The 110,029-nt window shown below is 42.4% G+C and overlaps 3 protein-coding genes across 14 annotated transcripts; 2 read left to right on the plus strand and 1 right to left on the minus strand.

The window, feature by feature from the left end:
- The first annotated feature begins 2,619 nt into the window (after window positions 1-2,619).
- Window positions 2,620-28,907, plus strand: SUV39H2 (SUV39H2 histone lysine methyltransferase). Of its 7 annotated transcripts, XM_054503182.2 has the most exons (7): window positions 4,657-5,274; window positions 5,368-5,626; window positions 6,387-6,532; window positions 21,132-21,803; window positions 23,825-23,971; window positions 25,418-25,547; window positions 26,703-28,907. In XM_054503182.2, the coding sequence occupies exons 2-7, from the start codon at window positions 5,620-5,622 to the stop codon at window positions 26,807-26,809; spliced, it is 1,209 nt and encodes a 402-aa protein (XP_054359157.1). In that variant the 5' UTR covers window positions 4,657-5,274; window positions 5,368-5,619; the 3' UTR covers window positions 26,810-28,907. The 7 variants fall into 7 exon arrangements, with proteins under 7 accessions (XP_054359159.1, XP_054359160.1, XP_054359156.1 ...); XM_054503185.2 differs by lacking the exons at window positions 4,657-5,274; window positions 5,368-5,626 and adding an exon at window positions 3,400-3,420; XM_054503181.2 differs by lacking the exons at window positions 4,657-5,274; window positions 5,368-5,626 and adding an exon at window positions 3,635-3,805.
- Window positions 21,800-78,970, minus strand: DCLRE1C (DNA cross-link repair 1C). Of its 6 annotated transcripts, none has more exons than XM_063669593.1 (15): window positions 78,017-78,970; window positions 73,103-73,154; window positions 69,517-69,601; window positions 64,239-64,298; window positions 60,911-60,966; window positions 59,819-59,920; window positions 59,001-59,073; window positions 58,678-58,818; window positions 57,165-57,266; window positions 52,322-52,458; window positions 51,140-51,194; window positions 47,304-47,392; window positions 46,177-46,385; window positions 32,744-33,616; window positions 21,800-23,598 (listed from the first exon to the last, which is right to left on the minus strand). In XM_063669593.1, the coding sequence occupies exons 1-15, from the start codon at window positions 78,123-78,125 to the stop codon at window positions 23,459-23,461; spliced, it is 2,283 nt and encodes a 760-aa protein (XP_063525663.1). In that variant the 5' UTR covers window positions 78,126-78,970; the 3' UTR covers window positions 21,800-23,458. The 6 variants fall into 6 exon arrangements, with proteins under 6 accessions (XP_063525663.1, XP_054359154.1, XP_063525665.1 ...); XM_054503179.2 differs by lacking the exon at window positions 46,177-46,385 and adding an exon at window positions 44,039-44,133 and having other exon boundaries at window positions 78,017-78,226; XM_063669595.1 differs by lacking the exons at window positions 46,177-46,385; window positions 60,911-60,966 and adding exons at window positions 44,039-44,133; window positions 71,583-71,667 and having other exon boundaries at window positions 78,017-78,099.
- A 4,483-nt stretch (window positions 78,971-83,453) lies between these two features.
- On the plus strand, window positions 83,454-98,148 carry MEIG1 (meiosis/spermiogenesis associated 1). The gene is made up of 3 exons (XM_054435688.2): window positions 83,454-83,666; window positions 91,408-91,574; window positions 97,800-98,148. The coding sequence occupies exons 2-3, from the start codon at window positions 91,437-91,439 to the stop codon at window positions 97,926-97,928; spliced, it is 267 nt and encodes an 88-aa protein (XP_054291663.1). The 5' UTR covers window positions 83,454-83,666; window positions 91,408-91,436; the 3' UTR covers window positions 97,929-98,148.
- Window positions 98,149-110,029: the final 11,881 nt, after the last annotated feature.

A 110,029-nucleotide genomic window follows, 5' to 3' on the forward strand; every position in this document is an offset into this window, starting at 1 on the left:
AAGGTCTCACAGTGAATAAATGGTGGATTTTGAACTAACATTCAGATGCTTATTTTGTAAACTTAATTTTTCTTGACTGCTTACTATTCTAAGCACATTACACGGATTTTTTCATTTAAATTCACATTCTTAATCTAGTGTTCATTCTACGATTCTTTGCCTCTCAGAAGAGAACGTTTATTTCAGTAGAAGAGGAGACACTCCAGAAATCATGTGGTCTTTGTGAAAAAAATACTGGGAAAGAGTCATGATTCTCTACTTTTCCCTTGAGGACCCTGGTGTGTGTCTCTCAGTGGCTTCTTATTTCTCTCTCCATTTATAGCCAGGATTTACCAACACCCTCAAACATTTTAGTCCCAGGACCCCTTTATAGTCTTAAAAATAACATGTTGAGAACCCATAGAGCTTTTGTTTGTTATATATACATAAAATGTAGTTATATATATACATAGTTACCATATGGAAATTAAAACCAATTTTAAAAATTATTTCTAAGTAATAAAAAGTTAATATGAATAACTTTTTATAAGAAATAATTTTTCTAAGACAAAAATTTAGTGGCAAGGGTGGTATTTGGGGTTTTATTTTTTGTTTTTTGTCTTGAGACAGGGTCTTGCTCTGTTGCCCAGGCTGGAATGTTGTGGTTTGATCACAGCTCACTACACCCTCAAACTCCTGGGCTCAAGCGATCCTCCCACCTCAACTTCCTGTGTAGCTGGGACCACAGGCATGTGCCACCATGCCCAGCTAATTTTTTATTAGGGTTGCCCTGGCTGGTCTCAAGCAATTCTCCTGCCTCAGCCTCCCAAAGTGCCAAGATTATACGTGCGAGCCACTTTGCCTAGCCAAAAGCAGTATTTTGTATTTTTTCAAATCTCTTTAATGTCTGGCTTAATAGGAGATAGCTATGTTCTGGTACCTGCGTCTTCGTTCAATGTGTTGCAATATTCAAATTGTGTAACCTCTAGAAAATTCCACTGTGTACTCATGAGTGAAGGAAGGCAGAGAACATGTTGGTCTGAAAATAGTTTTGTGCTCATGAACCCTGTGAAGAGTCTTGGGGTCCCAATTACCATACTTTGAGAATTGCTGCTCTAGATAGTAAACACGGTGATGAATATTGAACAGACAGGGCCTCATCTATGCGCTGGAATGGATGGGATTCATGACACGAAACAAAGGAAACACTGGATTTACAAAATAGTGCGATGCATTCATTATGTAAAGTTTTTACTGAAACTAATCAAGACCAAAGAACAAAAACCCGACAAGATAATTGCAAATTTTGATGAGTGCTTTTTAAGGATGCAAAGTAGGGCTAAAGAATGAGGTAACATGCGAGGCCTCTGTCAATAGGTGGCGTTTAAGCTGAGACCCAAGTGGTCTGAAGGTAGCCATGTGAGGAGGGAAGGAGCCTGTTCTCTGAACCGGAAAGTCATTTACAGCTGCCTTCAGTGATTTGCTTTATCCGCTGCTCCTGTCACTAGGAAGTCAGCTCCATGAGGACTGGGTCTTTTTTTCTTTCTCATCCACTGCTATATTCCCAGCACGTATCAGGTGCCTGGCACATAGGAGATGTACAGTGAAAGATTTCTGGGTGAGCGGGGCCGGGGAAAGGCCTGGAAAATAATGAGTAAAGGGGAGAGTGGCACAAAGTGAGGTTAGAGACAGGATTCGCATCACTGGAGGCCCTGCAGGCCATCTGGAGGTTTGAGTTTTATTCTGAATGCTGGCAAGTTCAGAAGTGTATTTTTCTGGATATGTTCAATTTGAGATGTTTGTGCAACACCTAAGGGCATATGTCCATTAGGCACTGTGGATATTCTAGCCTGGAATTCAGGCAGAGGCCAGGGCCGGAGACAAAAAGTGAGGCATCTTGTGTGTCAAAATGCTATTTAAATCCATGGGAATTGGGGCAGTCACATAGGGAGAGGGCGGAAAAGAAATGCAGTCCCAGGGCTACAGTCCCTTCCCTGAGGAACCCAGGTCGGACTGAGGAAAAGGAGCCAAAAAGGATTCAAGAGTGGCCAGTGAGTAGCGATGGCCGCTCCTTGGTGGGCTCTGAAAACATACAGGAGAGGCAATGAATACAGGGGCCGGTTAGGACAGGAGGCTGTATCCAAGTCTGAAGGCATAATCCTAGATAGACTAAGCCTTAAAGGGCCTGGATGCTCTTCCAGGTGATAGGGTTGGACAGGGCCTTTTATTCCTTATCTCAAGGTAATGAGATATGGAATAAAAAATTTACTAAGGACTCAAATCTTAGAAACATGTCTGAGAAATGCAGTTGCATTAAAACACACACGGACTGCAGAACAGTATTTGTATTATGACGCCACTTGTATCTAAATAAAGTCTGGGAGCATGAGTGTGTGTGAGGAAGTGGTGTTTCCCATCGTAGAAAATGATTAAATATTTAAAAACGAGAAGTTAAAAAGAAAATCACTCCGAAAAGGCTGTTATTTCGCTATTTTCCTATACATTTTTTTTTCCATAGTTAAAACTGTATTTCAGGGGGATTTGTTTTGGTTTTGCTGAATACTAAAAGGTTCATGAACACCTTTTTAAGACGGCTAGACAGTATTTCATAATGGAATCAAACAATTAACTATTCCTTTAATGGTATGCGTTTATTTTCAGTATTTCAAATTTATACATACTGCTTTGAAACGTTTATGTAATTTTTTACATGAATTTTTTTAAGTCCTTAGGAGATATCAATGGCTTTCTGCCAGTTTTCGTTATTTGCTCTAAGATTTCTGCTTTAAGTTGTTTAAAACAATCATGGATGCAGCGTCAAGAATGAGTGGGGGAGGGGGGTGGAGACCAGGTGGGAAGCCCCTGGAGTCCTCCTCCTCCCGGCCCCCACCCGCCAGCAGGCCGAGCTCAGGAGCTTGGCAACAACATGGGAGGGGAGCTCGGGTCCCCTTACAGACCTACCCAATCCCAATTTACATTAAAGTTGAGCCCAAGGAGATCGAGTCTGCAGTGAGCCGTAATCGCGCCACTGCACTCCAGCCTGGGTGACAGAGTGAGACCTCATCTCTTAAAAAATTCCAAGTCCAGCTCCCCCACCCCCGACGATTCGTAAGCCCCTTTAAGTGAGAAGCACTGATGTGGACCGGCGGTTTCCGCTGTGCCGCACATTAGGATCAGCTGGGAGCTGGACCGCACAGGCCACACCCCACACCAACCAGTCGGAATCCCGGCGACTGCCCCAAACCAGCGGAACCTCTCCAGCCATGCCCACGTACAGCCGCTTCCGAGGCCCGGAGCTCTAGAGGGAGCGGTGTTGGGGGGAGCCTAACGATGGCCCTTGGTGCTGCGGTGGCTGCGGAACCGGACCGGACAGGCAGCGTCCCCGGCTCCCTAGGTCCCCGCTGCCCGTGTCGGATCGCGCAGTGTGCGCGTGCTGCCGAAGTAAGACGTCTCCAAAGCGCCGTGCGGGAAGGCCTGGCCGACGTCTTCCCGAGTGAAGGCGCCAAACGGGCCTGGCGAAGGGAAGGGGTGCCGGACACTGCTAAGGATCCGGGAGCACGCGCGCTCGCCCCGCTCCTCGCGCTTGGGGCCGGGCCTAGCCTTGGGGCGCAGGCGCGCGGGCCGCCGCGAGGTTGGGGGGGGGGGGTCGGCCGCCAGTGACGTCAGGACGCCGTGCGGGTTCCATCCCCCTCAAGCCCCGGCCCCCAAGTCCCGCGCGGGCCGGCTAGGGGCGGGGCGTCGGGCCAGCTGAGCTATCCCGTCAGACCGCGCCAGTTTGAATGAAAGCTCCACAAGATGGCGGCGGTTGGGGCCGAGGCGCGAGGAGGTGAGGCTGGAGCGCGGCCCCCTCGCCTTCCCTGTTCCCAGGCAAGCTCCCAAGGCTCGGGCGGCGGGGCCGTCCCGCAGGCCAGCCAGACGGCGACGTGGCGGTTCCCCGCCCGACGCGACCCCAACTCCGGGACGCACGCTGCGGACGCCTACCCTCCCCCAGGCCGCTGACCCGCCTCCCTGCCCGGCCGGCTCCCGCCGCGGAGGTGGGCACTGTCCGAGCCTGGGGCGCTTCGGCTGCGGAGCGTGGCGTCTCCGCCCGCTCGGCCCGGCCCCCTCCGCGTCTCCCGTGGCGGCCTCGGGCGTCGAGGCCGCTCCCCTGCGGTCCCCGGTTGGAGGTCCCCGGGGCCCGGCTGCGACTGGCTCCTTTGTGGTGGTTGGAGCGCGGCGTGCGGCGTGCGCCCGGGCCTTTGAAGTGGGAGGCGGGAAGCGACGCCCGCCGGCGTGAACATGACCTTAATATCAGAGGGGGAGAGGAAATCGGGGCGCTTGTGTGCTAAGAAAGGGGATAAGCGAGGAATCCCCCCCAAGGCGGACACGCTAGGAGGTTGAGTGCCTCGTTGGAGAATCGCCCAGAAAGTGGGTATTTGAGGTTGCAGCCTCTGGCTTACGGTAACTCTTTCACCCACCGGGAGTTTGGTGTTATATCTGTGGACGCTGGGGAATTGGGCACCGGGGAACTGGGCACCGAGCGCGCGTGGGTGTGGGCGTCGGGGGGTGTTGGTGTCGCGCACGCTTTGAGAGCCTGGAACTTTTCCGTGCGTTCCGGAATGTAAAGGTGTTTTCAAGCTCGTCTCCTCTCCGCTGGGATTATGACCTCATTATCCCTGAATTTTTCTTCTTGGAGAATGTCAGGGGTTACTGTGAACTAGCGGAAGGTGTTTATGGTGGTCATGAACTATTTAATTTTGTCAGTGAAATCTTTTTCTGCATTACTGGAGACTGTCGAGAGATTGTCTTTTTTTTTTAACCACGTGTTTGCAGTTTTTCATATTCACTTTTTTTTTTTTTTAATTCTCAAAGAGCATTTCCTTTGCGGGTTGTGTTTTGAATCCTCAACTAGATAAAAATGTTTAGGAAAAGCACACAAACACACCTTGGGTAGATAAGAGGAACCTCCTTTATACGTGATCCCCTTAATGAAGTCAACTTAACACAAAACGTCCTCTAGTTCTTGTAGATGGAAGGGACTTATGGGGTCATTTCTCTCCCATAACTGTCCTACACCCAAACGACCACTACAAAGCAATCAGCCTCTTCCTCCACGTTTTCTGGAGGAAAATACCTTTGTCTTTACTGCTTTAGGATGGAATCGTTTGCAGGCAGTGAGATGGTAGAAATTATGCTTAAGGGTTTCTGACAATGAAGTCTCTGTGTGAGGTGGGGAGGATGAGGAAAGGGTGCCGGAAAAGTTATTGCCGCTAACAAGTGTTCTCCCTTCCCTGAAATTACCTCAAAACACAAAAGGTGATCGCAACTACCTTGGAGAGCTACCAAGTAAAGCTTGAGTTTACTGATAGATTTTGTTTGGTAACACCAGTTTTCTCCATTTTTTTCCAGTGAATCTGACAGCCAAAAAGATTGAGACCTCACTAAAGTCACATAGCTCGGTGACCGAGCGATGGGTAGTGCAGAGGACTTTTTTTGATCCTGTCTAGTGCTTACCATGACACTAGCCCTAACAACAAGTTTATTCCATTTTCCTAAACGTGTTAATTTACACTTTAAATTCAGTGTGGTAACATGCTGCTTACAGAAATTTGAGGGTGAAATCTTCTGGAACACAATTAGTTTCTGGCTTCTGGAGGGTTGATGATGAGTATGTCTAATTTTCTTTGAGTTTAGTACATGGCTTATGTAAATTGAACACCGTTTTAAAAGTTTGGCTTTAAAAACAGTACAGTCCATAAGTATTACAAAATATCGATATACTCTCCATTTTTTTAATAACTGGAGTTTATTCACCTTGGTGATAATACATTGCAGTATGGGTAAAATAATAAGTGGAATTAAAGCTTCATGCAATATTTCAAAGAGAAAACTAACATAATGAGTTTGTAACCGTAGAAATATATTTTAATTAGATTTCAGTTCGTTTTGTCTAGTTAAAAAAAATGGAAGTTACGTGTTAACAAATTATAAGATTGTTTTAAAGTATATTTTAGATATGTTTTTAAGAATAAGTGTCCTAGAGATTTACATTTTATTAAAATAGTGATTATAGTCTATGTAGAATACAATGAAAGTAAAAAACAGTACCTCTGTTGACCTGCATCTGTATATAATCTTAAAAAAGCTTACAGACATGGAACATTTTCAAGTGACTTAATGGAAATTAACTGATGTCAGTTAAACATAGTGGAATAGAAATCCATGAGAAAATCCAAGAACACCAATTTAACAAAATAGTTCCTTAATGTTTAACTTTTTCTTGAAGACATGTAACTGGTTTCTTGTCATAGGAATTTTTAGTCTAAAACTGCCAGTTGAAAGATGGGGAATAGAGGTTTTAAGTTTCTCTTTTTTGTTTTAATTGAATAGCTATTTCATTAGTAAAGAATTCTATTTTCTTATTGTAGCTTGGTGTGTGCCTTGCCTAGTTTCACTTGATACTCTTCAGGAATTATGTAGAAAAGAAAAGCTCACATGTAAATCGATTGGAATCACCAAAAGGAATCTAAACAATTATGAGGTGGAATACTTGTGTGACTACAAGGTAGTAAAGGTAAGGCAAATATCTAGCCCCTTACAAGAGACCTAATCAGACTTCAGTATTTCATATTTCTGTAACATAAAAAGAACCTTAAAAGTAAGATAAGCTCTTCTTAATGTTTAAAATTCTAAGGCATGATAAATTTATATGTCCTATCATCTGTGTTGCCAAATAGCATTGAGAGGATTTTGAAGCATAAAGTATTCTTGCATTAGAATATTTTCAGGTGCTAGTATCACTCTACATCCAACTCTTGATTATCTCCGTGTGGGTTACCAGAGCAAATGTTTGATCTCCAATTGTCTTTCGTTTTGTTCCTGGATCATATTTCCCCACTATCACCTGAAATGAACCTACCGTTTCAAACCAATTTTAGTGTTACTGACTCTCAAGAACATCACCATTTGCATTTCCTGCCATCTTATCACACTCCAGATTTAGTCAGGTTCTAGGTTATAATAGAATGGCCTGGATTGCAAAGTCATTTCCAGCTTTTGTTTAGTACCTTAGGACTTAAGCAAACTCGTTTCACTTCTCTAAGCCTTCCTTTATTGCTCTTAAAAAACGGCAGAGTTGTTCTCAAAATATATTTTTATCTAAACTTTATATTTTTGAGTAATTCATCTGTCTATAGCCTGCCTCACTTTCTAAGAACTGTTTTGGTCATTAATCTACCAAATCTATCAGATAAGTGAATCGGGAATCCTGTTTAAGTCTTTATTTTCCTCCTTCATCTTCTATATTGAATCAGTCACTAAATCCCATTCTTTCAAGCTCTATTAGTATCACAGCCTTCCCTGCTCAGTGGGATCTTATGCCCATGCATTTCACCTGCACTCTCAGCATCCTTCAGCCCCTGAAACAGCCCCAATCATCTGCCATCTCAGTTTACAAGCTATGGACTGACCAATCCAGCTGAGAATATTATACAGTCATGCATATCAGCCCCATTATAACTTATTTCTGTTCTCACACTGCTCAGTTCTACCTGACAAGCTTTTTATCTTGCTTGCTTTTCCCATTCTTGTCAGCAGGTTTTCCAACTTGTATTACTTTTCTGGGTTTCTTACTTTACTCATTTCTCATTTTCTGCTGAAGACCTCCTACCTCAATGAAAAATAGGATCTTTCATGTGTAAACTCTCAACTTACCTTCACCACCAGCTGTTCACACTTATTCTTACTTCCAGAGGTGTCACCATTTTTCTTTTTTCTTCCTATCTACCCCCTCCAGGAGTTTTTTTTTTTTTTTTTTTTAAAGGCCCAGAGTCTCGCTCTTGTCACCCAGGCTGGAGTGCAGTGGTGTGATCTCGGCTCACTGCAACCTCCACCTCCTGGGTTCCAGCGATTCTTTTGTCTCAGCCTCCTGAGTAGCTGGGACCACAGGTGCCCGCCACCGTGCCCAGCTAATTTTTGTATTTTTTAGTAGAGATGGGGTTTCACCGTGTTGGCCAGGCTGGTCTCAAATTCGTGACCTCATGATCTGCCTGCCTTGGTCTCCCAAAGTGCTGGGATTACAGGCATGAGCCACTGCACCCGGCCAGACTTATTTTCTTCTCTGATGTCTTGTTTATATCAAGCTCTCTTTTTTTACTGATATATCTCAGTCAGTAAACACATTCAGATCTTCCCTAACCTTCAAAGATTTTCTTTGGCCTTGCCTCTCCACTCATGCAAGTGTTTTCTGTCTTTTTCTACTACTGCATGTCCCATTAATTTTTTTAACAGCTTTGTTGAGATATAATTCACATGCTATCATACAACTCACCTATTTAAAGTGTACAATTCAGATTTTGTAAACCGGGCACGGTGGCTCACGCCTGTAATCCTAGTGCTTTGGAGGGCCAAGGCGGGCAGATCACTCGAGGTCAGGAGTTTGAGACCAGCCTGGCCAACATAGTGAAACCCCGTCTCTACTAAAAATAGAAAAATTAGCCAGGCATGGTGGTGGGCTCCTGTAATCCCAGCTACTCGGGAGGCTGAGGCAGGAGAATTGTTTGAACTCCAGGGGTGGATGTTGCAGTGAGTTGAGATCACCCCTCTGCACTCCAGCCTGGGCGACAGAGCGAGAGTCAGTCTCAAAAAAAAAAAAAAAAAAAAAAGAAAAACCCACAGATTTTCTAGTATACTTTAGGAGTCAGTTTTAGAACACTTTTCATTATCCCAAAAGGAAACACTAAACCCCTTAGCTACCACCCGTTACCCCCAGACTTCCTCAGTTACCCTTCTACCTCCAGCCCTAGGACAGCCACTACATCTGTCTGTCCGTTTGCCTGTTTGGACATTTCATAGAAAAGGAATCATACCATATGTGGTCCTTTGTGATTGGCCCCTTTCACTCAGCATGTTTTCAAGGTTCATTCATGTTGTAAAATATATCAATATTTCATTCCTTCTTATTGCCAAAAAATATTTCATCGTATGGATATATCACATTTAACTTATTCATCACTTCGTGGAGATTTGAGTTGTTTCCATTTTGGGACTATTATAAATAATGCTGTTATGAACATTCACCTACAGGGTTCTGTGTGGACATAAGTTTTCGTGGTTCTTGGGTATATACCAAGGAGTGGAATTGCTGGGTCATATGGTGACTCTGTGTTTAACTGTTTGAGGAACTGCCAGACTCTTTTCCAAAGCACTGCATTTTACATTTCCGCCAGCAGTGTATGAGTTTCAGTTCTTCACATCCTGGCCAAAACATGATGTTACCTGACTTTTTGATGATAGTTATCCTAGTGGGTTTGAAGTGGTATCTCATTGTGGTTTTGATTTGTATTTTTCTGACTAATGATACTGAGCATCTCCTGTGCCTACTGGTCATTTGTATATCTTTGGAGAAATGTCTGTTCAGATCCTTTGCGCATTTTAAAAATTGGATTGTCTGTTTATTCTTGTAATCATTCTTCATATAGTCTGGATACAAATCCCTTATTAGTATGTGATTTGCAAAAATTTTCTCCCATACTGTGAGTTGTCTTTCCACTTCCCATTAGCTTTTTAACCCACCTTATTCTGACTTGTGCCCCTCAGTGACCTTTTAGTTGTCAGATTTGAAGACCTTGAATCTTATTCAACTTTTCCCCATTTAACACTGTTGGCTACCTTTTCCTCTTTGAAACTCTCGTCTATGGAGAGATTGCCTAGGTTTAACATTTGCCTCTTATTTATAAGTTGTGTGATCTTCAGCAAGTTACTTAGACTTTCTGTCTTTCAGTTTCTTCATCTTTGAAGCAAAGATCATTATTGTACTATTCTCACAGGGTGTTACTAGCATTAAATGAGTTAATATAGATAGAATGCGTGGAACAAAGGCCAGCGTGGTAATTATACTGTATGAGTGCTTACTGTGATTATTGTTACCTCTATTCCTACTTCTTTTCCACCTGTTTTTCTTACTGTTCTTTATGAACCTCCTTTACTATCTCTTATTCCTCCTCTGAAATGTTGATAGTCTTCAAGGCCCTGTTCTTGGCCCTCTTCTCACCTTGTAGTTGCTCTGTAGGCAGCCTCTTTCCCAGTGGTTTCTACTTGTATGTGTTTGGCTCATCATTCAGTCTTTCTGAGGCCTTGAGCCCTTTCTGGGCTTCATTGCGAACTGGATACCCTACAGGTATCCAAGTTCACATTCAAAACTGCACCTATTTTCCTCCTTCATACCTGGATTTTGCACTAGTGTTCCCTGTCTTGGTTAACAGAAACATAATTCTCCCACTTACCTAACCTCATGATTGCATATATCTTTAATTCTTCGTTTCTTTTTACTCTCTAAATCTAATGGGTTATCATATTATGTTATCTCTGTCTCTCTGTCCTTTCCTGTTCATTCCTGCTGTGCTTTCACAGAGAGAATTAGTAATAGTTACTTACGGGTCTGTGCTTACATTAAGGGAGCTACCAAGATTCTTGTATGGAATCCTGAGTGTTGTAGTTCAGTTTCAGATCATTTTTGCTGTTTAGTTTCTTCTTAGTCTTTCTCATCAGTTCATCCCTTTTCTTGCTTCGGAATAAGTGACCTTCCTTTGCTCGCTTATGTCCTCAATACCCCACATACATCCCCCATTTCTTCTGCCTGGCACAGATACTGAATCTCTAAGCCAGCATTACTTCAGCATACCTCTGCCTTTTTTCTTCTCTTTCTCTTTCTTTTACAAATTCAGAGTAGGTGAAGGATCTTGTGACCTTGTCCTTTTCTTGTGTGACCACCTTCACTTAGCTCATGAAAGATATGTCTCAGTACCATAGTCCACCATGCCATTATAGTTGTTTCTTAAACCTAGCTCTGATTGCATTCAAGCCTTGCTTTAGACCTTTTCATGGTTCCCTATTTGCCAGTCTCATCTGAGACACGTTAGCATAGGACCAAGGTTCTTTATCATCTGGCCAACCACCACCTTTCCAGCCTCATCTCTTGTCATATATCCTATTTTCTGAAATTGAAATATTTGTAGATCATTTCATTTAGCTAAGATGTACTGAGCACCTGTTATGAGCTAGGCACTGTTCTAAGCATTGGAAACATAGCTGAAGAACAGACACAGCTTATATTCTAATGCCTTGAACATATCATGCACTTTTGTGTCCCCTTTCCTCATCCGTTTCCCTCTTCAGAATACTACCATTTCTCTTCCCTGGATCGCAAAATCCTACACAGCACAGTTCAGTGCAAAGGTCACCACCTATTGTAGAACAACCTGCCCTTCCTCACCTCCAGCAAAATTAGTTGATTTATGTTCAGGATTTACAAAGCACCATTCTTGCCATTACTCTAGAATTTGTCGCACTTTATGGTCTTGTTTGTATCAGATCTTCCCTGCTAAATCATCCACCATTTGAGGGCCAGGACTATGTCTCATTGTAGTCCCGGTACAGAATGGGTGTTTGGTCCGTGGTCATTGATTGTCTTTTGCTTCGGTCATGTTTCTAGGGCCTACATTCACGATTAGACTAGGCCTTCCTGGCTTCATGTTTAGATGATAGCAGCATTCTGTTGACTCGTATCTCCTGTTTCTTTTTCTCGTATACTTACTCGACAAATATTTGAGTTTCTTCTGTGTGCCAGGCACTGTGTTAGGCACTGGGAATAGAAAGATTAATAAGAAACTCCCTCACTATAAAGAACTCACAGCCTAGTGAGAAAGTTTGACAAATAAATAGCCCGTTGCAGTGTAGATGTATAAAAAGTGCTGTGGCAAACATCGTTAGAAGATCTGTGGGAGGTGCACCTTGGATAGGTCACAGAAAGCTTCCCAGAAGTGATGTCCAAGTGGAGCCTGAAAAGGCGAGCATTGTAATTGACTGGGGCTTCTGTCTGGAGAATGAGGTGGTAGGAGATGGATGTGGGAAAGAAAGAGGTGAGTGAAGGATTTTTCAGCCATCCTAAGGCAATGGGGAGTTAGTTGGCAGATTCTAAAGAGAGTGACACATCAGGTTTGTAATTGAGAGAATTTTCTCTCTGCAAAAAAGAAAGGGGATTGATAGGGAAAGGAATAACACGTGCATGGCTGCATGTTCTGAATGGCTGTCATAGTAACCAGACCAGAAACAATGGTGCTTGGACTAAAGTATTAACGATGGCAAGGAAAAGTAGGTGTGTGGTTCTTCTGTGTTTTTAAAAAAAAATAAGGATGTAAAATGTATGTCTGTGGCTTGTGGTCACAGGGTTGGGTGGGGGTCTGGTAGTGAGGGTGCCAGGTCTAGCAAAATACAGGTTTCTGACTTGGGCAGTGGTGTAGACAATATTACTGTTCACCAGGAATACAGGAGTAGGAACTAGATTGGGTTTGGGGACCCATTTCCAGTGGGTTTAAGTTCTACTTAAAACGTACTCAACTTTCTTGAGTACTGTCAAAATGTACTTTCTTGAAGACATTTTAAGTGTAACTTAAACCAACTGGAAGTGGGGCTCAAATCAATAGTGAGATCTAACTGGAAACATAGATCTTAAAGTAATTGGCAAAAAGATAGAGAGGGAAGCCTTGGGAGTGGATGCAGTTTCCTGTTCATGAACTCAGCCAATATTTACTGGCCATCTACCATGTCCTGCACTAGGAATTGGGAATCTGAGCAATGAGTGATGTGAGGGTACGGTCCTGATACTATGGAGTTTATTGTTCAGTGAGGGTAGAAATACCTTAAATACAGTTGGACAAAGTACTTATTGTAGTTGACGTAGTGTTGATGTGACAGAAAGATCTCACTTATCCTGGAGAGACTGGGCAGGTATCCCTGAGGAACTGATGTTTCAACTTAGTACTAAAGGAAGAAAGGGATACGTGGGAGCGATTTCGAGGCAGAAGACAGCCTGACTTCAAGGAGTAGAAAGAGGGCCTTCAAGGAATAGAGGGTGTGAGTGGAACAGAAAAGTAGGAGGGAGCACGTGAGGTTGGCGGGGTGGGCAGGCCCCAAGAGTATGCGGCTCCTCATGGGCCGAGGAAAGGATTTTGGACTTCCTCTTAAGGGCGTAGAGAACCATTTAGTAGTTTTAAGCAGGGGAGCAGCGTGCTGAGATGTATGTGTTGAAAACATGACTCTGGCTGTTGTGCCCTGAATGGGTTGAGGGTGGCAAGAGGCGATTGCAGTAGCCTAAGCAAAGCAAATGTGAGCAGAAAACAAGGACTGAGGATGAGCCCTGAGGAGTAGGTGGGGACACTCATAGGAAAGACTGTCAGAGTCTGAGACACACTGGCAAGAGAGGTAGTCAGAAAATGGGAAGAGTTGGCTGGGCGCAGTGGCTCATGCCTGTAATCCCAGCACCTTGGGAGGCCGAGGCGGGCAGATCATTAGGTCAGGAGATTGAGACCAGCCTGGCCAACATGGTGAAACCCCGTCTCTACTAAAAATATAAAAATTAGCTTGGTGTGGTGGTGCGCTTGCCTGTAATCCCAGCTGCTCGGGAAGCTGAGGCACGAGAATCACTTGAACCCAGGAGGTGGAGGTTGCAGTGAGCCGAGTTCGCACTACTGCACTCCAGCCTGGTGACAGAGCGAGACTCGGTCTCAAAAAAAAAAAAAAGAAAGAAAGAAAGAAAATGGGAAGAGTAAATCATGGGAACCAGAGGAAAAGATGATGTCAGCAGGAGAGAAACAGTAGGTCAGAGAACTGGAAAGAATCCACTGTATTTAGTAATGGAGGGTCACTGATGCCCTTAGAGCACCTCTGAGAAGAGCCAAAGGAATGAATTAAAGAATGAACCAGGCCGGCTGCAGTGGCTCACGCCTGTAATCCCAGCACTTTGGGAGGCTGAGGCGGGTGGATCACCTGAGGTCGGGAGTTCGAATCAGCCTGACCAACATGGAGAAACCCTGTCTCTACTAAAAATAGAAAATTAGCCGGGCGTGGTGGCACATTCCTGTAATCCCAGCTACTTGCGAGGCTGAGGCAGGAGAATAGCTTGAATCCGGGAGGCAGAGGTTGCAGTGAGCTGAGATCGTGTCATTGCACTCCAGCCTGGGCTACAAGAGTGAAACTCCGTCTCAAAAAAAAAAATTAACCAGAGGTAAGAAAGTAGAGTCAAGTAGTATGGACAACTCTTCCATGAATCCTAGCTTTCAAGAAAACGAGAGGGCTACATGGGTATAAGGGTGTTTATAATTTTTTTCAAGTTTTTTTGAAAAGACCATTGTGATAGTAATTTTTTTTTAATTTTGAGGAGGTATTATGCATGTAGTTTTAAAAAGTGAATGTTATAAAAGGTCAGATACTGACATCTACCCCGTGACCTAGTTTCAGTCTCTCAGTCTTAGCAACTTAATATGTCTTTTAGAGATTCCCTACATACACAAGGGTTTATATCTCAGAGGAGGTTTAGTTTTATTTTGCTTTTTGAAAATGGAGCCTGTTTAAATGCTAGTGAGAACCAGCAGAGGAAGATGCTGAAGAGACAAGAAGAATTGACCGAGGAAGTGCGTCTCTCTTTTCATGTCTGCATCCACTTTCTCTCTAGCTCCATGGCCATGGAAGGCTGGCAGTTAAGGCAGTTAATGCCTGGTGGTTTCCATTTTCTCTTTGCACTAGTAACAAAGGTCATACATCACTGAAAATAACACAGGAGGTAGGGGTGGGAACCTTGAGCAAAGTGGAGGAGGTCTGAAATAGCCAACTTGAGAAATGGAAAAAATTCTGTGGGGGGAGGAAAAAGGATTGTTACTATTATGAATTCATGTCAAGGGTCAAGTTGAACTTAAAGGGTGTTAATTGTAGTAGTATTGAGTCTCAATGCAAGGTGATTTTTCTGCAGCATTATTGTTGCTACATCACCGCTTCATACAGAATAATTTCTGACAAAACTATGGGTATTTAAGATAGTTCAGTTAAGAACAAGATCCTCTGTACACATTGATGGACATGCACATAGCTTAGTAAGCTGAGCAATAAATATTGCCTATAGCTTTGGTTTCTTAAAGTATACAGGTACTTTTGTGTTTCGAGAACCACCTCTATACGGCGTGGCACAAGTTAACAATAGTCCACATCTGACAATAGAGTGATATTCCTAAAACACTGATTGAACCTAGAGTGGTTAAGAACTAGAATAACATAGAAATCATTATACTACAACCTGTATTTGAGAGATCAGGAAAACAGAGCACTAAGAAAATACTTTAACAATCAATGTCATGTGGCTCACTTTTTTCAATTCTGGGTCTCTAACCCAGCTGTCACAATTCCTACTCTTACTGGCATGAAAATTCAGTGATTTTCCATTGACTAAAATAGTTCTCAGACTGTGCTCCCATGGAACCACTGGTGTTTTCATAATCAAATTCTAGTTATTTATTTAGAGACAGGGTCTCATTCTGTTGGCCAAGCTGGAGTGCAGAAGCCTGATCTTGGCTCACTGCAGCCTTGACATCCCAGGCTCAAGTGATCCTCGCATCTCGGCCTCTTGGACAGCTAAGACCACAGGCATGTGCCACCACATGCTGCTAATTTGTAGAGACAAGGTCTCACTATATTGTCCAGGCTGGTCTCCAACTCCGGGGCTCAAGCAATCCTCCTGCCTCAGCCTCCCAAAGTGAGCCACTGTGCCCAGCCAGATACAGGTTATTTTAACACTGATATTGAATATGATGATTATTTCAAAATTGGCAGAAAAAAATAGCCAGTGGAAGGACAAATTTTTTTAGTTCTTTGTCTTCTCATATGTTTCTTTTAAAGTTTTGGTGTTTGCTGCCACTTGTTGGCTATAGACAGCAGGTGACAAATACTGAGAAACCATGAATTGCTACCTCCAAGTTTATCAGCTTGTATTTCCTTTAAGAATTCATACAGTTATTGTTGTGAGTTGTATATTACATACCTTTTGGTACTCCTGTTTTTTTGTTATACATTCAGAAACATTTAGTCACAGCCTAAGATATGGTGAGCAGTTGTGCTCATTTGGGGGCTATAAAGAATAAGATTCCATTCCTTCCCGCAAATAACTTAGAGTTTAAATTGGAAATTGGAACAAAAAGGAGTTGATGGTGATCAGTTCTTCTTGGGTATGAGAGACAGGAAAGACTTCATAGAAGAGGTGATATTTACACTGTTTTAAAAGATGAGACAAGCATTCACTGGGCCAGTGGGAAAGGCCCTCCTAATTAGGGAGAACTTTGTGAAGAAAGCAGCAGGGGCATCAAAAGGCCTGGCAAGTTGTTCATTGTGGCTACTGTGTGTTGGGTGAATGGGGCCATGATGGAAGATGGAGCCAGAGAGGCATCAGGGAACAGTTCCAGAGTGGCTTGCTTTCTGAAAAGAGGAACTTTGAACTTTGTTCCCTAGGCAGGGTGGAAACCATTAACAGTTTTTAAGCAAAATAACAACAGGATAACTGGTTCTGTGGATTTTTTGTTTTTACAAAAAAACTCCGTAGTAAAGAAGGATAGAGTGTTTGAAGCTGTAAGTCTGGAGTAGGGAAACCAGTTGGAAGATTAATGTTTAAGAATGCAGGCAAGAATTGTGGGCCTGAAGTGACTAACGCTATAGAAATAGAGATGGACAGGAAGAAGTCCATCTCTAAAGAAACTTGGTGATGATTGGATTGAGGAGAAGAAGGAATTGAGATAACCTGGTTTCTGGCTTGTGTGAGTAGGTGGACAGGTAAGATTCACCATGATAAGGAATAAAGAAATAATCTGATGTGGAAGGACAGTGGTGAGTTACATGTGGATAGGTTGCTTTAAGAACCATCCGGTAGGCTATTGGATATATTGGGCTGCAGATAAAACTTGGAGAGTCATCAGCATATAATTATTAGTTAAAACTATGGGGTGATGAGGTTGTCCAAAGAGATCGTTTATAGTAGGAATTCTCTAAACCTGGAATCTAAATATCCTGAAATTACCCAAAATGTTTTATATGTGGTTTTTTTAGAGAAAGGTCCATTGCTTTCATCAGATTCTCCAAAGGGATAAACAGGTTCCTGTGAAAAGGGATGCCAGACAGGGTCCTGCGTGTCTCCATCGTGTAAGTGGTGGGCAGGGGAAGCAGTCTCAGCAAGGCAAATACAGAGGAGCAAGAAGGAAGTCTTGAGAAATGGTTAGGTGCTGGCTGTTGCCTTAGAGAGGTCAAATAAGAGGAGGGCTGAAGAGTCCGTGGGTTTGGCAATTAATAGATTTGTAAAATTGTTCCTAACAAGATGGAGTTAAATGTACTTCATGAAGCTCCCCTAGAGGCACCATGGTTTCTGAGAACTTTAAGAACCACTGGCCTACAATAAAGTTCAAGTGTCTCAGCCAAGTGAGTGTTATGGTTGTCTAAAATTTGTTCTTGCCTTACCATTACAAATTTTAGCTTGTTTCAACATTCCGAACCTTAAAGCTAGACAGATCCATCTCTTCACTATTTTTTAGATACTTCATGCATATCTTAGCTCCCAGCTTTTGCCCATGTTTTTCATCCTGCCATGTTCCCTACTCAATCACTGCTCTCACTCCTTCAGAGTGTAGTGTGTACTGCTTTCTGTCTTCCCTTTTCTCATTGTCTGAGCTGTATTGATTTCCCTCTATATTCTGGTGATAATGCCTTAGGTTGCTACTTATTTCACATTACTGCTGCCTCTTCCCTATGAGATTTTACTCCTAAAGGCTAGTAATATATTTCCCCATACCCCCTAGTGACCAAACGTTCATATACTTATTATAGATCCTAAAATATTTGAATGACTTTAACTGACACCGAAGATAGTTGGGGGAAATGTCTTTTTTTTTTTTTTTTTTTGGAGACAGAGTCTTGCGCTGTCACTCGGACTGGGCTGGAGTGCAGTGGCTTGATCTCAGCTCACTGCAACCTCTGCTTCCCAGGTTCAAGCAATTCTCCTGCCTCAGCCTCCCAAGTAGCTGGGATTACAGGTGCCTGCCCACCACCATGCCTAGCTAATTTTTTGTATTTTTAGTAGAGATGGGGTTTCACCATGTTGGCCAGGCTGTTCTCGAACTCCTGACCTCGTGATTCACCCGCCTTGGCCGGGAAATGTCTTTAAGAAAAAATTCATATGATGTATTCCAAATTACATAGGAGTAATTTATGGATCATTTTTGCCACTGGGATTCCATTTCTATAGGTAATCAAGAGTTGATTACATATCAGAATAAGATATTGATATAATAAGCTTATGAACTTTTTGGCCTTTAGTTGGCATTTTAGCTTATTGAATTTGTTTCTTAAAGTGGTTTTCTGTGTAAAATTATTTTTCAAAGTGGAAATATCTTTTTTGGATTTTAAAAATAAAATATGCTTATAAAATAAAAGTCAAGTCTACCAAGTTGAAACAAAATCTTACTAATATTTCTATGCTAGTCTGCTATAAGCATTCATGTTTTATAAGCATATTTACTGTTCATAAATTCAAGTAGGTACCAATGTGATTAGCATATAAAACTTGGTCATTTCAAATGCAAGTGATTCATCTAAGATTAAATACAATTAATTATTTGGGAAATAACTTCAGTGGCGGATGTTTTTAGTGTTCCTGGATGATTTAACCATTGACTTAAAGCCACCATTTCTATTTCTTTGATTGTTTGCTGGGAACATTTGGCATAACCCAGGGCTATGGTAGGAAAAACTGTAGCCAAAAAAAAGAAAAAGGACCAGGATTGCATTGCTTTATTCCAGCATCTGAAAAATTTAAAATGTTTAGAATTAAGGGGAGTAGAAAAGTTAGATGCTGCCAATTGGATCTCGTATCTGCTAGAGTGTGAACAGATACCCACTAACAGCAGTCCTGAATTGTAGCGGTCACCTGAAAGGAAGAAATCCTTAGGCTTTAGTGGGGCTCAATTTGACAAATACTAAAATGTACATCTACGCTTTTTTTTTTTTTCCTGGAACCACAATATATATTTCCACAGAATTACAGTTCTTGTGCATATCTGCACACCATGTAATCACATTTTTTAAGAGAAGAAAACTTTTGACCAATTTTCAAAAGAAAGCAAAGTTTTTAATTCACAAGGATTACTGCTTGTTGAATAGAATATAATGAAACAAAACATTAAGATGCAGATAGTGGGGATAAAATAAGCCCACTCCTGGGTGGGCGCCTGGTTCCTGCACAGCTACCTCATGGTGTCCCTCAGCCCAATTTGTGCCTCAGCAACATGGCAGAAATCACATGGCTTAGACCTTTCGTCATTAATGCATTTTGACTGTTAAAACAACTGTCATAGACATCTGTACTTTGTAATAAAAACTTTCTTAAAATTTTCAGGGAAAAGCAGTTATCTCAATTAACAAGATTTTTCAGTATCTATGACTTAAAATGATAATGTTACTGTCCAATGCAGTTTAATCACCTTTTTATTTTAGAAGACATTTTGTGATCTAATGTTACCCCTTGGGCATGTGGCTATATATTATTCCAGAAGAAAAAAAAAATTACTGAGACTTTACTTCAAAATTTGTTAGACACACTTAACTGTGTTTTTTATCTTTTATTTTTTACTTTTTTTTTTTTTTTTTGACATGGAGTCTCGCTCTTTTGCCCAGACTGGAGTGCAGTGGCACAGTCTTGGCTCACTGCAGCCTCCTCCTCCTGGGGTCAGGCAATTCTCCTGCCTCAGCCTCCCAAGTAGCTGGGATTACAGGTGCCTGCCACCACACCCGGCTAATTTTTTGTATTTTTAGTAGACAAGGTTTCTCCATGTTGGCCAGGCTGGTCTTGAACTCCTGGCCCCAAGTGATTCACCCACCTCTGCCTCCCAAAGTGCTGGGATTACAGGCGTGAGCCACTGCGCCCAGCCTGAACTGCCTTTTTAAAAAGAAACTTAAACATGGCATTGCCTTACTTTAAGGGAGGAAAACATAGTCATTGAAGTGAAAAGATACCATGGTGCCTTGTTGCCAAGGCATCGTGGCCAACAACAGTCTGAGGGATAAATTAGAATAGTTGCTCTTAGGTGGCTTGAGTGCCTGCTACCTAATCCAGTCATGGGTGAGTCTAAATAAAATCAGCATTCTCTAGAAGAGAGCTGTCCAATAGAAATGTAATGCAAGCTGCAGATGCCATTCAACATCTACTAACCACATTGAACAAAGTAAAAAGAAACAGCTGAAATTGCTTTCAAGAATATATTTGATCCAGTATATCCAAAATATTATTTCAACCTGTAATCAAGATTTTTTTTAAGTTAGAGATACTTAGTGTTCTTTTTTTTGTATAATACAAAGTCTTCAAAATTCAGTTTTTTTTTTTTTTTTTTTTTGCTTTTTTTGTTTGTTTGTTTGTTTTGTTTGTTTGAGACTGAGTCTCGCACTCTGTCGCCCAGGCTGGAGTGCAGTGGTGCAATCTTGGCTCACTGCAAACTCTGCCTCCCAGGTTCAAGCGATTCTTGTGCCTCACCCTCCCCTAGTACTGGGATTACAGGCGTGCACCACCACACCCAGCTAATTTTTGTGTTTTTAGTAAAGATGGGGTTTTCCCATGTTGCCCAGGCTGGTCTCGAACTCCTGGGCTCAAGTGATCCACCCACCTTGGTCTCCCAAAGTGCTGGGATTACAGGCATGAGCCACCGTGCCCAGCCTCAGTGTGTATTATATTTTAAGCATATCTCAATTCAGATTGGCCACATTTCAAGTTTTCAGTAGCTATATGTGGCTAGTAATAACTGTATTGGACAGTTCATCCCTAGAACATCTAGAGAATGTGTGCCCATGATGTTGAGAAATGAGTTTCCTCGTGTCTAGTGTATGATATTAAGTTACGGACGTTAAGAATGCCTGAATCTGTTGCTGGCCAAGTAAGCCACTAACCTAGGTCATAAAGAGTTAGCTTTGGGACGATCTATTTCCATGATCAAAATAAATACGTCTGGGTTTAACCTGAATCACCATTTAGTAACATAGTCATCAGTTTCAGTACCTTTGTCTTTTTCCAGGTAAAACTCTTTAGCCTCTTCTCAAACATGTTATGCCACATCTAAATTCCATATTTTATGTAATATAAGGAAAAATAGTTTTATTTGTATGATTTATACTTCATGTGTTAGGAACCTGTGACTACATGTTCTGAACCGTTAGTAAGAAAAATGGTAATGGATACCTTACTCTTCAAGATTTTTAATTATTTTTGGTAAAACTGGGAAATAGCCATCTGATTTGCATTTTATTTTCTTTTGTATTTTAAGGATATGGAATATTATCTTGTAAAATGGAAAGGATGGCCAGATTCTACAAATACTTGGGAACCTTTGCAAAATCTGAAGTGCCCGTTACTGCTTCAGCAATTCTCTAATGACAAGCATAATTATTTATCTCAGGTAAAGAAAGGCAAAGCAATAACTCCAAAAGACAATAACAAAACTTTGAAACCTGCCATTGCTGAGTACATTGTGAAGAAGGCTAAACAAAGGATAGCTCTGCAGAGATGGCAAGATGAACTCAACAGAAGAAAGAATCATAAAGGAATGATATTTGTTGAAAATAGTGTTGATTTAGAGGGCCCACCTTCAGACTTCTATTACATTAATGAATACAAACCAGCTCCTGGAATCAGCTTAGTCAATGAAGCTACCTTTGGTTGTTCATGCACAGATTGCTTCTTTCAAAAATGTTGTCCTGCTGAAGCTGGAGTTCTTTTGGCTTATAATAAAAACCAACAAATTAAAATCCCACCTGGTACTCCCATCTATGAATGCAACTCAAGGTGTCAATGTGGACCTGATTGTCCCAATAGGATTGTACAAAAAGGCACACAGTATTCGCTTTGCATCTTTCGAACTAGCAATGGACGTGGCTGGGGTGTAAAGACCCTTGTGAAGATTAAAAGAATGAGTTTTGTTATGGAATATGTTGGAGAGGTATGTTTCGTTTGCCACGTAGTAAATGATGGATATGTAAGGTTTATACTTTTGGAAAATTACCTTTTTATCTCTTTAACAGATACTTGGTACATTTTGATATTTTCGTTTTCAGATATGTAGAAATTTATTCAGATTTAGGAGAAGAGTTCACTGGCATATTTAGAAATAAAAAACTTTTATATGAACAAAAAATATATGTTAAAACAAATTGATATAGTCATCTTTCAACAAATACACATTCCTACTAGTCAAACCTAGGATTTGTAAAATTTAAAATATGACAACTTTTTACCCAAAAGTCCTAAGAAGAAACTCAGATGTAACACATGCTGCTTTGAAACTTGAATGTTTTAATTTACTTCATCTATTTGACCAAATATGATTAAATGTAGTTGGCAGAACTCTATTTTGGATCAACATGAAAGATACTATATTTATGAGTATTGTAAAATATACACAAGCATTTATTGCATCCATAAGAAAATTAGGTTCTGTGCATCTGTAACTTACTTTTGAACTGTGAAGACCATTCTCAAAACTACTATACAAATACTAGCAAATTCATTTGTATACAAATCATATATCTATGTATATATATATAAATGTAAAAAGTATTTGCCGTGTGTCACATACTATTCTAAGCACTTGATGTATTAATTCACTAATCCTCTCCAAAACTCAGTGAGGTAGTACTATTTCTTTTTCTTTTCTTTTTTTTTTTTTTTGAGAAGTAGTACTGTTATGTCCATTATTATAGAGAAATTGAGCACCTTGCCCAAGGTCACACAGGTCATAAGGTAATAAGAACCAAGATTCAAAGCTCTAAAATCAGTAGTCTTCACCATGGCACCACACTGCTTCAAACTGAAGGGTAGGTTGAGCTGTGACTAGAAAGACACAAGCATGGCTACATATCTGGAGTTGTCAACTCTGGATTTTTTAGTTGGAATTGGGTCACCTATAACTATCTGTATTCATCTATAATTCTGAAACTAACTTAGATGTCTGTTTTGATTCTTTTAGACGGTGGTAGATTATTATAAATTATTCAGTATACAAGATCTTGTATGATCAAATTACTCTTTTTGTTAACCAAAATTTTTTTGAGTTGCATTCTTAATGAGTGCAGCAGCCAAATTTGGTTGGTAACATAAAGTACTTTAGACACTTTGGGTTTCTTAAGCTGAGCGTGTCATAAAACTGTGTTCTTAAGAGCAGAACTGTAGATGACGATCTTAGACTTACAGAATTGCATGAAAATAACGTATTCTACAAAAACAAAACCTTCCATTCCAAAGTTAACATAGCTTCTCCCCTGTATTTTTAACAATTTTCCATTTGTAACTGCATATATATAAGTTACAGGAAAAATGTGCCTGGATCATATTTAGAGCATGTACTTGCAGATTTAGTCCTTAACATTCAGTTGTGTCCTGTAGAGAGCTATAGATGTATAGCCTTTTGAACATCCTAATTATAATGAAAGTAATGCAGTGTTTCAACTTACTGCTCAAATCCTGTTTAAAAAGTCATAAATCAACCAAGTACAGTTAATCCCAGCACTTGGGGAGGTCAAGGCTGGAGGCTCACTTGAGCCCAGGAGTTCCAGACCAGTGTGGGCAACATAGTGAGACCCCACATCTCTACAAAAACTAAATCATTAGCTGGGCGTGGCAGTATGCACCTGTGATCCAGCTATTCAGGAGGCTGAGGCAGGAAGATCGCTTGATCCCAGGAGTTAAAGGATGCAGGGAGTCATGATGGCACCACCGCATCATGACAGAGCGAGACCCTGTTTAAAAAAAAAAAGTCATCAATCTTTTGCATTATCATTTTTCTTCCCCTCATTTTCCCACCTCTTTGCATCTGAATCTTAGTTTGTGTGAATGTTTGCTTTGATGACACCTGAATTTCTTACTTTTTAAATATTTGTAGGTATTCGCATATTAGTAGATATGTAGATGAATGCTTCTTTGGTTCAGTAGCTACTTAATATACTTATAGTTTTTTTTGTTTAGGTAATCACAAGTGAAGAAGCTGAAAGACGGGGACAGTTCTATGACAACAAGGGAATCACGTATCTCTTTGATCTGGACTACGAATCTGATGAATTCACAGTGGATGCGGCTCGATACGGCAATGTGTCTCATTTTGTGAATCACAGCGTAAGAAGACATACGTAAATTTTAGACACGGCTAACAATTCAACCTAGTACTAGTTTCCATAGCTAAAGAATAATTCCCTTTAAACTACATATCCTTTTAACATTTCCAAAATATGTATTTTATAAGGAGGGCAGCTTCTGTTAAGTTATGCTATTATTGCTGTATTAGGAAAATTAAACATTGAGGTGCCTACCAAATATTAATAGCATGTATTTTAAAAGAGTCTTTACATATGTTACTTCATTTAAACTTTCTAGTAACTTTGTATGGTAGGTTTTATTTTCATATTACAACGAGCAGAGCAATTAAGAGGTAAAATGTCCAAGAGTTACACAGAACTGTGTCTTAATGGAAGTTAACACGACTAAATTTTAGGATGTACAACTGAAGGTAAATGTATTTTCTTAAAATGTAAACATGTTAACTTTTTATAAAATTTAAAGATTTGTAGAGTATTTGTGTAGGGCTATTTTTCTAAATTATAAATTAGTATTCTTCCTTACCTTTTAATGTCTGAAAGCTCTTAGAATACAGCTGGAACTTAACTGCAGAATTCTGGACTCTATAAATAATTTCCAGAAATTAGGGACGTTAATAATTTTGGGTTACCTACTTAAGTACCAAGTGGATAGTAAAACATTAGGCTTGTTAGGTTGACATTATCTGCATTTTGTGGATAATAAGGACAGTGTGTGTCACAAAGTTATATAGCTGAACATATAAAGGAAGGTAGACTATGTTAAACTTTTGATGGATTTCATAGTAAGAAATTGGTGTATGATTAGCAGAGAGCTTCTGGTCCCTTGTTTGTTGATTAAACATTGAAGAATTTTTTTCTTAATGATAAATTCGAGATACTCTCAAAATAGAGATATTCTATCCAGGACCATTAAACAGTTTTGATTCCTTAGTATGACTCTCTACATTTTTATTCTTGCATATTCCGTAAGTTACTATAGTATTCTCAAAACATTGAAGAGTTTGGACCAAAAATTTAAGCAGTGAAACTCCATGCAGTGTAAAATTTGAGTTCTGTAGTGCAGATTTGATTTTTTAAACACAGTTATTCTAGTTCTTTAAAGTATATGCCTTACTGAAATAGTTACCAGTGAAATAATAATGTTATCTGGGATTTGCATTGAAATTCTCCAGGAAAAAAAGTTGGGACTAGAGGAATAAGATTGGCAAGCGTGTTACTAATTGTTGAAGCTGTATAGTGGATACATAGGGATTTTTTATTTTCTCTATTTTATACTTGTCTGAAGTTTTTATAAGGGAAAACAATCTTTTTAAATGTGCATGCCTCAAAGACCTCTAAGCAATAAGCAACTTAATTTCCAGTGGAACTTAAACTAAATCTCTAGGAAAGTAAACATTTTATATGGCATGTAGAAGGGCTTGTTCACACCGTTTGTACTTAAATGGGTTCTAATGTTCCTTTTTAGTGTGACCCAAATCTTCAGGTGTTCAATGTTTTCATTGATAACCTCGATACTCGTCTTCCCCGAATAGCATTGTTTTCCACAAGAACCATAAATGCTGGAGAAGAGCTGACTTTTGATTATCAAATGAAAGGTATGCTTTTCAAGTACAGTTTCATTGGTGTCAGTTTCAATATGAAGAATCAAATCAGACTAGGAAGAGACCTTAGATATCTGAACCAAAGCTAATACTAAAGATGAAAAAGTTGAGGCAGTAAGTTTGTCATCCTAAGGTACAAAGCTAATCCAACAGCTAATACTAGAACCCAGGTCTGCCTGAGCTTCAGCTGAGGAATGGTTCTACATCGTATATTTTCAGAACTTCCATTTTGGAAACTGATTTATTTATTATAGCATCTTAATACTGTACTACTTGTATTTTTTTTTTTTTTTTTTTTTTAATTGTGGGCTAAGCATGGTGGCTCCTGCCTGTAATCCCAGCACTTTGGGCTTGAGCGCAGGAATTCAAGACCAGCCTGGGCAACATGGTGAAACCCTGTCTCTAGAAAATATGAAAAAACTAGCCGGGCGTGGTGGCATGTGCCTGTAGTCCCAGCTACTCGGGAGGCTGAGGTGGGAGGATGGCTTGAGACAGGGAGGTTGAGGCTACAGTTGAGCTGTGAATAGCACCACTGCACTCCAGCCTGGAAGACAGAGACCCTGTCTGGAAAAAAAAAAAAAACTATAAGCCTACATTTTTGAATTTTTACTGAGAGATGTATATTCAAAAGATTGAAAATATTTAAATCACATACAAATTTATTCTATTCCTACTTGAGCCTGGCTTTTAAAAAGAACATTTAATTCTATTTGCTTTATTGTGACAATATAAATGTTTTCTTTCCTTTAAGAATGATGGCCTTTACATATTGTCATTGCTTAACCTCTTACATACTGTGCTTTTATATACGGTGTGAAATGAATGTGTATTAGATATTCCCAGTAAGTTTCATCATTTCAGAAATCCTTTCTCACAAATATGGGCTAATAACATAAAGTTTACCTATTATTAACCCACATCATCCTTTCAAGACAATTCATTATGATTTGACTCTGAATATTAACATTTATTTGTAAATATTTCAAAGGGAACTAACTACATTTCCTTGGGAGTTAACTTACTCTAAGGGTCTTGACCATGTAAGTACCCTTTAACACTGATAATAAAGCTAATGTAATAGAAAATTTGAAATTTATTCTAAATTGTCTTAACTCTCTTTCACCTGTATTTCTTTTTCTGTGTCTTCAGGTTCTGGAGATATATCTTCAGATTCTATTGACCACAGCCCAGCCAAAAAGAGGGTCAGAACAGTATGTAAATGTGGAGCTGTGACTTGCAGAGGTTACCTCAACTGAACTTTTTCAGGAAATAGAGCTGATGATTATAATATTTTTTTTCCTAATGTTAACATTTTTAAAAATACATATTTGGGACTCTTATTATCAAGGTTTTACCTATGTTAATTTACAATTCATGTTTCAAGACATTTGCCAAATGTATTACCGATGCCTCTGAAGAGGGGATCACTGGGTCTCATAGACTGATTTGAAGTCGACATATTTATAGTGCTTAGAGACCAAACTAATGGAAGGCAGACTATTTACAGCTTAGTATATGTGTACTTAAGTCTATGTGAACAGAGAAATGCCTCCCGTAGTGTTTGAAAGTGTTAAGCTGATAATGTAATTAACAATTGCTGAGAGATCAAACCTTCAACTTGCCATACACCTCAAATTCGGAGAAACAGTTAATTTGGGCAAATCTACAGTTCTGTTTTTGCTACTCTGTTGTCATTCCTGTTTAATACTCACTGTACTTGTATTTGAGACAAATAGGTGATACTGAATTTTATACTGTTTTCTACTTTTTCATTAAAACATTGGCACCTCAATGATAAAGAAATTTAAGGTATAAAATTAAATGTAAAAATTAATTTCAGCTTCATTTCATATTTTGAAGCAATCTAGACTGTTGTGATGAGTGTATGTCTGAACCTGTAATTCTTAAAAGACTTCTTAATCTTCTAGAAGAAAAATCTCCGAAGAGCTCTCTCTAGAAGTCCAAAATGGCTGGCCATTATGCTTCTTTGAAAGGACAGGATAATGGGACCAGGGCGGTGTTTTGGAGTACCAAGCAAGGGGAATGGAGCACTTTAAGGGCACCTCTTAGTAACATGAATTGGAAATCTGTATCGAGTACCTCTGGTCTAAACAGTAAAACAAGCTGCCTGGAGAGCAGCTGTACCTAACGATACTGTAATGTACATTAACATTACAGCCTCTCAATTTCAGGCAGGTGTAACAGTTCTTTCCACCAGATTTAATATTTTTATATTTCCTGCAGGTTCTTCTTAAAAAGTAATCTATATTTTTGAACTGATACTTGTTTTATACATAAATTTTTTTTAGATGTGATAAAGCTAAACTTGGCCAAAGTGTGTGCCTGAATTATTAGACCTTTTTATTAGTCAACCTACGAAGACTAAAATAGAATATATTAGCTTTCAAGGGGGTGGGAGGGTTCCAACATAGTATCGAATCTCAATCAGGAAAAACTATGCTTTCATGTCTGATTCTGAGATTTCTAATTGTGTTGTGAAAATGATAAATGCAGCAAATCTAGCTTTCAGTATTCCTAATTTTTACCTAAGCTCATTGCTCCAGGCTTTGATTACCTAAAATAAGCTTGGATAAAATTGAACCAACTTCAAGAATGCAGCACTTCTTAATCTTTAGCTCTTTCTTGGGAGAAGCTAGACTTTATTCATTATATTGCCATGACAACGTCACTCTTTCATAATATATAGGATAAATTGTTTACATGTTTGGACCCTCAGAGTCTGTTAACCAAAATTGCAGAATGGGGGGCCAGGTGTGTGTGGTGGCTCACACCTGTGATCCCAGCACTTTGGGAGGCTGAGGTAGGAGGATCACGTGAGGTCAGGAGTTCAAGACCAGCCTGGCCATCATGGTGAAACCCTGTCTCTACTGAAAATACAAAAATTAGCCGGGCGTGGTGGCACACGCCTGTAGTCCCAGCTACTCAGGAGGCTGAGGCAGGAGAATCACTTGAACTCAGGAGGTGGAGGTTGCAGTGAGCCAAGATCATACCACTGCACTGCAGACTGGGTGACACAGTAAGACTATCGCCAAAAAAAAAAAAAAAAAATTTTTTTTTTTTTTTTTCCCAGAATGTGTCAAAAAATACTTTCTTAATGGCATTTGTGTTTTAAGGAAAATCAGTCACATAGTGTCAGTGTTAAGAAAAGGTCGTAGGTTTACAGGTTGCCCCCAGTGGCCATACTTTGAATTGTGATTCTCATGGGTTTAAAGATGTGATTTTTAAAAAATCAGTGTTTTACCATCTAGTTATTTGATCTTGTCCACTTTTTTGTGTTTAACAAAAGTGTAAAACTGGAAAGCAAAGAAAAAAAGACTATTTTCAGTAAACATGTAGTTTTGTTTTGTCTTTATTGATAGAATGTAATGGGCTTTTGGGATCTTAAGTACTACTTATGTTACCTTTGTTATGCAGATGCTGAACTTAAGCAGTGAAATAATAGAAACTAAAGGATGTTATTAAGGGATTTAACTATTTTGAGTCAACATTTAGCTTATTCATCATACTGGTTTCCTGAAGATGTGAGAATTTTTCAGTGTAAGACAAATATCAAAGGTAATAGATCCAGTTTAAAAGGTAAATCCACTGTATTATATTGATACCGTCATTTTCAGGATCTACATAAGAGGATTGTGATACTTAATTAGTAATCTCAGGGTTTTTTCCCCCATATCTAAAATGTAGACAATACTTGTTTCTGTTTTAGTTCATCAATTTCTGTTAGCAAAATAAATTAGGTTGGGCATTTAATGTTCTATTTACCATGGCTTAGCTTTGTTTCTGTTTTACAGTCATTTCCGGTAAGACTATAAAAGGGGCAGAAAAATACTGATGTATTCACTACGTGCTAGCAAGATTAACCAAAGGTTTATATTCAATTGCTTGAAATGTTACTTTCCTTTTAAGATAGCTTATCATGGTTCATGCATTTGATACTACACTTGATCTTGGCCAAAAGGCCAAGGAGTGATGGTTCATGTATTTGAATATTAAAGGACGATTTGACACTTCGCTAGCGTAATGTGGATGAATACTTCAGAAATTTTTGAGCATTATCACTCACCAGGTATGTAAATATACTATGGTAAGTACTGCCTAGAAATGCAAAGGAATTTTAGAATTCAGAGCTGATATTCATTGACCAAGTCTTTTATGCCTTTTATATGTATTCATGTGCTTCTAATGAACCTGTCAGGTTGGTGTAAGGTAACAAGCTTAGACTGTTAAGATAATGTCAACATGCCAAGATCACCCAGTGAACTTTTTAAAGTATTTAATCTTAGGCTTCAGGCAGACTTTTTAAAAAACTAGTTTATACTATTTGAACATTTAAGTCCTGGAACTCTTCTCCAAGATAAATGTGGCTGACTGCTGAGTGTCTTCTGTGATATATCTTGGCATTTTGAAACTTCATGTTTTGGCTGGACACGGTAGCTCACGCCTGTAATCCCAGCACTTTGGGAGGCCAAGGCGGGTGGATCACCAGAGGTCAGGAGTTCAAGACCAGTCTGACCAATATGGTGAAACCCTGTCTCTACTAAAAATACAAAAATTAGCCAAGTGTGGCACACACCTGTAATCCCAGCTACTTGGGAGGCTGAGGCAGGAAAATCACTTGAACCCTGGAGGCTGAGGTTGCAGTGAGCTGAGATAGGGCCACTGCACTCCAGCCTGAGTGACAGAGACTCCATCTCGAAAAGTAAAAAATAAAAACTTCATGTTTCCTCTTGTAGCTTATGATTCTTGAAGTAAAAACCAAGTAGCTGCTACAATTAACCCTGCTCATGTTTATACTCTTTTGGAGAGACATCAGAGCATAGCAGTTAAGATAGATCATGGTCTCTGAAGCCAAACTGCCTGTGTTTGAATTCTGCCTGTGCCTCATAGCTATGTGAACTAACCTCTGTGCCTTTGTCTCCCCATTTGTACATGGGGATTAGAAATGTATCTACCTCAAAGGGTGGTTGTGAAAATTAAAGGAGTTTACATAGTCTGTAAAAAACTTAAGAGCATGATCAGAGTAAGCACCAAATATAATTTCTGGTAATCACTATCAGTTTCTTGATCACATCTGTTGTAGTTGTCTTAGCCCAATTCATTCAGCCAGCATTTATAATGCCAGACTCACATATAAAACAAACGTAACAGTATGTAATATTAATGTGATTATCAAATACCAGGAATATGTTCAGAGGAATGTTTACAGGCATTTTTTGAACAACCACTTTGGATCATAAGGTACACTGTTAAAACTAAGTTTTAGTTAACAGTGAATATATACAAATGTGTATAGTTATGTGTATACTAACTCTGAGTCTTGTTACCCTAGTTAGTCTGGTGGATCCAATACTTTTTGGTCTGATTGCCATGCAGCATCATGATAACGCATATCAAGTGTTAGTTTAACTGATCTGCAAATTGTTTTAAGTGGTGTCTCTGCTTTTGCTTCCATAATCTGTGAAATGTCAGAATAACAAAGTGTTCATGAATATCTGTTAAAACTTGTTAAAAATCCTCATACGTAACACAAAAGCCTAACACATTGATGGACTTCAAGAATGTTGAATGACTCACAGAATAACACATATACTTTAGTTTTTTTTTTTTATTTTTCTTGAGACGGGGTCTCGCTTTGTTGCCCAGGCAGGGCACAATCAGCTCACTGCAGTTTCAACCTCCTGGGCTCAATCCATCCTGCCACCTAAGCCTTCCAAATAGCTAGGACTACAGGTGCACACCACCATGCCTGGCTAACATTTTGTAGAGACAGGGTCTCCCTGTGTGTTGCCCAGGCTGGACTCAAAACCCTGAGCTCAAGCGAGCCTCCCAAAGTACTGGGATTGCAGACATGAGTTTACTGTGCCTGGCCACCATTTAATTCTTGAGCATTTTCTTTTATATTCTAATTGTCTGCTTCTAATTTTACCACCATATTCACATCAAGTTTAAGTGATTTAACATATTTGGGGATAAATAAGGTGCTGATTTTGTCTATAGCCATCAGTTTATCATAATAGATCCAAGTTTGTCAATTTAAATCAAGTGTGTTTATGATCAAAGATATGATCTATCATGCTGAATGTTCCATGTGTACTTCAGGAGATACATTCTGCTATTTTGGGGTGGTGTGTTCTATAAATGTCAATTTAATCCAGTCAGCTTATGATTTTCAGTTCTATATTCTTACTGATTAATGTATATATACTAGTTCTGTTTACTAAGTAGGGATGTTAATCCCTAGCTGTAATTGTGCATTAGTTTGTCTCTTTTCAGCTGTTTTAGCTTCATAAATTTTTGGAGCTGTTAGGTGCATATACATTTAGGATTATTTTGTCTTCTTGGTGAACTAGACCTTTTATCATTAGGAAACTGTCCATATAACTACTCCATCTTTAATTGTTTACATGGTCTTTTTTCCATCCTTTTAACCTATCACTTGAATTGACTTTCTTTATAGACAGCAGATCACTGGGTTATGTTGGTTTTTTCCCCCATATCTCTTGTCATTGATGTGCTTAGGCCATTTACATTTTATGTAATCATTGATACGTATGGGTTTAGTTCTACCCTTTTTTTTTTTTTTTTTTTTTTTGAGACAGAGTTTTGCTCTTGTTGCCCAGGCTGGAATGCAATGACACAATCTCAGCTCACTGCAACCACCACCTCCCAGGTTCAAGTGACTCTCCTGCCTTAGCCCCCTGAGTAGCTGGGATTACAGGCATGAGCCCCCGTGCCTGGCCTTTTTCTTTTTTAAACAGGGTCTTGCTCTGTCACCCAGACTGGAGGTGCAGTGGCACAGTCATGGCTCACTGCAGCCTCAATCTCCTGGGCTCAAGTGATCCTCTCACCTCAGCCTCCGAAGTAGCCCACCACTATGCCTGGCTTTTTTTTTTTTTTTTGTAAGTAGAGACACATTTCACTGTGTTGGCCAGGCTGGTGTCGAACTCCTGGGCTCAAGCGATTGCCCACCTCAAAGTGCTGGGATTACAAGTGTGAGCCACCACACCCAACCAGGTTATTTGAACATTTTTAAGTACTATATTTTCTCTATTGTAATATCGACTGTCATCTCTGTGCAGGTTTTTTAGTGGTTGCTCTAGGTTGAAGCGCTTTGAATTCTTAGATATCTGAGAGTGAGCATTTTCTTTTTTTGACTGCGATACTCTCACCGGTTGCCAGCTTCTCATATAAATATTGTAAATGCTCTCGTTTAGGTAACTCAGCTTCTGGAGTTGAGGGAACTTCAAAATCAGAAGAGCTCTGGGAATCTGCATTTGTGCTAAGATTTAGCAAACTTTTTTCCTCGGGTATATGTGTCTCACTGCTTAGAGTAGTTGGTTCTCCAGTACTAGGAACTATTGTCACATCTTGATCTCTGCTTTTCAAATCAGAGTAAGTATGCTTTGGGCAAATCACATTTTGTTCCATGAGAGAGGCAGGAATATTCTCTTTGATTGTTGGTCTGTAGTCAACTTTGTCCAAGGAAGTAATATCCCCACTGTTTCTCTCTTGGGAAGACAACAAAACAGTATCAGATTGGCTGTCCCAGCCTTGACTTCCTTGTTCTGTTATGTGTGTTGACTGGGAAGAATTCTGGGAGGAGATGTGAGTTGATTCTCCATCAGAGTCACTGAAAAGCTTTGGTGACTGAGATCCCCCTGCCTCTATGGAGGAAGGGAAGTTTTCCAAACGCTCATCTGTGATTTCATCATTTCTTTTAAAGAATACTTTCCACTGGGGTACATCCCCATCAGCCTTTTGCAGGTGAAGCACAGAGCCCAGATCTCCTTGCAGTGAAGCTGGGATTCCTACTTCTTCTTCACTTTCACTGTTGGATTCTTCACAATCTACAAAGTTTGTGAAACGAGAGCTCTGCATACTCTCCGCTCTGCAGCATCCTGGGGTTTGTCTCAGTTTTTCAGGCTGCTTTTCTGATACTACAGTCATTGAAAATACCTCAGGGTGAAGAGTTTCCTGGTATGGAACTTTGTGCCTTAAAGGTATTGGCAGAGGATCATCAAAGAGATAGTCATCCTCCTCCTCTGTGGGACAAACAAAACAGGTTTATAGGAAACAAGGCAAAGGGAGCCAATTTGTAGCATTTACCTATACTTTTAATTCTTGGAATTGCAAGGAATAGGGAGGCCACTCTTCTTCAAAGGGAAAAGATATTCTTGGGATATGCTGAACAATTTAACTACCATCCTTCAACTTTTTATAATAAATGCCAGACTGTCAGTGAGAATAGAGAGCAGTCACTCTGCTCTATATATAAGCCTGGCTGATCATTACAATCATATGCAAAACTTAAAAAAAAAAAAAAAAAAAAACAGGTTTCTGTATCTCATTCCAGACCTACTGAATCCCTGAAGAAGATAGGACCAAATAATTTGATTTTTGTTTTAAGTTCTACAGCTGATTTCTGTTCATCAGCCAGGTTTGCAAAGCCTGTGTGCTCTGCAAATAGTAGATGCTCAGTGGGTTGGCTGACTTAGGAAAATTAAATTGCTTTTTATTAAGGTTTTTCTTCTGTGAGCATCTTATTGACATGTTTTATGCAACAGGTTAAATCAACTTTAAAGCAAAATACTGAGTATGTGTCAAGAACTTAAAATTCAAAACGTTAATAAGCATGCTGTGTCAACAAATGTTCTTAAAATGAAAAAAGCCTTACTTGGAAAAACAAATATTTTCCCGTCTTCTAACAGTATCTAACCTAGGAAGGAAGTTAAATGCACCTGAGACTACCGTGTATGGCAACTTCTTGTTCTACTGCTGAATCTGGTGTTACAATAATCCACTTAAATGATGTGGCTAAACACTGCATTTTTAAGACACTAATATAAAGGACCATAGAGACCATTATCCAGCTCCCACGTTCCCAATGTGAAGCTAGGCCCAGAGAAAAGGGGGGTGCCAATACACACGACCCAACCTCATTCTTAAAAGGTTCAGCGTTATGACTTGTAACTGATCTTAGGGCTTAAGGTCACTAAGATATCTAACGGCTATATTTGGAATCATCCTAGACTGCAGAATGTAGATTTTAAGCCAAAGATTATTATGTATGTTTTAGGTCCCTCACTGCTATGCCAAAGTTGTTTTTTGAGTTTTATACAGTCACAGTTCAGCCTCTACCTCTCAGGCTCAGGAGATCCACCCCCATGCCCAGCTAATTTTTTTTAGACAGTGTTTCCCCTTGTTGCCGAGGTTGGTCTTGAACTCCTGCACTCAGGCAATCCACCCCCTCAGCCTCCCAAATTGCTGGAATTAGAGGCATGAGCCACTTTGCCTAGCCCAAAATTACCTTTTTATGAAGTATTTTTGTATGATCTCTAAGTTGAACAGTTTTGCGTTCCAAATCAGTGACTATCCGTGATCCCAAAAGACGTTTATCAAAAAGGAGTGTGGATTGGGTAGATGCATAAAAGGCACAAAAGATTAAAGGAAGAAAGGACTTTTGCTTCCAGGTAAGATGGAGTAACAGGGACTAGATTTAACCTCCCACTTGAAATAACCAAAAATCAGAAACTGCCTCTCAAGAAAATGGACATCAAGCAATTAAGGACAATGACATGTGAGAAATAAGACACAGATGAGTCCTATGATTGCCTGACTCACTGCTTCATAACAGATTCCAGTCAGGGAGGGAACATCTGGATAGAGCCCATGGGCATCCCTGATGTGAGGTGGAAATGGAACGTTGAAGAAATCAACATACCAGGAGTTTACAGAGCAGAAGACCGGAGAGGAGAGTGCTGCACACAAACTCTGAAAAGCTCCAGAGGCATCCCCACCACGTGTTCAGTGCACTAAGCAGCATATGCTTGTAAGGAAACTACCTGAAGCCAGGCAACAAATCACTCAAACAAAAGGAAAGAAAGTGCCCAGAACTCACTGTGCCAGGAGCAGTGCCTTGTCCTGGTCCCAACAGCCAGAGTGAAAAACCTCATGATCGGGCATTTGTAAAAGAACCAAGAAGAGCCTTGCCTCAGTAGTGGGGAAAATTAGCCATACACTAAATGCTACTCTGGTCCTACAATAACAAAGGTAAAAGACACGAAAATATCAAACTATAAACATGCTAACCGCATGCCAGAACAAAGCTCAAGAATGTTTTTACAAATCCAAAATTATGCAGGACCTAAAAAGGTAAAATTCAGAGTGTATGGCATTCAAAAACAAATTATCAGAAATTCAAGAAGCAGGAAAATACAATCAAAACTGACTGTAAAATTATGTAACATGGGAGTCAATTTTCATGATCTTGGATCAAACAAGTTTCTTAGATATGACACCAAAGCATATGCAATAAAAGAAAAAAATAGACAAATTTAACTTAAAATCTTTACAATTCAAGACACCATCAAGAAGGTGAAAAGACAAGTCTGGGAAAATATTTCCTAATCATGTCAGATAAAGGACTGATGCCAGACTTTAACTCTTACAACTCAATACGAAGGTCAATAATCCAGTTGAAATGGGGGCAAAAGATCAGAATAGACATTTCACGGAAGAAGTTACATAAATGGCCAATAAGCACGTGAAAAACAGTTCAACATTAGTCATTAGAGAAATGCAAATCAAAACTGCAGGGTACCACCATACACTAGGATGGCTATACTAAAAAAGACGGAAGTGTTAGCTAATATGTGAAGGAATTGGAATCTTTACATATCGTTGGAGAGAATGTAAAATGTATTCAGTTTGGGAATGTTTGGCAGTTCCTTGAAGTGTTAAAACAGATTGACCATATGTTACAAACTGAACGCTTCCTGTCAAAATTCATATGTGGAAGCCCTAAAGCCAGTGTGGCTGTTATCTGGAGATGGACCTCTAAGGAAATAATTAAGGTTAAACCGTCATAAGGCTGGAGCCTTGATCTGCCTAAGTGCTAGAATTACAGGCGTAAGCCACTGTGCCTGGCCTAATTTTTATTTTACTTTATTTTAAGCAGAGATAAGTTTTCACCATGTTGGCCAGGTTGGTCTTGAACTCCTGATCTCAGGTGATCCATCCGCCTCGGCCTCCCAAAGTGCTGGGATTATAGGCCTGAGCCACCACGCCTGGCCTCCTGTTTAAGCTACCTAGTATGTGTTATTTTCTTAGAGCAGCCCAAGCAAACTGTATGACTCCAAAATTCTACCCCCCACAAGAAATAAAACCCAAGGGAAAGATACGTAAAGACGTGGACACAAATTTTCATAGCATTATTATTTAAAAAGGGGAAGCAACCCAGAGATGTCCATCAGCTGGTGAGTGGATAAACAAAATGTTGTATGCCTGTACAATTGAATATTGGTTGGCAATAAAAAGGTATGAAGTACTGATACATGCCACATTATAGATGTACCTTGAAAACATAATGTGAAGTAAAAGCCAGGCACAAAATAGCACATGGTGTATAATTTTTTTTTCTTTTTGAGATGGAGTCTCGCTCTGTTGCCCACACTGGAGTGCAGTGGTGTGATCTCACTGCAAGCTCCGCCTCCTGGGTTCACGCCATTCTGCCTCAGCTGCCCTAATAGCTGGGACTACAGGCGCCTGCCACCACACCTGGCTAATTTGTGTTTTTAGTAGAGCTGGGGTTTCACCATATTAGCCAGGATGGTCTCGATCTCTCTGACCTCATGATCCACCCACCTTGGCCTCCTAAAGTGCTGGGATTATAGGCGTGAGCCACTGTGCCTGGCCAATAGCTGGGACTACATGCGCCCGTCACCACACCTGGCTAATTTTTTGTGTTTTTAGTAGAGATGGGGTTTCACCGTCTTAGCCAGGATGGTCTCGATCTCTCTGACCTCATGATCCACCCGCCTTGGCTGCCCAAAGTGCTGGGATTACAGGCGTGAGCCACTGTGCCTGGCCGTATGAGTTCTCTTATATGAAGTGTCCAGACAAACCATAGAGTAGTTGTGGCCTAAGGCTGGGAATAGTAATGGGGAGTGACTGGAAATAGACATAAAGTTTCTTTTTTGGGTAACAAAAATGTTCCAAAATTAGTGAGGATGATTGTACAATTCTGTTATACTAACAATCGTGGAATTTTTCACCTATAACGGATGAATTTATGGTATATCAATTATACTTCAATAAAGCTTAAAAAATAATTTTGTATTGTGGAGTTTATAAAGTTTATAACAGATAGAGAATGTATGACAATAACAGCACAGACTGGGAGAAGAGGAATGGAAATATACTGCTGTAACATTCCTATACCATACTTGGAGTAATGTATCATTTATCTTTTCACTCTGATATGTTAAAGATGTATACGGTCAGTCCTCTGTATCCACAGGTTCCACATCTGTGGATGTGACTGACCACAGATCAAACATATTTGGAAAAAAGCAAAAATTAAAATACAAAAAACACAAAAATAGATACAGTATAACTATTTACCAAGCATTTACACTGTATTAGGTATAAGTAATCCACAGATGATTTTAAGTATATGGGAGGATATGTGTAGGTTATATGCCAATCTAACACCGTTTAATATGACTTGAGCATCTGCAGATTTTGGTACTCTTGGGGGGCGGTCCTGGAACCAATCCCCCAAGGATACTAAGGAATGACTGCATTATAAGCCACTAAAATAAGAACTCAGTGAGTTACACAGCCAATAAGCCAACAAGAGATTAAACAGAATCAATCAGTAATTATTTGACCTGAAAGAAGGCCAAAAAAGAATAAACAAATGGAACAAATAGCAAGAGGATAAACTTAAACCTGACCATATCAATGGGTACCATAAAACTAAGTGGACTAACCACTGCAATTAAAGGCCAGAAAATACCAGATTGGCCATAAAAACATCCAACAACATACTGCTTACAAGAAACCCACTTTAAATATAAAGACTAGTTAAAAATACAGAGATGGAAAAAGATACATCAAGCCAACATTAATGAAAAGAAATCAAATGGCTCTAGTAAAGTTGATTGTAGAACTAAGAATGTTACCAGGGGATAGACTCATTTCCTAAAGATAAAGGTATCAATCCCTCAAGAGGATATAAGAATCTTAAACTTGTGTGTACCTATTAATAGTGCCTCAAATAGATGAAGCAAATGCCATTAGAACTAATCAAGGCAAAATAGGCAAGTCCACAATTACAACTGGAGATTTCAACACCCCTCTCTGGCAATAATTGATAGAACAAGAATGTGGAAGACCTGAACAACATTGTCAACTAACTTAACCTAATTGACATTTATAGAACACTTCATCCAACAACAGTAGTACATATATTTCTTTAAAGTACACATTAAACATTTACCAGGTTTAATGTGTAAATTGGTCCACAATTGATGGTCCATAAATATTCTGGACCATAAATCTCAAAAGTACAAGGCCAGGCGTGGTGGCTCACGCCTGTAATCCCATTTGAGGAGGCAGGTGGATCACCTGAGGTCAGGAGTTCGAGACCAGCCTGGCCAACATGGCAAAACCCTGTGGCTACTAAAAATACAAAACTAGCCAGGTATGGTGGCGTGAGCCTGTAATTCCAGCTACTTCGGATGCTGACACAGGAGAATCACTTGAACCTGGGAGGCAGAGGTTGCAATGAGCCAAGATTGTACGACTGCACTCCAGCCTGGGCAACAGAATCCGTCTCATTTAAAAAAAAAAAAAAAAAAAAAGTCATACAAAGTATGTTCTCTAACCACAATAACATTAAATAAGATAACAGAATGATCTCTGGGAAGTCCTCCAAAATTCAGAAACTAGTAACAAATTTCTAAATAACCCATGTGTCAAAGAAAAAAAGTCAAAGGAAAAATTAAAAAATGTTTTGAATGACAATGAAAACAAGACAAATTTGTGGGATGCTGCTAAAGAGGGAAAATTATAGCACTAAATGCCTACATTAGAAAATAAGGTCTCAAATCAATGACCTCAGCTTCCATATTAAGAAACTCAAAAATGAAAAGCAAATAAAATTCCAAGTAAGCAGATAAAATAAAGATCAGAGTGGAATTCAATGAAATAGAAAACTACCCCATGCCAAAAAAAAAGAGAGAAAAGGAAAATAAAACCAAAAACTTCTTATTTGAGAAGATCAGTAAAACTGGTAAACCTCTAGCTAGACTAATCAAGAAAAAAATGAGAGAAGACACAAAATACTAATATCAGGAGCAAGAGGGTTAATATCAGTAGATTCTACAGATAGTAAAATAATAAATATTAAGAACACATTTATGCTAAAAAATTAAGCAACATGGATAAGACAAATTCTTTGACAGATTCAAGTTACCAAAGTTAACTCAATTAAAAAAAGTTACCTGAATAGTCTTATGCCTATTAAAGAAATCACATTTGTAGTTAAAAAAAAAAAAAAACCTTCCCACAAAGAAAACTCCTGTCCCACCCAGATGGCTTCACTGGTAAATTCTACCAGTCATTTAAGAAAGATATAATGCCAATCCTTGAAAAATTTTTCCAGAGACTGAGAATAAACACCTCACAACAATGAGGCCAGCAGTATCCTGATACCAAAACCACACAATTACAAGGAAAAGACAAAACTCCAGACCAATATCCCTTCTGAATGCAAATGAGAAAATTTTTACCATAATACTTAAAAAGGATAATATGCCATGACTAAGTGGGATTAGAGAAATGCAAGTTTGGTTTAACACTCAAAAATCAGTGTATGTCACCATATTAACAGAGTATAAAGAAAAACAATATGATCATCTCAATAAATACAGAAAAAGCGTTAGACAAAACCCATTATCCATTGTTGATATCTCTCCACCTACCAAGAAGAGAAGGGAAGTAATTCTGCCTGACACAAAGCCTTTACTTATCATTATACTTAATGGTGAAAGAATGAACTTAATGGTGAAACAATGCTTTCTCCTTGAGATTGGGAACAAGGCAGTGACACCCGCTCTTGCCACTTGTTTCACACTGTAGTGGTAGTCTAGACAAGAAAGAGAAAAACATCCTGGCTGAAAAGGAAGAAGCAAAACTGCCTATATACACAAACAACAGTGATAATCTTATATAGAAACTGCAATGGAATCTACAAGAAAAGGCACTAGAACTGATACGTGAGATTAGCAAGGTTGCAGGATACAAGATCAAAAATCAATTGCACAGGTTGCGTTGCATATCCCTAATCCAAAAGTCTGACATCTGAACTACAAAGGAAATCCTTATTGCAGCATTTTAGATTTTCTGATTAAAGAGGTTCAACCACTAAATGCAAATGCAAATGTTCCAAAATTCAAAAAAGTCCAAAATCCAAAACACTTCTGGTCCCAAGCATTCTGAATAAGGGACACTCAGCCTATATTTCTATATACTAACAACAATCAATCAGGAATTGAAACTTAAAAAATAATACCATGTGCAACAGTATCCCCCAAAATGAAATACTTAGGGATTGATTTACACAGACTTATACACTGGAAATCATAAAACACTGCTGAGAGAAATTAGAGAAGACTTAAATAAACTGAGAGGTATACCATGTTCATGGATCTGAAAATTCACTATTGTTAAGATGCCAGTTCTTGCCAAATTGATCAACAGATAAAACAATCCTCATCAAAACCTCAGGAGAGGACATTTTTGTACAAATTGGCATATGATTCTAAAATTCATATGGAAATGCAGAGGACCTAGGATAACCAAAACAACTTTGAAAATGAACAAAGCTGGAAAACTTAAAGCACCTGACTTCAAGATTTACGAAGCTACAGTAATCAAGATAGGTGATATTGGTGTCAAGATAGAGATTATGGAATATAAGAGAGAATCCAGAAAATAATCTCCACATATCTTGTAAATTGACTCTCAACAAAAGTGCTAAAGCAATTCAGTGAATAAAGATAGTGTTTCCAACAAATGGTTTAAGAACATTTGGATATCCATACACACACACACACACACACACACACACACACAAAATTACCTGGGGTCTACATTTGAACCATATTTTTAAAAACAAAAATGAATCACAGATCTAAATGTACAACCTAAAATTGTGACAACTTCTAGCAGAAAACAGGAGAAAATATTTATGTCTTTGGGTCAAAGATTTCTTAGATATGATACAAAAAAATAAAAATTGATAAATTCACTTAATCAAAATTTAAAATTTCTGCTCTTCAAAATACTCTGCTAAAAAGATTGAAAAGATTACCTACAGAGTAGAAGAAAATCTTTGTATACACCTGATACATTTAAAAAAACAAAACAAAAAACTTGTATCCAGAAACTTAGGAAAACTTAGTAATATGATGGGTGCAGTGGCTCATGCATGTAATTCCAGCACTTTAGGAGGCCAAGGCAAGCAGATTGCTTGAGCTCAGGAGTCTGAGACCAGCTTGGGCAACATGGTGAAACTCCATGTCTACAAAAAATATAAAAATTAGCCAGGCATGGTGGCATGTGCCTGTACTACTTGGGAGGCTGAAGTGGGAGGATCGCTTGAGCTTGGGAGGTTGAGGTTGCATGGGAGGCTGAAGTGGGAGGATTGCTTGAGCTTGGGAGGTTGAGGTTGCAGTGAGCTGTGATCGTGCCATTGTACTCCAGCCTGGGTGACAGCAAGACTGTCTCAAAACAAAACAAACCCAACAATTTAAAAATGAGTAAAGAATAGACACTTCACCAGTGAAGATACATGGATGGCAAATACGCACATTAAAAGATGCACAACCTTGCTAGTCATTAGAGAAATGCAAATTAAAACCACAAAGAGCTATCACTACACACCTATTAGGATATTTAAAATTAAAAAGTCTAACCATACCAAGTATTGGCAACGATGTGGAGCAACCAAACTCTCATACACTTCTCCTGGGAACACAAAATGGTCAAACCACTTTGGAAAACATTTTGGCAGTTTCTTAAAGATACAGCTACCATATGACCCATTCTTAGGTGTGAAAGCCTACGTCCATACAAAAGTTTGTACATGAATGTTCATAGCAGCTTTCTTTTTAATAAGAAAGACACTGGAAACAACCCAAAAATACATCAACAGGTGAATGGATCAGCAACTTGTGGTATATCCCTGAGGTGGCCTACTCCTTATCAATAAAAGAGGGTGAACTATTGATACATGCAACAACATGAATGAATCTCTGATGCACTGAATAAAATAACCCAGACATACTATATGATTGTATTTATATGAAATTCTAGAACATGCAAACTATAGTGACAGAAGGCAGATCAGTGGCTGCCTTGGCATGGGTGAGAACAGGAGGGAGTTACAAAGGGGCATAAGAAAACTTGAAGGTGATAATTTCAGTATCTTAATTGTAGTCATGGTTTCTCAAGTATATGCATATACAAAAAATTTATCAAATTGTATACCTTAATGTGCAGTTTATATCAATTATACCTCAGGAAAGCTGTTTTGGTTTTTTTTTGTTTTTTTGTTTTTAAAAAAAAACCTTAGTAAATTTGTAAGGATTAGAGGATGCATTACATAATAGAGTTAATATTTGAAATTAATGGAACTGTTTTTCTAAAACCTTTTAATTATTGAAACAAAAACAAATGTGGTTTTTTTTGGGGCACCAGTAATAGGCTTACTATATCAGTCTTAGAATTGTCATCTAAATGTTTTAAAATTAGATTCTCCATGAGCAGAAATGCAGAAGCAGAGATGAGAGAGACAGGCCTAGATTAGAATCCCAGGCCCATCACTTACTTCTTGCTAGTCCTTAGGGACTTAAGTCTCTAAACTTCAGTTTCCTCATCATTATAATTGGGATGGTACCCCTTGTAAGTTTGTTTAGAGGCTTATCTATAACATATGTAAGGGACCTAGCACAATACCTGCCATTAATAGGTGTTCAAAAAATAGTATCATCATTATCTCGTGTGTTTTGGTCAAGTATTTACTGCATGGCAGAGTAACTGACTTTCCACCAAAGGAATGAAAATCAAGAATCCTAACCACCAAATAGGGCTGCTGGAAAGCCCCAGAGCTTTGCTCAGAATCTAACGTTCTGCTGACTACTGCAGAGCTTACCTCTGTCCTTCACTAGAAAAATCAAAGTAGCAATGAAAGAAGGTACAAAGTATAGAGAAAAATCCTTCTGTATAAACACTACTGATCAATTTGATCAGAAATGATGATGAGAAATGTCCATTATCAGCATTTACTAGTATCTTAAGAAAATGTTCAAGGATAACAAACCAGCCTCTCTTTATGGCCTCTACTGATCTTAGGGTGTATTTCCAGAAAGCTGAGAACACCACACACGATGGCACCGTTTTCACCACTTGTTTTAACCCAGAGAAGGAGAGCAGACTCCTGATTTTACAGGCTGAAGACAGGAAGGCAAAGTACTTCCTGAGACCATGTGTCAAGTCTGACCTGTGGTGGGTCCCAGGTCCACTCTGCCCAAGGCCACTTCCCCCAGACCCAAGCTCCCTGGAAAGCAGTGTTTGCAGGGGGCCCACCCCTCTGAACCCAGGACCATTTTTCTAACCTGAGTCTCGGTGGACTGTTCTAGCTCTCTTCAGTTTTCCCAGTGGTTTATACTTTGGCTCCATACTTTGGGAAGACCGGCATAAAGGCTTTAAGCTGAAATGAATCAGAATATTTGATTTTTCCTTTTGGGGAAGTTGTTAGAAGGTAGACATCATTGATAGTGTTACAAATTTTTTTGTTTTTGTTTTTTGATTTCTTGGATCCCTGTGTTTTTAACAAAATCTTGACCATAAGGGAAATCACACAACTACTCTGGAGGATTGAAAAGCAGTTCTAAACTGATTTCATAGTTAAAAATCACTTTGACATAATAAAGTGGCAAATATAAGCAATTAAATGCAACCTGGTTGATGTTTATCTTATTGTTACATCAGTAGACTAAGGCAAAACTTAGATCTTTGCTCTTGCAATGCAAAAAAGCAGGTCCCTATCCTGAAAACCTATTAATACAGTGACATCCTCTGGCATTCGGGATACAATATAACTAGCTGCTTCTCCTTCCCTGTTCAGCAGCGTTTACTTATATCTCACAGGAATCTCCACAAATTTATCTTGTCATTCTAGGTCCTTAGGCTGAAAGCTAAGACAAAGTGGAGATAAAATACAAAAAGGCAGAGAAATAAGATTTGAAGACGTCCTACCCCTTTTGAAGGCCTCACTGCCAACTGCCTCCTCCTGGCAGATTCCGGGAAGCCTTTAGGATGATCTACAACATACCATTTGAACAGGGCCATGAGGTGCCCAACCTGAAACTTTTTTACAGCCACCCCCATTTTACATCCTCGCCCCTGTTCCCACAGCTGTTCTCTGGATCCATCCCCTTCAACCTTTCCAGGAGTTCTGATCCATTACTGTGTCTCTTTACATCATTTCAGCTATTCTCCTGGGATAACTTTGCAAAGTAAGGTCGTCTTCCCCCACCTACCTACAACAGAATTGTCTGCTAGAAATGAAGGATGGGGGCCGGGTGCAGTGGCTCATGCCTGGAATCCCAGCACTTTGGGAGGCCAAGGCAGGTGGATCATTTGAGGTCAGGAATTCAAGACCAGCCTGGCCAACATGGTGAGACCCCGTCTCTACTAAAAATACAAAAATTAGCCAGGTGTGGTGGTGGGCGCCTATAATCCCAACTACTCACAAGGCTTGAGGCAGAAGAATCGCTTGAACCCGAGAGGCGGAGTTTGCAGTGAGCCGAGGTTGCACCACTGCACTCCAGCCTGGGTGACAGAGCCAGACTCTGTCTCAAAAAAACGAACAAAAAAAAGATGGAGGATGAGGAATGAATATGCATTTTAACAAGCACCTCGGCCGGGCGCGGTGGCTCACGTCTGTAATCCCAGCACTTTGGGAGGCCGAGGTGGGCGGATCACGAGGTCAGGAGATTGAGACCATCCTGGCTAACATGGTGAAACCCCGTCTCTACTAAAAATACAAAAAATTAGCCGGGCGTGGTCGTGGGCGCCTGTAGTCCCAGCTACTCGGGAGGCTGAGGCAGGAGAATGGTGTGAACCTGGGATGGGGAGCTTGCAGTGAGCCAAGATCGTGCCACTGCACTCCAACCTGGGTGACAGAACGAGACTCCATCTCAAAAAAAGAAAAAAAAAAAAACAAGCACCTCAAGTGATTCCTAAACACGTCCAAGTTTATGTATATTCAAGTTTAGTTCTACAGGCATATTTAAGTCTCAGCTATTTTAAGATCAAGCCTCCTGATTCTGTTGCCTCCTACTGCCATCTTGTCTCTAACTTTCCCTTCACTGTCAAACTTTTTATATAGTCTGTCCTCAGTATTTTCCATTTCCTCACTTTTTACCCATTTCTCAACTGAAATCTGGCTTGTAACTCACAAGTCTACTGAATTGCTCTCACTGAGCACACACAAATGACCTAATTACCAAGGAAACGGGACACCTGGTAGTCCCCATATTATGTGACTTCTCAAGACACTCCATGGGCACCCTCTGCTTACCCTTCCCTTTGCTCTCATCCCGCTGTCTGGGCCACTCTCTCCTTCTTGGCCCAGCTCCTCCTCCTTCACTTCTCCCTTGAATGTGCTGCCCAGGGTGCTGGCCTCAGCTCTGTGATCCCTCCTCCCACTCCTGGTGACTTCTTCTGTTCTCATGGTTTTAGTTCTCACCTGCACTGCCAACTCCAATTCTGTGTCTCCAACCCAGACCTCTCTCCAGAGATTCTCCATCCTCCTTTCCATCGACATCTGCAAGCCTGGTCCTGTATGTCCTCATCGGGGTCTGCGAAGCAGATTCCCTGACACGGGGCCTCATTCCTTCTGCACCCATCGAGCTTGTGTGCTGCCTTTGCACCTGGCCTCTCCGTGAGACTGGAACTCTGCTAGGACAGGGTGTGTCTTAGGCAACTTGGAACCCAAGCTCCATTCCCACCATATGGCTGGCACTAAAGAAATCATTCATGGGCCGGGTGCAGTGGCTCATGCCTGTAATCCCAACACTTTGGGAGGCTGAGACAGGTGGATCACTTGAGCTCGGGAGTTCGAGGCCATCCTGGTCAACATGGCAAAACCTTGTCTCTACTAAAAATACAAAAATTAGCCGGGCGTGATGGCATGCACCTATAGTCCCAGCTACTCGGGAGGCTGAGGCAGGAGAATCGCTTGAACCCAGGAGGTGGAGGTTGCAATAAGCCGAGATCACGCCACTGCACTCCAGCCTGGGTGACAGAGTGAGACCCTGTCTAAAAAAAAAAAAAAAAAAAAAAAAAAAATCATTCATGAATGCATAAATGAAACCCAAAGAAGAGGTAAGAAAATGGTAATATTGTAGTAAAAGACATCCATGAATACGATTGCACCTCTCCTTTGACTTCATTTATCCATTCAGTAGACACTTGACGACCTACTTGGCATGGTACTAGGTGCTTTTCTTATACTATCTCCCTGTATCATCTCTTTCTTTTTTGAGAAGACCAACAAGTAGCCATCAATATTCCTATTTTGCTGATTCAGAATGACTAGCTCAGAGAAGTGATCTGGCCAAGCTCACACCGCACTGTTAGTGAGTGGTGGAGCTGGGTTGCAACCCAGGAGAAGCTGACAACACTACCTATACCTTCTGCCACACTGTTGAACTAAAGCAAACACTCCAGGAAAAAATGGAAATAAGTATCAGTTCAGAAATGTCCCAACAGAAACAGATTCTAGATTTGTAAACATTCAGGCAAACTCTCCTTTGTGTCCTAGCCAAGAGCCACCAAGGGAGATGCCAAGTCCCACAACCAGTGACTACTCACATTTCGACAACTTTATCCATAGTTGTGCCAACTGGAATGACATTTGGATATGCGTTCACAGGACAGAGGTAGCTCAAGAAATCTTTAATCTAGAAAAAGGAAAATCACATGGATCAACAATCTCTACGATGAAACAGGTTGTTAGGGGAGATAAAGGGAGGCTGGGGAAAGAGAAGCAGAACTCTCTTATGGCTGTGGTTCTCAATGCTGCCTGCACGTGGGGATCACCAGGGACCTCTTGGGAAAAAAATATCCAATGCCTTGGCCTCACTCCCAAAGATCTCCTGAACGCTGAGTACTAGTGGGCCTAGAAATCAGTACATTTAAATATTCCCCAGGTGATTCTGATCCACAGTAAGAGCTGAGAATCACCAGTGGGACTCAAAGTTTCTTTTTTTTTTTTTTCTTTTTTTTTTTAATACATTGCTTTCCTTGTCCAAGAAGGTCAGTTGCTTATATTTAACAAATCCCCTTTCAAATGAGTGAGAATTAGGCTGGGCATTAACTATAATATACACAAAAAACCAAGGTCTTAGAATTGCATTTCTTAGCTGGGCACAGTGGTACGTGTCTGTGATCCCAGCTAATCAAGGCTGAGGCAGGAAGATTGCTTAAGCCCAGGGATTTGAGGCCAGCCTGGGCAACACAGAGAGACCCCATCTCCAAAAAAAGAACAACAAAAGAATTGCACTTATTTACTCCTACAAATAATCATTAACGATGCCAAGAGAATTACATCTTTGAGGTTACTTGATTTGTTCAAATGGTTCATTCTCATTGGGCAGAACACCATGCATTGGTCACTGATTCCAGGGAAGGATCCAAACACTGCCCATTGTATCTTGGTGTCGGAGTCACCAAGGAAAACACAATGCAGTCAAGCACTGGATGGAGCAATGCTTCACTTACTGAGAAAAGACCAAGCAAGATCAAATCCAACAATGTGCACTGGTCCCCAGTGACCAGCGTGTCTCTCCCTGCAGCCAACACAGGGCAACCTGCCTACATGCAACCCTCTCCTGCCACACAGGAAGGAACCCCCATCATGCTGTCTGAAATAAGGACAGCTGGGGTGTGCCTAAGGGCCATTGATGCACAGGCTTAAGTAGAACAAAGGGACACACATCAAGTACAAAGCAGAGAAAGATGTTTCCACACAAGGCACTGAGCTGCCGCAGGCTGTGTGCTCACTCTATCGGGAGCGCTCTCTCTCAGTAAGGAAGTGTCCCATTCTTATGTAGCCAGTGAGGGTTGAAAGACTGTGCACATAGACTGCCTCTCCCAATGATTAATTCTAAACAAACAATTACATGCAAAAACTTCACGAATAACTTGACTTTTTGCAAAGTTCAGAATGCTAAACAGAGGAACTCTGTCACTATTCCTCAAAACTTCTCTACAACCTAAAGGAATGTCAGCTTCATCTCTTATTAGACATTGGTGAGCTTGTGATCTCAGTCAAGTTACCTAATGTCTCTAATTTTAGATTCTTCATTTAAAAGTATAAATGAGATTATGCATGTGAAGTGCTTAGCTTGGTATCTGGTGAAACAATCAATAAAATCATCCAGGCTGGGCGCGGTGGCTCACACCTGTAATCCCAGCACTTTGGGAGGCCGAGCCAGGTGGATCACAAGGTCAGAAGTTCGAGACCAACCTGGCTAACACGGTGAAACCCCGTCTCTACTAAAAATACAAAAAATTAGCCAGGCGTGGTGGTGGGCGCCGTAGTCTCATCTACTCAGGAGGTTGAGGCAGGAGAATGGTGTGAACCCAGGAGGTGGAGGTTGCAGTGAGCCGAGATCGTGCCACTGCTCTCCAGACTGGGCAATAGAGCGAGACTCCATCTCAAAAAAATAAATAAATAAAAATAAAAAAATTTTTTTAAAAATCGTCCATTACTAAGTTGATAATGAGAACACAAAGACTTTTATGCCCTTCTGCAAATGGACAGAGTAGAACCCAGTGTAATTATTAGTATCCCACCAAATTGAAAGAGGCAGGAACCCAAGAATTGCCAATAACTCTACATAAAAATAAAAGGGCTACTTTAAGACAGGGGAAAGGCAGGAAGATCTAATCTTTAGGTATTTTTCACAAACAGTGTCTTTTGTACCTTCACAGTAGGCATGCAAATAGAAACCGTAATTACCTGCCCACCCAACACCTATTTGATTTGCACAAAGTTGAGGCTGATAGAAATCTGAGACTTTTGAAGGGAATAAAGGATAAAAAAAAAAAAAAGTAAAAGTCAAGCCTATACCAGAAATGGTTCACTACTACTTCTCAGAGATTAAATGGCCCCAAGGAGATAAGAGACACCCAGTAAAGGAGCACCCCCTCTCACTTATATAAGTTGACTCCCTTTTATCAAATGCCTGCCTTAAAATAAGGCATCAATACAGCCAATTCTCTTTATTCGCGGTAGTTATACTCTATAAATTATAGTCACCATAAATGCTGAATTAGCAAATACTGAGCCATTGCTGCTAGGGAAAATACAGGGTTCCTGCCATCCTTTGGTGACATCGTTTTCATCAGCCAATTAATACATAACCTTGTTTTATGTGTGTTTCTGTTGAAAGATGCCTCATTTAATAGATATTTTGATTCATTAACATTGAACTCATGGTCAATAGCCCTATAACTCATGCCTATCTAACATACATATTTTCTCTAGAAGCCGTTACAGTCTTCCCGTGCTTGGGAACACTAGATAGGACTTCAGTGCTATGATTGGTCACCATTTAAATAAGATCACCAACAAAAAGCACAAAAATATGAAAAACATGGCACTTAATAGATGGCAAAAAGGAAACTTTCGATATGGTTTGGCTGTGTCCCTACCCAAATCTCATCTTGAACTGTAGTTGCCATCATCCCCATGTGTCAGAGGGACCGGTGGGAGGCAACTGAATCACAGGGGTGGCTACCTCCATACTGTTCTAATGATAGTTCTCACGAGATCTGATGGTTTTATAAGGGGCTTTTCCCCACCTTCACTCTGCACTTCTCTTTGCTGCCGCCATGTGAAGAAGGATGTGTTTGCTATGATTGTAAATTTCCTGAGGCCTCCCCAGCCTTGTGGAACTACGAGTCAATTCAACCTCTTTCCTTTATAAATTAGCCAGTCTCGGGCATGTCCTTAGAGCAGCAGGAGAACAGACTGATACACTTGTTGACAGAGTAAGAGCTGAAAGAAGGCGGAGTGTTGCCTTGTTCTACCTGAGCCGAGAATGTGCACGTCAGGTGACTCAAAATTTTCACCACTCTCCACAAGTCCACAAATGATCACAAAAGCACTGTAAATATTGATACTGAGGTTACAGGTCAGTTTCAGTGAGCAGGCCAACACATAAAAATAGAATCCATGAAGCCAGGTGCAGTGACTTACACGTGTAACCCAGCACTTTGGGAGGCCAAGGCAGGCGGATTACCTGACGTCAGTTCAAAACCAGCCTGGCCAATGTGGTAAAACCCTGTCTCTGCTAAAAATACAAAAATTTTAGCCGGGCATGGTGGTGGGCACTTGTAGTCCCAGCTACTCAGGAGGCTGAGGCAGGAGAATCACCTGAACCCAGGAGGCAGAGGTTGCAGTGAGCCAAAAACACCACTGCACCCCAACCTGGGTGACAGAGTAAAACACCGTCTCAACCAAAAAAAAAAAAAAAAGAATCCATGAATAATGAGGATCAGCAGCATTTAGGAAAAAAAACTAAAAGGAAATGAAACTTCCGTAGAAACAGAGATGCTTCTGGAGTCAGGGGACTACTGTCAACTACCAAGGCTGCAGAACACTGAGCAATAAGCGTTATGAGTACATGGGATCCTCTTACCTCACTGTAGGAGGAGTGAAAAGAAAAACAAGCTCTGTATGAACTCTCTCCAGTCCTAAAGGGAAATGAAAACACAAAATAAAAAGATCACTGAGCAAAACTAAAAGTAAGCGAAGCTGGCCCTTCTCATTTAGGCTATTCTAGTGTGAAACCACTCTAATGGGCTCGCTTCAGCAGCACGTGTCCTGAAATCACCCTAAATTAGGAATTTCTTCTTGGGATAGCAGGGAACCTTTTCCAGAAGTGGAAACCTGTTGTAGACCGTGTGTGGTGGCTCACGCCTATAACCCCAGCACTTTGGGAGGCCGAGGTGCACGGATTGCCTGAGCTCAGGAGTTCGAGACCAGCCTAGCCAACATAGTGAAACTCTGTCTCTACTGAAAACACAAAAAGTTAGCTCGGCATGGTGGCAGTACATGCCTGTAATCCCAGCTACTAGTGAGGCTGAGGCAGGAGAATCACTTGAGCTACTAGGGAGGCAGAGGCTGCAGTGAGCTAAGATCACACCACTTCACTCCAGCCTGGGTGACAGAGTGAGATTCTATCTCCAAAAAAAAAAAAAAAAGAGAAGGGAGGGAGGGAGGGAGGGACCTCTTGCAGATATTCTGAACAGCCAAAGTTAAGGAAATGTTGCTAAAATATTAAGATCATTATAGTCACTCCTCTACTCCACCAAGGGTTCTGTTCTTTATGACATCAGTTTCTTCCTCTTAGCCAAGCACTCAGATGGGAGGGAGGGCAGGAGGAAGGAGAGGGAGGGAGGGAAGGAGGGAAGGAGGGAAGGAGGGAAGGAGGGAGGGAGGGACCTGTTGCAGACATTCTAAACAGCCAAAGTTAAGGCAATGTTGCTAAAATATTGTGATTATTATAGTCACTCCTCTACTCCACCAAGAGTTCTGTTCTGTATGACATCAATTTCTCACTCTTAGCCAAGCACTCAGATGCCTTCAGTCTCCAACCATCTCATCAACCTACCCAGAGGGAACCTCAGGATACACAGCTGATGGGAGTGTAACTGGTTTGGGAGTAGCATCCCCTCCATTTAAATAAAATTTAAATTTAAGAAATTAATATAATATATAATTATATTCTTGGGCTTAGGCTAGACTGTGCTTAAATGAAATTAAATCAGACAATTTACTCAAAGTTTCTCTCAGAAGACCTATAACATTGCTTTCTTACCTCACAATTACATTTGTTTTTCTGCTTCTTTCTCCAAACCACATGGTGGATGGCTTAATGCTGATTATGTGGAGTGGAATTCTATTTCTGGAAGTAATTCCACAGGGTAATTTGCTCCACTGAAAATATTCCTCTGCCTAAAAAAGATAAAAAGCACAGAAAAACAGCTCTACATTTTCTACAAATCTGTTGTAGGCAGAGTCTCAAAAACAAAAGTAGAAAAGTTTCCAGACATGAAAAAAAAAACAAAACAACAACAACAAAAAAATGTACGCATGAAGAAACAATCAGATAATTCCAAATTGGGGAATATTCCACAAAACAACCGGGCTGGACTCTTCAAAACCATTAATGTGAAGACAAGCAAAAGGCTGGACAAACGATCTATATCAAAGGAGACCCTTCAGGCCTGACTGAACGCAATGCGTGACCCTCAAATAAATCCTGGATGCCCCTGTCCCCCTGTTCTACAAGCTATAAAGGACACTATGGGAAGAACTGGGGACATCTGAACATGGACTGTGTAACAGCTAATAGTACTGTATCAACACAAAATGTCCTGAGGAAGGGTATTGTATTGTGGTTACACAGGAAAATGTTCTTATTCTCAAGAGCCACAGGCTGAAGGATTTGGGGTGATGTACCATGGAGTCTGTAACTTTACTCTCAATTGGTTTGGAGTGGGGAGTTGGTTATACGTACAGAGACAGAGGAAGAGAGGTGCAAAGTGGTGGCAACCCAGCAAATCCAAACGAAGGGTGTATGGTGTTCCTTTTTTTTTTTGGACAGAGTCTCGCTTTGTCACTCAGGCTGGAGAGTGGTGGTGCCATCTCAACTCACTAAAACCTCTGCCTCCTGGGTTCAAGCAATTCTCATGTGTCATCCTCCCAAGTAGCTGAAATTATAGGGCACACACCACCACACCCAGCTAAATTTTCCATTTTTAGTTACAGGGTTTCACCATGTTGGCTGGGCTGGTCTCGAACTCCTGACCTCAAGAGATCTGCCCGCCTTGGCCTCCTAAACTGTTGGAATTACAGGCGAGAGCCACTGGGCCCAGGCCCTTGTACCAGTCTTACAACTTTACTGTTTAAAAAGTTTTCAGGGCCGGGCGTGGTGGCTCATGCCTATAATCCCAGCCCTCTGGGAGGCTGAGGCAGGTGGATCACTTGAGGTCAGGAGTCCAAGACCAGTCTGACCAACATGGTGAAACCTTGTCTCTACTAAAAATACAAAACTAGCCAGGCATGGTGGCGCATGCCTGTAATCCCAGCTACTTGGGAGGCTGTGGTGGGAGAATCGCTTGAACCCGGGAGGTGGAGATTGCAGTGAGCCCAGATTGCGCCACTGCACTCCAGCCTGGGCAACAGAGCAAAACTCCATCTCAAAAAAACATTTTTTTTTAATTAAAAAAAAAAAGATTTCAGCCTGGGCAATATAGTGGGATTCCATCTCTACAAAAAAATTTAAAAATTAGCCAGGTGGGTTGGTACACACCTGCAGTGCCAGCTATTCAGGAGGCTGAGGCAGGAAGATCACTTGAGCCTGGGGGGTTGAGGCTACAGTGAGCAATGACTGCACAACTGCACTCCAGCCTGGGTGACAGAGCAAGACTGTATAAAATAAATTCAATTCAAATTTAAAAGTTTTCAAAATAAATTTGGAGGGAAAAAAAAGTAACAAATACAAGTGTTTTCAAAAGGCTGAAAAATAATGAGACAACTTTTCCAAAGGCATTATTTTTAAATCCAGAACCTTCCAAACCATTAACATTCCATCCCACTCAAATTTCTTTGGGGTGCCTTTGGTGCTGTTTCTTAGGAAGCTGCAGATTAGAGTTAAGAGTGGACTCTATAAGCTGTGGACCTGTTAGTATTCTAAAGGGGTACGTGACCTAAAAAATCTTTTAAGAAGCCAGAAATAGCATCTCAAGGAAAGTAGCCCTGACAGCAAAGGAATTACTACTTAAGCTACTTTGTGGGATGGGAGAAAATCCACAGCAAAAAGAAATTCACCAATTAAAAGATTTAGGGGGCAAGGGGCCCAATACTATGAGTCCAACAGAAAAAGGGACAAAAAGGTTTGTATTATTTATTTTCTTGAGACGGGGTTTCACTCTGTCACCCAGGCTGGAGTGCAGTGGCACAATCTTGGCTTACTGCAACCTCCACCTCCCAGACTCAAGCAATTCTCCCACCTCAGCTTCCTAAGTATCTGGGACTCTAGGCATGCACCACCACACTCAGCATTTTTTCTTTTTTTGTATTTTTTGTAGAGACGGGGTTTCACCACGTTGCCCAGGCTGGTCTCGAACTCCTAGACTCAGGCGATCCACCTGCCTTGGCCTCCCAAAGTGCTGGGATTACAGATGTGAGCCACTAAGTTTATGGGTTTTGTTTGTTTGTTTTTTTGAGGCAGAGTCTTGCTCTGTCACCCAGACTGGAGTGCAGTGGTGCCATCTTGGCTCACTGCAACCTCCGCCTCCTAGGTTCAAGCGATTCTCATGCCTCAGCCTCCCTAGTAGCTAGGGCTACAGGCACACACCACCATGCCCAGCTAATTTTTTTATTTTTACTAGAGATGGGGTTTTGCCACGCTGGGCAGGCTGGTTTCGAACTCCTGACCTCAAGTGATCCACACGCCTCGGCCTCTTAAAGCGCTAGGATTACAGGCATGAGCCACCACACCCAGCCGATTTATGTTTTATGTATACATTTTTATCCATCCAAGAATCCACTGGACGTGTCTCTATATGTGAATATATATGTGTACTTATATGAGCATACACCCACACAAAGTGAAGAAATAAATCCCCGAATGCAACATAGAATATGCAGCTTACCAATGAGCAAAAATAATTTACACTGCAGCTCTCACAGTGGCCTAAAGGAAAACATTCCATGCTGCGGATCAGAATTCTCTCTTGTTTGAAATTACGCTTTATCGTAAGGGCTAGGCAACTAGGCTTTTGGCTAATGGAACCATTATTACTACCAGAACAGTGATCTAAATGAATAAATGCAATGTTTACTTTAAAAATTACACAGGATTTAATGCTAAGGTATTTTAAAATTTAGAGAAAAATAATGATCACTCAAACCACTACATTTAAAGATGACTAATTAGCCTTAATAATTTTAATTGAAAACAATATTTTTTAAATCAAATTCAAAATGAAAGTCTTGTACTCAGCATTTGACAAAAGAAGGAGGTTCTGTGTTGGCATTAGAAAACGAACGAGGCCAGGTGTGGTGGCTCATGCCTGTAATCCCAGCACTTTGGGAGGCCAAGGTGGGGTGGTCACGAGGTTAGGAGTTCGAGACCAGCCTGGCCAATATGGTGAAACCCTGTCTCTACTAAAAATACAAAAATTACCCGGGCGTGGTGGCAGAAGCCTGTAATCTCAGCTACTCGGGAGGCTGAGGCAAGAGAATCGCTTGAATCTGGGAGGCAGAGCTTGCAGTGAGCCGAGATGGCGCCATTGCACTCCAGCCTGGGCAACAGAGTGAGACTCCATCTCAAAAAAAAAAAAAAAAAAAAAAAAAAAAAAGAAAAGAAAACAAATGACATGTGACTTGCAAAGACACTGGAAACACCCATTAGAAATAGGACCATCAAGACATGAAACTATTTTAAAGTGTGAAAAAAAGTTATGTCTAGATATTTATCTCAAATAAGTAGAAGAAAAAGTTTATAAACATGCTCACGTCATGAGTCTCAAAAATAAAAAGCACAGGATGGGCGCAGTGGCTCATGCCTGTAATCCCAACACTTTGGAAGGCCAAGGAGAGCAGATCACTTGAGATCAGGAGTTCAAGACCCCCCTGGCCAACAGGGCAAAACCCCGTCTCTACTTACAAAAATTAGCCAGGCGTGGTGGTGCATGCCTGTAATCCCAGCTACATAGGAGGCTGAGGCAGGAGAATCGCTTGAACCCAGGAGGCGGAGGTTGCAGTGAACCAAGATGGCCCCACTGCACTCCAACCTGGGCAACAGAGCAAGGCTCATCTCAAAAATAAATAAATAATAAATAAATCAATAAAATTACAAAAATTAGCCAGAAGTCATGGTGCATGTCGGTGGTCCCAGCTACATAGGAGGCTGAGGCAGGAGAATCACTTGAACCCAGGAGATGGAGGCTGCAGTGAGCCAAGAGTGGGCCACTGCACTCCAGTCTGAGCAAAAGAGTGAGAATGTCTCAAATATGTAAATACATACATAAATAGCACAAATGTTTAAGTTATAAGCTATAACATATTACTGATTTCATTACAAATAAATTTGAATTATCAAACGTGTATGAATAGATTTCATTAGAAAACTATAAAGATCTGGTCGGGGGTGGTGGCTCATGCCTGTAGTCCCGGCACTTTGGGAGGCCGAGGCAGGCAGATCACGAGGTCAGGAGATCGAGACCATCCTGGCTAACATGGTGAAACCTCGTCTCTACTAAAAATAACTAAAAATTAGCCGGGCGTGGTGGCGGGCGCCTGTAATCCCAGCTACTCGGGAGGCTGAGGCAGGAGAACAGTGTGAACCCAGGAGGCGGAGCTTGCAGTGAGCCGAGATGGCGCCACTGCACTCCAGCCTGGGCGACAGAGTGAGACTCCATCTCAAAAAAAAAAAAAAAAAAAATGTACAGATCTGTGTCTATTTACTAATGTTGAAAAGTGTGGTCATGGAATATGGCAATGTACAGTTCCATGACCTTCAGCTAACAACTCAGGATTGCAGCCTCAGGTTTTACATTTGTAAAGCGAAGAGTCTATAAATGGCAGTCCTGACCTTTCTTCTTTTTCATAGATTACACAAACAATACGAGAGGAATCACTTACACACGTACCTTGGGGTGCCGGCATGCATGGATCTGAGTGTTGCGGTCTGTTGTGAGATGATGAAGGATCTCAGGCATGTTCCTAAACATGTCTAGCTTATTCACATGAACCTAAGGCAAATAATACGTACATGCAAATTATTTGAAATGTATTTCCTATAAATTGTTCAAGGTTAATTATTCAGGGCAAAACATCCAGTTAGTGAATTAACCCTCTCTTCTTTCTTGAAAAGCAGTTTTTGGCTGTTTCAGTGTACTCTGGTATTCTGCCAGCATGTCAACAGGCACAAGGCTGACTGGCCAGGATCACTGCCATCACTGACGGCAATGAAAAATTACAGAGACTCGGCTCAGGGATGTCATTTAATGATGTTAATACTGTCCTTCAGTCCTTCAAAAGAAATTCAGTTAATATTCCTTGTACACCTACTGTGTGTCGAGCTTTATTCTAAATGCTGGGAATAAAGCAGTAATCCACACAGACAAAAACAATCAAGAATCATCTACCCTCGGCCAGGCGCTGTGGCTTATGCCTGTATTCCCAGCACTTTGGGAGGCAGAGGCCGGTGGATCGCTTGAGGTCAGGAGAGCGAGACCAGCCTGGCCAACATGATGAAGCCCCATCTCTACTAAAAATACAAAAATTAGCCAGGTGTGGTGGTTCAGGCCTGTAATCCAAGCTACTCGGGAGTCTGAGGCAAGAGAATCACTTGAACCCAGGAGGCGGAGGTTGCAGTGAACTGAGACCGTGCCACTGCACTCCAGCCTGGGTGACAGAGCAAGACAGTTTCGAAAAAAAAATCAAGAATCATCTTAAAGGCATATACATGACGTGCAACAGAGGAGCATGTACTGCAAACAATCCACTCCCATATCGCCTTGTTCAAATTTATTTTCAATGCTGGTCACAGTCGCTAAATTTATTTCATGACCCAAAGTTTGGAAAAAATACTTTGTCTGTGGGGCATTTCACTGAAGCCTCTTGTAAGCCATTTGGGCTTCTGTCAATTTTCTCCCATGAGAATGTGACTCAACTAAGATGATATATTACTTCAGAGGGCCCACCAACCTCTGCTGCAGACACGTCTTGACAGGGTGCTTCCATCTGTCACTGTGTGCAGTTATTTGGGGGGTGAGAAGGGGGAGGAAAGGTGAGCTAGGAGGATGGAAGGAAGCAAGAGAAAAGAATGAACAGGCTGGGAGCGCTGGCTCAGGCCTATAATCCCAGCACTTTAGGAGGCTGAGGCGGGCAGATCACTTGAGGTCAGGAGTTCAAGACCAGCCTGGCCAACATGGCGAAACGTCGTCTCTACTAAAAATACAAAAATTAGCCAGGCATGGTGGCTCACACCTGTAGTCCCAGCTACTCAGGAGGCCGAGCCAGGAGAATTGCTTGAACCCGGGAGGTGGAGGCTGCAGTGAGCCGAGGTTGCGTCACTGCACTCCAGCCTGGGTGACATAGCAAGACTCCCTCTCAAAAGAAGAAAAAAAAAAAAAAAAAAAGAATGAACAGTCACCATACCTGGACTCCTAATTCTTCACTAAGGTTGGTGAACAAATATTCATAGCCATAAGCCGCTTTGCAGTTCAGCCACACAACATGGTACGGGCTCCGAGTGATCCAGCTTCGAACCAGCTCTAAGATTCCACTTAAACACTCCTCCTAGACAGGATTTTAAAGAGACATTTAACAGGTGGAGAGCCGCACATAGCCTTTTCCTTCCCAACAGTCCCAGGTACTCACACCTACGGGGAAAGTTAGGATCTGACCTGTCATCCTGCAAACTTCCTACTAAAAACACTGGCACACCCAGATGATAACCCTGTTCCTCCAGGCAGACTTACCCGACTTGGAATTTGGTAAAATCTTGGATCACAGAACGTAGTATCTAAATATACACTTTGAATGTCTTTGATTCTGAAAAGAAAAAAAAAATTGATGTTAGCCATCCAATGTGATATAAATTATGTGTAACTTTTTTTGTTTTTTAAGATGGAGTTTCGCTCTGTTGCCCAGGCTGAAGTGCAATGGCACCATGTCTGCTCACTGCCACCTCCTCCACCTCCCAGGTTGAAGCAATCCTCCCACCTCAGCCTCCCAACTATCTGGGATCATGGGTGTGTGCCACCACACCTGGCTAATTTTTGTACTTTTAGTAGAGACGGGGTTTCACCATGTTGACCAGGCTGGTCTCGAACGCCTGGCCTCAAGTGATCCACCCACCTCAGCCTCCAAAAGTGCTGGGATTACAGGCCAGAACTCCCAAAGTGCTGGGATTACGCCCGGCCAGAGCAATAAAACTTTATTCAGTCATACACACAAGAACTGTACAAGAGGCCAGGCACAGTGGCTCATGCCTGTAATCCCAGCACTTTGGGAGGCCAAGGGGGGCAGATCACCTGAAGTCAGGAGTTCAAGACCAGCCTGGCCAACATGGCAAAACCCCATCTCCACTAAAAATACAAAATTAGCCGGGCGTGGTGGCACGTACCTGTTATCCCAGCTTCTTGAGAGGCTGAGGCAGGAGAATCGCTTGAACTCTGGAGGCAGAGGTTGCAGTGAGCCGAGATTGCATCACTGCCCTCTGGCCTAGGCGACACAGCAAGACTCCGTTTCACAAAAAAAAAAAAAAAAAAAAAAAAAACTATACGAGGCCCAGTACCTGCCCCCGGAGTGCAGAAGCTCCATTCTAGCAGCTTCTCCTTGCGCCAATCTGAAGTCTCCTGTGTACAGGACAGTTCCATTATTGCCCTGAAATAAAAACCTGAAAAAGAAATATATCCCAGTGACTTCTGAGTCTCATATAAAATCCCAATAAAGCAAACACATGTGAGATGCATAGTAAATGCTTCCTGCAAACATATCCATTATAATACAACGGTAATGGAATCCCACAGTAATTAGAACCACACCAGGCACTTAGCTGTTACCTCTTCCCTTGGGTAGAAAATAACAGAATGGAGGTACTACCCAGTTTGTAATAGATGTTCCCTGTGATGTGTTAGCACTTTCAATTATATGTTGAGATCATTCTTGCTCATGGAGAGAGAAATACACGTGATGATAAAATACAAGGTCACTCGGGAAACAGCTGCTGAAGACTTCCATTTATTTATTTATTTATTTTTATTTTGAGACAAGAGTCTTGCTCTGTCCCCCAGGCTGGAATGCAGTGGCTCAATCTTGGCTCACTGCAACCTCCGCCTTCCGGGATCAAGCAATTCTCTGCCTCAGCCTCCCCAGTAGCTGGGACTACAGGGGTGTGCCACCACACCCAGCTAATGTTTATACTTTTTGTAAAGTCAGGGTTTCACCATGTTGGCCAGGCTGGTCTTGAACTCCTGGCCTCAAGTGATGCACCTGCCTCGGCCTCCCAAAGCGCCAGGATTACAGGTGTGAGCCACCACACCTGGCCCTGAAGACTTCCATTTTATAAGAAACGTTTCAAATTGGATCTTCACCTCAGTCCCCCTAGTTCAATTTGGGAACAAATGTGTTTTAAATGACTAGAAAAATAATCAAATCTCCCTCTATGTATTCTTTCTTTCTTTTTTTTTTTTTTTTTTAAAAACTCACTGCAGCCTCCAACTCCCAAACTCAAGCAGTCCTCCTGCCTCAGCCTCCCAAAGCACTGGAATTACAGACATGTGCCACTGCACCCAGCCCCGTATTAATTTTAGACCCTAAAAATTTATTTCTACAAATACAATATGTATCTACATATAATAAATGACAAAATAAATGACCCCCTTACATAACTGATCCTGGACAGTGACCAGCTGGCAAGAGAGTCACAACAATCTCTTCCTTCTAAAAAGAAAATAAAGAAGAAATAATAATGGAAAGCAGTTATCATTAGGACCTAGCTCAACAAAGCCCTCCTTCATAGAACACATTTATGTACCTTTTAACAATGTGCCTTTTCTCCCAATTTCCTCACACTCCAAATCCTAGAAACAAGTGGAATCCTTGTCCACTCAACAAACAGAGTTCCCATGGGACTGAGCAATTTCCCCACTAGTTATAGAACCAAGATAAGTGAAAACCGATGGCCACACAAAAATGTGTGCCTGACTGTTCACAGCAGCATTCTTCATGCTAGCCAAAAGGTGGAACCAGTTCAAATGTCTATCAACTGATGAATGAATCAAGAAAATGTGGTCTAGCCATACAATGAAATATTATTTGGCCATAAAAAGAACTGACACATGCTACAACATGGATGACCCTTGAAAACATCCTCAGTGAAAGAAGCCAGATATGAAATGAACACATGTTGTATGATTCCACTCATACATGTGCAGTGTGAATTGGGACCAGATGAAATATCCATATGAAATATCCAGAACAGGTGAACCCATGGAGACAGAGAGTCTACAGTAGTGGTTGCCAGGCGGTTGGGGAAGGAGAGAATAGGGAGGGATTTCAATTGGTAAAGGCTTTTTCCCTTGGGGTGCTGAAAATATTCTGAAATTGATCGTGGTGATGGATACACAAGTCTGTGACTTTGACTTCTATCTCAATAAAGCTATTTAAATTTTTTTTTTTTTTTTTTTTTTTGGTGAGACGGAGTCTCACTCTGTCGCCCAGGCTGGAGTGCAATGGCGCGATCTTGGCTCACTGCAACCTCCGCCTCCTGGGTTCAAGCAATTCTCCTGCCTCAGCCTCCCCAGTAGCTGGGATTACAGGCGCCTGCCATCACCCCTGGCTAATTTTTTGTATTTTTAGTAGAAACAACGTTTCACCATGTTCGCCAGGCTAGTCTTGAACTCTTGACCTCAAGTGATACATCAGCCTCGGCCTCCCAAAGTGCTGGGATTACAGGTGAGAGCCACCAAGCCCGGCCACTATTTAACAATTTTTAAAGCCTCAGCCAGGTGCGGTGGCTCACGCCTGTAATTCCAGCACTTTGGGAGGCCGAGGTGAGTGAATCCCTTGAGGTCAGGAGTTTCAGACCAGTCTGGCCAACATGGTGAAACCCTGTCTCTACTAAAAATACAAAAATTAGCTGGGCATGGTGGTGGGCACCTGTAATCCCAGCTACTCAGGAGGCTGAGGCCAGAGAATCGCTTGAACCCAGGAGGCGGAGATTGCAGTGAACCAAGATCGCCCTACTGCACTCCAGCCTGAGAGACAGAGTGACGCTCAATCTCAAAAAAAAAAAAAAATTAAAGCCTGGATGAGGCCTGGTCCCGATTCACACTGCACATCATACTGTTCGGCAAGGACAAGACCTGCGGGCACTACTGCCTCTCCAGCCATCAGTAAGTGGGGAGATCTCTGCACACACCAGATCACTGCTCAGTGACAGTGACTCCTCACGGAAGTCTCCATTCGTTCTGGAAGACCCTTTCAAATGGGTCTCCCCCGGTTGGAGCTGGATAAACAATGCACAAAAGTCATGGCACACAGGAAGAAACATAAAAAATCAAAGTGGAGGCAAGACTGCTCAAAGGTCAGCCTGCTGTCGGCCCCCAGCTTAGGGAATGCCTTTCACCAACATCCCTGATTGTGACAGGGCCACCAACCATCACAGTATTCCCCGGAAAAGCAGTTTGCAGAGTCCAGGATGGCATTTACAAAGGTTCACCTATCTTTTTTTTTTTTTTTCCTTTTTAATCCTCACTAAACTGGCTCTGTAGTTCTCCCTCAGGATAATTTGATGGGAAGAATACCTCAACTTCAACTGTCTGATCTTCTCCAAAGAAGAAATATCTGAAAAGGTCAGTTTCTGTTCAGATCACATTCAAACAACACAAGATACCCTAAAAGTTAAACATGGCAAAGCGGTGTGCTATAATCAAGCTACAAAACCAATATTAACCAAAATAGGAAAATACCTACCAGCTGTAAAGGTTAAAAAAATGGGGAGTGTATGTCTATAGTCCTACTTATTAAAACCATACATTCACAAAAGTACTACTTCAAAATTTAATGATGAAAAATAAATTTTTTCCACTTCGCAGTGCCCCTTTTCTGAATAAGGATTCAGAAAAAAAGTACAATATCCATGAATTACCTGCAAAAATATTAATCACCATTTTAAATTCTGAACATTATAAAACTCAGTAAATGTGACAATAACATCATGTAGTAATATCAACACCAGGGTTCCCATCATTAGCATGTAATAAGGAACAAATGTGACAAAAAATAAGCCATGCCCAGTCCTTTACAACATGGGAAATAAATACATCACTGTTAAGGACTGAATGTTTGTGTCCCTCCCCAAAATTCCTATGTTGAAATCCTAACCCCCAAAGTGGTTTTATTAGGAGGCCTTTGGGAGGTGATTAGTTGTTGGGCATAGAAGCCTTGTGAGTGACATCACTGCCTTTATAAAAGACGCCCAGGGGAGCTTGTTTGCCCCTTTACTATGGGAGGACACAGGGAAAAGACAGCATCTAAGAACCAGGAAGTGGCTGGGCACAGTGACTCACGCCTGTCACCCCAGCACTTTGGGAGGCCAAGGCAGGCGGATCACTTGAGGTCAGGAGTTCAAGATGAGTCTGACCAACATGGTGAAACCTCCTCTCTACTAAAAATACAATAATTAGCTGGGCTGTGGTCGTGATGGCAGGCGCCTGTAATCCCAGCTTACTAGAGAGGCTGAGGCAGGAGAATTGCTTGAACCCAGGAGGTGGAGGTTGCAGTGAGCCAAGATCACGCCACTGCATTCCAGCCTGGGTGACAGAGTAAGACTCCATCTCAAAAAAAAAAAAAAAAAAAACCAGGGAGTGGGCCCTCACCAGACATGAAATCTGATGGAGACTGGATCTTGGATTTCCAGTCTCTAGAACCCTAAGCAACAAGTGTCTATTGTATAAGCCACTCAGTCTATGGTAGTATTGTGAGTGCAGGCCAAATAGACTTACACAATCACAAAGGGATTTTTTTGCCCCTAAAACCCCACTCAATTACTAGATTTTTATTTGTGGTTAAATGAGCATTCAAAATCAAAGAGAAAGATTGAGGGTATAGCTGAGGGGTAGAGCATCTGACTACAAAATCAAAAAGAAAGATAAACAATCATTTTAGCACCACATTTTTAAAAAAAAAATCAATATTTAATATTTAGTTACCTCTCCTGATGCTTCATCCACTAAAGATATCTGGGTAGGAGTCTCGATTTCAATAGATATCTATAAAAATAAAATAAGAGACCATGTATATACCAGTTTTTCATGGCTTTATATGCCTTTGTTGTCTGAAACACAGAAACGGGGCAAAGAGAAGTTTCAGACTCTCTGTATAAACAATTCTGATTACATTGTAATAAATATTTTAACAGAAAAAAATTGTAAAGCAAAAATAATACCTATCTTGAGGCAGATTTGGCAATACGGAGTAAACGCCTTGTAAATGCATATAATCCTCCGACACAATTCTATTTCCATGGATTCATTTTTCCTCCTTCATTTCCCCATCCCTTCCACTCCCATTCCTCTCTCCCTCTCAATTTTGAGTCTTTGTAAAAACGTGGTCATGTGTCCTAAGTTTTGTGCCTCAGAACACAGTCTGGATGGGTCTGTGACATGGATGCTTCATACATTGGTTCTTTTTTTTTTCAGACGGATTCTCGCTCTGTCACCCAGGCTGGAGCGCAGTGGTGTTGTATTGGCTCACTGCAACCACCGCCTCCTGGGCTCACGCGATTCTCCTGCCTCAGCCTCCCAAGTATCTGGGATGGCAGGCACCCGCTACTATGCAAGGCTGATTTTTTTTGTATTTTTAGTAGAGACAGGGTTTTGCCATGTTGGCCAGGCTGGTCTTGAACTCCTGACCTCAGGATCACCTGAGGAACGAACTCCTGACCTCAGGATCACCCGCCTCAGCTTTCCAAATTACAGGCATGAGCCACCGCACCCATCCTCATGCACTGGTTCTAAGTGCTGCAGAAGGCTCCCTGGTACATTTCCCCCTGCCATCAGAACAGAGACTAGCACATAAGAGGCATTCAGTAAGTATCTGATGAATAGATCAATGTGATTTTTCACCTTTTTAGTCCACTAATGTCCTAAAACTTACAGTGTCTAAGGTTTGGGTGTTAAAATATTTTTGCATTTCTGGAATAAAACATCTTATTCATGATGTACTATTTAATACTGCTAGATTCAGTTACTGTCTTTAGGACGATTCTTACATTTTCATGTATGAAATGGCTTTTTCCCCATTTATTATTTTTGAGATAGGGTCTCGCTCTGTCGCCCAGGCTGGGGCACAGTGGCGCGATCTCAGCTTGCTGCAACCTCTGCCTCCCAGGTTCTAGCAATTCTCCTGCCTCACCCTCCTGAGCAGCTGGGACTACAGGCACCCGCCACCATGCCTGGCTAATGTTTTGCAGTAGAGATGGGGTTTCGCCATTTGGCCAGACTGGTCTCGAACTCCTGACCTCAGGTGATCCCTCCACCTCAGCCTCCCAAAGTGCTGAGATTACGGGTGTGAGCCGCTGCGCCCAGCCTCTTTTCTAATATATCTATTTAATGCTATCAACTTCCCTTCAAGGACAAATTTAGCTATGTTCCACACATTCTGACACGCCACGTTTCCATTGTCCAGCAGCTCCTTTATTTATTTGCTTTTCTTTTTTTTGAGACAGGCTCTCGCTGTGTTAGCCAGCCTGGAGTGCAGTGGCACAATCACAGCTCGCTCTGGCCTCAAACTTCGGGACTCAAGTGATTTTTCTGCCTCAGCCTTTCTGAGTGGCTGGGACTACAGGCACATGCTACTATACCAGGCTAATTTTTAAGTTTTTTTGTAGACATGGGGTTTTGCAGTATTGCCCAGGCTGGTTTCAAACTCCTGAACTCATACGATTGTCCCACCTTGGCCTCCCGAAGTGCTAGGACTACACATGTGAGCCCCCAAGCCTAGCCATATCAGTTCTACATATTGTATGTTTTCTTTATTGTACAATTTCCTTTTTAACCAAAGAGTTAGTTATTGTACGCATTTAGTTTCCACGTATATGGGAAGATTTTAGCTGTCCCTTTGTTTCTGATCTCCAACATCACTGCCTTCTTTCGTGACACAGTACATGGTTAGTTTTTGTAAATGTCATGAGCACCCCCCAAAATACTATTTTCTTCCTTGGGTTTAAAGTTCTGTTTATTAGACCACATTTACACATTTTCTGCATCTTGTTTCCTGCCTCCTTCTTCTTTCAGCATCTGGGAGGGGCATGTTAAGCTCTTCAGTGACAATTGTTGATTTCCTATTTCTTGCCCTTATTCTACGGTGGCCTTGTTTGTACTATGTCCCTCATCTAAGCTGGAACTATTTCCTAGAACCCCTTTCCATGTTGTTGCCCACAGTAAACATTCGGAAGGCAGATGTGAACTAGCAGGCTTTTTTTAATGCTCGGAAGAACGCCAGAAATGGTAACAGCTCATGAACATTGTTGACCTTCTGGCTTAACTCAGAGACTGGGGCAGGGCCGCAGCAACACCAGCTTCTGCTGGGTGCCTGTGTGCAGCTCCTCCGAGTCCTGGGGCAGGTGCATGTGCCTCAGAGCCAAAGCGGGAGACCAGCACTATTGAGGCCAGAGGAAGTGAGAGACAGAGGTGGGTTTCGGTCTGTTCTGCTGGGCTCTAGTGGGCCAGTCTGCCTTCCAGGTTGTCTCTGTTCCCCTCTGCTTCTCTTCCAGCTTTCCTTCCTGACTGCTGGCCAGGCTGACCTGTAGCAACTTCAAGCTGAACGCCAGAGACAACAGGAACAGCCCTGCTGTTGTGACTGCTCTGCAGAGGGAGGACAAATCCCCTTCCCAATCAAAGGTCAGATGTTGAGGTGGATGACACCATGCACACAAACACACGCGAGCACACACATGACAGAGAATGAGAAGAAAACTTCAGTCACATCACAGGACTTTCGGGGAGGGCAGTGCAGTCCCTGAGCTGGGGACAGAAGTGTTTCCTGTGGCTTAAGAGAGAGTAGGACCAGGTAGCCCCGGTTTCCACTGTGGTGCGGGGGTGGTCCTGGACATGCCTGGTTTGAACTTCACCTCAGTGCTAAGGCAGGCATGGCCTTTTTGTCAGCTTGCCCAAATGTGGGCAGGAGGGAGGCACTGGCTGTAAGCAACTTAAGAGCAAACAGAGGCCCCGTACAGTGGCTCACACCTGTAATCCCAGCACTTTGGGTGGCTGAGGCAGGAGGATCACCTGAGGTCAGGAGTTCAAGACCAGCCTCGCCAACATGGCAAAACCCCATCTCTACTAAAAAATATAAAAATTAGCCAGGTGTGGTGGTTCAGGCCTGTAATCCCAGCTACCAGGGAGGCAAAGGCAGGGAGAATTGCTTGAACCCATTAGGCAGAGGTTGCAGTGAGCTGAGATCACGCCACTGCACTCCAGCCTGTGTGACAGAGTGAGACTATCTCAAAAAAAAAAAAAAAAAGTTAACAGACTCTTCGTGACACTGGGACAAACAGCTCTGCCAACTCCCACAATGATTTAAGACCTGATCCACATAATGAACTCGCATTCTGTTAACTCATCGTGGTTCTCCTCAGATCAAGCACTGGGTGACAGGTTCTCGCAGTTTCTACTTCAGTTGGACGCTATTTTGTCAATTGCACATACATCCATATGACCCATGCTTCCTTTTAACAGTAACACCCTCTTCACACCTTATCTTTCTTTGCCTTCCAGTCTACTTTCTGATATTAAAAACTGCCACTCTGACATTTTTGCCTTCTATTTGGTTAGTAATTTTTTCCCTTTTTCTTCCCTCCAAATTTCAAATTTCAACCTGTATTTATCCTTCTGTTTTATCTATGTCTCTTGTAGACTAATACTGACGAATTTGTCTAATTTTTTTGTTTGTTTTTGAAGACGGAGTCTCGCTCTGTTGCCCAGGCTGGAGTGCAGTGGCACAATCTCAGCTCACTGCAACCTCCGCCTCCCAGGTTCAAGCGATTGTCCTGCCTCAGCATCCCAAGGAGCTGGGATTACAGGCACCGCCACCATGCCCAATATTTTGTATTTTTAGTAGACACAGGGTTTCGCCCTGTTGGCCAGGCTAGTCTCCAACTGACCTCAGGTGATCCGCCCACCTTGGCCTCCCAAAGTGCTGGGATTACAAGTGTGAGCCACTGGGCCCAGCCAGATTTGTCTAATTTTTTTTAACTTAAACTGAGAATTTGTCTTTGATCAAAGACAGAATTAAATCCTTTCCTATATATAGTAATCACTGTTATACTCGGACCTTTTCTGCCTTCTTTGCATTTTCTATGCACCAGACTTTTTTCTCCCCTTGACTACCTCACATTGGACAGATGCATTTTATTCTGCCAGACTGAAAGTAACCCATTCTATCTGTATTCTAGCTGTCATCTCTTCCTTATGATAGCCTGTAATTTATGTTTATTTTTCTTACTCTATCCCACAATTTAAATAAATGGATTTAGCAATTACGTTAATGAACACTTTACACTCTAAAATATTAAAATGTGGCCAGGCATGGTGGCTCACACCTGTAATTCCAACACTTTGGGAGTGGATCCAAGTGGATCCACTTGGAACCAAGTGGGTGGAACCAAGATGGGTGGATCACCTGAAGTCAGGAGTTTGAGACCTGCCTGACCAACACGGTGAAAACCCCTCCCTACTAAAAACACAAATATTAGCCGGGTATGGTGGTAGGATTCTGTAATCCCAGCTACTCGGGAGGCTGAGGCAGGAGAATCGCTTGAACCCAGGAGGCGGAGGTTGCAGTGAGCCGAGTTTGAGCCACTGCACTCCAGCCTCGGCAAGAGAGCAAGACTTCATCTCAAAAACAAAAAATAGAGAACATTAAAATGCATCTTAGCAAGAGGGTCAATGAGACTAAACAAACAAAACTAAGACCTAGATCTCACTCTTGAGGAACAAGGAAAACATATCAACAACCACCAAATGTTGACTTCTGCCATATTGTTCAATGCCAACAGACTTAATTTTTTTTTTTTTAGATGGAGTCCCACTCTATTGCCCAGGCTGGGGTGCAGTGGCATGATCTTAGCTCAGTGCAACCATTGCTTCCTGGGTTCAAGCAATTCTCCTGCCTCAGCCTCCCAAGTAGCTGGGACTACAGGTGTGTGCCACCATACCTGGCCAAATTTTGTATTTTTAGTAGAGACAGGGTTTCACCATGTTGGCCAGGCTGGTCATGAACTCCTGACCTCAAGTGATCCACCCACCAAGGCCTCCCAAAGGGCTGGGATTATAGGTGTAAGCCACCATGTCCGGCCAGAGACTCAATATTCTAATTAATGTGGATAACTGTAGTATGTGACAAACTGAGGCAATGTTTTTGTCAATCTACCTCTAAAAATACTTCCCACTTAAAAAAAAATTAAGTTATCAAAAAAGTAAAACTTACAATTCGTTTCTTCCAAAATCTGTATTTCGGGCTCGTTAACAACAACTCCTTAGTCACAGGTGAACAGTATAGATAAACCTTCAAGCTGAAAGGAAAAAAGAAAAAACTTTCAGTACAATCCAAAACGAGCCATCTTGGTGACTAAGAAGTCTATTTCATCATACATCTAATAATTTCATTTGAGACCAGTCTGACCAACATGGTAAAACCCCATCCCTACCAAAAACACAAATACTAGCCGGGCATGGTTATGAAATCTATTTCATCATACATCTAATAATTCAGAAATTACGCTGGCACAAAATCTGTTCGAGTCACTCCCAACATACCTATACGCACCATTTCAGTGCTATCAAGAGCACAAGGTGGGGACGGAAACACAGTGTCCCTGGATCTCCTCCAACAGCGTTCCCTCACCATTGTTACTTGGAAATACACGCCTGTATGTGATCAGGTGTGTCTGGAAAGATACCACCACACGTTACGCTATCTCTGGAAAAGGTGTGTTGGGAACAGAAACTTCTGCTTTTTACTGTATAAGTCTATTCTTTTTTTTTTTTTTTTTTTTTTGAGATGGAGTCTTGCTCTGTCACCCAGGCTGGAGTGCAATGGTGTGATCTCGGCTCACTGCAAACTCCACTTCCCAGGTTCAAGCGATTCTCCTGCCTCAGCCTCCTAAGTAGCTGGGACTACGTGCGCACCACCACGCCCAGCTAACTTTTTGTTACCGGACTAATTTTTGTATTTTTGTAGAGATGGAGTTTGACCACGTTGGCCAGGCTGGTCTCGATATCCTGACCTCAACTGATCCACCCACCTCAGCCTCCCAAAGTGATGGGATTACAGGCATGAGCCACCGCGCCCAGCCCATAATAAACTTTTAAAACTTAACGCTATCATTTAGAGGTTAGGAATATAGTCTACGGTAGATTGTATTTTCCAAAGATGGCCACACAATGATATACACCATCCATACATGCTCTCCCTACAAAATAGATACTAAAATTCCGCCACTAACTGGCGGGGTCTATGTTCCCTCCCCTTGAACCTGGGCAGTTTTCTGTAATTACCTTCACTATAGAATATGGTGGAAGTAATTGCATGGCTTTTGAGGTTAGATCTCCAGGCAGTGTAACTTCCTCCTAGCTCTCTCTTAGGACATACACTTTTTAACCCTGAGTCTCCATTTAACAGGTCTGGCTATCCTGATGGACTCACCCTAAGGAGATTTTTTTTTTTAGGGGGAGGGGAGCTCACTGTCATCCAGGCTGGAATGCAAGCTATCCTCCCACCTCAGCAGCCTGAGCACCTGGGACTATAGCACATGCCTCCATACCTGGCTAATTTTTCATATTTTCTGTAGAGACGAGGTCTCCCTATGTTGCCCAGGTTGGTTTCAAACTCCTAGGCTCAGGTCATCCTCCCACCTCAGCTTCCCAAAGTGCTGGGATTATAAGCCTAAGCCATCATGCTCGGCCTAAAGAGACTTTTAGAGATAGAGATGCCTCACGCCTGTAATCCCAGCACTTTGGGAGGCCAAGGCGGGCAGATCACTTGAAGTCACGAGTTTGAGACCAGCCTGACCAATATGGTCAAACCCCATCTCTACTAAAAAATACAAAAATTAGTTGGGCTTAGTGGCACATGCCTGTAATCCTAGCTGCTTGGGAGGCTGAGCCGGGAGAATTGCTTGAACCTGGAAGGCAGAGATCGCAGTGAGCCAACATCACACTACTGCACTCCCGCCTGGGCGGCAGAGTTAGACTGTATTTCAAAAAAAAAAGACACGCCAAATGGTTCTAGCCCCTAGCTGTGTGAGTTTTCCCAGCCCAGGTATCAGACATGGATGAGGGAGTCTTCAGATCTTATGGGGCTGACGTTATCTGAACACTCTGCTCACTGATGTTTGATACCTGGGCTGGGAAACCATTCCCACTCTACCCTGTCAATCCCTGACCCACAGAAACTGAGCAATAAGACATGATCAGTGTTAAGTCACTCCATTTTGAAGTAATTTGTTATGCAGCAGCAGATGACTGATACATAGGCTCTACAATCAGACAGACCTGGCTGGAATCCTGGTCCTGCCACTTACTGGCTGTGTGACACTGGGCAACTAATTTAACCTCTCTGGTTCCTCAGTTTCCTCGTCTGTAAAATAGAAATAATAGTAGTATCTATTCAAAAGGTTATCAAGAAGCTCTAATGAAAATGTCAGGTACAAGAGGGCAGAGCCTCGCATCTGTGTGGCTCACTAACGCATTCTCCACCTCCAGTACAATGCCCGACACGTCACAGGTGACCAAAAAGATTATTGAGGCCAGGAGTGGTGGCTCATGCCTGTAATCCCAACACTTTGGGAGGCTGAGGCAGGCAGATCACTTGAGGTCAGGAGTTCAAGACCAGCCTGGCCAACACGGTAAAACCCCTCTCTACCAAAAATACAAAAAGTAGCTGGGTGTGGTGGCAGGCGCCTGTAATCCCAGCTACTTGGGTGGCTGAGGCAAAAGAATCACTCGAACCCGGGAGGCAGAAGTTGCAGTGAGCTGAGATCGTGTCACTGCACTCCAGCCTGGGCGACAGAGCAAGACCCTGTCACAAAAGTCAATAAGTAAATACAAATAAAATAATAAAAAATTATTGGCCAGGTGCAAAGGCTCATGCCTATAAGCCCAGGGCTTTGGGAGGCCAAGATGGGAGATCACTTGAAGCCAGGAGGTTACAACCAGCCTGGGCAACATGGTAAGACCCCGTCTCTACAAAAAAAAAAAATTGTTGAACTAAGAAATACACAGTGCCCAGATACAGTAAGTATTCAATAAACATTAGCTATCATTATCAAGAAGACAGACTATTGCTATCAATTAGCAGAGAAGCCTGACATCCAATGGCCCTTTTCAAATATGTATCTTGCGAAGTGGGAATTTAGATGTAGGCAATGGCTGCAAAAAAAGCATCTAATAGTTCAGTTTTAAGAAAAAATCCAGTATTATATGATCCTTTACAATGGAACAGCCATTCTCTCTCATATACTCTTATAGAAATAACATGGAGTGAGTTATTGCTGTACCTAGCAGCATAGATAAATCACACAAATACAAAGTTAAGTAAAGTAAAACAAATATAAAAGGGTCTATTTGGGGCCAGGTGCCAGTGGCTCGCATCTATAATGCCAGCCCTTCAGAAGACTGAGGCAGGAGGATCACCTGAGGCCAGGAGTTCGAGATCAGCCTGGCGACATAGCAAAACTCCATCTGTTTTTTTTGTTGCTGTTGTTGTTTTTTTTTTTTAAGAGTGTATTTGGTAGGATTATATATATATATATATATATATATAAAGTTCACAAACAGCCAAAGCTAACCCATGATGACAAAAGTCAGAACAGAGGTTACCTTTGGGAGAAGGGAATGAGCTGGGAGGTAGGAGGGGCCTGGGATATTGGTACTGTCCTATTTCTTAATCTGAGTGAGTGTTCATTTTGTAAATGACTATATGCTTGGATGTATGTACTTTTCTGTACAGTTGTTATCTCTCAATTAAAATGTTTGCTTAAAAACACACACACACAAGTAGCAAAATAAATTACCTGCACTCCAACCTTCTTTTCAAGGTAGGGGCTCTTAATCCTTTCATGTGATCTAAAAACAAAAGAACAAAAACTCATAAATATGTTTTTTCCAGACGATTCCTTAGCCCAAGGGAAACAGTCGTCTTCTTTTTCAGCTTCAAGAGAAAACCCATGAGGTTTGCTTTTATAAGAATTGATTCACGTGGGCTATGAGCTCTTTCTTCTGCAAGTGAAGAATCCTTCTCAGAACAGGACAGCCTGCCCATTTCTGAGCCAGCCAAGTCAATTTAAAAGGAGAGCGATTCCGTGCATCATAGGCCAGAGTTTAAATCACTCTGGGCAGCCACAGAAGAATGAGAACTGCTTCTAGCCCTCTGCTCTTACTTCATTTCAATCCAGCCATCCTTCGAGCCACATTGTATGTGACCCATTCACTTCCTGCCACTTAAATCAGTCTATCTAGAAATTCAAGTTCGTGTCCATGGAGTCTGCTGGGAAATCACTCAGGTTCAGAGTAAGTGTTTCATAATTTTCTCAGCCTACTGTGATGGATTGAAAGGGGAATATTACTATCCACAAAGACTTGCTCCACAGCCCTCCACATTAACAGACACAGACAACAGAAAGGTAGCAATTAAACCAACTATTACATTAAGTATATCATGCATTCCAATATATTCTGAATCTTTAGCAAGTAAAGGCCTAGACAACAATGATCAAACAGCTCTAAATTGTTTAGCTAAACCAGTTGGACACGGTGGCTCATGCCTGTAATCCCAAGACTTTGGGAGGCCGAGGCAGGCGGATCACCTGAGGTCAGAAGTTCAAGACCAACCTCGCCAACATGGTAAAACCCCATCTCTACTAAAAATACAAAACTTAGCCATGCATAGTAGCACACACCTATAATCCCAGCTACTTGGGTGGCTGAGGCAGGACAATCACTTGAACATGGGAGGTAGAGGTTGCAGTGAGCCAAGACCATAACACTGCACTTCAGCCTGGGCGACAGAGTGAGACTTCATCTCAAAAACAAACAAACGGCAAACGGCTGGGCGCGGTGGCTCATGCCTGTAACCCCAGCACTTTGGGAGGCCGAGGCAGGTGGATCACCTGAGGTCAGGAGTTCGAGACCAGGCTGACCAATATGGAGATACCCTGTCTCCACTAAAAATACAAAACTAGCTGGGGCTGGTGGCGCATGACTGTAATCCCAGCTACTTGGGGGGCTGAGATAGGAAAATCGCTTGAACCCGGAAGGCAGAGGTTGTGGTGAGCCAAGATTGCACCATTGCACTCCAGCCTGGGCAATGAGAGTGAAACTCCATCTCAAAAATAAATAAGTAACCAAAAAAAAACAAGAACAAGAAACTGTTTAGCTAAACCAAACCAATTCGAATTACCACGAGCACCACCACACACACACACACAAGCACACCCTCAATTTATATGTGGTGTGGCCATCATTAGACCCAATGAAAGCAGAGCAGTCACCACATGTCACTTGGCAGCCCTTGATTGTATACATGCCTCCAGGAGAGTCCACCTGTCTCCCAGTGGGTATATTCCCTCAAGGGATACCTGGTCCAGCCTTTTAGGGCCTATGGGTATATCCCTGGGCAGGACTCTCCATAGTTGTAGTTTCCAAAGAGTTTGTGCCATGGCAAAGAGGAGGCTGAATCCAGACTCTGCATCCTGCTCCCACACTGACTAAGCAGGCAGTACCCTGCATGGTGCATCATGGTCCCCCATCCTCACCACCCTGAGGCCCTTCCAACTGGTAGTCACAAGAACTGGATGGGTTTGCTTTGTGCTGCTGGAACTGCACCCAGGTCTGCTTTTCCAGGGAGGTTTTCCTTTTCCTTGGCAATCATCATAAATTGCCCCCTCAAGGGGATTTCCCCAACCCTGGGCCACTATCTCAGGTCTCGGGGGTCAGGGGTCCTCTCATCTTCCAGAACTTACTAATGATGCTTAGTAAAGCCCACCCTGCACACAGCACTGGCTTCCAGATGGCCCACAAATAAGCATCAGGTGGGTCCATAGCCTACTCCGAATTATATCAAAATGTGATGTGGGACTGGGTGTGGTAGCTCACACCTGTCATCCCAGCACTTTGGGAGGCTGAGGTGAGTGGATCACCTGTACCCAGGAGTTTGATACCAGCCTGGGCAACATGGGGAAATCCTGTCTCTCTATAAAAAATAGAAAAATTAGCCAGGCATGATGGTGCATGCCTGTAATCCCAGCTACTCAGGTGGGAGTACTTGCTGAGGTGGGAGGATTGGTTGAGTCCAGGAGGTGAAGGCTGCAGTGAGCCAAGATCGCACCACTGCACTCCAGCCTGGGCAACAGAGAGAAACCCTGTCTCAAAAAAAAAAAAAAAAAAAAGAAAGGGATGTGGATGGGTTTCCATGCATTTTTCCTAGCAAAAGAGTCCATACAGTTTCTCATGTTTGAGCTGCTATCACAAGATACCATAGATACCATAGTTGGCCTTCACACCAACCCTGTAAGGAAAGGTAGTGTTTTGGTTGCCTTCAACACCAAAAAGGTATTTCTCACAGTTCAGGAAGCTGGGAAGATCCAGTTCAGGAAGGTGGATGGGGGACCATGACGCACCATGCAGGGTGATGCCTGCTTAGTCAGTGTGGGAACAGGAAGATGTGGGGCGATTTGGTTTCTGGGGAGGGCACTTTTCCTAACTTACAGACAGCCACCTTCTCACTATGCACTCACATGGCTTTCCTAGGCCCCGCATGACGGCAGAGCGCCCTCTCTCTTCCTTCTCTTGTAAGGGCACTAATCCTATCAGTAGGACACCACGGTATGACCCCACTTAAACTTATTTTCCTCCTAAAAACCCCAGCCCCAAATACAGTCACTTTGGAGGTTAGGGCTTCAACATATGAATTTTGTGGAGATAGTCCACATCATAATCAAAGAAGCCTGTGTCCCAAAAAGTTAAAAGCCAACAGAAGGCAACCTGAGAAACCTCCAAAAGCAGAAGTTGAGTTTTCACCCTTGATGAGTTTATGTCCTGGTTGACTAAGCAGATCCACATGTGGTCAGAGAACAGAAAAAGTTGTTATAGACTGTTCAACAGTAGGGAAGAGTCCATTTCTGGCTTAATGCACAAACTTAGGGTGATTTCAAATTCCTTTAGATGAATTGTTTCTCCAAACTCAGTCGTCCTAAACACGAAGTGCAAATTTCGGAAGTATACTTTAATCCTGGCTAGCCCATTTTGAGTTCAGAGACTCCAGTGCGACTCTACACAAAAAGTAAAAATGGGCATATCCTTGTCCAGCAGTGGATTCTCAATGAAAAACAAACCCAGAAATGTGTCAGGCGCAGCGGCTCACACCTGTAATCCTAACACTTTGGGAGGCTGAGGTGGGTGGATCTACCTGAGGCCAGGAGTTTGAGACCAGCCTGGCCAACATGGTGAAACACCATCTCTACTAAAAAATTAGCTGGGTGTGGTGATGCATGCCTGTAACTCCAGCTACCTGGGAGGCTGAGGCACGAGAATCGCTTGAATCCAGGAGGCGGAGGTTGCAGTGAGTGGAGATCATGCCACTGCACTCCAGCCTGGTGACGGAGACTCCATCTCAAAATAATAATAAAAATACAAAAATTAGCTGGGCATGGTGGCTCACTCCTGTAGTCCCAACTACTTGAGCAGAGAGCATGTGCCACACTGTACTCCAGCCTGGGCGACAAAGGGAGACCCTGTCTCCAAAAAAAAAAGAAAAAGAAAAAGAAGAGACGCTCAAAGAGGTGCACGATGCTAATATGGCAACGCACAAGAAGAGGTCCAGATTTTCCTCATTAAAGAGAAATCACTGGTGGCTTTGTGGAAAAAAAGCAGAATTTCCCAGAAGCAGTAACTTCAACAATTTATATTCCAAGTGATTGATTCCACACACAAAACAACATAACTGGCCTTCACACCAACCCTGTGAGGAAAGGCTGTGTTTGGATACCTGTAATTTACTTTAAAACACTTTCCCACTGCGCATGTACAGATAGGTTTGTTACATCGATTGACTCCACAGGGTGGTGGGAGCTTCCTGCTCCAGCACGCTGCAAGGCCACACAGCAGGAGGCAGCAACGCCAGTGATTCCGTTTATCATTTTCTCCAATTAACACTAATGGCTGGGCGAATTAGCACAATGAGCACTAAAACTGTTTTCGCTGGTAAAAGTTAGTGACTTGTTAGCACAATAGAAGTGAAAATGAATAATGGTTGTCAAGTTAGCGGTAAACTCTGGAAATTAGCTCCAATCTCTGCTTGGAGCATCAGCGACACTCTAACCTTAATCCCTAAATCGGCCCAGCTGTGAAAGGAATCCAGCTGTGAAATCACAGTAGCTTTTCTGGTTGCCTGATACCATCTAGAAGGGAAACATCCCTCCATCCTAAACTAGAACGAAGCTTTCATATTGGATACAGACAGAACATCCAAAGGCCAGGGAGCTTGCACTTGGTGGAGCTCTTAGGCGGGTTGTTTCACAGTTGTGTGTATGTCTGAGTCTCCTGCTTGCTGACCAATGTTTGAGGGTGTGGTCAAATAGATCTGAAACTTGTTTTCTTCATACATGGTAGCGAGGCTTTGAGGGAAGTACTAACCCTCGCCAATCTCTGATCATCGGCCACCAGCAAAGCTACCAAGAGAACCTACTAGCAGTGCTTGACCAAGCCGGCCCCGGGCGCAACTGGCAGGCGCCGTTACGCCGCGTTGACCAGATCCGAAAATAGATGAAGCCTTTGAGAGGCTGAAGAGCCCGACTGGGACAAGGTGTGTGCTGGCCGCCCCCTCGCTGGCCTCCCACAGGCTGCAGCTCTTTGCTCCAGGGCCAGCCCCCTCCTGTCCTCTCTCCAGCCCCCAGCGCCCCGGGAGCGGGCGACGCGCAGCCTTCACTCACCTTTGTGGCAGTGGGACAGGAAGTAGGCGCGGGCCCTCAGGTTCTCCCTGTCGAAGCGGTCTATGGAGATAGTTGGATACTCGGCCATCTGCCCCTCGAAGGAACTCATAGCGCCGCCGATCCCAGCGTCCTGGACCCCAAAACCGCAGCTGAAGCCAAGGCCAGCCCTGACCGCGCCGCCACTTCCGGGAAGCCGCGCGCCGCCTCGCCATTGGGCGGCCGAACGCAGCCACGTCCAATCAGAGGAGTCCGGAGACCGGGGGCAAAGTCAAGGAGCATCCGATCGGGTTCCGGGCGCCCGCTGCGTGGGTTTAAATCACCCGCGCTGCGCTGCACGCGGTGGGCCCTGAGCTCTGCCCAGTGCAAGGCTCATTCCCGCCAAACAAACACAGGTGTTGCTCTGGTAAGGCGTTGCCCATGTCTGTGCAGGTGCAGTCGCGGGAATGGAAATCGAAACTCCCAGAGCAGGTCCCCAGCCGACGAGGTGACTGGGCTGCGGAGCTGCGCTTAGAAATCATTCTTCGTTCCGCTTCCTGCTTGTCTGCTGCTAGCCTGAAACCCGAGCTCAGTTCCTCGCCCTCTCTCTTCTGTTCCCAATTTCTAACCTTGTGGGATAACCGCGAAGATTGTATGAGAAAGTTTGTATCTGACTCATGGTAGATTCAGTAACTATTAATTCCCTCTTCCGTTTATATAATCTACAAACTGAATAAGTCATCTCTGCGTGATCTTGGGGCAAATAAGATCCCAATAATGTCTTCGCTGCTGGCCTCTCCCCTGGGCCCCCACCTTTCTGAGCTATACTTTTAGGAAGTTAGAATGATGTATTAAAAAAAAAAAAAAAAGATGGGAGGAAAGGTCTAAAATTTTTTAACAACCAAAGCAACTTTATGAAAAAGTTTGTTAAACCTTTTATTGTATTTCATTTATTGTATTACAATAAACCAAATAATCACCATGACATTTATTGTGCTCCTTCCTATCAAATCTCCTTAGTATAATTAAACACAAACAACCCAGAACACTTTTGCTTTATTTTATTGATTTATTGAGTTTGAGTCTAGTTCTATCGCCCAGGCTGGAGTGCAGTGGCGTGATTTCGGCTCACTGCAACCTCCGCCTCCCAGGTTCAGGCGATTCTCCTGCCTCAGCCTCCAGAGTAGGTGGGACTACAGGCACGCGCCACCACGCCTGGCTCATTTTTGTATTTTTAGCAGAGACGGGGTTTCACCACGTTGACTAGGCTGGTCTCGAGCTCCTGGCCTCATGCGATCTGCTCACCTCGGCCTCCCAAAGTGCTGGGTGAGCCATTGTACCCGGCTTTCCAGGCCTCCATAACACTTGAAGTCCTGCTTTGTGCACAGCACGGTGACAAACCTTCGGGTAGCATTCAATCTATCTGGGGACAACATGTTTGCAGAATATGGCAAATAAATGCTTCCACAGAGACGCAAGGTAACATGAGAATAAATCCAGGAACAAAGATTTCTGACCAGGGAAATCAGGAATCAGAATGCCATCCCAGCCCAGCGCAGTGGCTCATGCCTGTAATCCCAGCACTTTGGAGGGCTGAGGCAGGTGATCACCTGAGGTCAGGAGTTCAAGACCAGCCTGGACAACATGGTGAAACCCCATCTCTACTAAAAATACAAAAATCGGTCGGGCATGGTGGCATATTGTAATTCCAGCTACTCGGGAGGCTGAGGCAGGAGAATCACTTGAACCTGGGAGGTGGAGGTTGCAGTGAGCCTAGATCACGCAGTTCACTCCAGCCTGGGCAACAGAGAGAGACTCTGTCTCAAAAAAACAAAACAAAACAGAATGACATCCCTAGTGAATGTCAGCTTGTTCCTGTAGTCATGATACTCAGAGTTCTATTCAAATACAGATTTCCAGGACATCTTGAGGACGGGGAGGAAGGGTGACCTGGAAAGGTATACACAACATAATCACTAATTGAGGTAAAATATCCTGCTAGTATACTACTGGCAACAGCTTTGATGGTTTGTCTTACAACACATGGGAACAACTGCCCTGGCAGGGTTATGGAGACCTAACAACAAATTCTGCTGTGAGTCTACTGTCCGAAGAATCTCATGGTGGAGTTCCCGGAAAGGCAGGTCAAGATAATGCTCGTGATCTTATTTATTTTCTCACTTATTTATCGCCTCCTCTTTCCACAATGGATACAGTACAAACAAAGGGAAATAGAGTCAGGACAAAGAGAAAGACGGGATAGAAAATAGGCAAGATAGGTAAGCATAGCCCAGACCAAACCTAGCGAATCAGAAACTCTGGGAGAGTGGGGCCTGGCAGTTTGCAGCTTAACACACCTTCTAGGTGATTCTGATGGATCCTAAAGTTTGAGAACCACTGGATTCGAGTCTAAAGAACATTCAGGGCCAGTGTGGTGGCTCATGCCTATAATCCCAACACTTTGGGAGGCCGACGCAGGTGGATCACCCGAGGTCAGGAGTTCGAGACCAGCCTGACCAACATGGGGAAACCCCTTCTCTACTAAAAATAAAAAAAAAATAGTCAGGCATGGTGGCAGGGGCCTGTAATCCCAGCTACTCAGGAGGCTGAGGCAGGAGAATCACTTGTACCCAGGACACGGAAATTGCAGTGAGCTGAGATTGCACTATTGCACTCCAGCCTAGGGAACAAGAGCAAAACTCCATCTCAAAAACAAAACAAAACAAAACAAAAAAACACAACACTCAGGAAATCTGGGACAGGAATTCAGGTAGGAAGCTGCTGCAATACTGCTGGAAATGTGATGGTGAAGCTTAATTCATTCAGCAAATGTATTCATTCACTGACCATCTACTGTGTATCAGACACTGTTCTAGACACTAAAGATACAGTAGTGAGCAAAGTAGACAAAAAATATGGCCCATCCTGGTGGCTCCTGCCTGTAATCTCATCACTTTGGGAGGCCAAGGCAGGTGGATCACTTGAGGCCAGGAGTTTAAGACCAACATGACAAAACCCCAGCTCTACTAAAGATGCAAAAAAAATTAGCCGGGTGTGGTGGTACACCTACAATAACAACTACTTGGGAGCTGAGGCACAAGAATTACTTGAACCCGGAGGTAGAGGTTGCAGTGAGCCAAGACGGCGCCACTGCACTCCAGCCTGGATGACAAAAGAGACCGTGTCTCAAAAAAATAAAAATAAAAAAGCAGACAAAAATCCCCGTGGACGTGGGAGTGTACATTCTAATGGAAGTAATTACTGTCTACCATTTATGTAGTTCCAGATGTGATCAGTGTTTTATACTTATTATTTCATCCTCACATCCTACCTGCCCATCAGATAGGTACACTTTCTGTCCTTATTTGCCAGTTGAGGATACGGAGGTTAAGTAGCTTGTCCAGGGTCATGTTGCTACTAAGTAGAGCTCAGATTTAAATCCAAGAAGGCCACCACACTTTTAGACACTGTGCTCTCTGACAACACACTGCTAGCCACCATGCCATGCTGCCTCCACAGCATTGGAGGGGCAGTGATGAAATATACTGATTCAAAATATATCCCTTTAGCACCTACTGTGTGCTAGGCACTGTTAGGCCAGTGTGGCTGCAGCAGAATGATCTGGGGCTACAGAGGAAGGAGGGAGGGTGTTGTGAGCAAATCTTACAGGGCTTTGCTCACCATGTATAGCCTCTGGTTTTCGCTCTCCATAAGATGGGAAGCCACTGCAGGGTTGTGAGCAGAGGACTGACATAATTTGACTTAGGTTTTTTTATTTTGTTTTGTTTGAGACGGAGTCTCCCTCTATGCCCAGGCTGGAGTGCAGTGATGCAATCTCGGCTCACTGCCACCTCCACCTCCACCTCCTGGGTTCAAGCGATTCTCCTGCCTCAGCCTCCCGAGTAGCTGGGACTACAGGTGCATGCCACCACTCCCAGCTAGTTCTTTTGTATTTTTAGTAGAGACGGGGTTTCACCATATTGGCCAGGCTGGTCTCGAACTCCTGACCTCATGATCCACCCACCTCAGCCTCCCAAAGTGCTGGGATTACAGACGTGAGCCACCGCGCCCAGCCTTGACTTAGGTTTTAAACAGATTGCATTGACTGTTGTGTTGACAACAGACTATAGAGGGGGGACAGAGAGCTGTTGGGACGGTTGTAATTACCAGAAAAGGGAAAAATTATGATGGCTTGAGTAGAAGCTATAAAGCCAGCAGGTTGCACTGATGGATATGGAAAGAGAGGGCTCTAGGCCTCATCTACTAAAAGACATGAAGAAGGAGCGGAGCTTTTGTATTTGTTTTGGCAGGGAGGTGTTTGGGGAGGTTGTTTTGTACAACCAAGTGGATGTTGAATACACATTGATATACAAATCTAAAGTTCAGAGAAAGACCGGGCTGAAGAGAGAAATTTGGCAGTTGTAAGTAAATAGTTTTTTGTTTTGTTTTTAATTTTACTAAGTATTTCCTTTGTTTTAGTATGACTCATTCATTTAGAAGTTTATATAATTTAATTTGTAATATGGCTTGTGTTTTTGTTTTGTTTTGGGCAGGTGCCCGAGGCCCTTGTCATCTTCATTGACTCTAGCTCATGGCTTGTGTTTAACAACTAGCTCAAAAAAATTCCTAAAAATTTAATTACTGAGTCTCCAGAGCTCTAATGAGCTGGCTCCAGCACACAGTTGCTCCTTTCCTTCATTCAACAATTTTACAAGTCCTGATGGCTCTACGTTCAAAATATGTATCTTGGCCAGGCGCGGTGGCCCACGCCTGTAATCCCAGCACTTTGGGAGACCGAGGCGAGTGGATCACGAGGTCAGGAGATTGAGATCATCCTGGCTAACACGGTGAAACCCCGTCTCTACTAAAAATACAAAAAATTAGCCAGGCTTTGTGGCGGGCGCCTGTAGTCCCAGCTACTCGGGAGGCTGGGGCAGGAGAAGGGCGTGAACCTGGGAGGCGGAGCTTGCAGTGAGCCCAGATCGCGCCACTGCACTCCAGCCTGGGCGACAGAGCGAGACTCCGTCTCAAAAAATATACATATATATCTTGAATCTCATCACTTTTCGCTAAAATAGATAGTACTGTGATATAGTAATAGATAATGCCAGAAAAAATAATTAAAGCTATAGATATCATCTAATGTAGGTTTACTGATTGTCAGGCACTATGGCGACTCTCTGGATTGGTTCATTCCCCGCAAATGAATAGATAGGAGATATCTACTATCAGGAACTACGAACAGTCTCCGTGCTGTGATCCGCTTTCATAGGGAATTTTGTCTGGGATTCAAGCAGCAGCAAGTAACCCATTTCGCCCTCTATCTCTGCTCAGGGGTAAGCCCTGGCAGCGCTCCCACCTGGGACCTACATTGACTTAGTAAGATGAGCCTGCGCCCACTCCAGCCCTGGCGCATGCGCATAAAAGCCCATGCCCGGCGGCGGGGCCTGAGCTAGCTGGGCGGGGCCTGAAGGAGCCGGGAGCTCCTGCAGCTCCACCGCGTTACTAAGAGACGCGAGGGTCGCGGAGGCCACAACACTTGGCCTCTCGCTGGCCCTGCCCGCGGATCCCGAGTAGAGAACGAGAGCACCCACGCCCGCCTGCAGGCTCCCGGGCGCCCCCGGCCTCTTCTGCTCGGCGGAACGAGGATAACCCCGCAGAGCCGGACCCAGGGGTGGGTGGATGCGTCGCTGGAGGCGGGGGCCCTGCCCGCCAACCCCTGAGCCCCGGCCGTAGCCCCACCCCGGAAGTTCTTGCCCCGCCTTCTCCGCCCCGCCATTCTCTGCTGTCTCTTGAGGTTTGCCGGGAGATCCGGTGGTTTTCATGTCTCTTCCGTGATTTTCAGGGAGGAGGGTCACTATTTGGCCCTTCCAGAATCTCAGGGTCCGGTTCTCCCGGAAGTTTCCGGGCTGCCCCGGACTCCATTGACTTTAGGGGCCGCGACTCCGAGGGCTCCGATTTGGGCCCTAGATTTTGGAATACTGTGTTTTGTCCATCCCAGCCTTCACCAGGCGGATTTCACCTCCCACACAGTTAGTGATTTATAGCAGAAAGGAAGTTGGAGGGATGGGGACTGCAGGTTAGCTGTAGGGGCCGGAAGGGAGCGGTTTTGTGCTGCACCCAGGCAGGTTAGCACTCCCAGAGCAGGGACCGCCAGGCGTGCTTTGGGAACCGCTTTTGTCTTTCAAATGAACGCCCGGCGACCGCAGACAGGAGTTCCAGAACCTTAGAGACCGGCTATTGCTTCTCTTTAAGTTCAGGAAACAGGCGCAGGCGTGTTCATGGGCTTGCCTAAGGTTACGTGCTGGTTACAGGGCTCCTCCTGCTGCCTCTTAGGAACAGAAATAATCTAATAGGAGAAAAAAATGGACTATTAGGGAGGCTAATGCTCTTGAAGTGTTAATACTACTAAAAGTAAAAGCGCTTTTCAGAATGAAAGGGAAGTGAAAAGGGAATTTGGGTGGCTGGCTACATCAGAAGCTTCTGTTACTACTTTAGATTGTCAGGGAGTTGAGATGGTGTTGGTTTTTTTTGTTTTTGTTTTTTTGAGACAGAGTCTCGCTCTGTCACCCAGGCTGGAGTGCAGTGGCGCGATCTCGGCTCACTGCAAGCTCCGCCTCCCGGGTTCACGCCATTCTGCCTCAGCCTCCCGAGTAGCTGGGACTACAGGCGCCCGCCACGATGCCCGGCTAATTTTTTGTATTTTTAGTAGAGACGGGTTTTCACTTTGTTAGCCAGGATGGTCTCGATCTCCTGACCTCGTGATCCACCCGTCTCGGTCTCCCAAAGTGCTGGGATTACAGGAGTGAGCCACCGCGCCGAGATGGTGTGTTTTTAAAATAACGTGCGCGAGGCTGGGCGTGCTCACGCCTGTAATCCCAGCACTTTGGGAGGCTGAGGCAGGGGGATCACCTGAGGTCGGGAATTCGAGACCAGCCTGACCAACATGGGAAAACCTCGTCTGTACTAAAAATACAAAAAAAATTAACCAGGCATGGTGGCGAATGCCTGTAATTCCAGCTACTCGGGAGGCTGCGGCAGGAGAATCGCTTTAACCCGGGAGGCGGAGGTTGTGGTGAGACAAGATCGCGCCATTGCACTCCAGCCTGAGCAACAAGAGCGAAACTCCATCTCAAAAAAAAATAATAATAAATAAATAATAAATAAATAAATAAATAACATGCTCCTCAATTTAACAATGGGATTATGTCCCAATACACCCATGGTAGGCGAAAATGCATTTAATTCACCTAGCCAACTTTAAACGCCCTCAGAACACTTACTTCCCCTGCAGTTGGGCAACATCATCTAACACAAAGCCTATTTTATAATAAAGTGTTGACTATGTCATGTAACTTACTGAATACTGTATTCAAAGTGGAAAACAATGGTTGTATGGGTACTCGAATTATTGAATACGTATTGCTTTTGCACCATGGTAAAGTGGAGATATGAGTTGAACCATTCTACAGGACCATCTGTATACATATAAACCCTAAGTGTTTCATATAATTCAGTTTCACAAACCAGAAACTCAGGCATTGCTGTTTCCTGTTTGTGGAGCTACAACTTGGTATTTTAGACATCAAATTTATTTATTTTTTGAGATGGTGTCTTGCTCTGTCACCCAGGCTGGAGTGCAGTGGCGCGATCTTGGCTCACTGCACCCTCCCTCTCCTGGGTTCAAGTGATTCTCCTGCCTCAGCCTCCTGAAGTAGCTGGGACTACAGGCGTCTGCCACCACATCCGGCTAATTTTTTTTTTTTTTAAGTAAAGACGGGGTTTCACCATGTTGGCTAGGCTGGTCTCGAACTCCTGACCTCAGGTGATCCACCTGCCTCGGCCTCCCAAAGTGCTGGGATTACAGGTGTGAGCCACTGTGCATGGCCCAGATGTTTATTTTTATTTATTTTTTTTTAATATTTTTTCCTTGAGGCAGGGTCTCATTCTTGTCTCCCAGGCCGGAATGCAGTGACTTGATCACAGCTCACTGTGGCCTCAACCTTGGGGGCTCAAACAATCCTCCCACCTTAGCCTCCCCAGTAGCAGAGACTACAGGCATGGGCCACCAAAGCCAGCTAATTTTATTTTTTGTAGAGATAGGGTCTCACTATGTTGTCCACGCTGGTCTTGAACTCAGACTCAAATGATCCTCCCTCCTCAGTCTCAGAAAGAGCTGGGATTACAGGTGTGAGCCGCTGCATCCGGCCATTAAATGTATTTTTTTATCAATTCTTTTTTTGGCACAACTGCCAGTAAAGAAACCACTCAGTCTGCAAGTGCTAAGTACTAGCAGAATTAGAACTGCCACTGAATTTCCTAGAATCACTGAAAAATTTAATCAAGGAATTGTAAGTTGATCTTTCCTAATTTTAGTTTCATTTTGTGTTTTTAATAAACTGAAAGTAAGGGCAAAAAAAAGAATTTCCACCACCACTTATATAGCATAGTTACAGTAGTCACTAGAGTTCCTACTATGGTGAAATTTACATTCATATTCTCTTTAGGTATTTTGGGAAAATAAAATTTTGAAATGCTTAATAATAACCGGAAGATGTCTATTTCTACTGAGAAAAGTGGTGATTTCCCCCATAGTCCAATTGAATACAGCATATTTTCTGCTCTTCTATTAAATGTAGCATTTTTATGTATAGTTGCCATAATTTTTTGAGCTGAAAGTGACAAAATATTACATAGTGGCATTCAAGAAAATACGTTTCAAATGAATATGAGCAAAAAGTCAAGCCTAAAGCAAAAAGGGCTTGGATAAGACAAAAATTAAGATTGTATCACTACATGTGCTTCATCTGTAAAAGTCCTATAAGTAATACAGTCACTAAATTCATATAAAAATATGACTAATTTTGAAAGTTTTTTTTTTTTTTTTCCAGACAACGTCTCACTCTGTCACCCAGGCTGGAGTGCAGTGGCACCATCTCGGCTCACTGCAACCTCCGCCTCCCAGGTTCAAGCAGTTCTCTGCTTCAGCCTCCTGATTAGCTGGGATTACAGGCATGTGCCACCACGCCCAGCTAATTTTTGTATTTTTAGTAGACACGGGGTTTCACCGTCTTGTCCAGGCTGGTCTTGAACTCCTCACCTCGTGATCCACCCACCTCAGCCTCCCAGAGTGCTGGGATTACAGGCATGAGCCACCGTTCCTGTCCTGAAAGTATTTTAATACAGTGAATTCACTAACTTTTTTTTTCTCTTAATTTAGACAGAGTTTCACTCTTGTTGCCCAGGCTGGAGTGCAATGGTGTGATCTCGGCTCACTGCAACCTCCGCCTCCCAGGTTCAAGCAATTCTCCTACCTCAGCCTCCTGATTAGCTGGGATTACAGGCATGCGCAACCACGCCCGGCTAATTTTGTACTTTTAGTAGAGACAGGGGTTTCTCCATGTTGGTCAGGCTTGTCTCGAATTCCCGACCTCAGGTGATCCACCCACCTCAGCCTCCCAAAGTGCTGGGATTACAGGCATGAGCCACCACGCCCAGCCTAACTTTTTTCTTTAATATTTCTTAGAACTTTTTCCTGTGTAATATATCTATATTCCTGTGTAATATTTCATATTATATATATGAATGGATTCTTAGGCTGTATCACACGTCCAACTCACCTCTTTGTCATAGGTGGTATATTGCTATTATATTGTGCAGCAGTGGAGTAGTGAACTTCCCACTAGAATGAATGGCATTAAAGGACAAAGGTTTCACTGAAGTGTGGCTTATTTATTGTTTTGCCAGGTGTTCCAAATTTTATATAAATTCGTATAATACTATAAAACTAGACCGAGTGCGGTGGCTTACACCTGTAATCACAGCACTTTGGGAGGCCGAGGTACACACGGATCACTTGAGACCAGGAGTTCAAGACCAACCAGCCTGCGAAACATGGTGAAACCCATCTCTACTAAAAATATAAAAATTTGGCCAGGCGTGGTGGCTCACGTCTGTAATCCTGGCATTTTGGGAGGCTGAGGCAGGCGGATCATGAGGTCAGGAGATCAAGACCATCCTGGCTAATACAGTGAAACCCCGTGTCTACTAAAAATACAAAAAATTAGCCGGGCGTGGTAGCGGGCACCTGTAGTCCCAGCTACTCAAGAGGCTGAGGCAGCAGAATGGCATGAACCTGGGAAGTAGAGCTTGCAGTGAGCCGAGATGGCGCCTCTGCACTCCAGCATGGCAACAGAGGGAGACTCCATCTCAAAAAAAAAAGAAAAGAAAAAAATATATATATATATATAAATTAGCTGTGTAGGGTGTTGTGCATCTGTAGTCCCAGCTACTCAGGAGGGTGGTGTGCATCTGTAGTCCCAGCTACTCAGGAGGGTGGTGTGCATCTGTAGTCCCAGCTACTCAGGAGGGTGGTGTGCATCTGTAGTCCCAGCTACTCAGGAGGGTGGTGTGCATCTGTAGTCCCAGCTACTCAGGAGGGTGAGGCAGGAGAATCTCTTGAACCCAGGAGGCCACAGTGAGCCAAGATGACACCACTGCACTCCAGCCAGAGTGATGCAGTGAGACTCCATCTCAAAAAAAAAAAAGAAAAAAAAAGAATTGCCTTAAAATGCAACATGGGCCTGAGCCTAAGTCAATATCTAAAGATCAAAAGTTTTTAAGAAGTCAACATACTGACAAAACTCTGATTTTCTTTGATCTGATCCATGTACATGTTGGTATGCACATTGGAAAAAATGCAAACAGCAATGCTAATGCTACTGACATCGTTTCTTCTTTTATGAGGGTAAGAACTGTGTGACTCATGCCTTCATTTAGATTCTTTTAAATCTGGAGCTAAGTTCAAACTCTGGGAATTATGATTTCAGAATGCAGCGGGCCCGGCGCAGTGGCTCACACCTGTAATCCCAGCACTTTGGGAGGCTGAGGCGGATGGATCACAAGGTCAAGAGATCGAAACCATCCTGGCCAGTAGGGTGAAACCCCATCTACTAAAAATACAAAAATTAGCTGGGCGTGGTGGCGCGTGCCTGTAGTCCCAGCTACTCGGGAGGCTAAGGCAGGAGAATCGCTTAAACCTGGGAAGCAGAGGTTGCAGTGAGCAGAGTTCACGCCACTGCACTCCAGCCTGGTGACAGAGCGAGACACTGTCTCAAAAAAAAAAAAAAAAAAAAAAAAGAATATAAACACTGTAATCTTTAGAATGTTAAGTAATTTAACAAAAATCTATATAGGAAGAGCGTTAGAACAACTTTCTTGTTTTTCATAGAAAAGAGTCCATTGGTACCTGTGACTTAGCCTCCTAACAGTCTTCATTATCTTTTTTTACTAACAACTAAGGGAACATTTAGGCTACATCTTTCATATTGAAGAAATATTTGTCTGAAATTCAGCAAGTCTGTCCATTTTATTTCCATTTCCTATTTTTCCTCTATTAAATCCAAGTAAAGCTAAATTTATGTCTTGTAAAAGCATTTACTAGAAGATCCTTTTAAATAAAACTTTTAAGTGTATGTTAATTAATCATATATTTAGCATGATTTTTACCCAGTATGAAGGATGGATATTTCTAATTAATGGGATGCTTATTTTGAGTTTTCCTTTATATATATGTATTTAAGTGTGTGTGTATGTGTGTGTATATATATATATACACTTTTTTTTTTTTGGAGCCAGAGTCTTGCTCTGTCACCCAGGCTAGAGTGCAATGGAGCAATCTTGGCTCCCTGGAACCTCCACCTCCTGGGTTTCAAGCGATTCTCAAGCCTCAGCCTCCTAAGTAGCTGGGATTGCAGGCACCTGCCACCACGCCCAGTTCAATTTTTTTTTTTTTTTTTCTTTTTGAGAAGGAGTTTCGCTCATGTTTCCCAGGCTAAAGTGCAATGGTGTGATCTCAGCTCACTGCAACCTCCGCCTCCCAGGTTCAAGCAATTCTCCTGCTTCAGCCTCCCAAGTAGTTGGGATTACAGGCATGTGCCACCACGCCTGGCTAATTTTGTATGTTTAATACAGACGGGGTTTCACCATGTTGGCCAGGCTGGTCTTGAACTCCTGACCTCAGGCCTCCTGACCTCAGTCTCCCAAAGTGCTTGGATTACAGGCCCGAGCCACCATGTCCAGACTTTCCCTGTTATACTTTAATGTATTTCTTGACCTTTTAAACATAATGAGCATTTGTCATTGTGATTGAAAAAAATTCATAAAATATTAATTTATTTACAGGATCTGACTTTAATGTGTTTCAGCCAATAGAAATATATTTTAATAGAAGAATGGATTCAAGTAATCATAGTGAAAATTCTGTACACTTTATTTCAGTTAAATGACATATATTTTGTTAATAAAATTAGTAGCTGAGAAAACAAGTGTAAGATTATGCCTTTGAAAAACTTGCTACGAAAGTTTGGTGAATAGACAATTACATGAACTAAAGTCGTATATTAGACTTTCCAAGACTATTAGTGACCTCCTACACTGTTTTTAAATCCATGGTCTCAGTACCACGACAGCCACACAGCATGCATGGAATCTGTGTTAGGCCATCTTCTCACATTGGTTCATCAAAAGATCAGGTACTATAGTGACCTCAGTAAATGAATTGCAGCAATTGGGATGTCTCCAAGCAATTAAGAAGTGAAAAAGAATAAACCATTCCCTCCCAGAAACAAGAAAGCGAACAGAGTGAGAAGACGGGTCTTACATTCCCTTTTTGAGAGAGAGAGAGAGAGAGAGAGAGATGCAGCTTTGAACATAAGTAATGGAATGGTGGTGGATATTTTGACAATCTACTAAGCATGTTTTCAGAAATGTGCAAACTATTACCTGGAACTCCAGTATTTGTATACAGCTTTTAGAACATCACTCCATAACTCCAACTCTGACTGGGATTTTATTGATAAAGAAATAAACAGTTTTCTGTGTATCTTTCAGGGACTTGGGGTTTTTTTTGTTTGTTACACTTTTATCCCCACAAAATAGAGCATGAATCTTTCTCAATCTTGGAATTGTATGTTTAAAAACTAATATATTTAATGGGATTCTCAACTCTAAGTATAATTTTTAAGTGTTAGTTTTGTTTATTCTCTTTTTTTTTTTTGAGATGGAGTCTTGCTCTGTTACCCAGGCTGGAGTGCGGTGGCACAATCTCAGCTCACTGCAACCTCCGCCTCCTGGGTTCAAGCCGTTCTCCTGGCTCAGCTGCCCCATTAGCTGGGATTACAGGCATGCACCACCATGCCCAGCTAATTTTTGTATTTTTAGTAGAGACGGTGTTTCACCATGTTGGCCAGGCTGGTCTCAAACTCCTGACCTCGTGATCTGCCCGCCTCAGCCTCCCAAAGTGCTGGGATTACAGGCGTGAGCCACCACACCCGGCCAGTTTTGTATATTCTTAAAGGGAATTTCAAAATTGTCACTATTACATTATCTATTAATATTGTTTTAACATCTTTCAGATATTATTGATAATAAGGCCTCTGTAACCATGGCTAGTTCTGACGTAAAACCAAAATCAATAAGTCGTGCCAAAAAATGGTCAGAAGAGATAGAAAATCTGTACAGATTTCAACAAGCAGGATATCGGGATGAAACCGAATATAGACAAGTGAAACAAGTTTCTATGGTAAGATTTATGTCTCTACAAACCTCAACTCGAAATGCATTTCTCAGATGCTGAAAAGTATTTTATAAACAACCAGAGAATAACTGAAGGGAATTCTACTCCAACTCTCTCATTTTATTTGTTTACTTTTATTTTACTTTATTTTTTGAGAAAGAGTCTCATTCTGTCACCCAGGCTGGAGCGCAGTGACACAATCTCGGCACACTCCACCTCCTGGATTCAAGGGATTCTCCCGCCTCAGCCTCGCAAGTAGCTGGGATCACAGGCGTGCGCCACCACGCCTGGCTAATTTTTGTATTTTTGTAGAGATGGGATTTTGCCATGTTTGGCCAGGCTGGTCTTGAACTCCTGACCTCAAGTGATCCACCCGCCTCAGCTTCCCAGAGTGCTAGGATTACAGGCAATAGCCATGACGCCCAGCCAGACTCTCTCATCTTATTAAGGGGGAGAGGCCCAGAAGAGTGATTTGCAGGCAGAGTGGGAGAAGACGTGGTCATTCAGCTGGGCACATTCAGAATGTTCTCTTTTATTGAGCAACTGTGCTCTGCTAAATGAATCTTTTATGGTAGACCACAAAAAAGAACTGTTTTCCTCACTCAGGTGATTTTATTATCAGATAATCAGTATGTTGGGTAACTATTATTTCCCTCCTGTTACTTTTTATTTTAACCATGAATTAGAAAGAGGTTAAAATCCTGTGTTTTTCTGTGGTGATTATACCTTACAAACAAAAGTGTTAGAACAACTCGTGACTTTGGTAGTATATCCCAGGCTTTCCTGAGAGAATAGAGACCTAGCTTTGCTTTACGAAGGCTAGACCAAAGTCTAGATTTGGCTCCCGTTTATACTGTGTGGTTCTTCTTAACTTACTTATTCTCTTGGCTACTAAGAGACTTTTTTTTTTTTTTTGAGACAGAGTCTCGCTCTGTCACCCAGGCTGGAGTGCACTGGCGCAATCTTGGCTCACTGCAACCTCCGCCTCCCGGGTTCAAGTGATTCTTAAGAGACATGTTTTTACAAATTCAGTTCACCCCTGAACAACACAGGGACTAGGGGCTTCAATGCTTCATGCTGTCAAAAATTTGTGTATAACTTTTGACTCCCCAAAACAACTACTAGTAACCTAGTGTTAACAGAAAGACTTGCCCATAAGGTAAATAATTGATCAACCCAGAAATACACTAATATCTTAATATATTTTATGCATTCATGAACCACAAACATTTTTCTTAATTTTTTTTGATATTTATAGTCTGTGTGGTTAGCGAATTTTTTCAAATTGTTGCAAATCTCAAAAAAAAAATTTCAACAAAGTTTTTGAAAAAAATCCATGTATAAATGGACTCCCCAAGTTCAAACTTGCATTGGTCAAGGGTCAACTGTATTGTAAAATATGACATAGTATTTATAAATATATTTTAATTTTTAAATTTGGGATTATAACAGTGTTTATTAACTCAGTTGTTTATTTTTCATTATTTTTTACTAACTCATCATTTTTCAGAGACTAATGTGTAGATTTTGCAGATCACTATAAGCACTTGTTTCTTTTTCTTTTATTCTATTCTTTGACCTCTACTTAAAAATTCCTTTAAAAGTACATAGGAGGCTGGGAGTGGTGGCTCACGCCTATAATCCCAGCACTTTGGGAGGCCAAGGTAGGCAGATCACTTGAGGTTATGAGTTCAAGACCAGCCTGGCCAACATGGTGAAACCCTGTCTCTACTAAAAATACAAAAATTGGCCGGGCATGGTGGCATGCACCTGTAGTCCCAGCTACTTGGGAGGCTGAGGCAGGAGAATCACTTGAGCCCAGGAGGCGGAGGTTGCAGTGAGCCGAGATCACACCATTACACTACAGCCTGGGCAACAAAGCGAAACTCCATCTCAAATAAATAAATTAATTAAATTAAAAGTTTAAAAGTACATAGGAAAAATAATGGAGGCAATACGGAACTAAAATGTTATTGCCTCTTTAATAGACATTAATTTAGCAGACATTAAATTTTATTGGGGTTAACAATAAGATTTAAAATACTGATCAAGTGAAGATTGATTACTGTGACTTCCATATATCTGTCTTCTCAACCATTATACTCTATCCCCATTGCCAAGGGTAATTTTCATTACTATATCATCTATGGCTTTTAAATAGATAAAACAGAAGCATTATCATTTTTATGCTGTTTAAAATAAGCTTTGGGCCAGGCGTGTTGGCTCACACCTGTAATCCCAGCAGTTTGGGAGGCCGAGGCAGGCGGATCATCTGAGGTTGGGAGTTTGAAGCCAGCCTGACCAACGTGGAGAAACCCCATCTCTACTAAAAATACAAAATTTAGCCGGGCATGGTGGCACATGCCTGTAATCCTAGCTATTCGGGAGGCTGAGGCAGGAGAATTGCTTGAAACAATGAGGTGGAGGTTGTAGTGAGCCGAGATCACGCCACTGCACTCCAGCCTGGGCAACAAGAGTGAAACTCCACCTCAAATAAATAAATAAATAAATAAAATAAGCTTCATACCCTGCCTTAAGTTTGGGATGCCCCTAAAGATACACAAGCCTCAGACTCATAGGCAGCCAGGTGTGGTGACTTACGCCTCTAAGCCCAGTGCTTTGGGAGGCTGAGGCTGAAGGAGTGTTTGAGGCCAGGATTTCAAGACCAGCCTGGGCGACATAGTGAGACCCCATTTCTACAAAAAAATTTTTTTAATTAGCCAGGCATGGTGGAGTGTCTCTGTAGTCCCAGCTACTGGGAGGCTCAGGTGGGAGGATTGCTTGAGTGCAGGAGATCGAGGCTGCAGTGAGCTGTGATCACATCACTGCACACCAGCCTGGATGAGAGAGCAAGACCATGTCTCAAAAAAAAAAAAAAAAAAGAAAGAAAAAAAAAGAAAAGAAAAGAAAGTTGTCACAAGAATTAAATGTAATCACATGTTTGAAGTGCCTGACATTATAGTGCTCATAATTTGTTGGGCTGGGCACAGTGGCTCACGCCTGTAACCCCAGCACTTTGGGAGGCGGAGGCGGGCCGATCACCTGCAGTCAGGAGTTAGAGACCAGCCTGGCCAACATGGTGAAACCCTGTCTCTACTAAAAATACAAAAAATCAGCTGGGCATGGTGGTGCACACATGTAATCCCAGCTACGAGGGAGGCTGAGGCAGGAGAATCACTTGAACCCAGGAGGGGGAGGTTACAGTAAGCTGAGATCATGCCACTGCACTCCAGCCGGGGTGACAGAGCGAGACTCCCCCACAAAAAATTTGTTGACTGAAGGAACAGCAAATGTTTAGTAAATGATAACTTTTATTAATCTCATCATCTTAGAGTCTAAAATAGGTAATAAGAACAATAAAACCTTATACAAATCAAAGTATATGTTCCTTAACAAAAAGAAGCACAGGGATTTAGAGGAAAACAGAATCATTTCCTTCCAGGGACAATCCCCAGAGAGGGCTTAGTGTCCCCAGTGGCATGTGCAGTGGGTCTTCAGGGACGGATAGGATGGTGACTGAAGGCTTGTTTTGGGTGGGATGTTTCTCCCAGTATGCAGTGGTTTGAGGGTTTGAGAGAAGTTGTTTCTCGTTACCTGGTGGTATAGTGCTTGCTGACCTTCCCTCCTGAGGGGAAAGTCCTTGAACTTGAGGATCTCATTCCATTCCACCACAGGCAAGAAGGTTTCCCAGATCAAATGGAAATGATCACGTTAAAAGTCAAGAAGAAAAAAAAGTTCAGAGATGCCAAGGGGCATCAAAAGGAAAAATGTCTAGAAGTCAACAAGCATAGGACCAACCTAGCTGTCTTAAGGATTGTCCCATATAAAGTAGCTTAGCTCCAGATGTTCAGAAGAGGCATTGGTTGTACTGTTTTCTCACCGGATCAGATGGTTTTAAGATAATCTGCTCCTGGCCCCAGGAGGGAAGAGGGCTGTAATGGAGCCTTGAGAACACCTTTCCCTGCCAAAGGTATTGGAAGCCACACAGGCAGGCGTGGCCTCAGTGTTGGAAAGGACTGCTGGTTTTCTGTAATGTATGTCAGAGGGCCTGCCAAGGCTTCTCAGATATGCTGTTACCTATTCTCGCTAATTCATAAGTAAATGAGATGACACAAAAAATGAAGATGTGTTATTAGAAAGTAAAAGACATGTGGACACAGATGGTATATTCATCTCCTCTTCCTACTGAAAGCTGAGATTTATTCATGGGGAACAGAAAAGGTGCAGGACTACCTGTATAGACGGTGTTGAAGAGCAGGATTTGGAGAAAGGGTGCAGGACTGCCTGTATAGACGGTGTTGAAGAACAGGATTTGGAGAAAGGGTGCAGGACTGCCTGTATAGACGGTGTTGAAGAACAGGATTTGGAGAAAGGGTGCAGGACTGCCTGTATAGACGGTGTTGAAGAACAGGATTTGGAGAAAGGGTGCAGGACTGCCTGTATAGACGGTGTTGAAGAACAGGATTTGGAGAAAGGGTGCAGGACTGCCTGTATAGACGGTGTTGAAGAACAGGATTTGGAGAAAGGGTGCAGGACTGCCTGTATAGACGGTGTTGAAGAACAGGATTTGGAGAAAGGGTGCAGGACTGCCTGTATAGATGGTGTTGAAGAGCAGGATTTGGTTTTCTACAACCTAGATGATGAGTTTTTGGTCATGATAAAGTGCATCTCACAAAATCTGAAAGGAACATATTTGACAGTAGTGCAATACATTAACCTGGCCAGGAAGGGATAACATTGAAGCGGAAGTGGAGAGACAGATCTCCAAATTAGATCAAGCCAAATGATAAAGTAAACAAACCAATATGGTATACAAGAAGGAATGATAGGAGATGGCTGGGGACAGTGGCTCACGCCTGTAATCCCAACACTTTGGAAAGCCAAGACAGGAGGATCACTTGAGCCCAGGAGTTTGAGACCAACCTGGGCAACATATAATAATTAATAATAATCATAACAATAAAGAATGGTAGGAGAAATTAAAAAAAGATTTTTGACACTTTGGGAGGCCAAGGTAGGAGGATTGCTTGAGACTAGGAGTTTGAGACCAGCCTGGGCAACATAGTGAGACCCTGTCTCTACAAAAAAAAAGAAAAATAGAAAACTTTTCTGGGCATGGTGGTGCATACCTGTAGTTCTAACTACTCAGGAGGCAGAGGCTGGAGGATCCCCCTGAGCCCAGGAGGTTGAGGCTGTAGTGAGCTATGATCGCACCACTGCACTACACCCTGGGAGACAGAGTGAGACCCTGTTTCAAAAAAAAAAAAAAAATGGATTTCAAGGTGAACTTGAAATTGGGGCAGAAGGAAATGCATATACACCTTTGGATAGTTCTTGAGTTGCTTGCTTTATTCACTGTGTAGTCATCAACAATCAGCAGGCAGCACGTTCAAAATGGAGCCTGGGCTTAGCCCTAATTTCCTCCTGTGGTATTAATTTTAGAAGTTAGAATGTTTGAAATCTTTTGTAAACATAAGAGAAATGAAGTTTAGATTACCTTGAATGTTTTGTCTTGGCCACAGTATTGAAATTTAAATCTAGAAATTGGAGCTGGGTGCAGTGGCTCAGGCCTGTAATTCCAGCACTTGGGAGGCCAAGCTGGGAGGATCACTTGACTCCAGCAGTTCGAGGCCAGCCTGGGCAATGTAGCAAGACTCTGTCTCCAAAATAAAACAAAATAAAATAAACCTAGAAATTGGGCTCTAGAGAAAAGCACTGAATTAGTTGTCTTTTTTTTTTTTTTTTTTTTTTGAGACAGAGTCTTGCTCTGTCGCCCAGGCTGGAGTGCGGTGGTGCCATCTAGGGTCACTGCAACCCCTGCCTCCAGAGTTCAAACGATTCTCCTGCCCGAGCCCCCTGAGTAGCTGGGATTATAGGCACCTACCATCATGCCCAGCTAATTTTTGTATTTTTAGTAGAGACAGGGTTTCACCATGTTGGCCAGGTTGGTCTTGAACTCCTGACCTCAATTGATCCACCTGCCTCAGCCTCCCAAAGTGCTGGGATTACAGGCATGAGCTATCGCACTCGGCCTGAATTAGTTATCTTACAGCATAAGGCTGCAATGTAAGATGTGTCTTGTGGGTATAATACTTTAAAAGCTCAAGCATTTTAAAATCTAATCTTATACTTTGTTCATATAAGTCATACTTTTTAACTATTTGATAGTAAAATATGAGATAAAAATCAACCCTGCATTGTAATGTTTGTACTCTGATTCTTGATGTGCAGGTAGATCGTTGGCCGGAGACAGGATATGTGAAGAAACTTCAGAGAAGGGACAATACGTTCTATTACTACAACAAACAGAGGGAATGTGATGACAAGGAAGTCCACAAAGTGAAAATTTATGCTTACTAGCCTGTCTTCTTTGTATTACTTGTCAATTATATTTTAAGAATTCATCATTTCCTTCTACATCGTGTAAATGTTTGTCATTTTATGAAATAATTCAAGATGCAGTCTTCAGTTTAATGTTTTGTGAAACACAAAAGCCAAGAGAATTGGTATCTGCTAATCACCTTGTCCTGTTCTAAGAACTGGCTGCAGATGCATTAAAGTTGTACTTTCTTGGTCCTGCTCTTTTTGTCCATTTTATTTTATTTTGAGACAGAGTCTCGCTCTGTCACCCAGGCTGGAGTGCAGTGGTGCAATCTCGGTTCACTGCAACCCCTGCCTCCTGGGTTCAAGTGATTCTCGTGCCTCAGCCTCCCAAGTAGCTAGAATTACAGGTGTGCGCTACCATACCCATCTAATTTTTGTATTTTTAGTAGAGACAGGGTTTCATCACGTTGGCCAGGGTGGTCTCAAACTCCTGACCTCAGGTGATCTGCCCACCTCAGCCTCCCAAAGTGCTGGCATTTCAGGCATGAGCCACCACACCCAGCCTCTGTCCATATTAACTGTGGTGTGATCACCATTAAGTATGGGAAAACACCTTTGAAATCATCCCAATGGTTAGACTAGTGACATATTTTCTTATAGCAGATAGTCTCAGTGCTCCACCTATACCCGCTCCTGGCATTTACGTCCTTGCTAGAACATTGCTTTGAGTGCCAGATATGGGTCTTGGGGCCAAGGTCTTTCTCTTGCCCCTGGAGTCCTTTGCCTCTTGCTGGGCAAACTGGAAGTGTCAAGGAATAATGCCCCCCATGGAAGAAGTCCTCCACTAATGACCGATGGGAAGTAGAGATAGAAATCTCCCAGCAGGCTGGGCACAGTGGCCCACGCCTGAAATCCTAGCACTTTGGGAAGCCGAGAGGGGTGGATCACGAGGTCAGGAAATCAAGACCATCCTGGCTAGCAGGGTGAAACCCTGTCTCTACTAAAAAATACAAAAAATTAGCTGGGAATGGTGGCAGGTGCCTGTAGTCCCAGCTGCTCAGAAGGCTGAGGCGAGAGAATGGTGTGAACCCAGGGGGCAGAGCTTGCAGTGAGCCAAGATCACGCCACTGCACTCCAGCCTGGGTGACAGAGGGAGACTCTATCTCAAAAAAAAAAAAAAAAAAAAAGAAAACTATAACGATCTGTGTCTACTTACTAATGATGAAAAGTATGGTCATGGAATATGGTAATGTACAGTTGCATGACCTTGAGCTAACAATTTAGGATTGCAGCCTCAGGATTTACATTTGTAAAGCGAAGAGCCAGCACTTTGACGGACTAAAGCCATGTGAATCATGCACTGATTTCAGGGCTATCGGGATCAAGGGGAGTATACATACCATAGGCCTCACACAGTCTCTCGTAGAATTGTGCTGGACTTTCTTCTTTTTCCCTGAATGACCTCAGAGACCTTGTTAACGTTTGTGGCCTTCTGAGCTCCCCTCATTAATCTTTCCAAGAGAGCTTCCCTGTCTCGGTTTAGCCTTTGCATATCCTCTCTTTCATGTGGGTCCATCTGGGGGTCGGTTCCTGGTAACTGGGTCCTTACATACTCTTGGGGGTTTTGATAATCAGCTGGTGCATGTTCCTCTAGCCACTTAGTTGCTGCGTGGAGCCCTCTCCGCCTTTCGCCTTTCATCTCTGTTAAAGAGGAACATGAGCAACTGGTGGCAATCAGCCCGGGTGGGGTTGTGGGTCTGGATAACAGTTTGGAGCAAATCAAATAGAGCTTGTGGCTTTTCGGTCTAGGATGGGGTATTGATTTTCCAGTTGAGAAGGTCAGCAGAGGTGAAGGGTTGGTACCCAAAAACAAAAAACACGCCTCTCCACCACGTGACCATCCTCGTCTATTCCAGTATACCGCTGCTCTCTCAGGGGCATTTGGATCCCCATTTTGGGTCGTAAACGAGCTGCCGAGGGAGGGGTGGAATGGTGCAATGTTACTTACTGCAATTAATAGTATCAATTATTAATTGATACTAATAATTATCAATATTAATAACTGATCATATAATTTTTAAAATCTATACTGATAATAATAATATTAAAGAGTTATACTAATGATAACAATAAATGATTAATATTAATGATTAATAACACCTGATATTAATAACTGATATTGATCTTATCATTAGAAAACTGTCATATTAGCTCCTAATAATTAATATTAATAGTAATAATCTGAACACTTTATTAGCAATTATTTATTAATATTAATATTAATATTGGTAATACATATTCATGTTAATAATAAATGAGGAAGAATTAATACTAATAGTACACCTAACACCTCAGTGGGTGTACACCCACCTGTGATATTGTTCTTAATGTCCAGGGAGGGAGACAGCATGATATTACATTCAATATCGCAGTAGGTGTACACCCACCTGATGATATTGATCCAAATATCATCTCCAGGGGATGGCGTATGACGTTACTCCCAAGATAGCAGTGGGTGTGCATCCACCCGGTGATATTGCTCCTAATATTCCCGGAAGAAGAGAATGCTATTACTCCCAGTATCGCAGGAAGTGTACACCCCTTCTGTGACATTGTTCCTAATATCCGGAGGGGGAGAGGGTACTATGACTCGCAATATCGCAGGCTGTGTACACCCACCCTCTGATATTGTTCCTGGCGGCCAGGAAGGGAGAGGACGATATGACTCCCCATACAGCAGGAGGTGTACACCCATCCTGGGATATTCTTCCTAATATCCATGGAGAGGAGAGGCTGATATGACTCCCAGTATCGCAGGGGGCGTACATCCAGTCTGTGATATTGTTCTTAATATTCAAAGGCCGAGAAGTTCATATTACTCCCAATATCACAGAAAGTGTACAAACCCGTGTAATATTGTTCCTACTATCCAGAAGAGGAGAAGATGATATTACCCCCATGTCGCTGGAGGTGTACACCCACTCTGAGATATTTTTTCTAATGTGCAGGGCGGGGGAGGATAATATTGTTCTTAATAGCGCAGGGTGTGTACAGCCCCCCTGTGATATGGTCCTTAATATTCCAAGGGGGAGAGGAAGACCCTACTTCCAATAGCACAGAAAGTGTACACCACCCCAGTGATATTGTTCCCATGATCCAGGAGAGAAGAGGATGATGTTACTTTCAATATCGCATGGGGTGGACACGCCCCCAGTGATATTGTTCCTAATTTCAACTTTGGAGAGGATGATACTACACCCATTGCCGGTGGGGGTAAAAACACTCCTGTGATATTGTTCTTAATATCCAGGGGGAAGAGGATGCTATTACTGCAAATAGTGCAGAGGATGTGCACCCATCTGTGACATAGTTGGTAATTTCCAGAGGCGGAGAAGATATTACTGACAATAACGTCAACACGCTGTGACCACCGTGGATCGTAATATCCAGGGGGGAAGGGGGTGGGTGATATTACTCCTCGCATCGTGGGGGGCGCCCGCCCCCCTGCGACGTGAATCGTAATATCCACGGGGGGATGGGGGATGATATTACTCCCCGATTTTTCCTAGAATCGTTTCTCTACTGCCACCCTGGGTTCACACCCTGGGACATTATTTTCCATATTCTAGCAAGATGCCGCTACTAAAGTCACCGGGGTATACACCCTGCTGTATTATTCATAATATTGTAGGGGAATGTTAATCCTGATGTCACAGGACCCTACACGCTGTGAAGTTATTCCCAGTATCCTAGCGGGACATTAATAATAATGCCACAATGTGTGTACACCTTGTGGTGTTATTCTTATTCTCCTAAGGGGAGGTTACTTTTATTGTCACACGGGCTATGTTCCCTTTGATATTATTCATAATATCCTAGAGGGATGTCACCTCTTATGTCACAGGGTTTGTACACCTTGTCAAATCATTCGTATGATCCTTATAAGATGTCACTCCTCATATCACAGAGGGTGTACACTCTGTGATATTATCGTCGTATTCTAGGGAAATGTGACTTTTAATGTCACAGAGGGTGTACAACTTGTGAAATTATTCATTATAATTTTGTGGGCTGTTACCCCTAATGTCACACGGGGTGGACACACAGTGATGTTACATGCAATATTCTATAGAAATGTTACTCGTAATTCACAGGTCCTGTACACCCTTTAATATTCTTCGTAATATTCTAGGAAAACGTTACTGCTACTGTCACAGGGTGTGTAGACCCTGTCATAAAATTCGTAATATCCTAGCGGGAGTTCACTACTCATTTCACAATGCGTGTATACCCTTTGATATTATTCGTATTGTCCTGAAGAGGTGTTACTACTAACGTCCCAATTCAGGTACATTCTCTGATATTATTCGTTATATCCTCGGGGGTTGTTACTTCTAATGTCACATGGGGTGTACTCCCTGTGTTCTATTTCGTAATATCCTAGGGCAATTTTACTTTTAATGACACAGAGGGTGTACACATTGTGATATTATTCGTGATATTCTAGAAGAATGTTACTCCTAATGTCACAGGGGTGTACACCTTGTGATAGTATTCATAATTTCCCAGGGGTCTATACTCCTATTGGCACAGAAGATAACACCCTGTGACACTATTTGTAATATTCTAGCGAGATGATACTCCTAATGTCACAGAGTGTGTACATCTCATATTGTTATTCTTACTGTTCTAGGGTGATGTTACTCTTAATGTCACAGGTGTGTTCCTTCTGTGATATTATTGAAAATATGCTAGCAGGATATTACTACTCATGTCACAATGTGTGTACATCTTGTGATATTATTAGTAATATTCAGGGGGGATGTTACTCATAACGTTACAGGGGTGTACACCGTGTGATATTGTTTCCAATATTGTAGGGGGATGTCACCCTTAATGTCACAGGGGGTGTACACCCTTCGATATTATTTGTAATCTTATAGAGAGATATTACTTTAAATATCACATGGGTGTACACACATGGGGTACACCCACTGGGATATTATTTGTAATATCTTTGAGAGATAAAACTCCTAATATCACAGTGGGTGTACCCCATGTGTGTACACCCTGTGATATTATTTGTAATATCCATGGTAAACATTACTTCTAGTAACCCACAGAGGGTACACCCTGTGATATTTTTCATAATATCATAAGGAGATATTCCTGCTAATAACACAGTGGGTGTACACCATGTGTGTACATTCTGTGATATGATAGCTCATATCCTAGGGAGATATTCCTTCTAATATCACAGTGAGTTTACACCCTGTGATATCATTCATAATATCCTAGAAAGATGTTGCTGCTAATATCACAGAGGGTGTGCCCAGTGACATTATTCATAATACCCTAGGGAGACGTTACTCCTAATGTTACAGGGGTTGTACACCCTGTTCTATTATTCATAATATTTTTGGGGGGTGTTACTTTTAAAGCCACAGGGATGTACACCCTGTGATGTTATTCATAATATCCTAGGAAGAGGTTACTTCTAATATCACATGGGTTATCCTAGGAAGAGGTTACTCCTAATATCACACTCCTAATATTACACCCTGTGATAGCATTTGCAATATACACAAGGGATGTTACTTTGAATGCCACATGGGGTGTACACCCTTTGATATTAGTCCTAAGACCCAGGGATATATTACTTCAAATATCACATTGGGTGTACACACATGGTGTACACATTATGTGGGAAAACCTACTGTGATATTATTCATAATATCCTTGGAAAATGGGACTGCTAATATCACAGTGAGTGTACACATTGTAATACTATTAGTAATATCCTAGGGGAATATTACTCCTAAACCAAAGGCGTGTGTACCCCCTATGATATTATTCATAATACTCTAGTGAGATGTTACTCCTAATGTAATATCACAGGGGTGTACACCCTGTGATATCATTCACAGTATATGAGAGGGATATTAGCACTGAAGTCACAATGTGTGTACACCTTGTGATATTATTCCTAATATCCTATGGGGATGTTACTCGTATTGTCACAGGGGTTGTGTTCACTGTGATAGTATTTGTAGTCTCCTAGACGGATGTTACACCTAATGTCACAGGGTGTGTACATCTTGTTGTATTAGTCTTGCTATCCTAAAAAGACATTACTCCTCATGTCACAGGGGCTGTATACCCTGTGATATTATTCATAATATCCTAGCGAGATGTGACTTTTAATGTCACAGAGGGTGCACACCTTTTGTAATTATTCATCACAGTTCCATGGGATGTTACTCCTCATATCACACGGGGTGCACACCGAATGATATTACTTGTGATATTCTGTAGAAATGTTACTCATAAATCACATGTGTTCTACACCCTGTAATTTTATGGGTCGTATTCTAGGGGAATGTGACATAAATTAATGTCACCAGGCATGTACACTTTATGATATTATTCATAATATCCTGGCGGGATGTTACTGCTAATGTCACAATACGTGTACACCCTCTGATATTATTCATTATATCCTCATGGGTTATTCCTCCTATGTCACATGGGGCGTACTCCCTGTGATATTATTTGGAGTATCTCGGGGATTTTACTTTAAATGTCACAAAGGGTGTACACACTGTGATATTACTCGTGATGTTCTAGAAAGATGTTACTCCTAATGTCACAGGGGGTGTACACCCTGTGATATTACACAGGCTAACCCCTGTGACATTATTCGTAATACTTTAGCGGGATGATACTCCTAAAGTCACAGGAGGTGTAAGCCCTGTGATATTCAGAATATTCCAGGAGGATGTTACTCCTAAAGTCACAGGTGTGTATACCCTGGGATAGTATTCACAATATACTAGCAGGATATTACTACTAATGTCACCATGTGTGTACACCTTCTGATATTATTCATAATATCCTGGGAGGACGTTACTCCCAACGTCAGAGGGGTGTACAGCCCATGTTATTATTACTAATATTCTAGCGGGATTTTACTTTTAAAATCACAGGGGGTGTCAACCCTGGGACCTTATATGTAATATCCTAGGAAGATGTTACTCATAATGTCACATGGGGTATACACCCTGGGATATTATTTCGAATATCCTAAAGAGATGTTATCTTAATGTCATAGGGTGTGTACACCCCTTGATATTATTCATAATATCCTAAGGAGATATTACTTTAAAAATCATAGTGGGTGTGCACACATGGTGTACACCCTGTGACATTATTCACAATATCTGAGGGAGGTATAACTTTTAATATCGCAGTGGGTGTACACACTGTGATACTATTCATTATATCATAGAAGTATATTATTCCTATTGTCAGAGGGGTGTAACATCCTGTGAAATTATTTGTAGTAATCCAGGGGGATGATTACCCTAAAGTCGCAGGCTGTGTACACCCTGTTGTATTATTCATAATATTCTAGGGGGATGTTACTTCTAATGTCGCAAATGTGTGCACGCTGTGATATTATTCACAATCTACTAGCTGGATATTGTTACTAGTGTCACCATGCATGTACACCTTGTGATATTATTCGTAATATCCTAAGGGGATGTTACTCCTGTTGTCACAGGGGGTGTGCTTTCTGTGTTATGATTCATAGTATCCCAGGGGGATGTTACTCCTACCATACAAATTGTGTACACCTTGTTATATTATTCGTAATATCCTAGACTGATGTTACTCCTTATGTCACGGCAGTGTACATCCTGCGATGTTATTCTTCGCATTCTAAAAAGATGTTAACTCCTAATATCACGGAGAGTGTACAATCTGTGAGGTTATTCATAATCATTTTGGGGGATGTTACTCCTAATGTCACATGTAGTGTACAAACCGTGATATTATTTGTAAAGTTTTTTTGGATATATTACTCCTAATATCACAGGCGCTGTACACGCTGTCATATTATTGGTAATAACCTAAAGAAATATTACCACTAATGCCACAGGCGGTGTACACCGTGAGGTCTTATTCCCAATATTGTAGGGTGATGTTACTCCTAATGTCATGGAAGCTGTTAACACTCTGATAATATTCGTAATACCCTAAAGTGATGTTGCTACTGATATCACAAGGAAGGTACACAATCTGATATTATTTCTTATATCCTCGGGTGATGTTACTTCTGATGTCATAGGGGGTGTACACTTGCGATATTATTCGTAATATTTTAGAAAGATGTTACTCCTCATGTCACAGACGGTGTACACCCTGTGAAGTTATTCATAATAGTTTTGGGGACCGCTACTCCTAATGTCACCCGTGGTGTACAAACACTGATATTATTCGTAATATTTTATGGAAATGTTACTCCTAATATCGCAGGGGCTGTACACCTTGTAATATTACTCATAATATGAAGTAACATACCTGCTGTCGGAAGATCTGAGCTTTTTTCTTGGACACCTTATACCCAGTCCTCCAGGTGTCAGCATAGGGCAATCCCTTCCCCTGGCGTACCCGACTGCCGTGGGGTGTCCCAGCAAAAGCTCATCAACCTAGCGGAGCAACGCGCAGCCTAGGTCTCTGGTGGGAAACTTCTGGAGGTCTCGAGCCAACGCCTCCCCGAAGATGGTGGGGGAATTCTTGAACCCTTGGAGAAGCCCAGTCCAAGCGTACTGAGTAGTGAACACCTGACTCCGGATCTTCCCACTGAAAGGCAAACAGCTTCTGGATCTCAGGGGCTAATCTGATAGGAAAGAAAGCGTCTTTCAGGTCTAAGCAGGTGAAGCAGTTGTCCTCAGCTGGCAGCAACCCCAACAATGTGGACGGGTTACGTATTGTTGGATGGAAAGTCAGTGTAGCTTGACTAATCAAGCGCAAATCCTGTCCCGGCCGGTAGTCCTTGGTCCGTGGCTTGGGAACAGGCAGGAGGGGAGTGTTCCGTGGAGACTGACAAGGAACTATCATTCCAAAAGTTCTTAGGTGCTTGAGATGGACCTGGATACATTGAAGAGCTTCTCTGCGGACCAGGTCCCATTTTTGCCCAAGCGGCTGGGCCCCAGTCTTAACTGGCCAATCCCAGAGGGTTGTCTTCTGCCCGTACTCTTGGCCACTGCTTAGCCAGAGCTGGTCTTCTCTCTTGGCCCGGCTCAGTTCAGAAAAGTCTCCATTCCTCCTCTTGGGGGACTATAAGGGTCATAACGACTCCCGTTGTGGGTAACTTTAGCAGCAAAGAGCTGTGTTCTGTCAAAGAGACAGTGGCTCTCAGCTTGCTAAGCAAGTCCCTTCCCAACAAGGGCAAGAGACAGTCAGGTATATACCAAAACTGACGAATCACTTGATGTCCTCCTACAGTACAAGCCCAGGCAAGCAGAAAGCTTGCTTTGCTGAAACTGCTGTGGCTCTGGTGATGTCAAGAGTCTTTTTGGATAAGAGGGCGACCGGGGAGGCTACTAGCTAATGTTCAGCACCGCTATCTACAAGAAAATCAATGTCTCTACCCCCGACTGTCATTCTGACCAGATGCTCTTTGGGGACACTTGAACCCAGTCTCCCTCAGTCCAATAACTCTTCTACCAGGTTGAGCCGGGCCCCTTCCTTCTTGTGCCAGGCCCCCTGCTCTGAGTCACCTTGTTTTCTTTTGAGTGGAGGGCATCTGTTCTTCCAATGTCCTATTTCTTTACAGTAAGCACACTGGTTATGCTGCAAACTCTGACAGCCAAGCTGAGTTTCTTTCCCAGGGCCCCCCTTCCCTTGCTTCTTTGGGGGGACCGCTCTGATTGCTGCAGCTAAGAAACAGGTCAGTGTTTCGCTGGGCCTGACATTCATTCCCTTTGCACTTTTCCTCGTGGCTTACTGCATCCCTGTTTACAAACACCTGCTTAGCTATTTCGCATCAATGTGATGAATTCATCCCTGCAAGCACAGCCTGTTTCTGCAGTTTTCTTCTCATGTCTTCTGCGCTTTGACAGACTAAAGCTATGTGAATCATGCGCTGATTTCAGGGCTATCGGGATCAAGGGGAGTATACATACCATAGGCCTCACACAGTCTCTCGTAGAATTGTGCTGGACTTTCTTCTTTTCCCTGAATGACCTCAGAGACCTTGTTAACGTTTGTGGCCTTCTGAGCTCCCCTCTTTAATCCTTCCAAGAGAGCTTCCCTGTCTCGGTTTAGCCTTTGCATATCCTCTCTTTCATGTGGGTCCAACTGGGGGTCGGTTCCTGGTAACTGGGTCCTTACATACTCTTGGGGGTTTTGATAATCAGCTGGTGCATGTTCCTCTAGCCACTTAGTTGCTGCGTGGAGCCCTCTCTGCCTTTCGCCTTTCATCTCTGTTAAAGAGGAACATGAGCAACCGGTGGCAATCAGCCCAGGTGGGGTTGTGGGTCTGGATAACAGTTTGGAGCAAATCAATTAGGGCTTGCGGCTTTTCGCTTTAGGACAGGGTATTGTTTTCCAGTTGAGAAGGTCGGCAGGGTTGGTACACAAAAACATGCCTCTCCACCACGTGACCATCCTCATCTATCCCAGTATACCGCTGCTCTCTCAGGGGCATTTGGATCCCCGTTTTGGGTGTTAAACGAGCTGCCGAGGGAGGGGTGGAATGGTGCAATGTTACTTACCGCAATTAATAATATCAATTATTAATTTATACTAATAATTATCGATACTAATAAGCGATCATAGAATTCTTAAAATCAATATCGATAATAATGATAACTCATATTAAAGAGTTATACTCATGATAACAATAACTGATTAATATTAATGATTAATGATGCCTGGTATTAATGAGTGATATTGACTTTATTCATTAGAAAACAGTCATATTAGCTCCTAATAATTCATATTAATAGTAATAATCTGAACACTATTAGCAATGATTTCTTAATATTAATATTAATATTGGTAATACATATTCATGTTAATAATAAATGAGGAAGAAGTAATATGAATATTATACCTAATACCTCAGTGGGTGTACACCCACTTGTGATATTGTTCCTAATGTCCAGGGAGGGAGAGAGCATGACATTACGTTCAATATCGCAGTAGATGTACACCCACCCGGTGATATTGATCCGAATATCATCTCCAGGGGATTGCGTATGACGTTACTCCCAAGATAGCAGTGGGTGTGCATCCACCCGGTGATATTCCTCCTAATATTCCCGGAAGAAGAGAATGCTATTACTCCCAGTATCACAGGAAATGTACACCCCTTCTGTGACATTGTTCCTAATATCCGGAGAGGGAGAGGGTGATATTACCTCCAATATCGCAGGCTGTGTACACCCACTCTCTGATATTGTTCCTAGTATTCAGGAAGGGAGAGGACGATATGACTCCCCATACAGCAGGAGGTGTACACCCATCCTGGGATATTCTTCCTAATATCCATGGAGAGGAGAGGCTGATATGACTCCCAATATCGCAGGGGGTGTACATCCAGTCTGTGATATTGTTCTTAATATTCAAAGGCGGAGAGGTTGATATTACTCCCAATATCACAGAAAGTGTTCAAACCCGTGTAATATTGTTCCTACTATCCAGAAGAAAAGATGATATTACCCCCATATCGCAGGAGATGTACACCCACTCTGTGATATTTTTTCTAATGTGCAGGGCGGGGGAGGATAATATTGTTCTTAATAGCGCAGGGTGTGTACAGCCCCCCTGTGATATGGTCCTTAATATTCCAAGGGGGAGAGGAAGACCCTACTTCCAATAGCACAGAAAGTGTACACCACCCCAGTGATATTGTTCCCATGATCCAGGAGAGAAGAGGATGATGTTACTTTCAATATCGCATGGGGCGGACACGTCCCCAGTGATATTGTTCCTAATTTCAACGTGGAAGAGGACGATACTACATCCAATGCTGCTGGGGGTAGAAACACTCCCGTGATATTGTTCTTAATATCCAGGGGCAAGAGGATGCTATTACTGCAAAGAGCGCAGAGGATGTACACCCGTCTGTGATATAGTTGGTAATTTCCAGAGGCGGAGAAGATATTACTGACAATACCGTGAACACACTGTGTGACCACCGTGGATCGTAATATCTTGGGGGGGAGCGAGGGGTGATATTACTCCTCGCATCGTGGGGGGCGCCCGCCCCCCTGCTATGTGGATCGTAATATCCAGCGGGGGAGAGGGTGGTGATATTATTTCCCGATTTTTCCTAGGATCTTTTG

This window comes from Pongo pygmaeus, chromosome 8 (genome assembly GCF_028885625.2).
Source record: "Pongo pygmaeus isolate AG05252 chromosome 8, NHGRI_mPonPyg2-v2.0_pri, whole genome shotgun sequence".
Taxonomy (NCBI): domain Eukaryota; kingdom Metazoa; phylum Chordata; class Mammalia; order Primates; family Hominidae; genus Pongo; species Pongo pygmaeus.

Excerpts from the sequence above, each read along its gene's own strand:
- SUV39H2 (XM_054503181.2), top strand. The coding sequence starts at position 3,775 with ATGGCGGCGGTTGGGGCCGAGGCGCGAGGAG. Across the intron at positions 3,806-6,386 it reads TGGGGCCGAGGCGCGAGGAG|CTTGGTGTGTGCCTTGCCTA; the intron begins GTGAGGCTGGAG and ends TTCTTATTGTAG. Across the intron at positions 23,972-25,417 it reads CTCATTTTGTGAATCACAGC|TGTGACCCAAATCTTCAGGT; the intron begins GTAAGAAGACAT and ends GTTCCTTTTTAG.
- DCLRE1C (XM_063669593.1), bottom strand. The coding sequence starts at position 78,125 with ATGAGTTCCTTCGAGGGGCAGATGGCCGAGTATCCAACTATCTCCATA. Across the intron at positions 73,155-78,016 it reads CCTGTCCCACTGCCACAAAG|ATCACATGAAAGGATTAAGA; the intron begins GTGAGTGAAGGC and ends TTTTGTTTTTAG. Across the intron at positions 59,074-59,818 it reads CTTCTGCACTCCGGGGGCAG|AATCAAAGACATTCAAAGTG; the intron begins GTACTGGGCCTC and ends TTTTCTTTTCAG.
- MEIG1 (XM_054435688.2), top strand. The coding sequence starts at position 91,437 with ATGGCTAGTTCTGACGTAAAACCAAAATCAATAAGTCGTGCCAAAAAA. Across the intron at positions 91,575-97,799 it reads AAGTGAAACAAGTTTCTATG|GTAGATCGTTGGCCGGAGAC; the intron begins GTAAGATTTATG and ends CTTGATGTGCAG.